Source organism: Melospiza melodia, chromosome 2 (genome assembly GCF_035770615.1).
Source record: "Melospiza melodia melodia isolate bMelMel2 chromosome 2, bMelMel2.pri, whole genome shotgun sequence".
Lineage (NCBI taxonomy): Eukaryota > Metazoa > Chordata > Aves > Passeriformes > Passerellidae > Melospiza > Melospiza melodia.
Window position 1 is genome coordinate 65,660,291 of NC_086195.1, and position 121,896 is coordinate 65,782,186.

Sequence of the window (121,896 nt, forward strand, 5' to 3'; positions counted from 1 at the left end):
TGTTGACATTTGCCCAGCCCCATAAACTGTATAACAGTAAGCATTTGACAGCTTTTTCTTCTCACATGGGAGGCTTAGTCTTTCATGTGAAAGCAGTCCTGGATTTGAGCCAAGAGGCAGCACTTGCTGTAAGTGCAAATGGAGGAGGAAGAGGGTTTCCTGTCCCTAAACCCGTTGTGCTAATGTGAGCGCTGTTAGTGTGATGTCTGATCCAAGGTTTTATCTCTGGAGTGAAGGAAATATTGCCTGTCCCATGGTGCCTCCACGTGCAAGTAAACCCTAAAGCACCTCTGACATTTGAAATGAGGCAAGGGATTTTAAAATTTGGGACAGTACATTCTGTTCTGTTGCCATGTTTCCCAAGAGCTGGCTGCAATTGCTGCAGCCTGAGCTGTGCTGGAGCTCCTCTGCTCTTAACCAGGACCTGAGGACCCTGTGGTGACTATAGGTCTTTGTTGTTTCCAACAGAGCATCTGACATCAACCTACCAGCCCACTATGTTTCCTCCGTTTTCTGCAGCTGAGAAGAAAGCACACAAACATTTGCACCAAACCTGGCTGTGGGATTTGTATTCTGTGGGGTGAGTAAACTGAGCAGTGGGGGTTTAGCCTGGGTCATTTTGTGTGGCTGGGAGAGGCAGCAGATGCAGCTGAGTTTAGATCAGAGGCAGCTGTGCAAGACACTTAAGGACATCCATCGTGGGGCTCATACCTGTAGGCTGCTCATTGCTGGAGTTGGTGTATTCATTAAATGCATTTTCCTCTACTCGGAGTGCTGGTCATCCATGAGAGGTGGCTGGCATAGGAAGATAGAAAAGCATGAGGTGCAGCAAACCAGCTTAGTTTACTGCCAATACTCTGCTTTTGGTAGTCCTGCGGGCTTGCATTTCCCAAAATGTGCTCACAGATGTATCCTGGTATCCAGGGGTAGCTGATGTCCATAGAAGTCTTTCACAAGACTGAAAATTGTGTCCTGTGAGAAAGGCTCAGTGTGTACACAGGGTCTGCTGAGAGAGCTTTTGGAGATTTTTCATCTGAGACTTGAAGATTTTTTTGTGTGTCCTCTGAAGACTGAAATCCCGACTATATTTCTTATCAACATCTGCCCTCTCCCACCTCCACTGTCCTGACAGATACATCTACCTCTTCACCCCTAGCAGCAGATATTTCCTCTAGACTTGTTCACCAACCTGATCCTAGCCACCAAAAGTTTCTGTGTTGAGTGTGTTGCCTTCCTGTACACGCACAGTGAAATAAGCTGAATAATACCAGTACCTTTAGCTGTATCTGCTTTTTGTGTTGGCTGTGGTGGCAGCTGCAGAACAGTCTGCTCCTCTCAAACGCTGTGATGTGTGCACAGGACAAGTCTCTGCCCTGCCCTCATACTGGGCTTTAAGCTGTCAGTGTCTCACAGGACAGAAAATGGCTGGATCAACCTTATCTGCTAAGCCCTACTGCTGCTCGTCCTGTTGCTCTGTTGGTTTCTGGTTCTCCATTTCTAGGCCAGAAAAATAAGACTGTGGACAACTGTGAGTCATTTTTAGATGTGCAAAGGGCAAGTGCTGCCTGTAAATGACGGCATCTTGCAGCCTATTGGCCCTATTGACCCAAGTGTTCTGTCAGTAGAAGCGCCTGAGATGGCGTCCCCACTTGTAAAAGGACTTGTTACCCTGCAAGGGCTGCAACTTCAGTAGGGGTTGGACTGAGGGGATGGGGTGCTCTGCAGAGAAGAACACAGAGCAGGTCACCTGGCGTGGCATCATTCAATTAAATGCTTCTGTTGCTGTCCACTTCTCCCCAGCCCCAGTGGGAACAAGAGCATTACTGTCACGGTGCCTGACGCCATCACAGAATGGAAAGCAGGAATGTTCTGCACAGGATGGAATGGCTTTGGGTTTGCTCCAGCCTCCCGGCTGATTGTTTCCAAGCCCTTTCTTGTGGAGCTGCCACTGCCATCTTCTGTGGTCCAGGGCGAGACCTTCAACTTGAAGGCCACAGTCTCCAACAGCCTGCAGCAATGCATGAGGGTAGGTGAGCCCTGATAGCCTCTGCAAGGAAGGCAGGACATGGCTGACACCTGTGGCCTGTGATCAGAGACTCATAGGGGAAGGGACTTTAAAGATCATCCAGTTCCATATCCCCTTTGAGAAATCATGGTAATTCAGTGACGTTCCCTCTGACTGGAAAAGGCAAAACATTACCCCCATTTTTAAAAAGAGAAATAAGGAAGCATCCTTGACATGATTGAGAGTTGGGTCTGTGCAAGCCCCATGGAGTTCAGCAAGGCCAAGTGCAAGGTCCTACACCTGGGCAATCCCAAGCACAAACACAGACACACTTGTTGCCCTTGATAACCCTGGCCAGATTGCCAGGACTTTAGCTTTCCCAACCTGATCTCTGGCTAATCAAACAATCTGTGTATATTCCTCTCAGGCTGTGCCCTGCTTCTACCCTCTGTGGGCTTCCTTTTTGTGTTGTTGATGGTTATTTATTGCCACCTGCCATCCCTTCTGCCCCTTCAGATCCAAGTGACCCTGGAGGAGTCTGCACGCTTCCAGCTGAAGCCATGCAAAGGCTGTGCCTACAGCAGCTGTTTGTGTGCTGGGGAAGCCAAGACCTTTCAGTGGAGTGTCACAGCTGAGCAGCTGGGTGAGAAGCACAGGGAGGTGGGGTGCTGGAATTGGGAAGGGATGGGACCAAGGTGGGGGTGTTTTGTAAGAGCTGACGTAGAGTGAGGAGCTGTTTGCTTTGCTACCCAGAGTACTTTTTTGCACTTATCCTATGGTCACGGTTACTCACAAGGCTGTGTTAGGAGGTACAAAAACATATAGGACTTTGATCAATTTTTTTGTTGTCAGCAGGTGATGTCTATTGTATTAACAGGAATTCTTTCCTCAGAAAGTGTCTTATGCACCTAAATGTGTGTTATTTTCAGGGCTTGTGAACATCACCCTCAGCACAGAGGCTGTGGCCTCCAAAGAGCTCTGTGGTGAGGAGATACCATTTGTCCCAAAGCAAGGACAGAAAGACACGATCACCAAGCTCATTCAAGTCCGGGTCAGTCAAGCTGCTCTGTTACCTAAGCCACAAAGTAGGCTTTGTGCAAGTCCCAGATTTTGTGCATTTTAATTTTGGGAGTTACAATTCAAAATGCTATTCAAAATGTGCAATTATCATCTCAGGGCCTGAGCTGGGCTCAGCTGTGAGGGCTGATGGATGTAGAAGGTAAAGGGATGTCCTGCACTTCATACCATGGGAAACTTTAAACACTCTTTCATGTCCTTGTCTCCTGAGTTCTCTGCTGAATCTTATGGCACCATTTTCACAGATATTCAGAATTTAGGATATTCTGAAAATGCATGCTGGTTTCTGATCTGAAGTGAAAACGGCTGAAAGTAGTTTGTATTTTTGTGTGATAATGATGATACTCCAGCTGACTGTCCCCCCTGAACCAGGATTCTGAACATACCTTCTTCTAATCCACTTGTAATCCCGTTTCTCTCCTGGGTGCTCATTAAAATGCTACTTTTATGTGCTCCAACAGCCAGAGGGAGTGCTGGTAGAAAAGACTCACAGCTCCATCCTGTGTCCCAAGAAAGGTAGATGGATTGCTTTCTTCTTTCACCCTGTTCATCCCCCTCTTCCTGTCCAACCACCTTCTGGGTATTCAACCCAGAATAGTTCAACAGGTGGAAACTTGTTGAACAATTTCCTCTGTCCACATGATGAAGCTCCAGAAGCGTACTCTAATTGTGGTGCCAGCTAGTGCTTTCTCCGAGGCAGGGACGTGGTGAGGTCTGCTCTTTGACCATCAACATCCCTGGCACTAATATGACAGCTTGAGCCCTTTTTCACCTGTGGAAATAAAACCACACTACTGAACATGGCGAGGCTGGAGGTCATGGCTTAGGATTGCTGTTCCTGTTTTGAATTTTATGGTGTATGATGGGGCATCAGCTGATTTTGAGAGCATGAGGAGCATTGAGGAGACAAACCTGCAACTGAAATCTTAAATGAGATGGAGTAACTTCTGTAGAGAAAAAGAGGTGACTTTGACCCCTGAGGTTTTCCAGGAGAAAATCCTCTCGACCTCTTTATAAAGAGGGGTGTTAGGACAGCACAGTTACCATGAGGTGGATGGAGGAAATTAAGGGTGGAATGGGACATAGATTTTGGAAGTGATTTACAGCCTCTGTGACAGAAAAATGGGAAGTTATCACAAGACAGCCTTGAACAGTTTCTGGGGTTTTGAAGGCTTTTTTTCGTCAGAATCTGTTTCTTTTTGTTCTCCCCACACCTTGCTGGACTGGTGTCAGGGAATCCAGCAGAGGAGTCTGTGTCCCTGGTGCTGCCTCTAAATGTGGTTGAAGGTTCAGTCAGAGCCACCGTCTCAGTCACTGGTAAGGAGTTAAGCTATGGTGGTACCCTTGCAAATCCCATATCTCTGAGTTTAGCCCAAGGAAAGCCCAAATTTCCCCACATACCACTTCTGAGGTTTCCAAGGCTCCACTGCCACGTTCTTCTCACGTGTATGGCTGTGTTTCCTGATCACTGACAACCTAAAACATGCAACAAGGGAGAGAGTGTTGGGTTGATGAGCTTCCCTGCCAGGATGGGAATGTGTACAGCTCATATGAGGGGCACAGTGGATTTGATAAGGTGACTGGACAGAGGAGTCCCCACACTGCTGTGCTGGGCCTGCCTTGCTTGGTGTACTGCTGGGAATGGTCACAGGTAGGAGGAGGAGGTGGATCTTACTGCCTAGGAGGTGATGAAGGTGCTTATGTTTTGTCTCAGGGGACCTCATGGGGTTGGCACTGCAGAACCTGGACCACCTGGTGCAGCTGCCCCACGGCTGTGGGGAGCAGAACATGGTGCTGTTTGCCCCCGTTGTCTATGTGCTGCAGTACCTGGAGAAGACGAGGCAGCTGAGCCCTGAGATCAAGGCCAGGGCAGCAGGATTCCTGCGCAATGGTGAGTGCAACAGAGCCTCCCTGCCCCTCTGCCTTCCCCTGTGTCCAACAGTCCCAGGTTCCCACTCCCCTTCCACCTGGAGCACTCAACCATCCCATTCCTGCACAGCAATTTCATTGCAAATACCACTGTGAGCACTTATGTCCCATCCTGCTTCCCAGGGTACCAGATACAGCTGCAGTATCAGCACCCTGATGGCTCCTACAGTGAATTTGGTACCAAGGATGAGTATGGTAATACTTGGTAAGCCCTGGGCTCTCTCCCTGCTGTCTACCTGCTCTCTGACAGCCAGGAGGTGGGCAGCTTCCTGCTTCCAGCATGAAGCCCTTGCTGTCCTATTGGATCCAAAGTGTTCTAGAAGCTTTGTGGACTAGGGCACCACAAAGGGGATGAACTGATCTTGAACCAGCACATTAGAAATAGCACAATAGGTAAAGAGAGATCCACCAATTTCAAACTCCCACTTTTCCCCCCCAATTTCTGCTTAGATTCTTTCTTTCCATTCATTCTTCCTGCTCTTTCATGCTCTCCACCTCTCTTTGATTCTCTCTTCCTTCTTTCATGCCTTTTTTTTCTGTTCTCCTCAATCAGGCTGACTGCATTTGTGGTTAAATGCTTTGTCCAAGCCAAGCCATACATTTACCTGGACAACCGGATTATCCAGGCTGCTCTCAGCTGGCTGGAATTCCACCAGCTTCCCAGTGGTTGCTTCAAAAATGTGGGACAACTTTTCCACACATTCATGAAGGTAGGAGCCAGTGTACCTTGAAGGACAGCACCAAGCAGTTCTTGCCATATGGGCTGGTAATTGTTTAAATTCACTTGCCTGTGTTGTAGTGCTTTCTTGAGGGGGAGCAAGCTAGAGACAGATGAGACCTCTCCTTAAAATCTTCAGTATTTGCCTATTAATTTTCCTGGCTTTTTGGATGTCTATGCTTTTTTTAGGGAGGTGTAGATGGGGAAGTCCCCTTGGCTGCCTACATCACTGCTGCATACTTGGAGGCAGGAGTAACACCAGAGGTAAATCCTGGGATTCTTTGCCATGCTCTTGTCTTAACATCTGAATCTTAAAGAGCTTAGTGGTAACACTGGGGCAGGCATCAGAGCACCTCGGAGGGACTTGTGGGCAAAGTAATTGTGTGGGTGAGGAGGATTTTACAGCTTCTCAGGAAAAACTTTCCCTTTGAGGATGACATCCCTGGCAGGGAGAAGGTGAGGTTAAACTACTGGGAACCACTGGACTTCATGGCTAGATACCGTGCTGGCCATTTCCCAGGAATGAGTTATTAATTTCCACTCCTTCCATGCCCTTGCTGTTCCTACCCAACTGAAGGCTGATCATGAGATGGGTGGAGTTGCTCCCACAGTCAAGTAAATAGACATAATGTAATTCCTAATAGGGTTTAGCTTCACAAATAAAGCAGAAGTCTGGGAAGGGAGTGCTGTAGGGCAGCTGTAACTGCATGGTTAAGTAAAGACAATAAGAGGGAGCTCTTACAAGTGCTAAGGATTGTAGCTAGTCACTAGGCTGTGGCACAGGCAAATAAAAAACCAATTAACTTGATGGAGAAACACAATTGAGAAATGAAGCTCTCTAGAAGTCAGAAAAGTAAAAGAAAAAGCAATGCTTTTTAGTGGAACAGAAAGCAGTGGGCTTAGGCAAAAAAAGGGAAGACAGATGGAAATTATTCTTCTTTCCGGCAATAGATGTCCTTCAGGTCTTCCCTTTTTCACCATCAGTACAATTATTCACTGTGAAGGTGAATTAAACACAGTCACCCTGCTCAGCAGGCCGTGTGTACTCGTTAACAGTTGTGTGATTTTGCTGTTGTTGTGTTTGGCCTGGGAAAGTAGGACACGGTGGTGTTATTCCCTCAGGAAAGGTGCTCATTTCAGTGGGAGAGCACTGCTGAAGCCCAAAGCCAGCTCAGGGGGGAGGTCTGTCGAGCACCTTCCACCAAGGGCTGAAGAGGCTGCTGCTGATAGAGAGAGTGCAGGCCCGGGCACAGAGTCACCACAGTGAATGAATGGGGTGCTTTCTGTGCTGGCACAGGAATGTGTGCATGCTCCTGCTCATGTCCCAGGGGTTTGTGTGTGACCAGCAGCCTGTCCCTCTCCCCTGCAGAGCTCGGTGGTGCGCAGGGCTCTGGGCTGCATCGCTCCTGCCCTGCCCAAGGCTGCCAGCACTTACACCCAGGCCCTGCTGGCCTACACCTTCGCCCTGGCTAAGGACTCCCAGCGCACACAAGAGCTCCTCAACGTGCTTGACCAAAAGGCAATCAGAGCAGGTACGGGGACCTTGGAGCCAGGGAAACGCCAGAGAAGGGACAGGTGACATTTCTGAGCCCTTGGTAAGGTGCAGATGGGGGGAGCACGGCCTCACCCTCCAGGCCCTTCACCAAGAAGAGCTTTTAGACATACACTGAATGAGCTCATGGCGTGTGCTGCCAACACTGTGGTGTGGGTGCTGATTTCCTTCAGATCTCTTGCCCTTTTCTAAAGTGGAGGTTGGGGTTTGAGAGACTTGGGCATTCTTGTGCAGGACTGCAAAACGCCAGAGAGGAGAGCAAGGTGCCCCATGTCTTGTTAGTCCCTGACCCTCAGGGCTGGCCAGTGGACAGCTGGCCAGTACCAGGTTGTCAGTGGACCTAGCAAACAAGGCAATACAGAATTTGGACAACTGGGAGGTAATGCATATGCAGATTATTGCCATATTAGTTTTTGCATGTCACCTTGGTGTGGGATATGGAGTTTTTGGTATTGCAAAATACATTGATTTTCAGCTGCCCTGGTGATGTGATGACCCAGCCTAAAGGTGTTTACCCAGTGGTCTCTGCAGACACAAGACACTGTGTCTAGGAGGCTAGGCCACAGGAGTTGTTCCCTCATATCCCTCAGGAGTCCCTGTGCTACCTTTCTTTCCCAGATGGGCAGATCCACTGGAGTCAGACCTCATCCAAGCCCAGAACCGATACCAGCACTTGGTCACAGCCAGTGCCTGTGGATGTGGAGCTGACAGCCTACGTCCTCCTGGCCCTGCTCTCCAAGCCAAATGTCACAGAGTCCAACCTCACCATGGCCTCTGGCATCGTGGCCTGGCTCACCAGGCAGCAGAATGCCTATGGAGGCTTTGCCTCAACACAGGTAACTCATGGCCAAGGAAGGGGATGTTTCTTGAGAAAGAACTTCTGCAAGATATGTACACAATGTATGGAAGTGTAAATGCTTTGGACAAAGGAGTCCTTGGATATGGAGGTCCTCAGGATGCTGATTTCAAGTGTCCCTGGATGTCAGAGATGCAAATGTAATTGTGTTTTCCTTTTCAGGACACAGTGGTGGCCTTGCAGGCATTGGCCAAGTATGCAGCACTGACACACAGCAGACAGGGGGATGCAGAGGTGAGGGTGAGGTCCCGTGGAGGCTTTGGGAAGAAGTTCCTGGTCTCCTACCAGAACCGGCTGCTGGTGCAGGAGGCGGCACTGACAGAGGTCCCGGGCAAGTTCTTGGTGCAGGCCCATGGCAGCTGCTGTGTCTTTACTCGGGTAGGTTCGCTGTGGCCACCCTCATCCCCTCATCTTGTCAAAACCAAAATCCTGCTACACCTCTGTGGAAGGAAATGTGCATTGACTGTGCCTTAACCCCAGCCTGGTGCCAATGCAATAAACCTGTGTGTGGGAGGAAACAGAACCTGCCCAACTATGAGGACCATGATGCTTCCATGGCTCTCAAGAGTACCAGAAGATGAAAATGCTTTATAGTGATCCCACTGCTGTGTGTCTCACTTGCACAGTCTCAACTGAAAGTTTGAGAAGGAGCCCGTGGAAGGTTTCCAATCTGAGTGACCTTTATTTTGGGTACTGGGACGAGTGTGCTTACTGCATGTCATTTATCTATTCAGTGTCTGGGGTCCAGTCTCAAGGAGTCGAGTAGCCAGTGGAAAAAAAAAGGTGTCATAGATGATATAAAGCTAATTATCAATGTTTTAGTCTGTCTTTTTGTCTCTCCCTGCAGCTGGTGCTGAGGTACAACACACCCTCCCCACAAGACTCCACATCCTTTGCCTTGCAAGTGAAAACCGAGCCTGTCAATTGCACCAAGGACAATACACGCTCCGTTACTGTCCATGTCAATATCAGGTGACTTTAAACATCGCATCCCAGTTGGGAAGGAAAGCTGTGCATGGCTGGAGAGCTGAGGGATGCTTCTTGGCTGCAGTGGAGGCACCAGGCAGTTTCAGCAGGAGGGAGGATGCAGAGCCTTGGCTCTTGCTGAGAGAGGTGTGCAGTATCAGCTCAGACTGGGGATGCTCAGGGCAGTGCAGCCCCATCCTCTGCACCCTGTGAGAGGGAGCAGTGACTGCCTGTTCCCAGCCCTGGCTGGGCTGCCTGCCTCAGGGCACAGCACACAGGGTCTGCTGGTAAAGGGAAGGGAAAGCTGGGAGACATTCTCTTTTTAATGTTCTACCCCAGAGACTCTCTTTTCCATCTTCTCCCCCAGATACAATGGGAAGAAATCCACTTCCAACATGGTGATTCTGGAGGTGTCCCTACCGACTGGATTTGCCCTGGCCCCAGGATCTGGGATGTCTGTAAGATGTGTGGAATCAGGGTGGGGATGTGGTGTCAGTGGGACCATCCATGCCCACGGAGAGGGGAAGGCTGTATGGGAAGGTTGTATAGGAAGGTGTTGCCGGTCTCTTCCTTGAGCAATCCTACCATCCCTTCTTCTCTGCCACACAATGAACTTGAACACATACTGTTGGCTGTTTCTGTGAGTTCTGAGGATGGTGATACTTCTGACTCAATCAGCTTAGCATTCCCCTGTCAGCTAAGTGCCCTAGGCTCTTGTCCTTGGGGTTTGCAGGAGCTGAGTGGCCCTGCAGGGAGATCAGCCTGAAGAGATAAGAGTCCAAAATACATTTCGAAGGGAGGGAATGAGAATCTGCCAACTCAGATAAACCTTGTTGGGGTGTCTCACACTTTCCTTTCAAAAGATGAAACTAAATTGCTTTCTGCTCTCTCCTGTCCTAGCTGCAGCATGGACACTCTGTGAGAAGAACTGAGAAAACACAAGGAGGTGTTGCCATCTACTTGGACAAGGTAATGTCTGTGCTGCTAGAGAACCTGAAGGAGTGCAGGGCAATGCCAGAATCTTTGGGAGAATCCAGGACTGGGGCTAGCAGATCAGTATACTCAAGATTCATCTTGAAGTCCAATGTTTGAGTCTACAGAGTTGTTATTGTCAGTTAGTAGGATCAAATTCAGGTGAGGAATAAAAAGAACAGCTCATAAGTGAACTGTAATTTATTTTCTTCCCCAGCTGAGCCATATCTCTGACACATATGTCCTGCATCTGGAGCAGGAGATTGAGGTGACCAACCTGAAGCCAGGCCATGTCAGGGTCTATGACTACTACAGCCCAGGTCAGTGTGCAACCATGGGGTGCCAGGGCTGCCTGGGTGTCTGCACCTGGCTCTGTGCAAGGATAACTTAGGTCTCTCCTCTTCTGTTGCAGAGGAGCAGGCCCTGGCTGACTACAATGTCTTCTGCATCTGAGGTAGGTGCAAATCCCCGCCTCAGCCCCCTGTACAGACCTTCCTGTGCACCCCATCCACTTCTCTGTGTCCTGCTGGAGCCCTGTGTATCTCTGATTCAGCATGTTCCCTTCATCCAGGACTATATCTGAAACTCCTTAAGCAGAATTTATGGTACTAGTTTCAGCTTATTATATTTGGGTGTGGAGAGTTTCTCTTACTGGGGAGGGGCTGAAGTGACACAAAGATAGTGGATCAAACAGAAAACCCCTTTCCTTTAGAGTCCTTAGTGAGAGTCTGTGCTCCCTAGCTGTTACATCCCAAATTAATAATCTGGGTCATATTATTTGCCCTCTGGGTTACTCTCTCTTCTGCTCTCATTTCTCCAGGGATTTGGACTGCTTCCTTACTGTCCACTGCTTCAGCTCCCAGGGATCCCACTAATGCAAGATGCCTCAGGACAGTGGGGCTTCTGCATTATTGCTCCTGGTATAATAAGACACCTGGAAAGTCACATCTCAGGCTTGGGATTTTGGTGCTGGGACACATCTCAGGCTGGATTTCAGGACTAACTCCAGCCTAAGCTAAGCTGCTCATCCTGACAGCCATTACCTGGTGCATTTTTTGGTGTGTCTGATTAACTCTGATTGTTTTAATCCAGGGATTTTCTTGCTTGCAAAAAGAATGAAAATAAAATACAAATCACAAATCTGGCTACTGTGGTGTGTGTTTGGACTTTGTGACAGCCTTTACCTGGGAAGAGTGAGCAAACTCTGTATCTCAGCTGTGTCACTGGCATTAATTTCCTCCAGCACTGGATTCTCCTCCAGCAGTGTTATGCAGTCATCAGTATGGGGTGAGGACTCCCAGTCTTACATGGAGACTGATCCCAATGGGCATCATCTCCTGCACGCAGATGTAGCTGAGCCATAAGGTCTTGGCTGCTGGTGCACTTTATGTGGATGTAAATCTACCCTGCTGTGTATGAAAAAAACAGAAAGCAGAAAGGGAGTGATTTTAGTTTCTACACCTCCTGTGGAGCTGGATCATGCACAGGACAAGTCAAACATGAGTTGTCAGGAAGGGGTGGTGCCCTGGGGCTGACGCCCCTGCTAATGAGTGAGGAAAGTGAGCAGGGTCTTTGCCCCATTACAAGGAGCTGGACAGGCAATTCAACAGGCAAAGAGTAAATGAAAATTCAACATCTATTGCTGCTTTTTAAAATCAAACCTCACTATTTAAGTGCTGGTGATCACAGATATTTGAGGTTGACAGAGACAATTCTCCGTATAAACAGGTGAATCTCCACAGGCCTTCCCTAGAGCTGGCTCTAGGAGTGTGATAGCTAAGTGCAAAGGCAGGCTTAAGAGTGGAAGGCCTGGAAGACAGGTGAGGGTTGAGGGTCAGGATTTGGTTACAGCCCTGAAAGCTCTCCCTACCGTGCAGCAAGGCTGGGATTTGTGGTGCTTTAATGGGAGGGATTTGGAAAGCGTGTTTAAATTTTAACTATGATGCTCCAGAGTAATCCTGAAGATTCAGCAAGTCCTGTCTGTGAGACAAAGACATGAGCATTGCAAGTTTGTTTGTTTGAGAGTGAACACACTGAGGAGATGTGCCAGCAAGGCAGGTTGCTGACAGCCTGCTCCATGCTTCATGTGCAGTTTAACAGGGCTAGAATGAAAGCAGCAGCAGCTGGATGGTAGCAATACCTTGTGCAGCACCAGAAGTGGCCGAGCTGATGTTGCACCTTTGTTTAAACAGGTGCTTTTCCTCCTCTCTTTATTCAATTTCCTCAGTAGTCCATGAGCAATGCAGATCTCAACTCCGCAGAACAGAATTTTTATTTACTTTCTTTGAAGCTTTTTAAAAACACTTTGCAAATATTTCTGCTTTCTTTGCAAATGTCTTCTCTCTCCCTTGCCTTTACCACTGGCAAACTCTGTCCTTGCTGATACCGAAGAGCAGAACTGGAGCCAGCCAGGCCTACAGCTGTTACTAGTATTTGGAGAGTGCACTGCCTAGAGCTTGGAGTCTTGCAGAGAGGGAGGAACTCCATCTACCACTGCCAATGCCACCACATCCTTACAATCTGTTTTGCAGAGCTTAGCAAAGCACGGTCTGAGAAAAATCCCCAGTGCAGAGGATTATTGGGAAAACAACTCCTGTGTTGGTTATACACACACAGGGATCCAACCTACCCCTTGCTGACACCATGAGGGGCAGCTCATGCAGGAACTCATTACTGCATAAGGAGGTCACACACACAACCTCTCGCTACTCCTATGCCTATGTGTACACACACTCTGGGTAAAAATGACAGAAACTGTCACTTTTGGCTCAATATCCATTGTTATTTTTATTCCACTTTCTTAACAACTCTTCTGTGTCCTTTAAAATCCTTTATGAGATTTAAACAGTAATACCTGTGATGGTATTACAGACAGTAATACCTGTCTGGCTACTAAAGAGCATTTGGAAGGAGGTGGCTCTCTTCCAAGAGAATTTAGACAGGGAAAAAAACACTTTTCTACAAAACACATCTATTTATTATTTATCTCTCTGGCTTAAACATCCCCTTCTCTGCTTGGAGCAGCAGATGTCAAACATCCCAATCATTTTTTTTTTATCCTTCAAAAAATGGAGGGGTAGTGGTGATTCAGGCTGGGGCTTGCTGGTGTGCATCCTTCCATTTAGCTCGTGATCAGCTCACTGCTTGAGCACTGAGAACTGCTGGCTTTCAGGGACACAAATCCACTCTGGATGTGCCTCTTGCCTGTCTCTGGCCCAGCTGATAAGTGGATCTGTGGGCTGGGGAAAGATCTTAGCACAGGACAGCACCCAGGTACTGTGTGCCCTGTCACCAAGTCCTGGGGGGTGCAGCGCCCTGCGAAGAGGTGCTCCCTTCCCCAGTGCCTCCCGCCCACCAGCAGCTGGTCACTGTGTTGGCAGTAGGAGATGGAGATAGGACTGAGGCAGGTGAATCACACACACCAAGCCTGCCACTTTGTTTTTGTGGCTCCTACATTTAGTTAATTCTGTTTCACTGGGAGTTAGACTGGATTGGGTGCTCAAGTGTAGCTTTCCAATCAGTGCCAAGCCCAGAACCTCAGAGGTGTTTACATGCCTGCTCTCACAAAACAGCTGCTGGAGGCAGTAGGAGTCAGGACACCCTTTGCCATTGTGAGCCCTGTGCTGTTCTGAGGGATCTGGCTGTCCCCTGGAACTGCTGTGGATCTGCTGTGAACAAACAAATGTCAGCTGGGATTGTTCAACAGGCACTGCCTGTACTTTTTGAGACACATGGAAAGAAATGAAGGGCAGCTCAGTGCCAGAATGATTCACATTCTTGCTCCAGTTCCTGTTTGCTTGTTTGTCCAGGTGCATTTATGCATTTTTCTCAACTGCTGGCACCAGGAGCTCTGACCTGAACAAAGCCCACGGAGAGGGAAGGGAGAGAGAGGAGCTGTATCTGCCCATTACATGTGTGTGCATGAGTGGGTAAAAGAAAGCCCCAAAACTGTTTCCTTGTCACGGTCAGCCAGTACTAAAGCGAAGGAAGATATTACCAGGCTCTACATGTTTAAGAGCTCAGTTTGGTACTGAAGAATTTTGATATGAAATTACCTTGATACTAAAATTGAAAAACTCCTTATTTTGAGAATGAGTAATTTCAAGAACCAAGTTCTCTTTTCAGTTATGGTAAGGTACTCAGGGAAAAGTTCAGTACAATCAGTGGACTAACATACATAAAAATAGCATGTGGAAAGAAGGCCCCAAACCAGATAGTGTGTGTTCCCATCACCCAGGGCTCAAGCACAGCCCTTTGGTAGCTAGGCAAGACCCTGTAGGACTTCAGCTATACAGATTTTCACCTGCTTGACCAATATTGACCAATATTTAACCCTCATTTCCTCTGCTGGTGAAGGTGTGAGTAGGTTGGCCTTGAACTGTAGCACAGAGCAATGTGATACAGCTGGGGTGAGTTGCAGCTGTTCAATTTTCTCTTCAAACTGAAATGTCTGTAGGGTAGAGGCAAGGTGAGGACTCCAGCTCTGCTTGCTCCCTGTGCTTTCCTCCTCTGTGAGGGAGCAGTGAGCTATGCAAATATACTGAATTTGTACAAAGTCTGGTCTCCATTTCAGGACTGAGACCTGCCTTGGGTGCTACAGACTCAGCAAGCCTGGGGACAGTATGACCACAAGGGCTCACAGTGAGCTCCAGCTGGGCGCACATGCCAAGGGGTCATGGGACAATCCAGCTGGAGGCCAAACAATGGGACTTGGGCTGCAACTGGCCCAGGGAGCAGGGGCAGTGCAGTGAGCAGGAAACAAGCTGCTGGTTGGCAAAATAAAAGGCACATTTGTCTGAATGACGCTGCTCCATCCACAGGGGAGTAGGAGAGCAGTGAGGCCAGAGTCCAAAAGGACTTGGATTGGCTGGGGAACATCCTGGATGGTACAATCCTGTGCCTGCAGCACTATAAATCCAGGAAAGAGGTGGAGGGAAGGAAACCTTGGGGCTTTGTGTCTGCTTCCTGGGAGAAACAGCAACAACAGCAGGTGTCCTGGAGACTTTGGAAGGAGAGGAGCAGCCCTCCCAAGGAAGCCACTCCTTTGGGGTTCTCCCATGAAAATGTGGACTCCCTTCCTCTTGAGCTGCCTGCTCTACACCCTGGGGATAGTGGCACAACCGTAAGTGCCATTTAAAAAATCTAGTGATTGATAAGAATGCTGAGGGAGGGGCCAAGATAGCAGGGAGAGAGTGTGGGACCCTGTGAGTCAGCTCCTGGAAGGAGGGTGGGGTGCAGAGCCTTGTTGTGAATGCAGCGCCCTCCTGAAGGTGGGAACCTCTCCCATGGACATCTCTGCAGTACAAGAACTAGGTGAGCACTGGTGGTGGGAACAAGAGTGAAGGAGTGCAGGATGAGGTGGGATGAAGGAAAAGGTGTAGATTAAAGTGAAGGGCAAATGAAAAGGGCTGCAAGGCAGGGGATGGATAAGCAGGAACCAATCTGCTGTCAGGATAGTTGAGGAGCCATGTCAAAGCAAGAAGGGCAAATTCTGTTCTGTCACCTGAAAGTATTCGTCTTGTGTTTATCTGAAATGAACTCTATACTTTCCATCCCCCTGTGCAAGGTTCTCACTCTGGCAATCTGTCCCAGTCTCCCCAGCAGAGCAGCACCTCCTAGCCTCAGAGAGATGGCAAACTCTCCTGTTTCCTCAGGCCAGCCTTGTAGTGCCAAGAGTGGGCGAGAGGGCTCCCGGGATGTGATGATATCTTGTTTCCCCACTACAGGAGGTACCTGATCATCATTCCAGCTGCCCTGCCCTACCCCTCATTCCAGAGGGCATGCTTGGACCTTCGTGGGGTTGAAAAGCCCATTCGTGTGGCTTTAACCCTCGTGCACCCATCTGGCAACCTCACCCTCTACCGCAAGGTCGTCCGGAACAACTGGATCTTCGAGTGCACCAGATTCCAGGTCAGAGGCATACTTGGCAGGGACCCCTTGCTGGCAGCTCACAGCTTCCTCATTTGCCTCTCACCAAAGAGAGAGAGAATGAGGAAGGCAGAAGATAAGGGGTTATGGAGAGAAGTGAATGCAAAATCACGGGGAGGGTTTAGTGGCAGCCCGGTGGCTTTGCTCCTTGCCTTTGTCTGTCTGCATGGCACTCTTCCTGTGGGATATCCTGGTGGCACACTGGGGAAAGGCTGCCTGGCCAGGCAGCAAAGGTCTGAGGAGGATGGATAGCTTAGAAGCACCCAAGTGGCAGTCGTGCAGCTCATTCTCTCCCCTGAGGAGCATGCAATGTCACAGTGTGTTGTTTGTGAATCTGTAATGCAGAAAGAGTCACAGCTCTCATCTCAGACAGCTTCCCTCATGTCTGCTTCTTTCCAAGCTTTTCTTTCTGGGCTTGAACATGTCCTGGAGGACTAGGAAAGACATGGGAGGGTGTACACACACAATCTCAGTATAAATCTTTCTTATTTGCCAAACTCATGATCCTTATTTTCTTAGTTTGCACTGATAATAAGGTGGGATTTCAGACTTTGTGAACCTCACACTCTAGGAAATGGAATTCTCATCACCATAGACCTTTTCTTCCCTTGAGTTAAATCTTCTCCATCTTGCTCCATGCAGATTCTAACAGTGGTCCCATGAAGGAGTAAACAATTTTCTGTGTCAGAGCAGACTCCGTTTTCTCTTGTCCAAGATCCATCCCAGCTGCTAAGCCCTGTTCTGTGTGCTTCCACAGACACAGCCTTTGGCCACTGAGGGGACACCCTGTGCTGGCCTCCAGAGTAAGATGGCAAAGAGCCTGGCTTTGCAGTGCAGCTGAAGCCAGAAGAGCACTGCTCTGATGCCTGCTAACCTCGTGGCTCTCCTGTTCTGTGTCCCAGGTGCCCCGACCTGCAGGCAGCCAGGAGGTGGCCACTGTGCACCTGCACATCTCCAATGGCCACTACTTCAGTGCAAGTGAAGAGAAAAAGGTCCTGATCCGCTGGGCTGGACCAGGCACCTTCATTCAGATGGATAAGCCCATCTATAACCCAGGACAGACAGGTGAGCAAAGCACAGAGCACCCTGACAGTGGCCCTGCCTTGACCTCCCAGGCTTGGTTCCCAATTTCCTGTCAGTGGAGTGCTGAGCACTTTGTGCCATGTGACCTCCGTAGGGACAGAGCTGCAGTGAGGGACCCCATGTTTTGGCAGCAGGAGGGGCCTGGGAGGGGAGGCCTGACATGCTCTAGGAGCAGAGCTGGCTTGGAAAAGGGAGCAGACCTGAATATGGTCTCCTTGGCCAGGGCCAGGTGGGACTGGTGTGCCTACACTGCAGACAAGGAGATGTAAGGGTAACTCTGGCTGTAGCCCATGGGAAAACCTCTAAATTGTGAAGCAGCTGTGCTGCTGCCACGTGCTTGGGGCAAGCAGAGGTGAGTGGGGCTGAGCAAAGGGTGAGAGGGGCTGCAGGGCAGGCATGGGGCTGCCACTAGGGCTGGGTGTGAGCTGTGGTTCTGCGGTGAGACAAGTGCGGGGCAAGTCTGTTCCCATGTGCACTCTGTCTGTAATGTGCTTTACTCCATTTTCTCCCTCCAGTGAAATTCAGGATTGTGACACTGACTGAAGATTTTGTTCCTGTTAACAGCAAGGTAAAGCCTGTCTAAGTGGAGGCAAGGAAATCTCCAGGCTTCAGGTGGTTCTGCTTCCTCTACCAACCCCATGCCAGGGAGGCTGGGACAGTCCCAGCACCCAGGGTGGTCAATGCCAACCCTTGAGTAAACCAAATTTGAACAGCAGTTCCTGTTGGCTGATGGCTCTGCTGTTGCTGTTGTAGGATGGCTGCTGGTTGATGAGAGGGTTGGATGGTGTTTGGGGAATGTGCCAGCATTCCCAGCTAGCTGAGTTACCTGAGTGCACCCGCCCTTGCCAACAAAGCAGGCAGGGCTTCTGGGGACCAGTCTGTGGGTTGCTGACCATGGGCATAATTATCAGACAAAGTTGTGCACAGACATCACAAGACTCAAAGACCCCCTCCCACAGCTCTGGAAAGCTCAGTGATTTGTGCAGTGTGTGGCACCTGAACGTGGCAGGAGAGCCTGAAGCAAACTGCAACATTTTAGGAAAAATTAATTAATATGGGGAAGGATTCACAGGAAGTGATCATTAAAAAAAGGAGAGAAAACAGTATAACCAAATTATACTGACTTGCTGCTGGCAGCAGCTCATTGTCCCCATGTCAAGGGAGTGAGAGGTTGCCAGAGACTTACATATGTGGTGGCCAGGAAACTGCAAGGCCAGTGCCATTCCTCAGTAAGCAACTATATCTGCAGCCAGCAGCTATAGCCATTTCACTCCTCAGTCCTCAAGCAATTTAGGGAGAGCCAACAGGAATTCATGCCATGACAATTAAAATACTGAAGGGCACACATTAGGGGAGTTGGACCAAATCCTTCTAGACTAAAATAAAGGGAGAGATCCTTCCAGCTTCTTTATTACTGACTTAATTTCCTCTTTCTTGGGCTATTGGTGAGGTTCTAGGATCAAACACTCTTTTCTTCTCCCCAAAGGGAAGGCATATATCTTATATTAATAAGATAATGAAGTATAAACAATACATTAGCTTCCATGCCTACAGTTGGTTCATGTACATATTTGACTGTAAAGGCTTGATGTCTGTGTGTGAGTACAAACAAATTAACATTGTAACTGTTAATTATGCTGTGATGGAAATTCAAAGAGATTGTGTTTAGCCAAAGCTTGAGTGCACTGCAGCACTGAAGCTATAATATCTAGTTTGTAAAATAGATGAGTTGAAGTTAATATGGGTGGTGTTCACCAGCAGGTTAATCTGCACTTTTTTTTAATTTCAGTGAAAACAGAGCTGCCTCTGATAACTTGCATGAAAGCTTAGAATGATGAATAATGTGAATTACATGTAAATTGCGTGTTTACTGTCTGGTTATTCTCCTGAGCCCTGCTCCTGTGCCTCTTTATGTGTTGTGATCTCAGATTAGAGGCTCTTCACCAATACTGTCTCCTGGATGATAGATGCAGAGATATAAGGACAAACAGAGAATTAATGGGCCTAGAAGGGCTGAAGTTTGTCCTCCTTTGTCCCTCCCTATTACTGTCAGCTGCAGTCAGTATTAATTCATAACTTCCAGCTTTATCGCTTATGCCAGGGATTTTAAAGGAAGATTTTCTGAGTATTCTTCCTATAGGTGACGCAGTTTTGCTAATTATTTGGATATATGTTACAAAATTGAGGCCATTTAACATTTGTGAACTTGGGATGATGGTATTTGAGAGTCTTCCTACTCTTCCCCATTTTATTAGAGCAAATTCTAGCTTTCATCATTGTGAAATACCTACCAAAATGCGTCTTAAATATTCAGGAATCAAAAAGTAAATCTGAAGAATACCATAGATTTTTTACTATTCCTTACTATTTCAAAGTAGCTGCGCTGCTTTCCGTAGGATCAAGCTTCTTGTACCATAATGTTGGTCATAGTACAGGGATTGGGTGGTAAGAGAAATTTATGGGCAGGTTGCTGTGTCATGCCAGTTTTTGATGTGCTGTCTGTTTGCTTTGCAGTACTCCATGGTGGAAATCAAGGTGGGTGTTCCAGACTCCTCAGGTGTTATGAGGAAAGGTATTTCAGTATGGATAGTGCCTAGGATGCTTACTGGTTCAAATTACTTTTCTCAATCTCTATGCATGCACATTCTCTGTCCAAATGCTTCTTGTTTACAAGACTTGATGATACAAATGGTTTGACTTCATCCATTTCTACATTCAGGAATGTAGGCCAGGCTTTAGCTAATTTTTATAGTCCATCTTTGCTGGAGGCTGCAGGGTCTAAATGTCAGAACCTTCCATACCTTCTTTTTCCATGGCTGTGCAGAGCAGAGCAAACCTGGGTGGGTCGGGTTCACCTCTGTTGGTGCTCCAGCATCACCACCTGGGCTAAAACCAGCAGGAGCCTGTGAAAGCCTCTGAAATGTCTGACATGCCTTTGAATCCAGTGGGCTCTGGGTGGAGAACAGCCAGCATTGCTAATGACTCCCTCTTCTTTCCTTCCCTTGCACCGCAGGACCCGAACCAAAACCGCATTGGCCAGTGGCTGGATGTGAGACCAAAACAGGGCATTGCAGATCTCTCTTTCCAGTTAACTGATGAACTCTCCCTCGGGGCTTACACCATCAGTGCCCAGTCCTTTAAGTCCAGCTCAGTGCAGTCCAGCACCTTTCAGGTGGAGGAATGTGGTAAGGAGAATGAAGAAAGGCATGGAAGAAGTTTGATGCTTGTTTGTTGCTTGCCTGTCTGTATAACAATGTAAAGCCACATGTTGTAAAATGGGATTTACTGTCTGAGAGCTATGACTGAACACAAATTTATGGGCAATATAGAAATGAACACAAGGGAGATTGTGCTGGAGATTTCTGGAGAAGGTACCTACTGGCAGACTGAGAATACACTAAAGACCTCTGCAAGACTTTTGGGGGAAAAAAAGGATTCTTTCTTTGGTTTCCCTGTTTTTAATTAATATTTGCTTTTACCTCATTAACATGTTCCTTCATGGGAACATACTCTTCTCTTTTGTGATCCTGTGCCCAGGTAGTCTTCTGCCCTTGATGGAGTAACTCTGAGGTTTTTGTTCCAGTGTTGCAAAAGTTTGATGTTTTCTTTGAGGGACCAGCTCAGATTTATGCTTCAGATAAAACCATCCCACTGCAAGTGTGTGGCAGGTAAGGAGAATGTTCAGGGGAAAGATTCCATCAAAACTGTGTCTCTCCTTCCATATGTCTCCTGTCTCTTCAGGCCATCAAAGACAGGCGGCTCAAAAAGGGTCAAACAGAGCCATTCCTTTAGAAGAATCCCAAATAGTTCAAGAGTTAAGCTAATGAGTTCCTCCTTGGAAGGAGGTACCTGAGGAGGAAGAAGTACCTGAGCCACACAGGAGAGAGAACATCCAGCTACAGGGAGACTTGCCCTAGGCCACACATACCCTCCTCTGGAGGAGTATGTGTCTGTCCAGCATTGAAAGATCTCATGTGGGAAAAACACTTACCAGATAAGGGACAGACATGTGGAGGTAAAGGAGCAGGAGCAGGCATTTCTTTCGGAGTTTATGCCTTTCCTTCTCACTTATATGCTACTGAACTTATTACCTTAGAAGAGTAGATAAATTTCTCTAGTTATGTGGTTATCAGCAAAAAGGGAACAGATGAGGGTGGGAAGGAGGGCAGAACCTCTGACACAAAGTATAAACACAAAGAAGGGAGGACAATGAGCTCAAAAGCACTCAAAATCTGGTGAGCTCTTTTGTATTTGGGGCTGCATTGTCTGGAGACTTTTGGTGTCTCTTTTGCCACTGATTGGTCTGACATAATTTCTCATTTATTGGGACAGTTACAATCAGGTCATAGGAGGCTGTAGTAGTAAATAGTGCACACCACTCCACATCACCAGAATGGGTCACAGATGTCAAGTTTTTACTGATACTGTTGGGAGCATTGCTCCAAAGGGCAAGTCAGAGAGGACTCAAAGCAAGAAAAGGCAGCAAAGCAGGCAGAGGAAATACCTAAAAGTCTAAATCAGCAGGGCAGGTCTGATGATGGAAACAAGAGCCCTGATCATGAGATAAGCCCATAGTGAGGCAAGTCTGAGGTCACTCTGTGGCTCTATTACTGCAGTTTGCTGTCTGCAGGGACACCCATTTCTGCTGCTTTCCCCCCCAAACTAATATCTTCACTGAGTGGATAAATCAGGTCCACCCTCTGTGTCTGCCTGCAATTCCAAGAGAGCAAGTGCCCAGAAGTGGGAGAGGCTGTGGGTCTGCTCCTGCCTGTTTTCTGCATCTATTCCTTTACTCCTGCATCTGTTGGATGCCAGACCACACTATTGCACCCCCAAAGTACTCAAAGTGCTTTATTTTAATTTGTGCCTGCCTGCTTGCCAGCTGCAGTAAGACCTTCATCACCAAAGGCACATGTGTGGAGTGATGTGCTGGACAGAGCAGGCAGTGCCTCTGCCCAGAAGCTCCTGTGGCCTTCTCCCTGCAGGTACAGTTTTGGGAAAGCGGTGCGAGGGACCATGCACGTGGCTCTGTGCCAGAAAGCGAGGAGGTGGCCCCAGAGTGCCAGCAAGGACATCTGCAGGGAATACAGCGGTGCCGTGAGTAAAACCCTAGAGGCATATGGGCACTAAAGAAGCACCACAGAGGATGCAGTGCCAAGGGCTGAGTGAACAGAATGAACTGCTCAGAGCAGTCTGACCTTGAATGAGCTGAACTGCTCCAGTCTGACCTTGAATGTTTTGGGAATGAAGCATCCACCACCTCCCTGGGGACCGTGTTTCACGAGTTCTGCATTATTATTTGTTGTAGTTGATAGTTATGACAGAATGACTAATCCCTTGTACTTCTGGCCCCTACCCTTCTCCCCAGCCCCAAATAATACCTGTCACTCCCTATTGCAGACAGCAAGCAATGGGTGTTTCACCCCTTCTGTCAGCACATCAATCTTCAATCTGACTCCCAGCGAGGAAGACAACAAACTTTATGCAGAAGCCTCTCTCCTGGAGATGGGCACAGGTACCCAGGGGCTCAGCAGGGAGAGTTCAGGGGCAAGAGGACCCATTCTGGGGGCTTGAGGATTAGAGAGGGCACACATCCCCCTCTCCTCCTCCCTGCTGCTGGGATCATCATGGGACATGGAGAGCTACTCTGCCAGCAGCAGGAGGATGAGGAGTGGCTGGGAACTGGATGAGTGGTGTGGGTCCATGAGGCTACAAAGAGGCTTGCAGGCAGCGTAACTAAAGAAGCAGCTGCCACAGGAGCAGCCTCCAAACCTTGAAGAATGCTGGTTTTGGGAGGAAGTTACATACACTGCTAAGAGGGGTTGGGAATAACAAAGTGAGATTAAACTACAGTGCAATAGTCACCTCTGGTACTGATTCTTCTTCCCTTGCACTCTGCATTTCAACAGGGGTGCAGATCAACACCTCCAGGCAAATCCTCATCTCCAGGACAGCTGCAAGGGCAGTATTTGAGACACCTAATGAATATTACATCCCTGGAGTGCCGTACAGGGGGAAGGTGATTTTCTTCCCTTGCTTTTTTGCTACCTCTCATTTGCCAAGGAATATGGCATGTGGTAAATCTAACTGGCCCAAAGCATTTCCTGCTCCTCAGACAGAGTACTTTACCTTGCACTGTGTCTCATTGCTTCACAGTGTAGCTACAGCTGCTGCATTTCAGGTTCCCTGTTGTGTTTGCACCTCCCGTGTCTGCTGAGAGCAATGAGTAGTGTCTCAGCAGGGATGCTGCAAGGATGTCTCAGCTGTAGGCTAGGAGAGAAACTCGTCATGTTCTAGCCACACACACCTTTTGGAGCAGAGAGATTTGAACCATGCTCAGCTTCACCTCAGAGATCAGGGAGTTGTACAGAGATGAGGGAGTTGTGCGATTCTCCTGTCTTGTTGGGGCAGACTGAAGTCTGTAGGCGACCTACACAGGAAGGTCTATGCTTGTCAGAGATAGGAAGGTTTTGGGTATGACTTTGGAAGAAATATCTGACTTTGGCTTTCCTGCCTCACCCTGTTGTCACCAGATTAAGGTTCAGGATCACTATGGAACTGGTATGAAGAACAGGAAAGTTTATCTTGTGATAAGGTTCATGAGGCGTCGATTTATCAAAACGTACATCACAGATGACAGTGGAATAGCATCGTTCAACCTCGACACTACTGCCTGGAACAGCTCATCAGTCTCTCTGGAGGTAAACACCACCTCTGCATATGGGACAGTGAGAGTCCTTGAGCTCTCCCTGTGCTCCCCCCTCCTGCCCTACAGCCCCGCTGCCAGCTCAGGCCTGGGCTCACCACGCAGATGTGCACAGAGCCAGCTTGAAGGCACCAAGGCAACAGCCTTTCCAAACCAAGCTGATGGCAGCCTAACAAAGCACTGAAGCATGAACTCCTCATTTCTGTGTGTCTCTGTGTCCTTCCAGGGGAGGTTCACACTGGAGGAGTTCATGCGCACTCCTCGAAGGCCTGACGTCCCTTACACGAACGCTTACCATCACCTGCAGCCCTTCCATGTCACAACCAAGAGCTTCCTGGACATACACCCACCCACGGAAACACTGCCCTGTGGGCTGAAGCACAATGTCCAGGTGACCTTCACACTCAGCAGGGATGACCTGGGAGAAGACACCAGCCGTATAAGTTTTGCATATTATGTGAGTAAGGGTGGTAGACTACCTGGGGGGAAAGGCTGCACTGACAGGACCAGACCTCAGTGGAAAGCTGAGGATATAATTTAGGTCATCCCTGGAGGGATGACAGCTAAACCTTATTCTCAGGGGACTGGGTGAATGCTACATCTGGTAGGGCTCAGCCTGGCCACACTGTGATCCTGGTGCTGGGGTTCCAGTCACCTCTGTGAATAGGAGGAGGTTTCTGTCTTTGTAACCCATCACCCCCTTAGCCTCTGCCAAGGCTGCAACTGGAAAATTATTCTCCCTTTAAAACAGGTGGGGTATTCCTTTTCCACTCTGGTTATCAAATAGCTGCTCAGTGGATTTTGGTCTGTTCTAGAGGCCAGCCTACCAGAGGAGAAGCACTTTAGTTATCACTCACCAATCTGCAGTGAGTCCACTACCCATACATTGTCCTCACTGAACAGACTAGACCAGAGACTCCTGTGTTAAAGCCTCTCCTCCCACCTGTGATGTCTGCAAATCTCCTCAAGTATGTGGATTGTACCTGCAGTTAATTCTGGGGCTTTATTTCGCTTTTGAGAACCAGAGGCATGTAGGTAAGTGTGGATGCACTCTGGTGGCAAACAGCAGTCTGCTCATCCCATGTCCCTCTTCCTGCAGGTCACTGGCAAGTCTGGAATTGTTGTCAGGGGCCAGAGGAATATCCAGATGGGGAAACTGAACAGTAAGTCATGGCAGGGAAGTGGAAATGGTTGCACCTCGTTGGTTTCTAGGTTGGACATGAGAATTGCCAGAGTTTCTCCCAGATTCCCTCAATCTATAGATCTGGAGAAGTCAGCAAACAGGACAGAGGGAGGCTGAAGAAGCAATTGTGTCAAATGTGAAAGAGAGTAAAAAGACAGAATGAAACAATGATGGGAAGAGAGACTGGGAGGATGTAGGGGAAGATGGAATACATAGGATCAGAGAATGGAGGGAGAGGGCAGACAGTGCAGCAGCACGAATTGGTTTGACATTTTGAGATTATATAGCACAAAAAGAAGGGAAGAAGGAGGTCTTGGTGGGCCTATGGTGAAAATCTGCCTTTCCTTCTTCAGTGTTGAAGGGCTCGTTCTCCATCCCTTTGACCTTCACTGCCGACTTGTCCCCGTCACCTTCCTTAGTGGTGTACTCCATCTTCCCCAACGGAGGGGTCACAGCTGACAGCATCCACCTGGATGTTGCCTTGTGCTTCCAAAACCAGGTGAGACTCACCTCTGTGGCTGCAGGAGAGCTGATCAGCAGGAGTCAGGAGGCTTGAGGGAAGGAGACCCTCAAATCCTTCCAAGAGAGCACTGGGCAGAAGAGATGGAAGGGGTATCTGCAGCACAGTGCCCAGAGACCAGGAAAGCTTCAGCAGTGACTTCTAATAGCAGTGGCTGAGCATGGGAGATGCCAGTCTTCTTCTTTCTGCCTGTGCCATCTGTCATCTTCCTCACATCTCTTTCTTTTTCATATTCCTTTCCTGGTGTGTTGTTCCAGGTCAAGGTAGGATTCCCAGGTAAAGAAGCCCAGGCAGGGTCAGCAGTGCAGCTCCAGCTGCAGGCAGCACCTGGCTCCCTGTGTGCAGTCCAGGCAGTGGATGAAAACATGTTCACCACCAGACCAGACCATGAGCTGACCAGCCAAATGGTGAGTGTCTGTGCAACCAGGCAAAACCTCAGGAGTGATGGATGAGCTAGGAGAGGCAGGCAGGGGCTGTGGCAAGGGGAGCTGGGGGCCAATGAATGAGGAGGTCTGTGTGCGAAGGAGAAAGCAGAGCCTGCCTGGGAAGAAGGACAGGAACTGATGTGCATGCTAGGGGAGGATGGAGTGAAGCATCTGGAGGTATCTGCTCCGTGCCAAATCCTTCCCTGCCTGTGAGTTTGCCTAGGTCTATGGTTTGTTCCCTGCTGCCTACCAACGTGGATACCCTGCCCAAGTAGAAGAGCATTCAGATCGCTGTGCGCAGCCTCAGTCCTTGTCGTCTCTGCTACGAGGAAGGCCACAGCATTCCTTTCAGCCTGACATCTTCAACCTCTTCCGGGTAATCACCTCATGATTTTTTCCAGAGCTGTTGTAATTATGAGCATCAGAGATATTTTCTCCCCAAGTAGTCTGAGAGGGCTTTTCCTCCTCTAGACTGACCCTGCTGTCTGCCCTGACTGAACTGTGTTGTCTCAAAAGGTGTACAACCCCATTGAGTAGGAATATCCGTATTTCCCTCCACATGTGCACAAAGCAAGGTGATGAAATCCTGGATCATCAAACTCCTTTTTTTTACTTGAATGGGAATGAGGAATGCAGAATGAGTTCCTGGGCTGTGTACTGTTAGTCTACAGTATTAGAGAAAAGAGAGACAGGGACCAATCCCAAGCATTAGACCATGGGTTGTTGCCATGGCTTAGTTGTTAGCTGCTTTTTGCCACTATTTTGGGCAGGTCCCAGGCAGACCTCTTGGTGTCTTAAGGGCAGATCTCCTTCATGCTTCCCTCAGCACTGTGTCTGCTTGGGCCAGTGCTGCTCTGGGTTGCCTGGGCACTGCATTATCTGCTTTTCCAGAGTAATTTGAAGAGCAGCAGTCAGTCTTCCCCACTCACAGATGTTTTTTTGCCTCCCCTGCCCTTCCTCTTTTCCTAATAGAACATGGGACTGAAAGTCTTCTCAAACCTTGTAATCAAGAAGCCCTCTCAATGCTCTCGTCGGATGGATAGGAAGCCAATCATAGGTGAGCTGCACTTTGAGCCTACCTGGGACATGAGCTCTTTGGGGTTTGTTGGTGGTGGATATTGTCTCTCTTAAGAGTACCGGGTGCTGCTGCCACAGTCCACCAGACGTAGTAGGAGTGACCCAGTCCCCATAAAAAAGGGCTCTGAAGAACGTCAGTACGTGGATGTTCCCTGACATTAAAGGATGACACTCCCTTTCCTCACAGACAAACCCAAGCAGGGCCCAGGATCTGTTTCCCAGTGTCTATTCCCATTCCTCAGGCTGTACTGAGACCCAGCTTCTGTCCCCATTTGTAGCCACAGAGACAGCCTCATGTTCTTCCTCTGTGTCTCAGTTTGCACTTGATAACTGTACTAAGCTGGCTCGTGTGCCTGCCTCTATTTAAACCATTGCTTGCTGTGGAATGTGAGCTTTGTGCAGCAAGCAAACAGTTCTAGTACTCACAGAATTATAGAAGTGTTGGTTAAAATGGCTCTCTGGAGGTTCTCAGTCTCTTAAGCAAAATCTCTGGGTCAGCTCAGGAAAGGACTTTGTCTAACCAAGTCTTGGAAACCCTGCCATCAGCTCACTACAAGTTGTTTCTCCTGCTATCACTTTTTTTCCTTCATTTCTAATCTCTCCCATGAAGTCAGTCCAGTCCCTTGTGCTTTCCTCTGCCAGACTCTCCCATGTCTCTCTTACTGCTTGCTTTGCCTCCAGCCCCACTGCAAGACTGTCTATGGCTGGCAGGATTCACCTCTCCCACTCTGGTGGGACTCCTTACTCTTTCCTTCAGGGGTGCCTTCTACAGAAGACCAAAGAATCAATGAGGAACAACCCCTATTTACAACTCACAGAAGATCTCACCATTATTTCCCTGAAACTTGGATCTGGAATCTGTATTCTGTTGGGTAAGTGATTTCTGACTTTACAAATGGACAGAAGGATGACCCTATGCTGTAGAGACTTGGCTGCCTTAAATTTGTGTAAAAGAGGTGCAAAGAGACATCTGCATGCAAATTATGGGGCTCTTCCCTGCATTTGTAGAGTGTCAAACTAGTAGACTTTGAAGTGCAGAACTGAAGTGTACACAGATTTAAGGAACAGGAGTACACTTCCAAAACCAAACCACCATGAGTGTACAGAGCTGGAATGCTTGGGCAGTGTCTTGCTTAGAAGGACATAAAGCCTTTACTGATGGCATTTAAAGAGGGTTTATGGCTCTGGGGAAAAAATTGCTGAGAAGTGCCTTGCTGTGAGCCACTGGAGCAAAAGTTATTGGCAATACAGCAGAAGTTGATCCAAGCATGAGGACCTGTGTCATCTCCCTCAGCACCTCCTTCCCTCTCCCATAGCAGATGAATCTCTTCAGGCAAGTTCTCTCTTCCTCTCAGCTCCAATGGCAGCAGGAATGTCTCAGTCACAGCACCTGCTGCTGCTGCACAGTGGAAAGTCAAGACGTTCTGCTTGGCTGGGAGGGGGTTTGGCCTTGCCCCAGTCATGAGCCTCAGAACAGTTCAGCCCTTCTTTGTGGACGTGACGCTGCCATATTCTGTCATCCGTGGAGAGACCTTCCTGATGAAAGCCACTGTCTTCAGCTACCTGCAGCAGTGCATGCAGGTGTGTCACTGTGTGGGACAGGCCTACTCTGCCCTCCAGTTTCAGAGCTCATGGTGCCAAGCCATCTCACCTGAGCTGCCCAGTCACTCACCTGCATCTGTCATTCCCACAGATCCAGGTGGCCCTGGCTAAATCCTCAGACTTCCAGGTGGAGCCATGTCTGACTTGCAGGGACAAGGAGTGTCTGTGTGCAGAGGAGTCCAAGACCTTCATGTGGAATGTGACAGCAGTCCAACTGGGTATGGCAGCAAAAAGGGACTGGTGATGGGGAACCCTAAAACTGAAAGGGTGTGGGAGGCCCAGAGAAGTTGGCAGAGCCAGGTCTCCTCTGGATCCTGAAGTCTGTCCTTAATGGTGCAAACATGCAATCCATTATGTTTGCTTTCTTTCTCTCTTCTTAGACAGACTCATGAGAGAGGGCAGAAACTCCTGAAGAGAGGGATGTGGGGCCAGCTGGGGAGGAGGAGGCTGTGTGGATGTGGGTGGGGGAATTTTGTATTGCTGGTCCTGTGCTTCATATGCAATGGGAAGGGCATGCTGGGCTCTGAGGGTTGCTGGACCCTCTGTTGTTCAAATCATATTGCAGTGCAGTGAAGTCACTGCTGGGGAGATATTACTGAGTTTCCTCATGCTCAGGGTGTCTAAACAAGCTGTCAGCACTGGCTGGCTCACCTTTACTGGCCAAACCACCGAGGCCATGAAGCCCAACAACCCAAAGCATTTCAGGTCACTATGGGTTAAAGAAAGTTTACTCCATTTGGCCGCAGGTATAAGAAAAGGACTGTTGAATTTATTTGCTAGGGACTCTGAATATCTCAGTGAGGACAGAGGTGCTGGACTCCACGTCACGGTGTGGGGGCAGGAAGCCCTTGCCAGCTGCCCTGAGGGGGAGGCACACACTGACCAAACACTTGCTGGTCCAGGTCAGTACAAGAACAGCTGCATTTCTGTCTATGATATCTCTGCCCAAGGGGGAAGACAGCCTGACGTGGGCTAAATAGTTTTATCACCTCAGATTTTGGCCAGCAATAGTATACCAAAGCTGTGTCTTAGTTCACTTTATTTCTCCCAGGACCTAGCCAAGCCTGTTCTTGCAGTACTCTTTCTTGAGCTGCATTCCCATGTCTGTGTTCTCCCTGTACCTTTCCCTGCTTTTCATGCTGTACCTGAGCTTTTGTATGTGCTCACTGGCCAGAGAGCCCTGTCCCTCGGGCTAGCTTTTGATCCTTTGAGCAGTGAAGCAGGCAGACCTGCCAAAAAGGAGGAGGGTGGAGTCCCTGACCTCTGAATTCAGACTTGAACTTTCTCTGAAATGTTGGTGTCATTTGGGAATTTTATGTGTACTTTTGTTTCTCCTGTCCCATGTGCATGTTTGTGCCCTGGCAGCCAGAGGGTGTGTTAGTGGAGAAGTCCTACAGCTCCCTTCTGTGCCCAAGAGGAGGTATGTGCACAGCCTCAATGGCTTCTGCAGCCTGAAATAAGTACACCTGAAAGTAGAACTGAACTGTGGGAGGGCTCATGACAGAATGTTTTGAAATTATTTTTCACATAGGAAATTTCACTTCCTATCAGCCACGAATGAATAAGAAATATTACTCCCACATGCGCTGTCCTACATGTATTTGCTGCTGAGTATAAGTGGCAAAATCCTGCTCTGTAGTCTCCTTCCCACAGTGCAACCCTGGGATGTTCCTGGGGCTTGGTAGTCACCAGTGAGAGGTGCTCCAACCCTCCCACCCCATCCCTGCAGCACTGTGCATCTTGCCAGGATGTCCTCCCTTGAGTGATGTCCAGCTGTGATTCGTGTGAGCCTCCTGAAGTGCAGTGAATTGAGCTGAAGTGAAGCTTGGTGGGCCCTTGGCCCCAGCAGCAGCTCTCATGTATGGCCTAATCTGAAAAGATTCCAGGCAATGCACTCGGTCCAATGACCAGGACAGTCAGTGTGAGCAGGATGTAGGCCAGTCTTGTCTCTCCTGTGAGGGGCTTTTGGCTTGGTTTTTCATGCTACACCTTTTATCCTGCTGTTATCAGGAAACGTGGCGGAAGAACCCGTGTCCCTTCGCCTCCCTGACAATGTAGTCAAGGCTTCTGCCAGGGCTTCCATTTCCATCACAGGTGAGTGACTTCTACTGTGGGCTCACAGACTGCTGGTCTGTGTCACAGCAAGGCTTAACTTGGTGTCAGAGGATCCGCTTGGCATGAAACTGCCCAGAAGAGAGGATGCTGTGCTTCTATTTCCTGTAAACACCAAGCTTTCAGATTTTTGGCTTTAATAGAAGAGTAATCTGCACAGGAGAATAATCCTTCTTTTTCTAGCTAGGATCTTGGAGCAGAGACTTTGGACCTTGGCTATTTCTGTGTAGATACAAACAGTAAAGCTTAAAACCATGCTACAGCAGAAGCTCCTGGAGAGAAGAAATCTTTCTTAGCATTATAAAGTTGCAAATGAGCACTTTGGAGAGGGTACTGAGACAGGCCATACCTACCATTAAATACATAATTTTTTTTGCAGGCCAGACTGGTATGAAGCCAGGCCTGGCATAAGTAGCCATGAATACTGTGCAACAGAACCCCAACAGAGGAAAACACAAGGCTTTTCTGACTGGCTGGAGGATGTATGGACACCTTTACACCATCTGACTAGCACCCCTGCTGGCTTCTTCACATTTTCAGGCTTGACATATGGCCGGGTAGAACAGGCCTGGCTAAAGACCTGGAATTTCAACCTTTCCCTGAGTGCTGTTACATTTGCTTGTCTATATGACACAGACTGAGCAGGTGCAGCTTGCTGACAGCCCTTTACAAACAGTATTTGTTATAGCTGGAGTTCTTCAGAATGCAAAAGCTGATAAGGGGAACTCATCATCAGGGACTCCATAGAGTTGTCATGATGCCAAGCTGGAAGAAGGCAAAACAGTCACCACTCTCCATCTTGCACTCAGTTGTTTACTTCTCTTTCCTCCTTTCTCCGGTGCTTTCCCCCTGCTGAGATAAAGCACTGTTACCCCCTGCCTGGCTGAAAAGGCACCTCAAATAATATTTACACTGTCTTTGTTTTTTGCACCCTTGGATAGGTGACCTCATGGGGTTGGCACTGCAGAACCTGGACCAGCTGGTGCAGCTGCCCCACGGCTGTGGGGAGCAGAACATGGTGCTGTTTGCCCCCGTTGTCTATGTGCTGCAGTACCTGGAGAAGACGAGGCAGCTGAGCCCTGAGATCAAGGCCAGGGCAGCAGGATTCCTGCGCAATGGTGAGTGCAACAGAGCCACCCTGCCCCTCGGCCTTCCCCTGTGTACAGCATACCAGGAACTCTTGCCCTTCGCCCATTCTGTCAGCACTGTCCCCTCTGTGTTACTGAGCCACATTAATCACTGTTCCCATCTCCCCAGGGTATCAGACACAACTTCTGTACAAGCACAGGGATGGCTCCTACAGCTTCTTTGGGCAGAAGGATGGAGAAGGAAACACTTGGTAAGCACTGCAAACATCCCTCACTTCTGATATTTCTTGTCTGGGTTAGAGCACCTCATGGATCTGAGGAAGCTGACAAGATGTTCCTTCTTTGGGATGGAGACAGAAGGAACTTTCTGACAGGGACAGTCTGAGGCACCTGAGCCACTTGAAAAAGCAGTCAGGCAGGGCAGCAGAGTTTTTGGGAAAGTGGAACAGCAAAGATGTGGTCCCAGGGAATGAAAGGTCTTTTTTTTGTCTCTATGCCCCTGCTGTTGGCCCACAGACAAAACATCAGGTCATGCTACTGATGACCTGGCAGCCAAGAGGGGTACACATGTCTGGAATAAATAAGGTGAGATCTATAAAAAAATCCTCTCCTCAGTGCGTGGAGGGGAGCTGCCTTGGCACAACTTACACCTATCGTGCTTGGCTAAGATGAATGGAGAAAGGAAGGGAGGAAGAAAAGGGAGAATTCCAGATTGTGTCAGTGATTTTGAGGACATGAAGTGGAACAGGTAAAAGTAAAAGGAGTGGGAGGGTGAAATTACTGGGTAAAGTACTAAGTAGTATGCAAGTAATATATCTGTGGAGACAGAGGCAGGGAGAGGAGCCATTGGGGTGAATCCTGTGGACCATTTCCACTTTTAGATTGACTTTCTTTTTGAAAATTACTCTTTTTTTGCACCCCCACTATGTCACTAGTTCAGAGGCAAGTGCCAGGAGACCTCTGACTTTCTCTTTGCTTTTTTTTGTTTGTTTGTTTGCCTCTTTTTCTCACAACTCATCCTCTTCTTAGGTTGACAGCTTTTGTACTCAAGAATTTTGGCCAAGCCAGAAAATACATCTACGTAGATGACAAGAACATCCAGGATGCCCTGCGCTGGCTAGAGCAAAACCAGCTCCCCAGTGGCTGCTTTGCCACCAAAGGGAACTTTCTCCACTCCTCCCTAAAGGTAATGGTGGGCCAGGGCAGGTAGCAGTGGTGGGAAATGCCTGGAGAGATTTTTGACAGCAGAAGATTGTGGGATCCCAAAGGGTCCTAGAAAGTCATTCTGCAACCTGTGCAAGCCCTAAAGAGAGGTAAAACATGAGAGGAATGCTTTTACTTCTGAGGAGTGGGCCCTCCTAACACCCTGTAAGAGTGAAAGATGTGTTCCCCTCACAGGGCAGCATGGATGATGAAGTCTCTCTGGGGGCCTATGTCGCTGCAGCACTGCTGGAGATGGGTCTGCCCCTGCAGGTGAGCATGCTCTGCTCCCTCCTGCTCCCTCCTGCTCTCCTGGGCAACAACACGGGGTGTGCCAGCTGGTGATTCTGGTATTCTCCAGGCCATGAACTGGGAGGGAGCTTCTGGGAACAAGTCAAGGTTTGGTCAAATGGTGAAGTCATTCCTCAAAAGAGCCAGTGAGTGTTGTGAAACTGGCCTGATGCAGTATAGTGCTTGGTGGGAATGGCTCCCAGTGCACATCAGGGCTGCACTGCCTGTTTTCTGAAACAGTCTGTAAATTATTTGTTTTCTTTGGAGCTATGTTGGGAAGACATAGTGTGGCTCCTAGCCCCCTATTTCACCCCTGTCAGAGTTTGGGACGTTGTCTCCTCCCAACACAGGCCAAGCTGATGCAGACTACTCTCCGCTGCCTGCAGAAGGTGGTTCACAACATCACCAACATCTACACAGAAGCCTTGCTGGCCTATGCTTTTGCCCTGGCTGGGGACTATGAGACAACCCAGGAGCTGCTGTACAAACTGGAGGAACAAGCCATCAAATCAGGTGCTGCCTGCTGGGATTCTGGACCAATGTGTGCCCAGCTACAGCACTTGAAAATTATACATGTATTTATAGATACTCCTTGTATTTGTACAGTAACTGCATTGTGTTACTGAAAATACAGTAAGGTATTTTACAAACTGTGAGAATGACTTAGAAATAGTTTCCTCAGACTGGAGGATTTCAAGATCCCTTTGAGGGAGGAGGTAGAAGTCTGTCAGCTAAAATGAGGTGAAGCCTTAGAGAATAAATTCAAGAAAGCAATCCTGGCCTGAGTATAGGGAATGTACTGAAGGAGCCCTGAAAGCACTGTGGGGTTTGTTTCCTCTGAAACCCAAATTATGCCCTCCCTCAATAGCCTTCATAATCCTTTTCCTTCTGCAGGAGGAAAGATCCACTGGAGCCCGAAGCCAAGCTCTCCAGCCTCCACAGACTTCTGGCCTGGCACGCAGTCAGTGGACATAGAGCTCACAGCCTACGTGCTCCTGGCGTACCTGTCCAAGGCCCGGGTGCACGCCGGTGACATGACAACTGCAGCTGCCATTGTGGCCTGGCTGACGCGGCAGCAAAATGCCCACGGGGGCTTTGCCTCCACCCAGGTAACAGCAGCTCCGGTGGAGCCTTTTATAGCCTAGCCTGGCAGCACAAGTCCTCTCGAGGAATTCCTGCTCCAAGCCGGTGCCATTACGGCGGATGCTTTCAGAGGAGCCGTCTCTCCCTCTGCAGGACACGGCTGTTGCCTTGCAAGCCTTAGCGAAGTACGCAGCGAGGGCGTTCAGCACCTCGGGGCAGGCCGTGCTGAGGGTGCGCTCCCAGAGGGCGTCTGGGAAGGCATTCCCGGTGAGCCGGCAGAGGCGGCTGCTGGTGCAGCAGGCGGTCCTGGTGGAGATCCCGGGGCAGCTCCTGCTGCAGGCCCACGGCAGCGGCTGCGTCTTGGCTCAGGTGAGCAGGTGGGATGAGCCTGGGGAAGGGAGGACTCTGCCTCTTTTCTCCTGCATGAGATCATGCCTGGCCTGTGTTTTCTGCTTCTGGCGCTTACCCTGCAGACAGTGCTGAGGTACCACGAGCTTTCCCCACGGACTCCCGTGACCTTCACGCTGCGTGTCAGCACGGAGCTGAACAACTGCAGCCAGGCGAACCCGCGCCTCCTCACCGTCCGCATCCTCACCAGGTGACTCCAAGGGCTGCTTCCTGCTCCAGCAAGATGGAGTGAGCTTGGGGACTGCAGCCAGGAGGGTCTCAGGGCTCTGATGGAGAGACCCGGCCCTTGGGGTGAACAGGACGGAGGGAGAATCGGACAGATGGAAGGCTTGGAGGGGAGGGTGCTGGCTAACTCCTGTGAGAGGGAGCAGTGGCTGCCATGGCCCCTGTCCCAGATGGGACACCTGGCTCAGGGCGTGATACTGGAGGGAAGAGGAGCTGGGAGGGCACTGTCCTCACAGAGTCAGACCCTCCGTCTGCTTTTTCTTCTCCAGCTACATCGGGAGCAGAGTCACATCCAACATGGTGATCATAGAGGTCTCCCTGCTATCCGGATTCACCGTGACTTCCAGATCCAGAATGTTGGTAAGAACTTTGGAATAAGAAAACCCATCTGTGGTAAATGGGTCCTGCCTGCTTGCTCCTGTTGAGAATTGTTCATTTCGGGCCAGGCAGTAGCTAAATTTGTAGCTAATTTTGGTGCAATTGCAACCTTTGCTGTTGCAATTGCACCAAAACTTCTTGTTTTCCTACAGCCCCCACAAGGGAGATCAGCGGTGGTTCAGCTTCTCCCACTGGCAGTATTTGGACTTGGGCCAGAAACAAGGCATACTGCTGGGTGTGCTGACACCAGGATCTGTTTGTCAAAAAGTCTAAGACAGGATTTCTCAGAGATACTCTAGCTCTAGCTAAAAAGATTCTTTTGTTTTCCAATTAAATCATAAATTTAATCACAGCCCTCATGCAGGTCTTTAAAAGCAGTTGAAGACTCAGTGAGATGAAATAAGAACCTCTACTGGTGTCTGCACCCATCTGCTCACCAACATATCAGTCGTACATACTACCCACACAGCCTTTGGTCTCCAGAGAGGGAGATTTCTCTGCCCTGGGCAGGGCCAGTGTGGTTCACACATGAGATGCTCACAAGGGATGTCCAAGAGAGACTAGCAAAGATATAACCACTGAAAAATGTACAGTTCCAGACAGAGTCCAGAGTCTATACCTTCCCTCCAAAAAACACTGGCTCCCTCAGGTCAGGAATCCCTAAGGAAAATGTTCACAAATTTCATTCCATTATTGTTTCCTATCCTAGCTGGAGAACAGAACCATTGTTAAGAAAATAGAAGTGAAAGCTAATGTGGTCTACATTTATCTGGAGAAGGTAAGTGAGAGTAAAAGTCTTTGGTGAGAGCAAAAGGTCAGAGGACAAGGAGCTGTGTGAGAAGCCTGAGGCTGGTCTAGGTAAGAAAAGAGCACTGGTAGAATTGGGGGCAGAGGGAGTTGGCCCAATTTCATTGTCATTGGATTAGAATATTCCTACACAATACTGTGAAAATTCCTAGCACAATATTGTGTGCTATCCCTCACACAATACTCCATTTTAAAGTCTAGAGTCTCTAATGGATTGGAGAAATGTAGTGCAGGAAAACATTCAAATCAGGGAAGATGAAGATGCTGTGACTTCTTTCTCCCCATTCCTTGCTAATTGCCTTCCATCTCCACTAGCTCAATGATGAATCTCAGACTTTCACTCTGCAACTGGAACAAGTAATTCAGGTGAAGAACCTGAAACCAGCCAGCATCAAAATCTATGATTACTACCAGCCAGGTGGGTTGCAGATTTCCTATTATTTGGGGGTGGGGAGGTGGGTTCCTGATTCTCTGGCTGGGAAGACACGCAGCCTTCTCTGTGTGCATCCATGTGTAATCACTTTCTTCATTTCCTTTTGCAGAGGAGCGAGCCTTGGCTGAATACAGGGCTGTCTGTAGTTGAGGTAGGCAGCAAGTTCCCATGTACCATCAACAGTGGCATCAGGAAATGGTGGGTCTTGGGCAGGAAACATGGAATATAAGCAAAGACAGGAAGGGGAATGGTAAGCAGTGGGGAATATGTACCCAGCTAGAAACATGAAGTATCTGTTTCTAGGTCTATGGATCAGGTTTTTTTAATGCTCTCCTCTCTCCTCCTGTGCATGTCTGCACCTGGAGGGGCAGAGTTTTGTACATGAGCAGAGGTAGAGAATTTATTTTTCCCAGCTGCTCTTAAATGCAATTTTCCTGGCTTGGGAGAAAAACAGTAAGCCTGAATAATCATTCAATCAGACAGATCTAGTCTTCTACTTTTAATAAGATGCCACACACAGTCTGAGCCTTCCAGGAACTAACTGCTCAGCAGGAAATTCCAAGCATTTTCTCTTTTCTTCGTATCTCCATGAGGTGACAGTTGGCAGGGGTGACAAAGGACTGATGGAAGAGACTGCAGAGGAGGGATCTACCCCTGTTCCTGTGAAGACAATAGAGGACAAAAAAAACCAAAAAAACCAAGAGTTCATGAAGTATTAAAACTAACTACTGGGAACTTAGGGGCCTTTTTTGTACCTTGTGACTGAATGGCACTGTCAGGCCAATAAGGACAGAGCTTTTATCACCCAGAGGGTGTTTGGGCACTGGAATGGGTTTCCCTGGGAAGCGGTCACAGCACCAAAGCTGATGGAGTTCAAGAAGCATTTGGACAATGCTGTGAGGCACATGGTGTGACTCTTGGGGCTGTCCTGTGCAGGGACAGGAGCTGGGTGATCCTTGTGGGTCCCTTCCACCTCAGAATGTTTTATGACCTAAGATTCTCTCTCACTTTATCTATACAAAGCTTATGTCACAATCTCTGGTAAGGGTGTGGAACCTGTGGCAGATATCCCAGGAGAGGGCTGTGTGCCTCCCTACAGGTGATTCATGCAGCAGGTGGTTTTCCTTGTCTTGTGGGCTGTGGGCAGGAAAGCACACAGGTGCAAGTGAAAGTTTAGAGTAGGGGCAGGCATTGGTCAAGCTTATGCTTTGTCTTTGCTCAGCCTGGAAAGAGGATGGGCAGGTGTCCATTCCCTAGTGTGGATCAGAAGCCAGGCTGAGAGGGAGAAAGGCTTGGCACTGAAACCTGGCCTGGCCCTGGAGTAAAGGTGAGCATGGCACGCTGTATGCACAGGGCTGGAGGGTTGTGAAACTACAGGGAAAGTGCCAGAAAGGGAACTGTGGTGGCTTGAATAAAGTGTATTTGATGCAAAGGGCCAGGACTGGTGACAGTACTTGGTACATGCAGTCCTTGTTTTCTTGAACATATCTCCAGCTTTGTCATGATCTTGTCACATCCAATCATCTACTTCAGTTCTCTTTCCCTCAGTTTAACCACGGGGGTACAGGAACTCACCCTTACTTGGCATTGCAAATTGCTTTCTACCCTGGACCTGCAGTCTGGCAAGTTCCTTGAGCAAGGGCCTTTGCCTGCATCTCCCTCCCACTCCATATTCTTCAGGACCATGCCTGTGATAACAAAAGAGGTGTTGGGCCCTCACCTCACTTGCATGGAACACTGTAGCTCATCACTGCAGTTTCTTCTGAAAGACAAGAAAGAAAATACTGGTGAGACACACTGTCAAAACCCCACAAAAGCAATCCAGCATTGAGTCACTGTTCCTAGGAGAGGTGTTCCCTCCGTTTACAGGCTATAACTCCCCTCCATGTGACATGTGAAACCACTGGTGTGTGCCCATGCCTCTGCAGCTGGCAGGATTCACCCAAGGCAGGAGGCTGCAAGTCCCAAAGAGTTCCATCACAGTTATGAATGCTATGCAGTTATGAATGCTTCACTTTCTGAAGGAATAGCAATCCCTGACATATTTCTAGCTTTTCTTCCCACTAGGAACCTCACAGAACAGAGGACAAGCTGGTTTTGGTTTTATTCTCCTAATGGGGCCCTTTCTCTTCTGAGTCATCCCCCCAGTGTGGTCTCTCAGCCTTTTCTGTCTCCCAGAAAGCAAGTGCTCAGAAGCACAGCTCCTTGCTCCACTCTTGTTGGGAGAGCCAGACCCTCTGGTTCTACACACCAGCTTCAGGCCTGCAAGTTCTGGAGCCAGAGGGAGGAGGACCTACCATTTTGAACACCAACAGGTTAAGTTCATGCCTAGAGAGCTTCTAAGGGACAGTCAGATAACGAGGTGAGAGATGGTATTGTCTTAGACTCAACAAAATTCAGAAATCGTCTTTCCCGAAGTACATTTGGGTGGTTTTTGCAGTACGGCATCTGAGCTCACCTGGCATATAGTAATCATAGATCTTGATATTGGCTGGTTTATGATCCTTCACTTGCATGTCCTGCTCCACCAGGAAAGTGTAGGTTTGAGGCTGTCTAGTCAGCTAAAACCAAAAAATGCAAGGATTAAAAACAGAAAGGGACAGAAAAGTGCTGTAAGACAACCCCTTTCACCTACTTGCACTCAGGCTCTGTAGATACCTCACCACTGTAACACATTTGTTCTGCTTTCTAGTCCATCTCAGAAGTATCTTTTACTTCCCATTCTGTGACTTTTTGGTCACCAAATATAACTCAGCTCAGGGGGGAACATAAAAAACCTGCAGAGTCAGTGTGCACTACCTATATGGTGTGCTAGTGTTCCCCACCAATCCCACCTTCCCATCCAGCTCTACTCTGAGCTCCTTCATGCACCTGGCCTCAGTGGCTACTTTCTTATTCACAGTGACATCAGCTCTTATTCTCCAGTCTCACATAACCCTCATCATTAAGCAGACACATACAAGCTGTGGACCAACATCTACTGTAGGGTAGTAGTTACATGACCTGCTGTTGATTGCAGTGCACCTTGTGTTACCTGGCAGCTTGAGCTGAAATGTTTCTCTCTATTTTCTGCTCTGTGCTGTAGATGTAATGAAAGCAGCAGCTCTGCAAGCCTAATGCATCCATTTGACACTAACCCACCTCCTATGGGGCCAGCTTAGCTCATCCTACTCACAGAAACTGAGGATGAAGGATCATAGAAATGCTCCTTAGAAATGCTGGAGTTTTAAATACATGCCAGGTCTCATTTCTGGTGCTGTTTAGGTATTCATGGAGCTAGAAAAAGGCTGGAGTGGTTGTTAATCTGTTGATTCATGAGGCTGTGGAGCGAGCACTTCTGTTCACACAACCATCTGGTTTAGTTTCAAAGGATCTTGGCAAAATCCATGAGTAATCTTGCATGATCTCTGCTGCATTCAGGTTGCTTAAGAGCTTTCTAAGATTTCAGGCTTGCTTGGATTTGCTAGATGGATCTTATTACTGCTCCTCAGTCCTACTCAGGCACCATATATATGGACTGTCAATAGTCACTTAACAGTGCCAACAGATGTAGGCTTAACATAAGAGTTTGCTGTGTTTCACTCAAGTTAAGTAGCCCTGTAAGTGGCTCTATGGATGAACAACTGCCAACTAACACGTTTCTAGATCAGCAAATGTGGCTGCTATGCAGGAACAACAGCTCTGGACAGTTAAAATAGTAATGAAACCAGTAAACAAGAATAAAAGCTGTCAGTCCATAGCCCCTTTAATGATGATGTTAGCCCCAATTATACTCACTTCCTCCAGGTAGAGAACGACTTGGTCAGCTTTGCTTTCAACTTTCTTCACTAAAGGCATTTTCTTCAGCTGAAAATAGGGGGAAAATATCAGAAAGGCTTTAATAAAAAGCAGAAATATTCAGGGGTGTTTGTCCTTGTGAGAGTATGGGCAAATATTTACATGGCCAGGGAAGCTGTTCATGTAGGGAAAGGCAAGGTGCAGCTTGGAAGAGACTTTGAATATAAGGATTTCTTAGAGAGAAAATAACCTGTTTCTCTGCCCACAGGAATGATTACATTTCAGCATACAGTCCTGCATGATGGACATCCATCACTGTTCCCATCCCAGCTGGACACAAATTCACAGTCTCACCTCTTCCAGTGAACCTGCCACGGGGCTGTATCCAGACAGCAGCTCCACTTGGATCAGGACCATGTTGGTGGACACACGGTTCCCTGTGTAGCTGCAGCAGGAACCCAGGGGACAGCACTAATGTTACTTTCTGAGCCATGATCTCCAGATACTCCAGCCCAGCTTTGGTACTCAGGTGGAGGAATGTGCCTTTCTTTCCAGTGTTTCTCCTGTAAGCATACCTGTTTCTACACTGTAATAAATCTTTGTGCTTCCCTTGTTCTTGCTTTTAATTGTGCCAAGGAGAAAAAGTTCCTTGGAAGCCTTATGGTATTACCTTCTTTAGGCATGGCAGGGAATATCACATCCTATGCCTGTTCTCTTGGCAAGTCTGTCCCAAGCCAGGTGGGAGTACAGCAGAGGACAGTGGTGTGACAGCCAGGAGCAGAGGAGGGAACACTTAGGAGTATGTGGCAGTCCCACAGACCTTCACATCATTAGGTTTTGAGACCCAATCCTAGACAGGGGTGAGACCCACAGACCTTGGAAGGATTGTGGTGAGGGGCAGGGGACAAGGCAGGACTACAGCCTGAGCCACCCCTCCGGAGCCTTGTGCCTCTCACCCAGCTGGGGAGAGCACAGTGGGGTCACCGCAGCACTTGGAGTTCCCCAGGAGTGAAGGGGAACCCTGCCAGCAAGAGACTGGTGTGGTGCCAGAAGCCTCTCAGCACGGGGGAGGAAAGGGGCAGCGGAGTGTCTCCTACCGAGCACGGATGGTGACAGGGAAGCGCGTGGCGTCGGGCACGGCGCACTCCGTCTGCACGGACACGGCAAAGGTGGCCTCGCTCATCCGGGGAGGGATGTGGTACCTCAGGATGGCCTGCCAGGGCAGAAAGAAGGTGGATGGCAGAGAATAGCAGGGTTTTCTTTGCTGGAGAGTATTCTTGGCTAGACTCGTATTGGTGTAAGAGAAAACTTGACTTGGCTGTCTTGTATTGGTGTAAGAGAAAACCATGTGGCAGAAGCAGAGGTTCTGCTGGTAGTGCACTGCTCCTGGTGGATTTCTTGGAGGAGAAGAGCTGCTCTGGCTGGATGGAGATGATCCAGATTTCATTTGGGGAGTAGATGTTACCTCCTGCTGCATCACAGTTACCCCAACCAGCCTTGAAAGCCAGATTCTTGCAAGTTACTACAGCAGTTTGTTTTCATGGTTGGCTAAGTAGCAAGGTAAAATGCTCTCTGGCTTTCAGGGCTTTTCACCAGACAGACTTTTTCTTCCTGGCTGGGCTTACCTGCAGGAAAAGACACCCATGGCCCTGCACACGCAAGGTATAATCTTGGGCAATGGCTGGCAGCTCCACTGTGTGCAGCAGCAGGCGATTGCTTTTGTCTACTTGGAAGTTTTGGCTGAACCCCTTGGAAGTGAGAGAAACCTGAAGATCAGGGCTATCCTTGCTGAAGATGTTGGCTGCATACAGGGCTAGGGCTTCCAGAGCAGCAACTGTGTCCTGAGGAAAAAGAAAAACATCAGGAAAAGTGAGATTCCTGCTTCCTATGCATGCCCAGACCTTAGCCTTTTCCTCCCTCATACTGCAGCCACAGCACAATAAGGGTTGAACTTTTCCCTTTGGCTTTTAGCATGGGATTATCCATAACTCCCAGGATCTGTAAAACCATACACCCTTTTAAAATGGATTAATTTTTCTTTTTTTACTATGGGCTGTTAGAACCCATTGCTCTCAAAAAACCAGCATCAAATATGATGATGATGATGATGATGGCTCAAGGGGATTACCTGGGTTGAAGCAAAGCCTCCATATGGGTTTTGCTGCTTGGTGAGCCAAGACACAATCTTGGATGCCTTTTTGATTTCATCTGACGACAAACTTGACTTTGTAAGGTGAGCCATGAGGATACTAGATGTCAATTCCACATCAACAGATGGAGCCCGATACCAAGATAGGGAATCTTCTTCCTGTTTGGACTGTTGACTCCAGAATATTTGGTCATCTAGAGGTGGAGTGGGAACATCAATGGAATGTGTAGCTGCGTCTAGTGACTCTGGAGTTCTACTTAGCCCCTGTATATAGGTACTAAACAAACATGTACATTGGACATAATGCAGTTGGACAAGATACACGTGCATCTGCTGTTGCATCCCTGTTTGCTGCCCACACCTGGCTTTTTCCAGCAACACCTTTGGCTTGCAGGCTGGGGAGGAGTTCCACTATATCTGTGAAGCTCCCCTGGTTTGGGTGACTGGGAGGCCAGGACTGTGAGATGATCCATAGAGACAATGTGTCTCACAGTGTGGATATAACCTGGGATGGCTTGGCAAACTGAGGCTTGGATAGACAAGCCCTGGATTCCCCACAAAGCTCTGGCAGTACCCATCCCCCCATACTCCTTCCCTCCATTCCAGTGGTGGTTCAACCCAGGGATTTCCACACAGTTCTGCCAGTGGCCCTCCCTCCTGCCCCAGGGTCTGTGGTACCTGATATTGTGGCAGCCTTATCCAGTCTTTTGAGGATTTTCTGCCTGAGGGCCTTGTCCCCTGCCACTGCGAAGGCGTTTGCAGCCAGTGCAAGGCTGTAGAGGTTGGGACTGCCAGTGTCAGCATGGACCAGGTCCCTTATACACTTCAGAGCTTTCCCCACAACTGGGTCCTAGGATACAATTGAAAGCACTCTCGTTACGGGCAGGGTGTTTGGGAAAGGAATGCAGATTTCAGTGTGCAGAAGAGGATGGAAACCAAAGGCAGAGCCCAGGCACTGCCTGCAAGAGGCTGCGCACACAGCCCACTCCTGCTGCGGATACTCACGGAGAGAGGCATCCCCGAGCGGATGAGAGCTATCACAATCACAGAGCTCAGCCCCAGGCCTTCCTCCACTGCACCCTGCAGACACCACAAAACACAGATGAGGGATGCTATGAGAAGGGAGAGGGGAGTTTTTCAGTGCCTTCTGGTCCTCTAGCAAATGCCAGCACAGGAAACAGTGCTGGCCCTATTCCTTCTCCTATGGAAGAGACACGAATGGTGTCCACTTTTAAAGGTCCTGCTTACCAGAGCACTTCTCTGCCAGGGTTCCCCAATCTCCTGTGGGCAGCTGATTCCCTCCCTCTGCTGAGCACACTTCCCTTTGTCCTCCCAAATGTAATATTTTCAGTAGCAGATTTCAATGCCAGGAGGAAGTGATGTTCCCACAACGCCGCTGCAAGGTGGCGAGTCTTAGCCCTTGAGATGGAGGTAGGGCAGGGCAGGGCACTGTTTCAGTTCCCAAGTGCACATCATCAAATGCAAACCTTCATCATTCATAACTTGAAAAAGTGCCACAGTGACTAGGCAACCCTGAGTGTCACCCAAGGGTGACCCTGGGCACTTCAGAGCCTTCCTCCTGCAAGAGTTCATTTGTTCTTGGCACCTAAACTGGACTAGAAAGTGAAGGAGCTCTGAAGTACCTAATGAACCACCATTGACACACGTCATACCATCAGACCATTGTTGAAGAGCTTCCCCACACTCTTGAAGCAGCCAGATGGAGTCTGACTTTTAATCAAGGCACTGGCAGCATCCTTTATGTTTTGTTCATCTATGTGGATGAAGTCCCGGGCTTGGCTGAAGGTCTTCAGGACAAGAGCAGTAAGCCTAGAGCCAAGGAAGGAAGAAGGATATAGAACTGAATTGTCACTTGATGCACGTCTCTAAGAGGAGACAGGAGTCTCTGTGTCTTCTACTACATTCTGCCTGTAGAAATACTAGCAGGCCACAGCCCCTGTGCAGATGGAGAACTGGAAGCAGTGCACATGAGCCCAAGAAGCTTGAGGTCAGAGCCATGTGCAGCAAGAGAGAAAAAATTCAATTCTTCAGACCTTCAGGGCTTCGCTAATTTCAACAGGGTGCTTTGCTGCCCTGGAGGGCTGACATTTAGTGAGCTCACTCAGACCCATTCCCAATCCTGTCTGAGCACCATGCATTCTGAAAACTTGTAAAGAAGGTGCCTTTGCTGCCAAGTTTTCAGAATCAGTCTTGTTTATGGTGCTCAAGAACAAAAAATCCAACAGGGGTACTTCAGGTTAGCTCATTGTCACATTTGACTAAGAGGTGTCCCATAGACTAAGAGGAAGATTTTGTATATTTATCAAAACAGATAAATAGGGAAAGTGATGGCATATTGGGGAGTGTGAAACCTGGCATGACATAAATGTTATGGAGTAAAAGATGGATATTGCTCTGGTTTCAGCTAGAGTGGAGTTAATTTCTTCTCAGTAGCTGTTACACTGCCATGTTTTGGATTTGGCATGAGGACGGTGTTGAGCGAACAGCTGTGTGGTGCTTAATTTCCATCTGGGCTTAAGACATGACACCTTCCAAAAAGTCTCAGGAGTAATTTCTGTTCAAAACTCCACACCTTCAGACTGCCTCAGTTTCCCCAGACCAAAATCCAAGCCAGCTTGAGCCTTACCAGGTCAAACTTTTGCTCCTCAGTTATGTCTGGATATTGTTGCTTACCAAGTGTTTCCTGGCTCACTTCCTTCCCCAAAGGCACTGTATGAGCCGTCTGTGTGCTTGTACAGGAGCTGCTGCTGATATCCTGCAGGAAGAGGCTGGGGATAGTGAAGATGCTGTGTGCCTGTCCTGTTCTCCAGGAGCCAACCTGCCCCACCAATCCTGCTGATCATTACAGAGAGCATTATCTCTGAGGAATTTAGCAGAGGGGTGCCATGTACTGCATGTTCCGCTGACATGCAGAACTGACTAGCCTGATTTACACTGCTGCAATTACTATGATGCCAGGCAAGGGATGCTGCACACATCCTGCTCAGCACCAGGCCTCTGCTGAGGCTCCTTCCACACAAGTACTGTGGTGGACACCACCAGCTTAACAAGTAGGAATTCACTCACCGCTTTCCAGGTAGCCAATGGCCTTCTGTTTGATTTCTGGAGTCAGCTGTCCTGTTTCTTCAAGGTATCGTGTGATAAAGACATTTGGGGCAAAATGAACCATGTTCTGCTCACCACAGCCACTAGACATCTGGAGAAGCTCATCTATGTTGTCCAGTGCTGTTCCCATAATGTCACCTGTAGGACAGAACCACAGCTTTGGAAGCCATACGCATTCTTGCACATCAAACAACTCTGGTCTCACAGATTCTCCAGGTAACCTGCTAGGACTGATCTCAGTTCACCTCTGCTCATGTGATGTCTACAGACTGCAGGAATAGTGATTTGCTACTTGGCTGTCTCTCCCCTGGCTTGGTGAAATTATACATCCATCCAGTGCCACTTTATAGGAGAGACAGGACACTGCTCTGGAAGACAGCGTCACACCTTGCTGTACATATTCCCTTTCATTACTTTGTTTGCTAAAGAGGACACAGTGGCACCAGAAGACATGTGCATGGCAAAATATTACTTCCCAAGACTCTTCTAAAAACTCACCTAAGAAAGAGATGTGGGCTCTCTCTGACCCAAGGACAGTGTTCTCTGGCAGAGTGAAAGAGATTGTCTCTGAAGCTGAAGTTCCTGCAAACAGCAAAAACATCAGAACAACAGGCATGAGGAAGATGGCAGAGTCACAGGTGTCCCCCAGGAGATGGTGTAAACAGGTCTGGGACCACCTCATCTGTTGGTGAAATCAGCATTCAAAAGAGAGGATCAGACAGAGATCCAGCCACCCATGGATGAGGGTCTGTGATGTGGTTAGGCTGTGACTTGATGTTGCCAGGAGCTTTTAGTACTGGGTAGGGCTGAATGGCTTTGCCTACCCATAAAAGCTCCAAGATCCCTGACTTTCTGCTCCCTCCACACCTTCAGAGAGTCCTAGAGTTGTTCAAACATCACACTGCTTCCATCTGATCTCTCTGTTCTGTGCATAAGCACAGCCCCAGTAAGACAGTACTTGGGGCTCTCTGCACCTACCTTCAGGGCACAGGAGTGAGGTGTGGGTCTTTTCCTCCAGCTGCCCCTCTGCCTGGTGGGGAAAAGGCTGGTCAGCTCAGAAAGGAGAGCAGTAAAGTCAGAGACCAGCTGTGCAGCACCCCACCTTTGTGCAAGCACCTTTTCCATCCTCATGGGCCTTGGCTAAGGGCTTCACACAGACAGCAGAGACATCCATGCCAACGGTGAAGTTGTACTGGAAGGCAGGTTTCTAAGCTGCTGCATGGCTTTTGACCCCACTGCCCTGCCAGCAAGCAGTTCTGACATTTCTGTTCTTCCTTCCCAGAGCCACCCACCAGACTGTCTTGAGCCCAACCCAGCCCCAGCCTCGCCAGAGCCCTGCAGTGCAGCCTGACCTTCACCAGCAGGTGTTTAACCACTGTGTCCTTCCCGCCTGACTCTGGCACAACCGCTGTACGCTCCATGCAAACATCTTCCTGCTCCACCGCCTCGGCAGTGACAGTGAAATTCACCTTCCCTAAAAAGCAAAACATCAGGAGGCTGGCTGGCACATCTTGCAGATGTTTTAGTTTGCTCAGCCTTGGGCTGCTCACTCATGTTTTGCACAGAAGGCTAGTCTCCCTTCCAGCCCAGCTCTGGGTTCCTCAAGCAGCTCTACCAGTGCTTCCCACCCCTGCCCCTCCCTTGATCCCTTACCTAATTTTGTAGCCTTCACATCCCAGGAAAATGTTTTTGCTGAATCGGGGCACAGGCAAACAGTGAACCTGACATTTTCATGAAGAAACTCAAAATCCCTGGAGTCCATTAGGCTAAGCTGGAGCTAGAGGTGGAACAAAAGGGAGTTCAGGATACAGAGCTGCTGCTGCTGCTGTGTTTTTCCATTCGGGTCCTTGATTCAAATGACAATCAATCCCACAAGCCAGGGGTGAGTGTTTTGATGGGCTGTTGCAGTATCTGTGGGACACCAGCAGTGTCCCACGGACATGCAATCCACATTTATAAGGTTTGGCTTCTGGGGAGGGATAAACTGGTCAGTGATGGCTCTGTGTGGAACTAAATTGAATAACTTCTTTGGTGTCCTTTGCCAAGTGCCTAAGCAGGCAGCCCCTCTATTTGGGTCTCTATTAGTAAAGGAGTTCCCACACATTCTTGTGCTCCAAAGCATCCTGGAGGGAGCCACTCACCACCATGCACTGCTCCAGATAGCTGAAGACTTTGACCTTCAGGGGAAATGACTCTCCCCGGAAAACAGAATAGGGCAGAGTGAGTTCCACGAAGAAGGGCTTGAAGCTCCGCAGGTTGGTGGTCTCTGAGATTCCCAAGCCATGGCTCTCTGAGGTGCAGAAGGTCATGGCTCTCCAGTCTGTGATACTGTCAGGTACTGTGACAGCTAGCTCAGCAGCCCCTGAATCACTGAGGAGAAAACAGAGTGGAAGAGGTTGTCCCCATCCTGGATAGATTTCTCTTGGGAAGACAAATGCAGAAATTCAGACTATGAAATGGAAGTGCATGTGAAGGCATGAGGATTCCTGGCAAGTAGGACAGAGGTATGGGAAGAATAGCAAATAGATAGGCAAGGAATGACTTGAGAGGAAAATGCAACCCAAAATTTGATTCTGAGCAGTGCTGCACCTGAAATTCTTCTTTTGTGTGGGCACAGAGGGCTCACAGGGGTGTGTGTTATACACCCAGTCTGTGCCATGGAGTATAGTGTGACACTTCCTATTGGGAAGGTGTGGAGACAATGGAACATGTCTCTTCTGAGGTGCATATTGACAGGACAAAAGGTAACACACAGCTGGAATGTGGGAGATTCTGACCTGACATAAGGAAATACCATGAGGATGGTCAAACATGGAAGCGCAGTTTGAGGAATCTCCATCCTTGGGGATACATAGTACTTTACTACAACTTAATCTAACAAGACCTGCCTCGTGTAGAATGTTGAGCGATGGATCTGTGGAGGCCTCTTACATCCTGCAAGAGTGTGTGATGTTAAATTCCTAGAAGCATTTGGAAAATCTCAAGCAGAGACAGGAACTGAACAAAAACTCCATTGTCCTTATCCACTTCATACCTCCCTCCTTTAATTTGTGCACAGAAGGCAACAATGCCCTGTCTCTGCTCCTCCCCATTCCCTCTACTGTGTCTGGTAGAAAGTCTGTACGTCTGTGGAGCCACAGCCTGTAGTTACTCACTTGATGGGAACCAGAGTCCAGATGAATGTCTCTGGGAACCAGGTACGTGCTGCTGCTGACTCGCTGCCCAGCTCGGTGTGCTCTGCCTCAGCAGCTTCAACAGCAGCATCTGCTTCTGAGTACAAGCTCTCCAGGTCTGCCAGCTCATCAAAAGCTGTTGGGAATACGAGCATTCATTCAAAGGCAGAGCAACTGTGAAACCAGGATAGAGTCCAGCCAGGAAAAGCTCAGTTCTCCTTCCCTCGACTCCCAGCCCAAACCCCCTTGTCCTATCCAAAATGCCCTCAACTTCATTATTGTCTTCCACAAGACTACCCAGAAGGCCAGGGGGATTCCAATGCATGTGCTCCTCCCCATGAGACATTTTACCTGCTCACAGTTTTGCTCTCATTCCCTGCAGAAAAGCCTAGATACTCCCCAATGCCAATCTTGGTTCATTCTCTGGTTTCCAAAAAGACCTCTCCTAGTCTCACAAACAGATTTCTTTCCTGAGACAGATGCCCCATTTCCCTCCTTGACCATATTATCTTCCTGCTCACCAGCTGAAGCTTCCAAACAGGTTCAAACCCTGCAGCCACCTCTCTGCCCCTCCAGTGCTCTGGACACACACTCCTGCCGGGGCTTTTCCCTTCTCCCTGTGGAGCACAGCTCCTGTACAGCCTCCCACTCATGCCTGTAAGCCATCCCAGCTCCTAAGCACATTCTTGTTCAGCTGCCCATGTGCAGCCTATATGTTACCCGTGCTCTCCAAAGAAACAGGAAAAATGGAGATGTACACATGTAGTCGTAGTCAAAAGTGGTCTGGGTGCGGCACTCAATTGGAGACTTGATTTTAAGACTGGTTAAAAATGTTAGACCTGCATTCTGGAGGAAAGAAGGGGACAAAAGAAGGCATATTTCTGTGGAGGGCTTGGTGTGTTCGAGGGTCTGTCTCTTCCCCCTCCTCCCAGCATACCACAGCTACTCTGTGTTGTTTGCCGGTTGTGCACCTCAGCACAACCTGCAAATTTATATCAGGCAAGAAAGCAGAACTGTCCTGCTCCCAGAGCCTGGTCCTCATGCCAAAGGACTGTGGGGATGACCACTTGCATGTTCATGCCTGTACACAAAGTCATTATTTTGGCACCACAGTTTGCTGCCCACCCTGACCCAGACTTTTCTTTATCATTCACTGCCATTCCTTTCTACTGTTCTTTCTCTCCTTTCCCTGGGCTCCCCTTTTCTCTCGGGTGCTTTGCTTCTCCAACCTCCAATTTTCTCTGACACAGGCTGACAATCCACACTGCTTCCAATCCATAGAAAGTCTAAAGGGGGCCAGTGGGGAGTTAAGTTCTAGGAATCTGCCTGATCAATGAGAATTTATCATGCTGGGAGGACAGAGTGTCATTGATCTTTTAGTTCAGAAGCTTGGCAAATTCAGATTGTGAAGTCACCAGCATTTACAGGAAAGACAGTCTGTAAAGCTACCCAGTGCTGACCTGGGATACAAAAGGGCTTGGCTCAGCTCTTATATTTCAGCATTTCTGGAAATTAGATTTACCTTCAGAAGTTCATAAACATCTGGTTGGGACACTGCATAAGAGTATCTGTTGTACATGAACGGTGACATCATTCCTGGTGAAGGGGTGGTCTTAGAGGCACCAGTGATGCCCGGGCTCTTGTGGATGGTGCAGTAGTCACTGTAGATATCTGTGAGGGTGCTGAGCTGCTCCTGAGCATAGCTGAACATATTATACACCTGCAGAGAGACAATAAAAACAGTACAGGTCAGTGTAAGAGGTGTGAAGATTTTCATTTCTATCCAGAGATCCTGTGACCTCAGAGGCCAAGCTCAGGTCCTGCTTGTCACAAAAACCCAGCCCCAAGGGGTTTTGAATTTTATGGAGAGCCTCCACAAATTTTGGATTCATAGCACCAGAGAAGAACATGAGCCCCTCTGGGGTATGGCTGCATAGCTGTGGCCACTTCTAGCTTAATAATTGTACCTGTGAACTGAATGCAAACACTGAGGACACCTTCCCTGCATGGGAGGAACATTGGACAGCTTCTTGTCTGACTGAAGACACATCCTGGATCCACCAAGCCAGTGTAAAGAGGCAATTCAGTTGTCCTTAAACCAAGGTCTAGAGGAGAAAAGGAACCCTTCCACTGCCAGTACACCACCTAGAGCCCACTCTGTGAATGGAAGGACTGTCTGGTTCATGTGAGCTGGAACAAAGACAGGGAGCCTACCCCATGCTTGGCTTTTTTTTTTTTTTTTTAACATGACTTTTTTTCAGACCACTGCCATGTATCAGTTCAGGAGATGGATGTCTCTTGCCTTCTTCTTGTCACTGTGGTAAAGCACTGTAAGTTTAACCAGGATGTGACTTCAGGCTGTAGCTGGGGACGACTATGGGTTATTCTAACAGAATACACCCTCTAGACACTGGAAATTTTGGCTGGTGTTTGATGTTGGCTCTCATTTTTTCTCATTAAGCCATGCCCTGTCCCCATTCAAGCACTTGTTGGTATGTCCACCGTGCCTTATTAGCCAGCAAAGGTCAGCACTGGAGTGACTCACACTATCCCTGGACAGCTCAGCCTCTGGCCTCAGGAGAAGGACACTTTTGTCAACTGCACGGATGCTGCACAGGGAGCCTGGTGCAGCCTGCAAATGGACCTGGACAGTCGATCCTGGGAGTGCCACTGCTTCTGAGAAGCCAAGCTTCACCTGAAACAGCAGGAGAAAGGGGGGCTGCAGACACTGAGAGACGAAGGAAAGGGGAAGCTGTGGTTATTGGATTCTGCTGCATATCTACTGCCAGTTTGCAGATCATTATCCATCCTCCAGCCTACCTGCCCCTCTGTGTTTTGTGCACTGCTTACATGGTTCCTGAAGCAGCTGGAGACTTTCAGACGCAAGGTGTCAGCTGCCACTTCTCCCTCAGGGAAGGTAATGTAAACAAAGAGGGTAGCCATGGATGAAATGAGGTCAATGGGCAGAGTGATGTTGAAAGACCCACTGTACTGACCTGAAGGATGAAGGAAAAATTGAAAAACTATGGCAAGGTGCAAGGAAGTCTTCAATTCAAGGATGACAGCAGCAATGTGCTCTTCCTCTGTAATACTTCTGTACAGATTCTTGCATAAAAACTGTTCTGCCTTGCTTCTGGGGAGGCCACAGCTAGGCCAGGATGGAGGTTTTTATAGCAGCAACCTTGTATCATGACACACCTTGGCAACAGTGAGAGTTGGAAGAAAAATGAGTCTTTCCACTTGAGCTCAGAAAGACTCCATAAGTTACTTTGCCATTTTCCTGCTTGGTAGATAAACTCTGACAGTTTCATCATTTGATCAGAAAAAGAAAAAGAAGGAAATTAAAAGACAGAAAAAAAGATAGCATATTTCCTATAGGTTTTTTGTGCCACCTCTGTGGTTTCCTGTTAGTGTCAGATCTCTTTTGTCTCCTTCTCCATCTAGGCTTGAAAGACTTTCTCGTTGGATCCTTAATCTGTTCCTGGCAGTTAGATGCCCTTACCTGACGGTGGATCAAGAAGCACTGTTGTTTGGCCATGATGCACAAGGGACCCTCTGGCCATAACCTAAAGGGTAATGAACAGAACGAAGGGTTGAGAGTGCCTCTGCTCCACGTTTCTGGGCCAGCAAAGGGCCCTGTGCTGACACAGACCAGGCGCAGAGCTGCACTCGCTGGCGCTGCCCGCACTCACCAGGTGGTAGAAGTGTGCCCTGGCAGCCCGGTGGCCCAGCTCTGTGGCGAGTATGTGGTAGTGCACAGTGACCTGCTGCACGTCCCCACAGGCTGGCACTGCCTGCAGGGGCTGGATCCTCACCGAGCTGCGGCTGGAGGAGTAGAAGGCCCTGAGTGGGAGCGATGCAGTGCCGTAAGAAACCTTCACGTTCCGACCGTTCGTGTCCTCCGGCTGGGACTTTGCCTGCGGCACAGAAAAAAGTGTCTGAGGATTTCCTACAGCTCTTCATACACCAAAACCAAGGCTGACTAAACAGTGGGCTCTGAACTATCCCAGCATAGGGTGTCTACTTCCACCTACACCAAGTTCAATCAGTCCTTTTCTGTGGAGCTTGGCATTTGCCTGCTGTCCCACACTCTGGGATAACTAGTGCCCAAACAGGAGCAGGGAGCTGTACGCTGCTAGGGCTTTAGCTGAAGTCTGTAATTCTGCCATGCTGCTGCTACCCTGGGAGCAAGCCAGATCATTTGACTATGTGAAGTGGTTTATCAGCCCCTGGATCAAACCACTGAAGCCTTTGCTTCTATCTGGTATATTTGGGTTTGCAATAACTGGTTCCTAACCTGTAGTATAACTTTACTGCTGTTGTCCCATGCTGATGTCTCTAAGACAAAGGAGGCCATCCCAGTGTCATCTGTGAGGTAGGTCTTGGTCTGCTTCCTGCTCCCATAGGACACTGTAAGAATCACCTTCTTGTTCTTCAGGGGTGTCCCACTGGCACTTCTGAGTTCCAGCTGTAACAATGCAGAGAACAGTCAGAGAGTTGGAGGCCTCAGGATTGAAAATCCACCTCCCAGTAGAAGTCCCAGTCCCCCTCTCTGTAAAGGGACTCTCAGTGTGAATTTTGACATCTCCAACCCTTCCCCATTTATGTAGCAGCCATCTCATCTGGCAAAGCCACAGATCCTGCAGTCATACCTTTGGATAACCTCTTGGTAGATATGTCAAAGGAGGGACTGGGACAGAGGATTGTGCTGGCAGCTTTGGGCAGCTCAGAACAAGAGGACCCCTGGGCACTTCTGTGCCTACCACCTGCTTGGGCCCAGCCACTGGGCTTTCCATGTTTCTTCCCTTTTCACTCACATTTCCATAGTAGGGAGCTCCTTGCTGATAGTAGTAGCTCGTCCCCCAGAACTGGAGAGTTGTGATATCAAAAGTGACCTTGCAGTTTTCAGTGGTGTTGAACTCCACCCCTGGGAAAGACAGGAAGAACATGCAGGTGAGCAGAGTGTCTAAGCAGGCATCAAGATTGGATAAACTCAGTTAAGGGGTGGACTATCACTCATAGGGCACTGCAGTTTCTCCATGCAGCTTCAGGAGTCATTCAACACACACGCACTCAGCTAGAGTGCCTCCTACACTCTGACATGACAGAATGACAGCAGTCTGTCTGGAGGTCTCTGTCAGACACTTCTCAAACACTCTTTCCCACTTTAAGAAGGTCCAACTCACATTTGTCCCTTTCAATTCTCCTTCCCTCCTCACAGCAGTCACTAGAAGGCAGCATTTTTCCTTGCCTTTCCCATGTCAGTTCTCAGCCTGATGTCTCCTCCCGTGTGCCCATCTGAAATCACTGCAGCTGTTTGCTAAGTGAATGTGTGTCACTGCTTCTGGCAAGGGGCCATGAAACATTTTCTTTGCAGGAAGAAAAGGAAGGCTTTGCAAAATCTTGTGAGAGTGGGAACCTTAGAAAAAACATTATCTCCCTATCTGGGATGTAGAGATAAATCTAATGAGGAGCTAATAACAGTACACAGTTAGGGCCTTGGTTATGTCTAGTTGCTCTGAATAACATTTCATTCCAATGGACTGTCCTAAAATGTGGTTTATATACAAGATAACCTGTCCTGGCCCACCTCTGTACACACTTTTAATTTGATGAGAGGACAAGAGAAAGCAGCTCTTGCCTATCTCTGTCAAAACAAAATGACTGCCAGAGCAGGAATCATGACTGGATGAACTCAATTGTCTTATAGATAAAACCCCAAAGACAAGTACATTTTACGAGTGCAAAATAGAAGATTTTCTACAAAGTGTAGAATCAGTTTTTTTCTACCTGTTCCACTTTCTTTCAGAAAAGCCTCAGCCTCCAGATTGAAATCATAATTATCACCATGCTTCCGGTGGAAAATCTTAGTATTCACTTCAGTGGAAAAGCAGCCATCCTCATTGGTCTGGGAATATGAAATTACATTTGTTAACCAATCATGAAGGCAAAAAGAGTGTTCTGTCCCTTTGCCCTCTCCCCTCCCTTCTGCAGGAGGGGTGGGTGCTCCCGTGCTCACCTCGCCGCTGTAGTCCTTGCAGATACTGCGCTTGCCTTTGGAGGACCTGCGGTTATAGCGGATGTGTTTGTGGCACACCACGGCCCTCACGCTGCCCTGCACTGCCTTCCCATAGCTGTACCTGGCAAAGGGAGCACAGAGGGCTTACACTCACACAGAAACACTGCCTCAGGTGTGAGGCATGTCAGCTTTACCCTGTGGTTTGCAGCCACACAGCCCAGCAGCCTGCAGTATATTCACAGGTCATCGGCTCAGCAGAGGAGGCCAAGAAGTACAAATGGCCTCAGCAGATTGAGGCAGAAGGCGCTGCTGGGCGAGTTCTCTCCAAGCCAACACCAGCCCCAGCAGGCAGGGCTAGGGGACACTGTGCTGGCCACGAGCTCAGCCATTATTCCTACAACCCTGTCACTAACAAATACAGCAGAGGTGCTGTATTGTAGGGCACAGGCTACATTGAGGGAATGCACTGTCACCTTCAGACACACAGAGAAAGCAGGGAGAGACAATATGGAGAAAGGTGAGAGTCCAGGAGCATTGCTTGGCAAAGGATGACAGGGTACCAACTGTGGTGAGGGGTGAGGGTAGGGTTGGCAGAGAACATTTTGAGCTCAGTTATTGATGGCTGTGCATTTTCCAAACCAGTAAAAATGCACCTTCTGCCACGATAAGTCAGCTCACATGCCACAGACGTGGAGAGGGAAGTGTTCCTCTAGGATGGTGACCACCTGAGGCATCTGGATGGAGACACTGAACTTGGGCAGCACTGTGTGAAAGCAAGAGAAAGATAATTCAGTGAGAATAGAAAGACTTAATTTGCTCCAATCCTTCCAAAGTGGTTGTTTACAGAAAATAAAATCTCTCCTTTTGTTCCAGCACATGGCCTGGAACAGCCCAGTTAGGAGAATGGGACAGCAGCAGGCAGCTTGAGTCTCCTCCCCAGAGCACAGCTGTGGGACAGTGTCTCAGTCCCATCCTCAGGACATGGGGGAGGAGGAATCCAGTGGGCCTGGGTGAAGGTCAGTGATTACACCTGTGGGCAGACAGCTGCACTTCCCAGGAGACAGCACAACCTGACAGCTGCATGGCCCATCCAGCTCTGTGTGAGGGGGTGTGGCTGGAGGCTGGCAAAACACCTTTCTCTGCTGCCACCAGCTTCCTGAGACTCTTACCATACTCCTCCACCCTGAAGGTGCGTGTGAGGCCGGGCACTCTGATGGCGTACTCTCCAAGCGGTGCTCCTGCAGCCAGCGGGAAGGACAGATCCACAATGCCTCCCACAGGTGCAACATCCAGCCACTGTGCAATTCGGTTCCCCTTGGGGTCCTGCACAGGTGGAGCAGAGACTAGTTATTTTCCAGTGCAAAACTACTCTTTTGCAGGATGTCCAAGATACCATACCACATATTCTCTTGTCCTGAGGGCCCAAGTCTATCTATGGCACAGCAACAGTGCTCAGGTGAGCCCAGGCTCAAAGAGCAAAGGACATTGCTCCCTGTCTCATTGACAAAGTAAATCTATCATATCATTGTTTCCTGGTGGCACTGCCATCTCTGACTGCTGCAAAGCTGTTGTTTACTGCCTGCCTGTCTCACTAAGAGAAAGAAGTGGTCCTTCAGAGATCTCTGTGGTCACCTGAGCTGGCACAGCCCACAAGGTTACTGTAGAGAAATTCCGCCTAAGGCACAATCTACGGGGGAGTGATGTCTTGAATCCCCAGGAAGGAATGGGGAAATGAGTCCAGGACTCCATGCAGGGGAACCATTGAGGCCCAGTCATGAAGGACAGTGCTCTCCCAGTGCTGGTTCTGGGAGGGCAGGGTGTAGAACTCCAGGTACAGCCACACTGCCCAGCCAGTAGGAGCTTTGTGATGAGCTGATGGGATTGCTCCCATTCATCCTGAGGTAACTGACTTTCTGCATCGATATTTCCCAACCACCATCTCCGAACCCGTGTCCTCCCCAAGGTGAGAAGAGTTCATCACTTACAATAAAGTAGGAGCTTTACCTTCAGTTCCACCAGGCGCTGCTGTGGGGAGGAAACAACAGTCACTGGTGGGATGCTTTCAGATAAGTTACGTCCACCTCCCTGGTATTTTTTATTTCCCCAACCATCCACCAGTCTTCTCTAAGCAATTCCCAGGGACTGCCCATAACCCATGAGCAGCTGCTGTCTTGCAGGTGGTGCCAAACACTGTTTGTAAGCACCAAAAGCAATTTTGAGACCAGCTGTACACACATCTCCTGGCTGGGCCAAGCACTGATCTAGAAGACATGCAGGCAGCTCATAACATTTCCAGACTTCAGGCATCTTCCCTCTTGACTTACTGTTTCACTGCTGGCAATGAAGTTCTGATCCAAGGCCACAATCCGCAACTTGACTACAAAGCAAAAGGAAAACAAGACTGGTTGAAATGAAATCAAGGCTCTCAATAGTAAATAACAAGAACACATGGCTAAGAAAGATGTGTGCATGTGCTTCACTGAGAAAGTGTGGGCAGCAGATAGAGCCTTCCACTCCTAGGCCTATGCCCAAAGCCCTGCTAGGAGCTGGCAGCCTGCTAGAAAAGAAGGTGTGAGGAAAGGAGTGTGGGGCTTTCTGGGAAGGCTGGCAAACAGCATTTTTCTGGACAGTGGGCCTCTGGTGGGCCACTCAGTCTTGCCTGCAGTGAAGGCCATCCCAGTGCAAAGTGTGGAGAGGCATGGGCCCAACAGCTGAACCCTGTGGTGATCTGAGCTGTGCAAGGGCAGTGGTGGGACCTATGGGTCTGCAATCCTCACCTGAGGAAGTCTGTGGGGAAGAGAGGGGTTGAGAGCCCTGACAGACAGACATGGCTTTGACTGGAGCAATCATGAGTACAACACTGTGGCTTCTAAATCTTTTCTAACACATCAAGGAAAACCCACAAGCCCTGTTCACAGCGGCATATGGCACGCTGACACAGAAGAGAGATATTCCCAAACCCCTCTAAGCCTAGAAGTGATGTGGCCATCTCCCTTCCTGAGCAGGTCCTGCTCAGAGGACTAGAGAGTACCCCACATTTTGCGGCCTGAGGACCAGTCTGTCTCTCACAAGACATGGCATTCTGTCCATACCAATCTGTCCAGGTTTGTACACAGGTTTGTCTGTCTGGATAAAAGTCTTCTTGTCTGCATGCTTGATTAGGACTTTCTGTTTCTTCTGGAACTCTGAGTTGGCTTCCATTACTGTGATAACAACAAAAGCCACTTCCTCAGGGTTTCCAACAGGAGGAGGGACCTGCAGGTATAGTTATAACCATCATTCAGAGTGGATCCCATTCACTGATCCTGAGGTTTTTGGAATAACAATTATGATATAACTTTTGGGTTGCTCTAGTTTTTCTTGCCTGAAAAGAGTTCACAGAACATTTCAAAAAGTTTTCTAGAAGGGTAAAATATTAGTGGGGCTACATAGCAGAAAGGACACTGGCAGATCTACGCAGGCTGGAGCAGAAGATTTACTGGCCAGTTAAGATGTCCTCATGGGAAGGCACAACTCTTTGCATTCCTGCCCAGCAAGAGCAGAACCCATGCCATATCCACCCTAGTGAAAACCCTGGAAAGTATCTTCCTCACCTGAAAGCTTGTGCAATGGAAGAAGGGGAGCTGAGAGATGGACTGAGAGATCAGAGTCTCATTCCCAGCTCCGCTTTGCAAGGTGACCGACACATGGATTGGGACTGCTTGCTCTCTGCTGAGCTGGAGACACACTGTCTCTGAGAAGGGGTAGTAGAGCTGAGATGGTATTGCCACAGCATAGTTTCTGTTGGGAAAGAAAAAAAGAGAAGAGAGAGAAGAGTGAGAAGAAAGAGAAGAAAGATTAAACTGACTTTCTAAGAAAGCAGGTTTTGACCTGTATTTAGGTACTTCCTAACAGACTTCTGCCCTCTTCACCCCACTGGCATGACACCAGTGGGACATGACACTGTTCTCATCCATGGGTACTGCAGACATTGATACTGAGGCAGGGCTATATGCTGTATGCTGCATGCACATATAAAATTATAAAGTGACTGCCTTACAAACTGAAAGTGAAAATAAGGTGAAGGGACCTCCCCATGTCATCCAAGGGATCAGCACCAGCTTGGCTTTCTTGCAGGTCTCCCAAGTCTTCAGTGTTTTCACGGAACCACACTACATTACCACCATCAGGTTTTTTTGGCTGGTTTTCCCACTGTTCTTGGGCTCAGAAACAATGCCCTCTGCGAGGGACCCAGTGTCCCAGCTTCATGTCCCAGACACAGAAACTCATGAGCACCTTCACTTCAGCTCCTGACACTCTTGTCCTCTTTGCACTCTACTTGCTCTGCCACCCCTGCATCTACTCTGAGCTGCATCCATAACACCAGAAAGTTGTTCACACTTTGTTTCCATCTTTTACTGTACTGTATCACCTAGGACCAACAAAAAGCCAACATTCAAGCAGATTTCAAAATTCTTGTCACTGACTCCTCCCACTCACTGCCTCTGGACAGGCTCAGCCAGCAGCATATTTTGCAGGAAGCAGAGGGCAGGGCCTGGAAAGATCAGAAAAGCAGGAGGAAGGGAGATGACCTGCTGGCAGTTCTCAGCTGGAGCTCAGCACCCTGGCGAGAAGGAGTCAAAGTCCTGCTGGCCAGGAGCCCTTGACTGCTGTCACACTCGAGTGCTGCCAAGCTGCCTTGAGGATCTCAAAACACATAAAAACAACATTTTGTTTTTCCTACTTGAGCTGACTCATGGCACCTCCCACTTGCCGATTGTGCCAAAGGATGGGATGAGCACTAAAAATTCACTGCTTGAAACCTCCCATACCCTTCCTTGCTTTTAATGATCTTTTACTCTGGAACATTTTCTTACACCCCATTAACATTTCATCCTTGCCCTTGCCTTCTGAGCTATAAAAGTAAGAAAGAACATCTCTGGGTCTGTCATCCAAGGGTCCCAAGATCCAAGCTGGATAACAAATCTGTGAAAAAAAATTGGAATACAGGCAGGACAGCAGACAGCCTATTGAAGGAAGTGGTATTTCCCTAAAGCAAAGCTTCATGCTGAGGGTAACAGTGGCAAGCAGACAGCAGTAAAGCACATCCTTTGCGTGGGAGCTTGTCAGCCTATGGAACAGGTCCTAGAGGAAGTACTCCCATTGGAGAAGGTTTTTAAAACTAGGCTTGTGCACAGCACACCACATGCAGCAGGAGGGAACCCAGCTACAACCCACTGCCGTATTTTTCACTGTAACATCTACTGCTCAAGCACAGTCATGCTTCTGTTTGCACTTGTGCCATGGCTGCAAAAGCAAACGCCGTCAAAAAAAAAGCCAGAACGAGTTCACAAGCCAGGACATCACAGCAGTGTCTGCTGGAACAGGAGCTGCATTCCTGACAAAGTATAGGAAGAGAAGCTGTGCTGGGAATTGCCCTTGAGAGAGGTATGAGGAAAGGCGTGGTGGGAGCAGATGGCCAGCCAAGCCTGAACAAACACACTGCTGTACCAAGAGCATCCCTACCAGATACTTGGGCTCATGTTTGCTCACTTTGTAGACACCCAGCTTTGCTGGCTAAACTATTAAATGGTGACCTACGTCTCTGGGAAGAAAGGCTTAGCCCAAAGGAAACATGTTCTGGAACACAGTAGGAGATGTGAGATATTGGAAGGTCAGAATTAAGCACATGCAGAAAGCTGGCAGAGTCATTCTGCCTGAGTCCTTGCTGAAACACATGGTCTACATCAAAGGCACTAAAGGAAGAGCCAATTAGCAGGGGGAAGGTGGGGAAAAGGCACATGGAAATCAAGCAAAACCTTGGGAACGTGAGAAATTATGCCTCTCCAGAAAAACACACCTCACCTTAAGACTTCTGTCCCATTTCTGTCATCTACTGCCACCCCCACGGGGATCCCTCACAGACCAGAGCACATTTGCAAAGCAGTGATGTTCTTACAGCATTGCAGGCATTCCAGCCGTGCTAGGCAGGAGAAGGATGCAGCCCCACAGGAAAATGATCCTCCACATAGCTGAATGCCGGTCGAATTCCTCCAAGGAAAGCTTAGCCACTCCTCAATACCCCCTTCTCCCCTGCTCCTGCTGTCTTCCTTCTCCCCCTCATCCAGAGCCGAAGGAGAACGCAACTCCTGCCCTAACCAGACGCCCGTTCCTCCCTTGGCTTCAAAACCAAGGTGGAGATCGGCTGCTCGTGGCTGGAATGTGGGCGGGAGAAAGGGGTGGCGACAGTGTTTACTGCCTACAAACCAGAGGCAGCTGCTTCCAGACTCTGTAAGGCTTGTCGGTGTTTCCCCGGGAGAGGGCTTGTCTGCCTTAGGCAGCACAGCTGCTGGCAGCAGCAGTACTTAGTTACTGTATTTTGGTACAGGGGCCCAATTTAAATAAAATTTTCCCCAATTTTTTACTGGGACGTCATCAGAAACATTTGGATACAAATTAATTTTTTGTGATGTCCGTGGATTTTTCTCCATGGTTCTTCTTCTGTAGAACTTCTTAGTGTTATTTGCTTCTTACTGAAATTTCACTCCTGCTGGTTGTCTTTCTGTTTTTGTCTAACTAGGTTGGACTTGAACTCAAACCCCATTTTAATTTTGGAGACTGACATGTGCTCCCAGATCAGTGACATACAGTGCTTTAACCCGAGGTTCATCTGCAGTGTCAGTGCTAGGTTAAAGGCTGGTGTGCCCCTGTTACATCACACTGTGGTCTAAGAGCGTGGGTGCTAAGCACACGGATGCAGACTGGCCAAAGTAAATCCAGGGATTGCTTCATCTGGGAGCAAGGCACAGGCAGATGGCAAATTCTCTCTGTGCTTGTGTATCTTTGGTTGTGCTCTGCTAAAACACAGCAGGGGCCAGGACTGAATGAAGATGTGCACCTTCAATTGAGGTTGTAACTGGAGGGCAAATTCATCCAAGCCCTGTGCTCCTCACTGCTGCCACTCAGGAGATGGAAACACAAGTGTTGTATTGCACTAAATAGTTATTCAGTTTTTTGCAACACACAAGGGTGCAGTGCCCAAGAAGAGTCTGGAGGAGGGGGATGGTGGTGTCAGTGTAGAATCATCTTATTGCAGGGGGAATCTGTCAGAAGACTGGGCATCCAGCTTGGGCACATGTAGAGTAGTGATTTGATAAAATATGTGTGGACTTAAAGTGTTCACACATATTTTATTTATTTGGAAAGGCCTAACAGTGGAACTATGAGAGGAGTTGGCATAGGTAGCAGGAACTGCCCTGGAAATGATTCTAGAGTGCTCAGGAGGATCAGACATGGCTGGGATGGATGGGTGGACAGAGGTAGGAATGCATGGGATGGAGGTGATTTGAAAGGATTTTACTCCCAGCTTGGAGTAACGACTGGATGAGGGGAAGATCACTAATGTTACTTTTTACAAACTGAGGTCAGTAGCTGATGTGCAGATTTGGCTCTCATCAGATACTACAGCCAAGATCCAGACCAGTCACAGATGAGATGAGACTCTCCCAAGTCCCCTTCAGCTTGAGTTAGAGACACGTATTTCCCTATATCCCTTTCCAGTGTCCTGGCACCCACGGCCTGGAATACCACCTGAATGTAAATGTGGGTGGAGAACTGTGTTATGTGACCTTCACTCTGCTGTTGGTGGGAGCAAGTAAATATTAGCTCATGTCATTAGCCTAGAAAAGATATTCTCTCCATATATTAACTCCCCTACTCTTTGAACCTAGGAGCATCTGAGGGGGTGTTTAGGATTGCTCCAACCCATCAGTACCCATGCAGTTCTCTCCTCCAGTGTGGATCTTGTCAGCTTTCTGTCCCAGCCCAAGCAATGGGTGCACCACTGCTCCTCTTAGCCCTGACCCTACTCCCCGTTGCAGCTGCAGCAAGTCTGGAACCGTGAGACCCTCTCCTTTTGATTTTGGGGGGCTTGGGAGAAGGGCCTGTTGTTGAGGGGTGGTGCTGAGGGGCTGCACTCTTTGGCACCCCAGAGCTGGACGGTGGGAGCCTGGCTCCCAGGGGCTGAGCAGAAGCAGCTCCTGCAGAGTCCTGGGCATCGAGCACTGCAGTGTTGGCTTGTGCAGGAGCTGCACTACAGAGGCCACAGGAGCTCTGCCTCTGTTTGTGCTGTGCTGCTGGAGTGAAATCTGGTGTGAGGATGGAAGCCTAATGCCTCAGCCACTGCATGTTTGGCTTCTTTGGTTTCCTCACACAGCCTTGCTCTGTGTACTCACAACTGGAGCATCGTGGATGGGGCAGCTGTGTCTGGCTGGTGGCAGGGTGGTGACACAGAGAAACTGGGAGTTCTCTATACTGGGCATGTTCCTCCTTTCTCATTTGAAAAGGAGCTTAAAAGAGCTAAACTTCCTTCAGTGCAGTCCTCCAGACATTTCTCACCCTTGGTCTACCTCTTCATGAAAGCAGCAGAGATGGATGCTGGCCTGTCCACCACAGCCTCTGACCTGTTTTTGAGCATGTTCTGCTCTCTTCTAGTCACTATATGGTGGTGTTCCCTGCTATCCTTCGGCAGTGCCAGGAGGAGAAGCTCTACATTCACTTCAGCTCCCTGACTGAGGCTGTCCACCTGGCTGTCACCTTGCAGACAGAAACCCAGAATCACACACTGGTGGAGCAGGATGTGGAGAAGCCAGGCACTTCTCAGAGCATCACCTTCCAGGTGAGTGTAGCTGTGGCTACTGATTTGACAGGAGTTGCTTTCACATTCACACAAGAGCATGGCACTTCTCTGGGTACACTGTCCTTTTCCTTGCCATAGCTTCCAAGAAGGCTAAGTATATTTCCCTACCAGTGCTAGGCAAAATACAACAGTGTCCTGGAGTCTAAGATAGTAGGGCATCTTTTCTATGTATAAAAAGATTTTTATAGAAAAGAACAGATTTCTTTTGATCTGTATCAGCACATTTCATCCTACTTAAAGCGTGGTGCTAAATATTTATTTTCAATTTAATCAGTGTTTTGCCCCTAAAAGTGCTTGTATATCACAGCAAAAGTCAATGAATTGCAAATACTTTCTTTTGATCCTTGTTTCCTCAGGAGCCTGCCCCTTCAGCTCCAAAAGGACCATTGTGCTCTAAAGCTGCACCTACATTGCCAGATGTAGTTGCAGCCTGCATAGACATTGAGCTTGCTTTAATTTAGCTGTGATGGCACTGAACCAACAATGAATTGAATTTCACCAAGGATATTTCTGGATATTTCTGGAGTGGCTTGAGTTCCTGTCATTGCTAACTGCTGTGGTTAGCTTATCTAGACACACTGACTACAGAACCTTCAGCTACGTTTCTGGAGAGCCATGGAGATGTGTGTGGTGCTGAGGCTCTACAAACTGCCCCTGTCTTCCTCAGCACAGCACAAAGTCACTGTGCCTATGCTCTGATTGCCCTGCAGGCTCAGCAGAATTCAAGAGGGGCTGTAGTCACTTTTAGGCTTTACATCAACATGACAATGATTAATTAAGAGTTTGGCGCCAATCCTTAGGAGAGAGCAAGTCCTGGTTCTGGAAAGTCAAGGAAGTCTGCTGTTAGCAAAAAATAAAACCCACCAAAAAAAAAATCTTCCTCCTGCTGAGCTTGGTCTCTCTGATGCTGAGATGTCCCGTGTTTGCCTCATCAGTATCCCACCTCTCATTACTTAGGATCTGACTTTCCTATGGCTTACTTAGTTCAATAAAACTCTCTCATTCATGTTAAGTGGGAGAAGGACACGTTGGTCCGTTCACTATTAAGTTCATGAACAAGGCAGTGACTGCTTCTCCCTCACAAGTGGCTTACAGAGTCACACGGAAGAATTTGGACTCTGAAGTTTGGGGATTTTTTAACAGTGAGATGATATCTTATATATGTGATAAGATGCAAAGTTTCTGATGAATTTTTTTCCATTTCCTTGTGTCAATCAACCTAGGTGCCAGACTTCATGTTAATTCCTGCAGGAACAGATGATTCCGAGACAGAGGTAGGACATGTTTCTTGTCTACCTCTCCTCTTACAAATTAGAGAGCTTCAGCCTCTCCTGGGCCTGAACCATGTTAGTGTTGGAGATACAGGGTGGAAAAGATAGTAAAGAGGAAAAATAAGTGTGCAAAGAGGCAAACATGACAAGCAGAAGGGCAAAGAAAAGGGAATGAAGAAGCTGGACAAAAAAAAGAAGACTATGACTGGGGAAAGGAGAGACTTTAATCAGAGTAGATGAAAGGAGGAGGGGGACATTGGAGATTTTGGAAGGACAAGTGCCTCTGGTTCGCTTTCAAGCTCTTTGTAGTCTGAGGTAATTTGTTTTTTCTTTAACCTGACAGTCAGAGGAGGTGGCTTCTCTGCATGTCCTGATCCACAGTGGAGACAATGTGCTCCTTGATGGTAACAAAAAAGTTCTGATCAAGCCCCAGAAGAATATAATTCTGATAGAGACAGACAAGGACTTATACAAACCTGGAGAAACAGGTAAGGCAAGAAGGCAGCATATTGAAATGGGGAGGGAAGGGTCAAAGATAGCAGCCACACCTGGAGGGAAGATTTCACCAAGTGCAGCAAGCTAAGGTTGTTGGAGATGGAAGGAAGCAGATCTCTATTATCCAGTGCTTCTAGGAACAGTCTGAGGCAGCATGCTCCCCTCCAAGGTGTGCTACACCAAATTCCCAACCTGCTGTTCCTGGGTGTTGTTTTGGTGCCATATCTCTAGTGAGACCTAAAGGGAAAGCCAGGACTCTCCAGGACACTGGACAGCCTTGAAGACTGTTGCTCATATTTGAGTAAAACCTAGAGTGTCAGTTCCAAACTGTAGAATTACAGAGTCCCCACATTCTTCACAATATGAACAGACTGCAGACAGACTCCACTATAGACAATCCCACTGTTTACCCCAGTTTGTAATCTCTCTAGGTAAAGGCAGTGGGGTTCTGCAGCACACAGCTGGTATAAGCCTCCCAGACAAAGCCCTCTGGGGTGGGAGGTTCTGGGGAGGGCTGGTTGGGAAAAGGCCTGAGCATCTCTGAGGTAAACAGAGAGACATGAATACTGGAGCATAGAAAAGGAGAAGCAAGTTTGTGCAAGGACATGTTGCAGCCAGAATACTTTACTATGTTTTTCTTTATTTCTACAGTGAAATTTAGAATTGTGAACCTTGATGAGAACCTTAAGGTCATTAAAAATGAGGTGAGTATTGCTTTGTGCTTTTCTAGAAGTAGGAGCTTCAGCATGAGACATGTTGAGAGGCTCATGAACAAGATATCTCCTTTCATGCCTGTTAAGCCATAAGAATAAATTATTTTAGGAGGAAACCACTCATCCACTGGTCCCTTGAAGAAAGACAGGTGTAAGCTGGCACAGGGGGAGGAGAAGATGTACTGTGGGGTCTGGATGGGGCAGGAATTTCCGCTCAGGGACCCATGTCAGGCAGAGTTCTTTATACTGGTTCACATGGATGCTGTTTTACAAAACTGAGATTGTGTTTCTCTTGTTTTTACAGTATTCCCAGATATGGCTGCTGGTAAGTGACAAAGAAGTGACTGAAGGGATATATCTGTGATCCTTCTACTGTGATCCTTCACTCCCAGAGTTGTGCCACAAATGTAACTTCATGAAGTTATGATTACAGTTCAGGTTCAGCTGAAGGTTTTTCTGTGTGGTCAGCTTCTATGTGGTCAGCACAGCTGCTTCTCCTTCCCGTAGTGTTATGATGCTGCCACTTCCCAGTAGCTTTACTGTTCTAGGCAGCCTCTGTAATTCCTAAGTTTACTAAAATAATACTGGAGGGAAGCAAAGGTATCTCTCCTGGCAATCTAGAGTCCTCTCTACTGGGTCAAGTTCAAGCCCTTGTAGTGCCTTCTTGTGCCTGAGCATGGCTGGACCTGCCAGGTACATGTGCCCGATGTGACTTGTGGCTCTGCGTGTCCTTTCCCAAACAGGATCCTGAATACAACCGTATTGCTGAGTGGCTGAATGTAAAGTCAAATCACGGCATTGTGGATCTGTCCTTCCCCCTGGCGTCTGAAGCATCCCTTGGGAATTATACTATCTCAGTGCAGCAGAACATGGCTCATAAAAAATTCAGTGTTGAGGAGTATGGTGAGACTTCAACATCCGAGGGGTGGGAAAAGCAGTGTGGGTAGCTGGAGGAGAGAGCAGAGTGTCCATCCCACCTTTTGCCTTGGGAGAACAACAGAATGGACACAAAGATGGATGGGTCTGTGGGCACATCTCACATGGGGCTGGAGGTTCTGCAGCTATGCAGGGTACAAAGGAGAGGCTGTGGGGTGACATCTCACTCTACCTGCATCTGGGCCCTGTAATGAGCACGTTTTGCTGAGCTAGGTGTGTCATCCACTCCAGTCAGATCCTGTAATGGGAAGTGGAATCATGCCTTGGTCCCATTAATTGGCATTGGTAAAGACAAAACCTCGTGCCCTGTGCCTTGCCTGAGCTGGAGTAGAAGGCAGTCCCATGTGCAATTGCAGCAGCAAGTACAGGGTGGTGTGGCTGGAGGGAGTAACTCGACTGCCCCATGGTGATGAGGAACTGGGGATGTCACTGTCTTTCCCTCATCTGAACTGCAGCTATAGCTTCTCTCAGTGTCCATACTAATCCACACCATCCATTGGTTTTTTCCTCCATCCTTATCCTACTCTCTTCCATACAGTGCTGAAAAAAATTGAGGTGGAAATTGAGTACCCTACATATATCACTACATCAGATGAGGAATTTCAGCTGGTTGTCTGTGGCAAGTGAGTACATGATGCCATTGTGATCTCTGCCCTATGACTCCACTGTCACCTCCAGATTGCTCAAGAAAAAGGAGTGCTCTTCCGCTTGTTAGTAGGATCTTTTTGCATTACCCTGTGTCTTGGGGAGACAGATCACACTCTGGAATGGGCTCCTTGTCACACCTGGTCACTTACTGTGAGGCTGAAGGACACTAAAGTTGCTGGGTGTAGTGGGTGGAGAGGGATGCAAAATGATTTTAAAGGATGAGCTAAAGTTCCTGAGCAAACAAGGCACAAAGCAAAGCTCTCTGGGCTCCACTTCCCCTGAGGAGGATGGGAGGTGTCCTGTACCAATATTTCTGCTGACAGTCAGCAGACTGTCTTTGGTGAATGTTTCTCTCTTTTGACATAGGTATACTTATGGGAAGCCTGTTCAAGGGAAAGTAGAAATCACTGTTATGACACGCTCCCAGGAAAGGAAAGGCAATTCTACAAGTTCAGCGATTCAGAAGCAAAACAGCTGGGTAGGTGAACAAATAGGAGATCAAAAAGTGTCTGGAAATGTGTTTCTGCCCCCTTAACCTGCCGCAATGCACCTCAGATGGGCACCAAGCTGTTCAGTCTAGTGTCTTCTCAGTTGCTGGACATGATCAGACCACTGATTCCTCTTCCCATAACACTGTGCTTGAATTACTGCTCTAGCTGTGCATTCCTGACTCCGTGCTTTGGGAGAAAGTGTAAGCCATGGGAAGCAGTGGTGCCTAGGACCTTTTCCAAGGGTCTGTATCACATTGTGTGCAATCAGATCACCCCACCTCGTGGGGCTATTCAGATCCCTGAATAGCTACCAATAGCCTACCAGGGCCTATTCAGCCCTGTGACCATGCACATCAATAATCAGGCTATCAGAGCATCACATGGACTGTGGATCCATGCCCTGTTTCTTGCTCTACCCCTGCACAATGAGTCATCCAAAGCTTGCTAGTGTCTGGTCTGAAATTATGTCCATTGCTGGTTACATTTTCTTCTCATCTGTGTCCATTATTTTTTGTGGTTATACTTTGCATTTGGTTTTTTCCCCACGGGTTTCAGATGCACGGGTTTTGGCCTGAAAGTCACAGGAAAATATTTTTAAATGTCAGACCAGCCAGCAATGAGCCAGAATAGAAAAATCTAGCTGGATCTCTGCAATTTTAAAATGCACTCCAGCTGGAATGCTGTGCAGTCTTAGCTGTGCAAAACATCAGCTGAATGCCAGCTCCACATGGCATGTAAAAGGCCCTGAAAGGTTCTGAGGAGCACTTCTCAGGCATGGCTAGAAACACTGGCTATACCCAGGCTCTGCCTCAATGATTGGCAAAGCTCTTGCCATCTGTACCTGGCAGGATGCCTGTGTTTCATATGGCCATGTCACGGGAATGGTCATGTCTAGAAAGCCACACTGTCAGGCTTTATTCATCAGGGCCATTGCATTTCAGGGGGACCTTTAGCTCACATAATGAAATTCATGCTCTCTCAGCTACAGGATTTGGGCTGAATCCAGTCTCCTGAGATTCTCTGTGACATAATTAACCCTTATGTGATTTGCCTTAAGTACTTTTTTTTTTGCTACTTTTTTGTGATTGTTTAATCCAAGCATATTGATTTCTTTTCTGCCTAAGGTATCCATGATGGGTTGCTGCAGTTAGGATTTGGGAGCTTTCCTCTGTTCCAAAAGTATCTGGAAATACTTCTTTAGGATTGCCTGGCATCTATGGAACAGTTTGTTTTCCTCCACACCACACTCATTCTCTCTGTTCTCCTCTCTGTGCAGACAAATAAGGACGGCTGCGCTACTTTCACAATAAAGACAGAAGCTCTGGAAATAAATGAAGCTGACAGCTACATAATTGCAAAAGGAAAAGTGGTGGAAAATGGAACAGGTACTGGATAATATGTAGAGCATTCTCTTCTTCACAGGCAACATTTTTGGCTTTGGTCTTTATGTGGCAGTGGAATTTCTTTTGAAAAAGTAACTTGAAGGTTCCCATGTCTTCTGTTATGGCAATAGTATCTATTCTAGTACCTCTTCCGTCTGTTTTTACCAGATTTCCTAATCCTTTCACCGTTCACCTCCCTTCATGTGTGGGTAACTTCATAGTGATTGTCTGGACACCAGGGTGTTCCTCAGCCAGTTGCAAAGCCCTAGACTGTTTAAACAGTCATCTAGTTTCCCTTCATCTTCAAAAAACACAAACAAATAAACATGTAAATAGACACTTATAGCCTATTATGCATCATGTCATGAAGCAGGAAGCCCAGAAAGCTTGATGGAATAATATCCTAGAAGAATATATTTTCTGTCCTAAATTTAGAGCTTGTAGATGTTGTAAGTAGTGTTGAAGTATGTTTTTTACTTCTGCTTCCCTAAGAGCACTGCTTCAGATTCAACAGATTTTTCATTTCCCCACCCAGGAGCCCATTCTGAGGAAATGGCTCAAATTTCTGTTGCATGGATAAAGAAAGCTGTACAGTTTATCGACCTCCATCCATTCTACAAACGAGGGATACCATACACAGGGAAGGTAACATTCATGGATCCCTTCTCTGCTCAGAATGCATCACAGATGAAATCTCTTGTGGGAAGAAAGGAACAGTCTCCAGGAAAGTCAATGCTGCTCTGCTGGCACCCAGAAACTAGGAGTGAAGCCTTGTGTAGAAGAAATTTTTTTCTCCCCATCCTAACATAGTATATTTCCTGGACTGGAATTCTGGGGCCAGCTGCAGTTTCTGGAGGCTTCCCCAGGAGCATCTCCTGAAACTAATCTGTGCATATGGGATGGGGGTGCGTCAGCAGGCATATAACATTCCCTTTGGATAAAAACTCATGGTAACTTGGCAGAAATCTCTAAAGCCTTGCACATTAGTTCACTGGCACTAATTTCTGACTCGGGTCATCTGGGTGATGCTAGGACTGCTGTCCTGGGGCTAGAAACACTTTCACCTGGGCTGGTACTGACCCCAAAAACAGAGGGCAAGGAACAGAAAGAGTTAAGTTGTTGGGGACAAATCTCTTTCTGATCATCAAAGATCCTCCAGCATTGTCCAAGAAACACCTCAGGGTCTAAAGAGTTCACCTTTTCCCCCAATAGAGGTGTCTCATTTGCCTGTATTACTGTTTTGTTTCAGTTCTGAACAGCTTCAAATTGTTGGTTTCATGTATTTATTGGACTTTTATTTGGATCCTTCCAACTGGTCTGAAAGCTAGAAGGGCTGAGGGAACCAAGTGATAGAAGCAATTAAAATGAAGCACTGTCAGTGCCTCAGAGTCTGGCACAACAGGGTATTAACTTCCCCCCCTTCCCTCCAGATAGTCTTCTACAGTGAAGACTCTCGCCTCAGTTATGAAACAATCCATCTAATAGTTGATGTCAATGATGAGGAGACACAGCTGTCATTCCTCACAGATGAGATGGGGGAAGCTCACTTCACACTGGATACCACCAGTTGGAACAGCACGATGGTTTCACTGAGGGTGAGTATCAGCCACTGAAAATCTTTTGTCTGGTGTGGGGTGTGTCTGTTGGAGAATTTTGCTCAGACATGACTTGAAGGAAAAAAGGCCATGAAAATATACAGCTGATGGAAAAGTAAAAGGCAGCTGTAAGCAGCAGTTCCCAAGCCTGTTTCTGTAAATAACTAGGTTCTCAGGCACATTTTTATAAACAGCAGGGTTCTCAGGCAGTCTTCTCATAACAGGTAAACATTCTGTCCTTGGCTGTTTTGGGAACAGACATGGAGGTTTTGAGAACCCTTCATATCAGGGTGAGAACACAAATCTTGGTTTCAATAAACAAACAGCAGGTATTGAAAACAAAGGGAGGGGTTAGTGTTTGATCTGTAGCCTATGATGAGCTCGGGTTTGCAATATGTATGAACTTAGTTAACACGGTTATAAAAACGTGCCTTTTGGATCAATAAATCGGAGTTCGATGCTGATCAAAAAGGATGGGTCGTTGCCCTTCGCTTTCAACATGTGTCCCATGAAAAGATAAGAGGAAAAATGAGATTGTGGTCAAATCTACTAGGCTTAGATTTTTGCTAAAACTTTATAAGAAGAAATCTTGTAAGAGACTTTAAAGTGATGCTTCAACAAATTATTTTAGGCACACAGATGTGCAGTCTGCCATCAGGTCAGGCGATAACAGAGTTTTGGCAGGTGTACAAGTTCCCTTGCATCACTTGATACTAACTGTGTTGCCACCTTGTGTTTATGTGCTCGGAAGGGTACCCACCGCCCTCCAAGTGACAACAGTTCATTTTCTGATGAAGAAGAGGCCTTCCATTGGCTGAAACCTTTCTACTCTGAGAGCAACAGCTTCCTGGAGATCAAGGCCAAGGATTACATGATGTCCTGTGATCAAGAGCAGGAAGTGCAGGTGGATTATATCCTTTCCCAGAATAAACTCAGCTCTGAAGAAGACCACATTGATTTCTACTACTTGGTGAGCAAAGAAGACAGCTGATTCTCAGGGCAAGGTTATGCTTACTGGCATTTTACCCTTTTCTCACAGCAAAGAGATGCTCAAAGGAAAGATAAAGCTACTCCTAGACAGTCAGCTTGTGACTTCTGTTCTGCCCAAACCTGTGCCTACTTTCCAGTTCCTGGACTTGCTCCTAGCCCCCAGCTGCATTGCTTTGTTATCCATGTCTTGACTTAAGCTTGGGTGATAGATGCCTGCCATTTGCCCCTCTTTCTCTTATGTCCACATGGACAGCATTGGCTGGCTAGCCCAAACTCTGCCCAGAAGGTGAGCCCTGGATGTCTATCTGTGTCTGGGGCAATCTGTCTGAGAACTAGGAGGCAATCTCTGGGGCAGCTGACTTTGCCCCGCCTGTATCTTTGCAGGGAAAAGCTTGAGAGCCCTTGCACAGGGCCTTGATGCACAGCAGAGGTATGCAATAGAGTTTTCATGAAGTCCCCTTTGAAGAAAGTGAGTCAAAGCAAAGGTGTGACTAAGGCCTAGCTGAGAGGTTATGACTGTCTTGGTTGCTGGACTGGACTCACTCATACAATCAGAAAGTACTGGATACTAGTAATGCAAAGATCAGAGTTCACAAGGTCTTAAGAGCAGAGCTTCATAGCCTATAGCTTCAGAAGTACCTGGCTTTGCAAGCAGCCTCACCTTCTCATGGCCTAACCAACACCTCTCAAGTCCTACCCAGTTATACCATCAGCATCTCTGCTGCAGAGATGGAAATGGAAATCATGTCCTGCCAGAGGAACTTCTGGGGCAACATTTGTCAGATACCATTCTCTCTTCCTGTGTTCTTTTCACACTCTCCTCATGCTCTTGGAATTCAGACCCTTGAGTGGTGCTTCTCTTTTTCTTCAGGTGATAGCAAAAGGCAAGATCCTTTTCAGCAGAAAGAAGAAGGTGCCAATTACTCAGCATGAGAGTGAGTAAAAACATGAGAAGTGTCTTGTAACACACTCCAGAAAACTGACCACTCTACAGTGACTCTGTCTGCAGGTGTTATTCTTATCCACAGGTGGGAAATATTGAACTGAGTTCTTAGTGGTGATCCTTCCCCTAAGACCAACACAACCTCCTCTCAGTTCAGGGTCTTTCTAGGCAACTGCTCCTTCTGTCTTCTCTAATTGATATAACATCCAATCTTATGACTTTGCTGCTAACTTGTACCTTTGAAGAAGACATGAGTCAAAGCAATGGCTGGTATGCTTGGTTTATTGCTAATTTGTGACATTGTCTCTGTGGAGTGTTCTTATCTGCAAGGTAGAAATTATTAAGTCCCTCTTTTGATTCTTAATGTGTGTACCACTCCAGTGAGTTGATTTGTTTGGATGTTGTCCCTCTCTTCCTCACTGCTGCCTATTGCAGATCTGCAGGGCTCCTTCTCATTGACTCTGCCTGTTGGCAATGACTTCCTGCCCAACATCAAGCTTCTGGTGTATGCGATCTTCTCAGACGGAGAGGTGGTGGCTGATATGGAGCAGTTTGATGTAGAAATGTGCTTTAGCCATCAGGTGAGCAGAAATCACACAAGGAGTGTTTACAGCATTGCTGATGTGCTCTGATTCTGCTGTAGTTCCTGGTCCTGTTTTATCCTCATCCAAATGGTGTAAGCTGGATATATGCAAAACCAGATGCCCAAGTATTTTGGGTGGGAAACAAGACAGGTAACCTCCTTCTCCCTGAATTCCTAGTTCTGCTCTCCACAACACAAACTGGCAAGCTTTGCTCAAGGAGTAAACCAGCTTCCCTTGAACTCTTTTTTCCCCCCATTCCCTGTTAGTGACTTGGGAACACACTGTCCCTCATACGCTCCCTAACACAGAAGAGAAACCTGTCTGCTTAGCTCCCTGCGGTAGTTCTGGATCAGAGGGTGGTGGATGTGTGGTGGTAGAGGAATTCTGGCTAGGGCTCTGTGCACTGCAGCCCCTTTAACCTTCCCAATGGATTTCCAGGATGGCTTGACTCAGCACTTCATCCCCCTTCCCTACCTTATTCAAAGTCCTTCCCTCTGCAACCCAGACATATAAGAGTCAGAGGGTCCCACTCTCCAAGGCTAAGCCCCCAGACCTTGTCTTCTCTTCCAGGTGGCACTGGAATTCTCACACAAGGAGGAGGTCCCAGGCTCACAAGTCAGGCTGAACCTCATGGCTGCTCCGGGCTCCTTGTGCTCTGTGCGGGCTGTCGACAAGAGCGTCCTCCTGAAGAGGAACCAAATCCTAACAGCAGACAGCGTGAGTGCAGCCTGCCTTGTCCAACCCCATAATGTCTGCCTGCCTTCTGCCTCCATGCATGGGTGGCAGGGAGCCCAAAGGACATCCCAGGACAGCTGCAGTGTTAGGTGGCTGCCCTGCCATGCCCCTTCTTTGGCCTCTCCTGAGCAGTGATGGGGTGATTGTGTTTCTCACCCTCAGCCCTGTGCTGTGAGCCTCTGCCTGAAGGGAGGTGGATGCTACATGGCAATGCAGGGGGAGGCAGGGAGGGCTGCTTCAAGGAGATGCTGGTGCTTTCTGCTTGGAGGGAGAGTGCTTAGCAGCCTCCCTCACATCCACATCTCTGCTCTACCATCTTCCACCAAACTGTGATTTTAAGCCTTTAAAATGGAATTTTGCCCTGGCAGGGTCCTCCTATCCCTCTGCCCCAACCACTGCTGAGTTAAAACCATGCAACAGAACAGTGCTTTGGAGCAGTTCTTTAGAAAACAGTCGCTAGATGAGAGCAGCCAGAGCACCCAGTGGCTGGTGAAAAGTGGTCAGTATTTTGTCAGCACCCAGGTGGATTCTGAGAATCAGAAGGGTTGGAAGCACCTGCCTTAAAGCAGCTGTGTCTTTCAGAGGAATTAATTTAAAACTTGGAGTAAAAATACTGTGAAACCTGAAAATCCTAATAGAAATCCACAATGTGTACTAGAGATAAAACAGGTACATGCCTCATGCAAAGTAGTGAGTTAAATTATAGCAGTACAGTGTGTTATAAAGAAGCCTCACCAAATCCAGGGGGATGCACTACACCAGTTTATAGAGCCACAGTGTGATCTGGTGTCCATTTCATAGGGATGCTGTGTAGTGCAGAGCACTTGCATCATCTGCTGACAGGTATTTAAAGTAATAATCTTTAAATATGTAGATCAGATGTGCCAATGCCTTGTATTTAAACTGAAGCATTTTTATCCTAATTTTGCACCCTAATGTTGAAAGGCTTGAACTGTCTTGCAGCCTAAAAGCTGCTTGTCTACATCCACTGCTTGGAATGATGTCCTTTAGTATATATTATCCTATATATGTCCTTTATATTATGTGCTTTAGTGTAAGCTGGGTCAGTGCCAACTTCCTCAACTGCAAAGCTCTTCAATATGGAATAGAAGGCTACAACCCAAAAGTTTGACCCATACACGTGGTTGTTGGCCAGCTCTGTTTGAAGACTTGTGTTTTTTCCATTGCAGTTGTATGGTAAAATCTTCCGTAACAGCTTCATGTTAGGAGGACGAGGCTTTCCTTACCGCCTGGAAGACTTTGAGGCATACCCTTGCCTGCCCCAGCAGCCCAGATCCCACAAAAAGGCTAGGATGGGTGCACCATGGTACCAAAGTGAGGCTGATGTCTATAACCTGTTTAAGGTGAGTGCCTGCACCTCCTCTAAACTTTCCCAGCTTTGCCCTAGTGAGTTCCAATATGCTGTCCTGAATGCCTACAAGAAATTGTCCGTTCCATGTTGTCCGCTGTAGCCAAACTCCTTTGGGGACTATGGGGAAAGCTGAGTAAGCACAGTACAAACCACCTGATAAGGAAGAAGATAATGTAAAAATGAACAAATTTACTTCAGGCTCCCATAACTACAAAGGAGGGGTGGCAAGAATACCTGGGCACCTCACCATATTCTGACCAATCACCACTTGGCTATTATTGTATTTACAAACTGCTTTACTCTGTGTTTCATTGAGCATCTCCTTACTTATCCTCAACCAGTTCAAATAAAAGGAAGTCTTTCACAGTTTGGCTTTATAGCTAATTGTCAAGACAACCAACAAAACAAACTGATATGCTAACAAGCATGATAGCCAGAGAAGTGTTAACATGTCTGCTAACTGAAATGCAAGAAGTGCTGAGTGCTGCTTCTGGCAGAACGCTCTTTAATGAAATATATGCAAAATATATGAGTTGAAGCTCCTCAAAATAGGAGAAGAGGGTAACAACACACTGAAAACAACCCAAAATGTCTGAATTGTGTGGGTTTCTTAATTTGACAGAACTCTACCACACAAATACAGAACCTGATTCCCTTCAAAAGGCATGTTATTGTGCTGTCTCCTAGATGATTATTCCTTCGACTGTGTGTCATTGCTAGGGTTGGGCATATGAAGTGCACATCTAGTTGAAATCTGCTTGTACGAGAAGAAATAGTTGCTCCCAGTATTCCTCAGAAACTGGTTTCCATTCCTCATGCACTGGTCAGAGTCTGAGCCACAAGGTTATGCATATAAAGAAGCAGCATTTAAAAATGTTTCACCACTGGCCACCAGCCCCCATTTGACACCCATGATCACGAGATAATTTCAACATTCCTTGTCCCCTTTTGTTTATCAGTGATTTACTGTCTGCACTATTTTCCCAGAAACTGCGTATGAAAATATTTACCAACACCAGAATCAAGAAACCTGTTTCCTGTGTGCTTCCAGAGTTTCATAAAAAGATATCTCTAAAATACCCTCTTCTTGGTAAGGAACAGATATGTCCAACTTCTTTAGTGAAGGGTCTTCCCTCTCCCAGTTCTGTCCAGCCTGCAGCTGAGACAACTGAGCCCCATCCTTCTGTGTTTCTTGTTTGTGTATAACAGCAACAAAGCTTGTGTCCATTTCAATGGACCTGATTTACAAATCACAGGGAGAAGCTCAAATCTCCATGCTTTCTTGGTGTCCCTGTGTTCACTGTTTTTCATACAGAATGTAGTGTGCTTTCTACCAGCACTTTCACAGATTATTTAAAGGAGTGTGACTCCATTTCAGCGTGCTGTCTCCTGCTGGATCCAGACCAAATTTGGATCTGTCAGACTGAGCCTTGGGCTAAACCCTATCCAGCTCTGTCTCCCTAAAGCTCTGTTCCCCAAATATACCCACACTGTGTCAGATTCTCATTGAAACACCAGCTCTGTCCACTCACATTCTGTGTCAAAAAACATTTGTGGTTTGTGTTAGATTGCCTGTGAATGAAGAGCTAGTTTCACCTGTAGCTATATGTTCTGTTTTCTGAGGTATCACTTGCTCCTACCAGGCAGGCAAGTTACCCATGCTGATTCTAAACCTCACTCTGATGACAAGGAGAAGCCAAAACCACGGACGCTTTTCCCAGAGACCTGGATTTGGGATTTGGTGTCTGTCGGGTAGGTAACAGCCTCTGCCATCCTTCTCCAGGGGCACTCCTGGAATATTCTGACTGCTTCTAAGCATGCCCTCCTCTTCTGCTTCCTGCTGCAGGGATGATGGACGAGCATCTCTCCAAGTTGCTGTACCTGACACCATCACAGAATGGAATGCCAACACCTTCTGTGTTGCCGATATTGGCTTTGGTTTCTCGCCTCTGACCTCTCTTAGGGTCTTCCAGCCATTCTTTGTGGATGTATCACTGCCATACTCTGTGATCCAAGGGGAGACTTTCAAGCTAAAAGCCACTGTCTTCAACTACCTCAAGGACTGTATCCAGGTGAGTCCCTCCAAGTGAGTTTCCCCAATTACGTGGCCTCTGTCAGAACAAAATCTTGAGCCCAAAGACAAACTCTGAACTCTTTAGGAGCCCTTGATGCTGGTATCTGGGCGACAAAGCATAACCTCGTACTTTATCACCCAGGTATTTGCTGCTTGGTGCAGTGCCTGTTACTGACACTAACCCAATGTGTGTCTGTACATCCAACCATGCTCAGGTCCACACCACTCTCACAGAGACCCCAGAACTGAAGGTGGATGCCTGTCCAAGCTGCCAGTTCACCAGCTGCCTGTGTGCCAACGAAGCAAAAACCTTTGTGTGGAACGTGAGGGCGACCAAGCTGGGTGAGGCTGGGCAGAGGGATGCGTGGCAGCTCCTGGGAGGAGGGGTGGAGTTTGCCCACGTCTGCATGTCTGGATCTAATGCTTGTACATACAGCTGTCAGCTGCAAGTGCTCAGCAATGTGTCCCTGTGCTCCCTGCAGGCAGAGTGAACGTCACCGTGAGCAGCGTGGCCGAAGAGTCACACAGTCTGTGTGCTAACAAGATTGCTGTGACACCTTTGCAAGGAGGGAGAGATGTGGTCATAAAATCTCTGCTTGTGAAGGTTGGTCACATCTCAGGGTGGAGAACCCCTGGCAACAGGGTTTTCCCCTGGGGCAGTCAGCAAGATGCTAAGAGGAAGTTTAGCACCTTCTTGGACATCAGACCAACTTGCTAAGGCAGGGTGACTTCCTTTCCTGTCCTCCCTATCTGAACTACTCTTTCTCCATCTGCAGCCAGGAGGTGTCCTACAAGAGAAGACCCAAAATGCCTTTCTCTGTCCTGCAGGTAGGGGACAAAAATTCCTGACTGCCATTGATCATGACACCAGGATGGAGGGGATAGGGCTACTGCAAATACCCAGAGGTGGGAGGGAATTAATCAGAGAGCAAGCACTGGTGGCACCATCCTGCCTGGGAGAACAACCACTATAATTTGTCCTTGTCAATCTTTTACCTGGCAAAATTTCCTGCATTGAGGCACGTGTTTGCAAGTTTTGGCTCCTGTGACTCGATGTCACATTATGCTTCACCTGGGTCTCCTTGGATGTTTCACTTGTATGAATGGCTTCTTCCATGGGATAAATGTCTGGGTTCTGCCTTCCTCAGATAACACAATCTCTGAAGAGTTCTCCCTGACTCTGCCTGCAGAAGTGCTGGAGGGATCTGCCCGAGTCACGTTCTCTGTGATTGGTGAGAAAGGCTTTTCCTGCTCTTGGGTCTGTCGTGAAAAAAACTTGCATAAAGCTTTGGCCTTATTGATGCATTGACCCAGCTCCTCATGAGATAACTTGTAAGGGGTGTGACATTGGCCTCAGAAATATTGATCAAGTAATCCTTTCCAATATTTATAGTGAACCAAAGCAATCCTTGCATATTTCCACCAACTTTGTCTTTGCAATTCCTTTCCCATCTTGATACCCACTCAGGAATGACAGCTCTCTTTACCTTTCTTCAGACCCCCTCAAGCTTCCTTTCCTCCTCCCAGAACCATGATGGCTTTCCTTTCTGTGCTGGCCTAATGTAGGAAGGGTCACCAGAAATCTCAATCATGTCTGTTCAGACAGGGACTGGCTCTTTTCTAGGATCCCAGCAGAGCCTAGGGAAGGCAGCAGTCCTTTTGCTTCACACTGCTCAGTGCCTGTGCTTTTCCTTTCTCATGTCTCTCCTCTCAAATGTAAGGTGACATCATGGGTCCAGCACTCCAAAATTTAGACCAGCTGCTAGACATGCCCTTTGGCTGTGGTGAACAGAACATGGTCAAGTTTGCGCCAAACATCTTCATTCTCCAGTACCTGAACAAGACTAAACAACTGGACCCAGAAATTAAGGCTATAGCACTGGCATTTCTGACAATGGGTAAGCATTGTCCTTCTTCCTTCTGCTGCAAAATGAAGCTGCTAGAAATCAAGAGTGTGGGGCATAGATGTGTTGGGGAGCTGAAGGGCAGGAGTGGGAGTGACTGCCAGAGCTATGACAAAGGAAGGCATCACAGAGAAAAGGGAAATGTCTCATGGAAAGAAAAGTTTCTGAAGAAAGCACAACTTGTCTCTGCTGGTAATTGAGGTACTAAGTCCGCTTTTTTGAGAAAGATATAGGTAATTAGTGATTTCCATCATTATGTGATGCCTGTTAGTTCCCTTATCAGTCCAAGTCTCACAGAAGCACCTTGTGAAAAGATGGCATCAGCTTCTATTACATGGAATAAAGAGTAGCCTTTGGGAGTAAATAGGAGTTCAGTAGCTTAATGCTTCCCTGTGTTTTAGAAAATATATTTTGGAGTCATGTAAATTCTCTCCAGTATAATCTGAATTTAATATAGTGCCTATGTTCGTGTCTCATGTTGTAATGGGCCTCATATTTCAGACTGCCAGTCTCCTTGTCTGGACAGGATTTGACTCCTTTTCTTTCTCCCTTTTTCTCTGGTACTGCAAGCACGTACTGAGATCATGTTCATGTATTTGGGAGAGTGAGGTCTACCCAAGAGAATGGTGGCGGCAGAGAGGAAAGACAAAGGGTAAACACTAAGGCCATGAGGAGGCTGGAGATAGACCAAACAGATGCAGACAGCATTCTGCCCTCAAAGTTCAAAGGCATGGCTTTGTTGCTTCCTGTACATCCTGTAAAAAAAGTGTTTTGTTGAGTCTCAGCAGGGCTAGGAGGAGTGCTGAAAAGTAATTAGTGTTTCATTTGTGTCCCCTCTAGGAAAAGCCTTCCTCCTCACTCCTACCACCCTTTTTGTTCACAGCAAAGCCCCTGAGGGCTCCCTGGCACATGGGGAGCCATGAGGTGGCTGAGCATGCCACCTTTCTGCCAAACAGCAGGGCAGGAACCCACAGCACTGGCTCCAAACAGCTCCAGTAATGCAGAGCAGCCTCCTGGCCACTTCAGCAGTGCTGTGCAGCTGCTTCTGTCACACTGATGCTGTGGGGTGCAGGGGCAGCTGGGGCCGGTGCCCTTGTCTCAGCAGCTCTGACTGTAAGACTGGTGAATCCTCTTGCTGTGGAGCCATCTTCGCATGGCTGGGATACAGTTTGAGGTGCTACAGGTGCTCACAATCAGCCATGTCTTGTTGTCACAGGCTACCAGCGTCAGCTGCTCTACAAACACGACGATGGCTCCTACAGTGCCTTTGGGAAAGGTGATGAGCAGGGCAACACGTGGTGAGTGACCACAACTGCTACTGTCACCCTAAACCCGTTGTCCTTGCTGGTTCATCTCCTGGCTGTGACATGGGATTCCTCTGTGCTCTGCTCACAGGCTGACAGCTTTTGTAGCCAGGTCCTTTGGGCAGGCCAGCTCCCACATCTACATTGACAAGGACCACGTGCACAGCGCTCTGCGCTGGCTGCAGAAGCACCAGCTGCCCAGTGGCTGCTTCCAGAGCGTGGGGAAGCTCTTCAACAATGACCTGAAGGTATGGCTGCCAGACATGGGAGTGGGAGCAGGAGGAACTCATGGTGAGGCACGGGGTTGCTTCCTCAGCCTTTTCCACTGTGAGCTGTTTTTGGGATCTTTAGCTTGTCAGAGTGACCCCAAGATGGGTTAGAAAGTCTCTTTTCCCAGCCTGGCGCTCAAAGAAGGAGTCAGGGCTCTTCATTTCTCGCTCTCAAGGTTGTTTATTGTATCTTAGCTATAAAATTCTCTCTCCTGTCCTGCCGAGGTCCGCTCAGCAAGACAGTCAGAGGCACTCTGCCTGCCCCTGGGGCAGTGTTATGTCTTTATACTAAAAACTACGTGTACAATGTTTACAATAACTTTCCAATGCCTATCACCTATGTTAGACACTGAGCTTCTACTCTAAACCAATCTAAAAGTGCCAACATCACAGCAGAAGATGGAGGCCAAGAAGAAGAAGAGGGAGAAAGGCAGGATACACCCAGATCCCTCCATCTTGTCCCCTGAACCTCCATTCTAAAAACCCCAAAATCTGCTTTTTCACCTTGTGATAAATTTGCTGTCATTCTACTTAAACTGTCATGGCTTGCAGATCTTCATCTAAGGTTGGTAACTTGCTCCATGGGTCACAATCAAAACCAGAGGCATCTTGGGCTCTGTGCCAGGGTCTCTGAGCCCCCTGGCAGGGGTCTTGGCAGTCCAGGACAGCCAGAGGGATGTCCTGGGTCCTGACAAGCAGTAGCACAAAGCAATGTCCCCATGGCCTAGCACAGCTAAGGCACCTTCCCAGAGCTGAATGAAAAACATGGCTTAAACCAGCAGTCATTTCCTCTGTGTGAGGTTTTAGACTCTGCTAGGCTTTCTTAATTTTCACTCTAGCCAAAAGAAAACACAGCTAATTGTGCCAAGGCACTTCAAGGGCGCAGAAAAATGAGAAATATTTTTCTATTTTAGTGCTTGTCTAGAATACCCTGGCTGGATTCTCCCTCTTCTCATACCTTACAGTGCACAATACTCTGTGCTCTAATACAGGATTGTCTGAAGACACAGTTGTCCCTCCACTGCCCCAAAAATATGACTCCTCCTAGAGCTTGTCATCCCCCAAATGATGCCTGCAGTGTAGCTGGAAATGCACCAAACTCTTGGTGAACATGCCCCAGAGCTTTGGTGCTGAGCAGTGCATGTGCAGTATGGCAATACGTGGGTTCATCGCCTTTGTAAAGGTACAAATAATCCACACTGGTCAGATTACAAAATCGCCCATGTTAAATACAAGCCAAATTTCTGAAAGAAAACAGGCTGCTACATTCATAAAGCAAAGGGTTATGACATTTTTTTCCTAAAATTTGAATGCAGTACAAAATAAAACCAGAGTGTACATGTAGACTGTTCATCCTTGTCTAAATGTCACTAATTTCCCACCTTGAGCTTTCTATCTGAACAGAACTTTTTGGAATAGGTTTTGCACCTCCACCTGCCTCACACTTACAAAGTTTCTTCTAGTCAGTGTGAATGAAACTTCTTAGCATCTTAGCCCAATTTCCCCCTCTCATTTTAGATGTTTTCTCATCTCATATCTGAGGATGTAAGCAGAACTTCCCCGAGAATGAATGCCCTCTGAGATGAAAAGCAGCTCCTGAAAGCCTGTTAAACACATATTAACCTGTAGTTTCTCAAAGCCAGATGACTTGTTTGTAAACTTGCATAACTTCTTCTTTATTATGCAAATCCTGCATCATAAAAACTTTATTCAAGTGTACAGTGGTATCATATTTAATGAGATAAATTGCTTTACAGTTTGTTTCATGCCTTTCTATGAGAAGGGATGTCTAGGCTGTTTGAACAACATGGCTGAGATTGCCCTCAACAGCAAACTATTCAGCAAGTGAGCCTGGAGGGCTTTCCTGTCCAGGAATGCCCAGAAGTACATTGCTGTGCTCTCTCAGATGCAGGTTTTGGGGCTATGCAATGACAGGCACGCAGTGGTTGGGTTTGTCCTTTCCTGATGACTGTCTGTGTGCTTGCAGGGTGGTGTGGACGACACAATCTCCCTAACAGCCTACATTGCTGCTGCACTGCTGGAGCTCCATCTGGAGAGGAACGTAAGTCACCCCTGAACTCCTGCAGGGCTTGGGAGCATGCTCCTCCATTCATTCCTCCCCTGGCTGGGGGCTTCAGGGGCTACCCAGCGTGAGCTGGGAAAAGGTTCTGTCATTCCCCCCTTGCTACACAATAACAGGAAAATTTTATCTTGGTGAGGAGTTCTTAATATAAATGGCCTGATTTGCAGCAAAGAAGAGCACTTTCTTCCCAGCTCATCTCAAGGGAAACAATTGTGTCTGAAAATAACAAAGGGTTTGCAGGGAGAGGCAATGGGCCGTTAAACTGAGCAACAGGGCTGAAGGAGAAAAAAAGACTACTTTTCAGGTATGCACTGTCCCCCCTCGCCCAGATGAAAGCAGTGATCTTCAAGACAAGTGTAGACTGTTCTAGAAAAAAAAAACTGATGTTCCAGACTTAATGGTACAGTTCTAAAAACATCATACCCTTCAGGATCAGACACCCACAGCATGTGACTGACAATTCTGAGCCAGCATGTTACCAGACACTTTACATCTGGATTCTCCAGTGTATTAGCAATTCCCTATCCCAAAAATAAGTCCAGCACACCTTTGTTTCAACCCACAGTCAGCGATGCTGTGACCCCTCTACCTCACACCTCACAGTCCTGGGAGAGATGCTAGCACTAAAGTACATCAAGGGTGTGTCTGGGATAGATGTTCACAACAACATGGTGTTTGGTCAGAGGAAATTCACTTGGTTTGGATTCCTTTTTCAGGACACCATGTTGGAAAATGCCTTACATTGCCTCAAGAACGTAACACTTGATGAGACAAGCCTTTATGTCAAGGCTTTGATGGCTTATGTCTTCACACTGAGTAAAGACATGGAGATGAGAAAGCAGCTCCTGGATATGGTACAGAAGGAAACTGGTAGGTTGTTGCTTTGGGGTCCTAGAGATCACGACAGTGTTCAAGGTCTGATATCTGTAGCATTTAATTGCAGTATTCTGGGAGATTTAGCTATTCACAAATACATTTTTGTGTCAGAAAATCATAATTTATTCAAACTATGACAATCTCTAGTTTTCTCAGACTCAGGAAACAATTTCTAATCAAAAGCAGCAGTAATTATCCATGCTTAATTTGTGCAGTTAAAATGCTTATTTGTGTCATGGTGCTCCTGTCATTCTTCAGCAATTTATACATAGTACAAGAGATCTTGCAGAGCAAACTTGTTTCACCATGTCTGTTCAGCTGCTGGTCAGAACATTTACATGAAAAATTCAAACCTTTTGACTGCTTCTCCATTGCTGCTCTACTCAGCTCAGGGCCCTTGGGTGGGTGGACCTTTACTGCTGTGCCGCTGAGCTTGATTCTTCCTTTTGTCTCCTTAGCTTGGGGAAAAAAATATACTTCTGTCCTGAGTGAAGACACTGGGGTAGGTGTTCAAAACACCTAAGCCTATGGTTAAATATTTGGTAATATTACCTAAGTTGGTTTAAGTAAGTTCTTCCCCACATTTCCTCGTCTGGCAGTGTGGTGAACTACATTGAGGGCTGAAAAATAACATATTAAAAAAACAAAGGGAGAGAGGATTTTTCAGCCTGACCAGCTACCAGTGCTGAGTGTTGCTCACTGCATAGCCACTCAAGCTGCCAGCTGGAACAGGAAGGAGTAGAATTGCACGCATTCAGTGCAGTACTTGTTCAGAGCTGCCTCTGTGATAATGCACATGGAAGAAGGAAAATACCTTCCATTGTGATAAACATAGTGAAGGTTCTCTGTAGAGGACTTTAGCTAAATTCTGAAGTATTGAGGCTGGTATTATGCAAACAAGTGAAGGTTTTTTCTGAAAACTGACTTTGAATTTAAAAGCATTTCAGGTTTTCACACTTGTACCATTGCGGAAGAGTCCTACATAATTAAACCTGGCATGATTAGATTAAATTCTTAGCTGAATTTGGTTAGTCTCCTACTATGACTGCAGCAAAATATTCCATTGGACTCAGATGTATTCAGTGCTTGTGAGCTTGAACCTGAAGTGGGAGCCCAGCTCTTGCTTAAATTGCCCTTCACTATGCACTGCATAGTGAGGATGCCAGCAAAGTAAGTTGGGTAGTCTTTCTCCTCCAGTAGCCTGACAGCAATTCTCCCTCAAAGACTGGGCAGGTCTTGTACACCAGGCACAAGTGATTGGAAAGATGAGCCCTAGAGCTTTTCAGCATAGGGGGTCCTGTTATTCTATGCTATGCACATGCAGAAACAGCAAAAATGCTGGAGCTCGGAGACGTAAATTTGAATATACAGGGATCTACAGTTCTTCTCTTCCACATATTTCTTCCCCCATCAGCACAGCTACTGACATCGCAATCTGCTGATGAAACATCTTCTTCCATGATTGAGACTGTAGCCTACATCATCCTGGCCCATGTCTCCAAACCAGACTCGTCATTCAATGAAGCCTCTGTGAGCAAGCTTGTGCACTGGCTCAGTGCACAGAGAAATGCCTTTGGAGGATTTGCTTCCACACAGGTAACAAACCAGGGAAAATCATGGGGGAAAAAGTTGTTGTGCCTGGAGTGATGTGCACATCTCTCACATGCATGTCACTCTAGACCCATCCTTTGCAGACAAAGGTATATGAGCCCTGTTTGGAAAAGGGAGTTTCCATGGGGAAACTCTTCTCTGTGTAGTGTAATTGGGATTACCCAGGATCTCTGGCACTGCTAAGCCCAGAGCTCACAAGCTGCCTGTTCCAGGTAACAGAAATCATCCTGCTGCCTGTGGCATAGGCCCTATCTATGCACTTAGTGGGATAGAGCCTGCCTGTGTCAGAGTGTGAATCAGGGCCATGAGGACTGTAGTTCTCTCTGCAGTCCCTGAACTGCTGTGCTGGGTTTTGTCCTGCAGCAAAGTGACTCTGACTCTCCCTCCAGGACACGGTTGTCAGCCTGCAGGCCCTCGCTCAGTATGCAGCCCTGATTCCTCAGGAGATGAGAGATGTCAAGGTGGCAGTGAAGGGAAAGGGGGCTTCTCCACTGGAGTTCCATGTGCACAGGAAGAACAAGCTGGTCCTGCATCAGGCATCTCTCCCTGCAGACACAGGGAGCTTCACAGTGCAAGCGACGGGCAGTGGCTGCGTTTATGTGCAGGTGCGTACGCGTGAGGAACAGAGCTCCCAGGCTTTGCCTCTGACACTGAAGGGAGGTTTGGCTTTAAGCAGCTACTATAGCCTCAAGTTCTGAGTAGGATTTTGCCTTCAAGGCAGAATCATGTCAAACTTGAAGGTACTCAGGTGTACTTTGTTGACAGGGTTTCATGTTAACCATCTCTGGTATCTCCTCAGAAATGTCTCAGCTTTGCTGTCCTATCCTACAGAGGCATGTCATCATTAAGAAAACAGTAGATCTGAAGTCAGGAGTAATGAAACACAGAAGATTACATGCTTTGATTTTGAATGTGTGTTGTTGGTGCCACTGCGTCAGGAGCTGGACACTGCCGACACAAAATTCTTTGGGTATTTATCATATGCAGAGAGGAGGAGTGATGTGATACCACAGTCCTCTTGCTCCAGTACACCGACACAACTGGTTCATCAGGAGGATATATCTCATTTTTCTGGCAGTTTTGACAGTTGTTCACTTGTGAGCCATTCATCCAGCAAAGAACTCAAAAAGGAAAACTTCAAAAGGTTTTCACTCCCCGTGAAAACCTTTTCTGCTGGGTCACTTCTGTTCAGATGATGCCCACAGAGAATCTTATGATGTTCACAGAGAATTGTTAATGCATGTAGGAGGTAACTAGAACCATACTACACTTGCATACAGTCCATGAGCATAAGAGACCTGATGAGCACAGGCTGGGGAGGCAGTCAGATCACCAGGCAGGTAGAGGAAGATTGGCCTATGCTGCTCTTTGGATGACTGTGATCCTCCTGCCTGCTGAGCTGTCTGCTTCCAAGTTTTAGTTCTTCTTTTTTAAGGGATTGTAATTGTTCTACCAGTAGTTTCCCCTTAAGACCTAGAGCTACTGACTGTTAGCATATCAAGAGTTAACAGTTAACACCTCTTTCTCCTCTTGTGGCAGTTTGAGCTAATGTGCTTCCTTGATCCTTAACAGATAGTTTTTTTGTTTTTTTTTTTTATGAGACTGAATGAGTTTTTGAATCACAGATATCTCAGTCTCCAAGTTTGACAGGTGTATCTGATGCAATGTGCTAAACAGCACATCTCTGAACAGAAAGTGCATTTGAGTCCAACTGTGTTAGCCACTGTCTACCAATCCCTTAAAGCTGGATGCACAGGTAGTGCTTTACTCAGGGAAACTCTGGGGCACTTCACAGAGATGCTTTCTCCCCCACCAGACTACTTGGTACTATAACATCCCACCACCAAAAACAGAAGAGGTCTTTCTCCTGGATGTGGAAACAGTACCAAGACAATGTGATGGTGTCAGGAAAGAGTTTGACATACATGTGTCTGTCAGGTATGAGATCCTCTTTCTTCAGTGGAAAAAAGTATGAACCCAGTTGTATGACTAGAACCCCATGAAAGCCTCCTGTCTGTAGAATCACAGACATGGGATTACTTTCTTCTTGTCTATAGATCCCCAAGAGATTGCTAACTAAGAATTAAGGCCAGGAGAAGTGTGGCAGTGCACTGGTAGTGTCTTGCATGACCACAGTAACCAGCTCAGCAGTCTCCAGAGCAGCAGCAGCTGAGCTCCCATGTTGGCATCCTGGGCTGAACCAGCCCTGAGATGCATCCCCCTGTAGTGTGAAGCACTGCTGGAACTAGACAGCAGAAACTCCAGTCCCTATCCATATTTCACTTGCCTGCAAATGTCTAGAGTGAGAGTCTTGATCCATATCATCCATGCCTTACTGTCCTTACTGAAAGAGAACATTAGCAACATTTCCACTCTCAGCCTGTAACAGCAAAGGTCATTTCCACCTGTTGGAGAGGGCAACAGGAAGCCATATTATTTCCACATTAACCATAACACATTTGCTGTACAATCACTGTCCATATTGAGTGAGTAGATGGGCACCAATTTTTGTCCCTTTGTCCCACCGGTTAGACATACGGCTGAGCCTTCATATCACCGTAGGGCAGAGCAAAGTTTGGAAGTGTCCATTTGTATCTCCTAGAAATGCTGTGCTGCCTTCCACATCTAACCTGCTTCTCTCCTGACCTCCTTGAGATATGTAGGGAACCGTGGGACGAGTAACATGGCCCTGGTGGAGGTGGAGATGCTGTCAGGGTTCATTCCTGTTCAGAGCTCTGTGAAGGAGGTAAGACTTCCTTTGGCTTTCCTTGAGGATATCAAAATCTGTTTTCCAGATGTAGCTCAGTCAGAAATATCCAAACATTTAAAAAGTGTCGTAGAACGGTAATTACAAGTGAAGATATAACAGGCTATTTCACAAGGCAACTTTCCACTTGCACAAGTGGTTGCGCAGTTTTCATGTTCATAGTGAGGATTGCATACACAGGAAGGGATCAGAGAGAAGATGAAAAAGCACCTAGTTAGAATCATCTGGCATGCATTGGGCCCCTTTGCACTTCCCAGTGCCATTTTTAGGGATATTCCATAAAGTGGTGTTGAATCCCATAGTGCTGTTCAATGACATGCTCCAGTGTTCCACACAATAGCTAGACAGATCTGACATAGCCTCACACTAACCAGTTTTCCCTTTGCTACAAGTGATGACAGTAGGAACATGGTCCAAGGACACTTGTACCAAAACTGAAAACTGTTTTCTAAGGCTTGATGTGCTCCCAGCAATCTCAATGCCACGGAATGCAAACCTGACTAGTCCTCAGGCTAGGCTAAGTGCTTTTGTTAACAGTGGTGCACTAACAAATTCCAAACCTGCTGTGAAACAGGGAAGGCCAATAAGCCGATGTTAACCAAGCTTATCTCTTGCCTTCCTATACAGCTGGAGAAGGTACCCCTTGTGAAAAAGATGGAGATAAAACCAGACAAAATCACAATCTACTTGGAGGAGGTAAGAGGAAGACCACAGGGAACTGCCCATTCATGTAGTAGCAACAGAAGTACTTTGCATGGGGACTTTTGCAGATTAGAAATACAAACCTCTAGGCTGGTCAAGCAGGCTAAACTTTTCACAGAAGAGGAAGAGGGTAGAAGAACCTGGAAAGGAAGAAAAAAAACCCTCTGATGCAGAAGGAGTGAAGTTAGTATGTAGGTGATTTTGAGATGATCAGTGCATTTCTGCTCACTTCCATTCTTCTCTTCAGCTGGGTGAGAGTTCCCTAAAGCTTAACATCTCAGTGGAACAAGATGTTGAAGTGCAGAATCTGAAAGCTGCAACAGTGCACGTCTATGACTACTACAAGCCAGGTGAGATTTCACTGACATTGGTGTAAAGTAACTACTGTACCCCCCACTCAGACATAATTATGGCTGTGACCCTAATTCTCTTTAACCCCCTTATTCCAGTGCATGTCCTCCTGCAATTTCAAACTTGGGTTTCCTCTGTACAAAACTTCAATATTCAGGTACCCAGTGGCCTAGAAAAGTTCTTCAGACAAGGCTGCCTGGCACTAGGATTATGATGTGGGGTGTTAAGTGTGCCATGACTGTTGTTTTTTTCATCTAGCTTCAATATAGAAGACTTCTCTCACAATTTGCCATGAGTTCTCCAGCTTTTAAGCTCTCTTGGGAATACTTAGGCACTTATTGAAAATCAGTATTATGTAGTGCTACCCTGATCCACTAGAAGGCAGAATTTAGTTGTATGCATTTTATGGCAAGTGTAATAATCCTACCATCCATTGTGTCCTGTCATGCCTCAGAGAAAAATAGGAAAATAATTTGTTACCCTTTAAAGCTATAAAAGAATTATTAGCACAGAGAAGAGAGACTTTGATTATATTTTGAGTCTTTCTGATTATTCTGTGCTCAGTATGAGACAAAACAGCAGATGGAACATTAAGAATTATTTTTTTTTAAAAATTGAGAACAAAATGGAAAAACTGCCACTGGAGATTTCAAAAGCAGCACTATGAGTCGTATACTAAATTCCATTCTTGTTCCCCTTTCCACCGTGGCAAGAAAAGGACACTTTTTAATCCAGCTATTACAGAGCTAAATATTGACCCCTAATATGCTCTCCCTCTGCTATTTAATCCTGTACAAGAATTTTTGTGCTTAGTACATACAATTTAAAGAGCGTTATCTGACATGAAAATACTAATTATCACTAAATAAGCCAGGCTGTCAGGACATGCTGTGGAAAGGTTTTTTATTTGCAAAAAATGTCCTTGCATAATAAGGCATCACAGTGCACAAGGTGATCTTTTACAGCTGTGTGGAATACATGTTGTGGGCACAGATTGCTGGCCTGACCCACTAGAGACATTTCTTTGCTCCTGCATTCACGGTCTGAGGAGTGAAAAATTAAGGCAGTGGGTTGGTTGTGCTACTGAGAAAGAAGTTTGGCAGTACCCTGCCATGCAGTCCTGCAGCTCACCACCCTGTCCCTCTTGTTTCTACAGATGAACGCTCGGCAAGAGAATATGCTTTCCCCTGCAGTTCAGGTTAGTGCCAAGAAGCTTCCAGCCGGGACAGGGCAGAGGACTGGTGGTAAGCAGGCAAAGCATCCCACCCCTGCTCTGCATTTAATCCTGTCATGTGATGTAGGGCCTTCTTGGACTGCAGGTTGAATTGGGATCTACTTACTGGTTGTGGGCACAGTTTCTAGCCCAGGTATTAATCTCATTGTAGACTAAGGCTTGAGCATACCCTGGAAGATTAAAATGATCTCTTTTTATTTCATTTCCATGCAGTCCTCACAGTATTCCAAGTCTAAGTACAACCAAAAATGCCTATGTCAATGATAAAAAGATGTCACAACTCATCCCATAAGATCTCTTGGTCTGCAGACATTTTCCTAAAAAGTTATCAGGCACTTTGCATTTTCTTTCCTCTTTCTTTCTACAGATGCCTCAAAGCAGGTTTCCTCCTAGTATGCTCTGACTCTGCAACCTGAGTTTTCTGCCTGCATAGAGAAAACTTCATTGCTCCAGCTCTCCCCTTCCCTGCTGTGTTGGAAACACCCTATTTCCTTTGCCCTATGTTTCCATGTGAAAACTGGCTTAATACGCATTACTTCGGAAGCAGGTGAAATAAAGTATGTGGAACCTGGAAAGAAGGCAGTGACTTGACAGTTGATGAAGATTTCAGTGCATAAAAAGAGGGAAACACTGTGCATGTTGTGGTTACATACTTTGCATTTGGTCACCATAGTGATTTAAATCTCTCTCATCCCCAAGTCCCATCTCTGAGCTCCCTTTTCAATTCAATTAACTCAATAGCTGATCTGCAACCAAATTCCATGCAAAAAACCCCCCTCATTTTTAACCCTGAGCTGGTTTATTACCTGATCCATTTTTCTGTCACAACTCAAGAGTAGGAACAGGCAAGGGAATGCTGAGGAAGAAATACTTTACCAGTTCATTCAGACAGAAAAGAACTGTACAGCAAAGTCTTGTGAAGGGAGAGCATGAAACCAAAATAACATTCACTACACATTCACTGCATATTTAGACTCTGACAACACCTAGTCCCATCCTATCAAGACATTAACCCAAATGACTAATCCTTACCTGTGGCACTACTTAAAAAAGACAACAATCTGAGGAATTTCAGGATGCAGCACATGCAACAAGACAACAGAGTGTATGCAGATGGCCCAGAGGGATTTGCAGTGCCATTAGGGAGATAGCACTCATAAAAAGGGGGATACTGGATAAGAAAAAATGGGTACTAGTTTCACAGAACTGATTGCCAAAAGATAAATTACCACGACAGTCATATCAAAAATGTATTAAGGTATGAAGTAAGGTATGAAGTCAACAAGCCCAGGGGCAATGAAAAGAAGTGAGCAAGATAAGCTGGGAATTTGGGAAGTGATGAGCTTCTAAACAGGAAGTACTTTGGGAGAAAAACAAGGGAAAAAGGAACATGAAGTGAAGCAGGTCGTGTGACAAGGATTGTTTGGGTTATCCCTGTGTAGTAGCCCTTTGCCTGATCAACACAGCTTGCAAAAGGACAGCAAATATTTTTTTTTTCTCTGACCATTCAGAACAATTGGTCCATAAAGTGAGCAGAACCAGCCCTTCCACATGGGGACAAAAGGAAAATAAATGTCTCACAGCAGTGCTTAACAAGCATTTAGAGGAGGTAGAAAACCTGAGGAACCAAGTGATACATTCTGTGGACAGCTGATGCAAAAAGTAGATAGGGTTGAGTTCAAGGAAGCAAAAATATGAAGGTACAAACCTCCAAGGATTGTTCCCCTAGCATTGTCCCTTCCCAAGACATGGTGGGAGTCAATAGAGACTGTTCAATGGTGCTCTGCAAAGGGAGCAAAGTGAGACCTGTTGCCTGTCCTGGTTGCCTTCTTGGCAAGTCTCTTCCTCTGGATATTTGGGATGGACTGGAAGAGCTTTGGGGTTAAAGCCTTCTGATGTGTTGAACTTCAAATAAGAATGTTGTAAATAAAACCTGAAGTCTGTAACCCAGCATGCTCACTGTGTCCGTGAGCCAGGCTCTCCCCTCTCTAAATGGACATGTGCCAAGGATCTGCTTTACAGTTCATGGGATCAGATTGCCATGAAATTAGATCCTGATAGAAGCAGCCCACCAAGATTCCTCTGCTTCTGAAGATAGGATGTCTTGGCACCTTGTACCTGCGTGGGGCAAATAAGTGAGAAAAACAAGTGTGTGAAATATGAATACAAACAGGTATTTCCAGGCTGTGGTTTCAAATCAGAAAGATATTATTCAGCTGCAGATGAGGGGTTGAGGAAGCTGGCAAAGCAGAGAACTGAAAAAAAAGCTGCTGTGTGGCAAGCTCCCATAAGATAGGAAATTTACAGCAGAAGTCAGTGAGCTTTTTGCCTCTTGAATTAAATATTAGGGAATGCAATAAGTGGCTAATTGTGCTGGATGGGCAATCTGATGCATGCTCAGTTCTGTGGCTGTTGAAAAGTGCTCTCTGTCCTTGGTGACATCCATAGGAAATACCTTCCAGGGCAAGAAAGGAACCCTTGTAATGTGTAAGCAAAGGTAGGGCAGGTGGCCAGGAGACTTCCTTCCACCACCTCACTACAAGCAGCTGTGTGGATCTTGGTTGCCCAAATAGCCTGGAGGCAACTGGGAAATTTCCTGCAAAGTTTTGGTGCTTTAATCCATGAAAAAGAAGGTCCAGAAGAGCATCATGCAGGCAGCAGCTAACAGACATTCTGGTCACCAGCATCTCAGACAGCAAGGGATTTTTCTGCAGGAGGATGACTGTAAGCACACAAGATGGCCCCAAATGGATTCTGACCTTGTTAGGGCATTATTTTAAAAATAAATGGCATATAAAAAAATCTGTACATGAAAAAAGTAGTCTGTACAATGACCAGTCCACAACAAGAGACAAGGTGCTCCTTCTGAGGTACCTGAAGGTGATGGTCTCACTTCCAGGCTGAAGTGAGTATATGGGTGTGGGAAAGGGAAAGAAGACAAATGCAGTTACATAGACTACATGTCTGTTTGTATGCCTGTACTATAAGAATCTGTACGGCACAGTATGCAGGCTCATGCTTATGCTACGTGCTGTTTATTCACCTGTCTATAAGGTTCATTTACTGCCACTGTGTTCATAAACTGGAAAAAAACCCGTGAGCTCGGAAGGTGCACTTTTCCTGCAGGGCCACTGAGCGTCACCATCACTCCGTGGCTTGCTCTGCAAGATGCCGTTTCTCCAGGGACTAAATCTCCGTTTCTAAAACGGGCTGGAATGGAGGGGGAAAAATCATTGGAATGAAAATGGGCTGCTTCTTCCTTTTTCCCGGAGCTGGGAAGAGCTGCACCTGAACCGTGAGCTATCTAGGCAATGAATTCTGCCTTATGTGTAGGCAAAGCATTTGACAGGTTTCCAGCCAGACCCTCTAAACCATCTTGCAATTTGCAGCATGATCCTCAGTGACAACAATTATGGCACTGAACAAGTGCTTTATCGGGAGACACTAAAAAGGCTGGGATCTCACCATTTGGGAAGCAGCATAGATATTGGCCAGGTGCACTTGCTTTCCCTGAAACTATTAAAGACAGGTGAACCTCGTGGAATAAAAGGTCCAGTGGCTTCCTTTTCCCTGGGTCAGTGGAGGTGAGTGAGAGCTTTCTTGTTTCACACCCCAGCAGTAGCAGAGTGGTGTGCAAGTCCACAAGAGACATGTACACATAGGTTAATGCTTCAGAGACACCCACATCAGCACAGTGTCACTGGCCTGATCCTTTCCTAAGGATCAGCACTCAGACAAATGCATTTTCATAGGTGTCAGGTTTTTGGCCCTATAAACCTTTCATCTTGCTGGCTAGACAGACCACAAAACAAAGAGCACAATAATACAGGAAACAATTAAAATAATTAATTAAAAATGTAATGCAGGCTACTGTGATCAGATATCTTGTGCACACAAACATACTGATTGCATTTGACTGGTTTTGTTTATACCTACCTTCTCTCCATTTGATCCGCCTTGATCCCTCCATTTCCCTGCCTGTGATTTTTACCCCAAGCATACCATTGCAGTTTTGAAAACCCTAAAATTCTCTTTATCGGTTCCAACATCCCCTCACAGCTGCTAACTCACTAAGTCCTAAAGCCTCTTTATTGCAGTATTTTCCCCTAGTCGTATTGCAGTAACTGCCCTTCGTTTGCATACATTCCAGAGAGTTTCCTCCTTTGAATCCACTTCAGTGGGTTTTGCAAGTGGGACAAATGGCTTAGTCGTTCATCCAGTTGTTGGGGCTTTTAGGCGGGGTTGATTCCCGGGGATTACTGTTTGCTGAGTTTCCTGCCTTGTCATTGTTTCTTTGTTCACTGTCTGACCTTTTGTTTTAAATAACCTTAAATATCTCCTTGAAAATCAGCCAGACAGTTTTCCATCTGAATTGAAAAAGAACCCTCAGCATTTAGAGCAAGTATGTTTGGTAACAGCCCAAATGCCCTCCTGTACGGTGTGTTTTGCTGATTTTTAGGCAGTAGCAAATATTTTTCTGTGATTCTAAGTCAATGCGAATTGACTGCAATTCATAATGGGAATTTGTTCCTGTGAACTGATAGCCCAGCACTGTCATTACAGAGCCAGATGCAACTTTCTTGCAACATCAAAGATGCCATTTGCAGGAGTATTTATGGTGCTCATAGCCTCAGTGGTGCTTGAGCTTCTGCCCCTTGTACACGTGGATGAAGCGTGATTCATTCCTGTTTGTCTTTTGCTGCATCCCACTTGTCCTTGGTGCTGGCATTCTGAAGGGAAACTCACCAGCTCTCATCAAGATGAGCCACTGGTCTGACCCGGTGGGCATTTATTTTCTTAGAAACAAATATGTTGATCGTAAAATCATAGAATGCTTTGGGTTGGAAGCGACATTAAAGATCATCTAGTTCCAAACCAACTGGACACGGACAGGGACACCATCCACTAGACTGGGTTGATCAAAGTTATTTCTCACACATCCAACTTGGACTTGAACACTTCCAGGAGTGAGGCATCCACAGCTTCTCTGGGCAACCTGTGCCAGTGCCTCACCACCCTACAGGAAAGAATTTCTTCCTAACAATTAATCTAAACCTGCTCCTCTTCATTTTGAAGCCATTGCCCCTTGTCCTGTCACTGCATGCACACATACTTCCTCTTCACGTACCATCTAAAGATGACAACATTACAGTTCAAAATTCGTAAATTTGCCTTAATCAACCACTCATACCGTAAGCCAGGCAACTGACAGGCAACAAACTGATGCTCTTTGAGAGTAATCAAGAGAAGCAAGGTCCGAGTGCCTGCACAGCACAGCTTCTCTTCTAAAAGCTGCCAGCGAGCTCTGGCACTGTGTTTTTTTTAATGTTCATGCAGGCTTCTACTGTGCACCTCTACGTGTGTACATATGTAGAAGGCAAAAAACTGCCTGCTGTGTCCTGTTTGATCATCAAAGCTTGTTGCAGGTACCAACACAAAAAGTTTACAACCTACATTCTTCTGCCGGGCAGCTAGCGACAGGAGAGAACATAGTCTTTAGCTGCTGCGCCAGGGGAGGTGTAGGCTGGACAACAGGAGGAATTTCTTCATAGAAAGGGTGATTCCACATTGGAATGGGCTGCACAGGAAGGTGGTGGAGTCACCATTCCTAGAGATGTCTAAGGAAAGACTGGATGTGGCACTCATGGTCTATTGACATAGTGGTGTTCGGTCACAGGCGGGACTCGATGATCTCAGAGGTCCTTTCCAACCGAATTGATTCCGTGCTACACAAAACGACTAGCACTTAACAAGGTTGGTCAGTCTCCAGAAGGACGCACGGCGAAGCGACACCCGGCAGAGGGCACACCCGCTCAGGCTGGCGCAGCACCGGGCTGTGACTCCCCTCAGCGCCGTGACGCCTCGGCGCTGGCACAGCAAGAGCCGCGGGCGAGGAGCGGGGCCGGGCCGGGCGCTGCTCCGCCGTTCGTTCCCGCCGCCGCCCGGCTCGCTCCCGTCACCGGGGCAACGGGCAAGCGGCGCCCCGGGAAGGCACCACGTGCCCGGAAGCGCCTCGAGGGAGGAAGTGACGGAGCGCCGGGGGAGCCCCAGAGGCCGAGATTAAAAAAAAAAAACAAAAAAAAAAGGAAAAAAAAAAGATAAAACCAACAAAAAAATCGAAACAAGAAAAGCAAAAAAGGGATTAAGAAAGAGGGACACGGGGAGAGGGGCGGGCGGAGCGGGCGCGGGTCCCGCCCCTTCGGGGCCGCCCCGCCAGACCGCGGCCCCGCCGGAGCCGCCGCCAGGTCCCGCCCCCGGCCCCGCCCGCTCCGACACCGGAGCTGCCGCCCCGCCCCGCCCGCTCGGCCGGGCCCGGCTGCCCGCGCGCGGGGGGCGTGTCGGGCGCGGTGGCGGTGCGGGGGCTCCGGTGCGGCGGCGGCGGCAGCGCGGGTCCCGCGGGCGGGCGGGGGGCAGCGGAGCGGAGCGGGGCAGAGCCGCGGCGGCTGCAGGTGAGGCGGGGCCCGGGGCGCGGGCGGCCGCGGCGGGGAGAGTTCCCCGGGGCCGGCGCGGGATGGAAGTTGACAGCGGCGGCGGAGCAGCCATTGTCTGGCCGGCCCGGCCCCGGGCAGCTCCCCCGCGCAGCCCCGCTCGCTCCCCCGGGCAGCCGCCGCCCGGCCGGCTCCGGGCATCCTGCGGCGCATCCCGCCTCCCGCCGCGGCGGGGCTGCGGGCTCGGCACGGGCGGGCAGGGCGCCCGCACGCCGTGTCGGATGAACTTTGCTGCCGGAGTTGCCGGCGGCCTGGGTGGCTGCAGCCGCGCCGTCCCCTTCCATCCTGCCCTCCTTCCATCCTTGCCTCGCTCTCTCCCGCCGCCGGCCGGGCGAGGCGCCTGGCGGGGAAGGGCGGGCTGGGCACCGAGGGGTGGGGACCAGGTGGTGCCAGGGTCCCGCAGTGCTGGAGCGTCGCACCCACTGCTGCTTCCAGAGCATCCCAGAGCCGGCAGCTTGTCCCGGCAGTTCCACACCTCTGCTTGTGTGGCTTGGAAACTGTTGTAGAGGCATATAGTAGCAGCAGCGAGTATGCTGTAGTACGGTATGCTAGCTTTGCTCCTCCAAACCTGTGGAGTAAACCCGTGTAAATCTTACGTGTTTCCTAACTTAGTTTCTCAAGGATGAAGTGACAAAACCACTTAGGAAAGTTAGAAAATGTTATGCAGGCAGCAGTCGTGTCCCCGGGGAATGGATGGGGTGAGCAAGTCAAACTTTTCAACCTCCTACCTAGTGCTTAGTGATTAGAGTATTGTTTGGCTTGACTTTTGTCTGCCTTTGTGCATGAGAAGGGTCAGGAACTTGTAGATGGGCCACCTGTGGTATTCTCGTTGTGTGCTGGGAGCAGCAAGTGTGGGTTAGGCTCTGGAGTGGTCCATGTTCTCATGCTTGTACTGCTGCCTGAGCCAGTTTTCTCCCTTCTCCTTCCCGTCATTTTTGCTGTGTGGTCATTCCTGCCATGGTGCTAAAAAGCTTTTGTGTCCTTCTGTGTCTGCCTTTTAGGGATGCAGTTCTAGCTATTGTTCAAAGGTTAATTTCCAGTAGTGGCCACGTTGTTAACTGTGTGTTGGTTTTCCTTTTTTGGTTTGTTTGTTTGGAAAATCCATGGTTTAATAATTTTTAGTAGGTTATCCATCTCACGGAGCAGCTAGCTGAGTCAAGTGATGTGATAGCCCAGTGATCACTAGGTTTTTGTAAGAGGAAAGTGCTTGGGGATGCAGTTGGAGGAGGGGAGAATGTGTAATTCTCCTGTTTTGTGTGGAAATGGCCTGTGTTTGGATCGGATTACACTAACATGGAGCTGCATCCCTAGATGAACTTGCTTGGGGAAATGCTCTGCCTTTTCACTTTTTTGTTTGGAAAGAGTTTTGCTGGATAACTCTCCTTGCTGTAAGCGACTTAAAATTCTTACTGCCCTTCTGCAAAGTGAGCGTATGCTTCTCTGTCCACATCTCCAAAAGGCCTTCTGCCTACAGAGAGACCAGAATTTTTCTATGCCTCATGCAGAGGTGTTTCAGTAAGATTCTGTTTATGCTAGGATTTTAATAAGATCTAGATCAATATGGAACTCTCAAGAATGCTGGAAATCTTAGGAATCGGTGGTGCTGCTTCCTGAGGAAACACAGATTGGTGGAGCAGAGCACCAAGGCAGAAGCCTGGCTTCTCCTGCTGAAGCTGTTGAGGACAAGGGTATTTGCTGTAGCTAAGGTGAACATCACTTACATCCTTTCCTCTCTCATGGGCACTTGTGGCATCACAAGTAAGGTAGTTCAGTTCTGTGATGTGACAGAAAATAGGGTTTTAGGGTATCTTTCCTGCAGCTACCCAAGTTGATCTAATGAGCCCTAGAAGGGAGGAGGTGAAGGAGGAGGATCTGCATTGGGATGTTGAGGTGGGCAAGGGAACATAAATTGTCTCCTAATGGCATCTGAGCTACTGGAGAACTTGGTGTAATGTGTTCATGTGCATTTTAACCCCACTCAAACTACTTTATTTATCCACCACAGTTTCATTCTTTCAAAAAGTCTGTATTCTTTCCCTTCTCAGTGTTTATTTTCAGGCCTCATTTAATTTTTCCTCTCTGGGGAAGATCTTTAAGGCAGTTGCTTCTGCAAGAGCTTTTGTATTCTGGGTAGGTTTATTGACAGGCTGTTTCTAGCTGAAATAGAGTTGTGCCTGAAGACAGTAGTGGCCAGTTAGGAGGAGGTGTGTCTCAGCTGAGGAGAAGGTGGCCACTGCTGAAGCAGTGCAGGAAGCCAGTTTTTCTCAGCAGGGAGATGCCTGGGCAGGACTTGAGGGCAGAGGTGAAGATGATTTTGGAAGACCAGACTGGAGCAGCAGCACTCTGCTTGCCAGTTAAAGAATATTTCAGATTTTGAGCAGCAGGTTTGAAGCAGCAGTTCCCTGATTTAGCCATCCATTCTCTGCAGAGTTAATGCTATTGTCCTACTTTAAAGTCATCTGCTGCTCTTAGCACCATTTCAGAATTTAAAAAGTTGTCTGGCTGAGAGTATTGTTGCGTCTCCTTTTCTGCTGCACAGGTCTGTTTGCTTATACACCAGGAAAATGTTTGGTGACGTTTATAAAGCTCAGAATCTGGATTTTAAAAGGGCTAGATAAAGAGGCTGTGCTGCTGCTCTGGCTCCTGGAAGCTCATTTATAGGAGTCTCATTTAGAGGTCTCAGATATGCTACAGAGGAATGAGCTGGTACTTTGGAAACAAATAGGCTGTCTTGGTGAAAAGACTTATCAGAAGTTTTTTTTTTTTTTTTTAATATTGCATGGAGTTCTAAAAACTCAGGTTGGTTTTCTTTTTTTCCAATGGAATTCTTTTGTATAATCACTTTTCTCTCCCTTTTCTGACTCTAGCCCCTCCTGCTGCTACTCCCTGTGTAGCTCATGTTTCTTGCTGCAGGAAACTCCCTGATCATCTCAATGTGCTACTCTTCTGCCAAGCACTCTCTTCAGTCTCACTTCTCTTCCTCTTAGCTGATGAAAGCCTTCTCCAGTCCTTTCTCAGTCCTGCAACTCATCTTTCTGCTGCTGGAAGGTCTCCCTGGTTCTGCATGACCTCTTCAGCAGCTTTTGCCAGTGAACACTTAATTCACTCTACTTCTGACTGTGTTCCTCCTGAAAGGAACTTGCCACCACAGATACCAGATTCTAATCTAATATTCAAGTTAAGATGTGTTGGGAGCAACAAGTAGCTGGAAAGTTCATGTGATCAGAAGAAGAAAGAGTCGAGGGCTGGGGGCTAAACTGGGAGAAAGAGGGACTCAGTTGGTATCAGTAGGGCATTGGAGCTGAGGGACTGGAGGAAGAGAGGATCAGAAATTGCCAAAGTGCATTGCAGGACTGGAAGCACAGTGCAGTTTGCCTCGGTTTGCTAGTCTCTACTGACAGGAGAGGCGGTCAGGTCTGTAACCAGAATTGTTTTAATGAGCTGCAGCTGCTGCTTCATTCCAATACCTTTTTAAGAGTTCAGGATACTGTAGCTTGCAACTATAGCATGGCAATAAAAGTATGAAAATATGCACATTATGTTTCTGGTGGTAATAAAAGATTTAAACTGTGAGTAAGATTTCTGGGTGATTTTAGAATCCCAGCTTCCCTGGTCCCTAACATGTAGCTAGGATGAGCATGGAGACTGGTATTGAGATATTCTAGTACAAAAGCTGTGTAATGTAATGAAATGCAGTTTGGTTCTTTCTGCAGCCTGACTTAGTTTCCAGTTCTTTCAATGTAGATCTGGAGTCCATCTCAGCCTGAGCTCCTGGGATCCTGTCGCCATGGAGACCGAAAGTGAGCAGAACTCCAACTCCACCAGCGGGAGCTCCAGTTCTGGAGGAAGCACCCGGCCTCAGATCTCGCAGATGTCTCTCTATGAGCGGCAGGCAGTACAGGTGAGACATCCCAGGCTGTGCTCTGGGATGGCACTCCATCACTGGAAGGTGGTGGTGAGCCCTTTTGTGTTCCTCTGCGTTTTTGTGTGTCAAGGTGGGACTGTGCTTAGAGGACTGTCATCTTTTCAGATTTAGAAATTCTTCAACTAAACGTAATGTTTAGTTCTTGTAGCCTGAGGCTTCTTGTTTTATAGGTTACTCCTTTGGTGTCCAGCCTCCTGGATTTAATCTGTACTGTGATTCAATAGATAGGTTTTAGCCTGCTGTTCTAGAGCAAATCAGTTTGCCATCCCAGTTTCTCTATGCTCTCCATACACAAACTGCACAGGAACATTTGTCTGCCAGTGTGACCATGCACATCCCCAGATTCCTAAAGTTTATTAAAGTCTTGCAAAGTGTGATTCCCATTGTCCTGGAATACACCTGTGATTCAGTGTGTCACCAAATCTGTAAGTGTACTATGGATTTGGATGTGCTGATCTGCTGCATGCTTTTTCTTGTGGTCTAGGGATGTTCTCATGGCTGGCTCACTTTGTCATTGCTCTCTTCAATCACATTTTAATGGCATGCAGTTTTTGACAATTGTGTTTTCTTCTTTATCTAGGCTCTGCAGGCACTCCAGAGACAGCCCAATGCAGCCCAGTACTTCCATCAGTTTATGCTCCAGCAGCAGTTTAACAGTGCCCAACTTCACAGCCTGGCTGCTGTCCAGCAGGTGAGTTGCCAAGAGGTAGAAGGAGAGGAGTTGGATCATTCTCTGGGGAAGATCCAGAGGTTCTGTTTTTATACAGTGCCTTGTGCACCGAGTCATCGTGATCCCTGATAAGACAATGAGTCCCTAAACACATTGTTTAGAGTTAATACAAACAGCCAGTCAACTGGAAGCCTGAAGCAAAGATTAATTTATTTTTTTGGCTACAGAGCAAGGGAAGATAAAATTTGACATCACCATCAAGGAACTTGCACTTCAGAGGCCTATTACTACCCCCTGCACCTTCTTTAACTAAAAGATGGGTGGTGAAATCAACAGTGGATGCAGTAGTGCTTAAAAAGTGTATTAAAGGGATCAGTGGGTAGTTGCTTCTCTGAGAATGAACATTTGTGTTTGCATGAGGTTTCAGGCAGCATTCTCTGAAATTTCTGTCTTAAAACTTAGTAGTCATGTTTTCTTAACCAGCAGGAGGGTAAGCCAGTCCAACCAGGAGGCTGTCACTAATTGAGACATACACAGATCAATATAATTCAATATATTTTATGATACATAAATGTTGAGTGTTTTTTTTTCCTTTATCACCTTTGCTCACCTACTAGACTTAATCATCAGCTCAAAATGGATTATGTGTGACATGAATACATTCTTTTTGTGTAACAATACCTCAGTAGCTGTACTCCTTGGCAGTTAGTCCAGTACGTCATTGTTCTCAAAATCCCTGACTGCAGTCTTATAGTATAGAAGAAATAGAATCTTCTCGTCAGTTTTGCGCAAATCTTAGTTACAAAACTAACTAAACTCATGCAAGGGGAATTCCCCTGGCATCAGAGAGGGGGAAATAAGTCTATCAATATTTATATTCTTCCACAAACCATATGCTCTCTAATCTGAATTTTGTTACTTGGAGTGCCATTGCTTTGCTACTAAACTGCCTAATTAGCCCAACAAATTGCTAATATTGCAGGGAATGTCTGGGTGCTAACAGTGGATTTCAGCATCAGGGTGAGGGTTGCAGAGTGTGCTATGACAGGCTGGGCAAGAGTAGTGCATGTACCCATGGGTGGAAGGACTGGAGGTCATGCACTCTGAGGGTAAGGGACTGGGTGTTCTGACAGAGCCTAATAATTGGGCTGGATTGAAAGGTTTGTTCAGGCACTCATTTCTCTGCCAATCTCTCCTGCAGGCTACAATTGCCGCCAGTAGACAGGCCAGCTCCCCCAACACTAGCACCTCGCAACAGACCACCACCACCCAGGCTTCTGTAAGTAAAACTGCTCCCTCACACACATATCAGAGCCTCCCTCCCCCTCCCCACCTTGTTCTGTCTCCTCCTTGTCTTTTAGGATGCACACAACTTCTAAGAACCCTGGGAATCAACAGGATGCAGACAGCTTTGAGGATTTGGGGTGCTGTTGTTATTGGTGGGGCTTGAGGATACCAGATGAGGTTTTTAGGTGGGAGAGGCCTCTTAGCTGTAAAGGTAGACATAGATCTCTGTTTGCTGAGGCTTTGGGGATACATTGTCATGGATTAGAAAAGGCTCGGGAATTGTAAGAAGGAGGAGTTGTGAGCAGGTTTTGTCTTAGGCAGAGCAGTAGTTTGTTGAATGAGAGGATGTCTGGTTTTACAGTGAGTGTTGAGGAGCTTGGATTTGCTCAGAGAGTAGATGAGTTGGTAGAGAAGGTTTTGTGGGTTTTTTTACCTTTACTTGGGAGGCTGGAGAAAATGATGTATTTTTTTGGATCTCTTATTGCAGTTGCATGCTAACAGTGATTCTCAAGCTCAGCATACAAATGAGGTCAGTATCCAGGGCTCTGGCTAATATAGATTGTGTAGCCTGTAGGACAAGCCCTCTAAGACAAGAACTTTCTTCTTCTTGGTCCCCTGTGGGATGCAGGAAAAAACTGTAAAATGTCCGTTCTGACTGTACCCCACTAAGCATATTTGTACTTATTTCTTGGCCTCCATCTCTTCATATGTGATTTGAAGCTTTTTTCTCTTCTAAGATCAACCTTGCCACCACGTCAGCTGCTCAGCTGATCAGTCGGTCGCAGAGTGTGAGCTCCCCGAGCGCCACCACGCTGACGCAGTCTGTGCTCCTCGGGAACACCACCTCACCTCCTCTCAACCAGTCACAGGCACAGATGTACCTGCGGGTAAGGGATGGGCAGCACGTGTGTCCTGACTGGGCCCCACTTAGCAGCCTCTGCAGAGTTTCACTGCTTGGGATTACCAGCACCTACAGACTAACCTTGCTTTAAGGCTGTTGCAGTACATTTTAAAATTGCATGGGGAAGGTCTCATCCCTGAAACCACAAGCTTGATTCTGGGCTCAGCCTTTGAGATAGATGAGCTGTGTATTGTGCGGCTCAGGTGAGAATATTAACAACTCTGTGTGCCTCTGCTCTGCAGATATTAAAGGTTCCATAGCACTTCTCACTAGAGTGTAAATGTGAAATACATGTCCTAGACTTGAATGTAGCTCACAGAAATAAAGCTACTCTTCTGGTTCAATGCTGGAACAGATACATGGTAAATTACTCTTCTACTGCTTGCTGAGCTCAGGGATGTAAGTCAGAATTCAAGTAATCCTAGACAAATAAATCAATGTGAACAAATGTCATCCTTTTAATTGCTTTGAAGTGCAGCTAGGTGGGAAGCATTAGGCTTGACTGTGGAGTCCAGTCTGGGGTTTCGGTACCTACTTTCTGTTTTCCAGTTGACTTCAGATACAGATTGTAATCCCCTACTTTTCAAGCAGCACTAATCTTGGATGTATGTTTTTTATCACTGTAGTTCAACCAGTTCTAGATAACACAGCCTTGGGCAGTCTGTGGGAGTTAGCCCAGGCCTATGTTAGATAGAGGAGTGCTTGTTTCCATAAGGAAACTGTTCCCAGTTTCTTGCTTCGGAGGGTTATGTTCAGTATTGCAGTGCAGGGAGGGCTGGTGGTTTTGCAATGAGTGACATTGCAGCCTAGTGTTCCTTGATGATCTGTTTGCTTGTGGTTTTTTTGTCTTCCTTTCTCTCTTCTACCTCTGTTCCTTGCACTGCACACCACCTGATGCCAACAGCCGCAGCTGGGGAACTTGTTGCAGGTGAACCGGACCTTGGGCCGCAATGTGCCTCTCGCCTCCCAGCTCATCCTGATGCCCAATGGGGCTGTGGCTGCTGTCCAGCAGGAGGTACCACCCACTCAGTCTCCTGGGGTGCACGCAGACACAGACCAGGTCAGTGACCGTCCTCCCTTTCCCCTGCTTCTGCCGCACCACACTCTGCTCTTTGTCTCAAGCTGTCCCTGTATAGCACATTAGAGCTATTTTATCCCCAGCCCTTGTCCCTCTGCAGGCAGGAGATTTTGCCACCATGTTTTCATGTTTGCTGTCTGCCTCCAGAGATGAAAATATTTTCTGCTTAAAATTTCTGAGGTGAGCACAGGCTGGATCAATCCCATCTTCACAGTTTCTTGGCTGTGATTGTGTGAAAAGAACTCTTGAGTTCTATGTACAGTTTTCAGTCACACTCCAATTAAGAGTCTTTGCCAGAGGTAGTATTCCTTCATCCAGTTGGTTCATTGTTGTAAAGATGCCAAAGAGTTGTCTGAAGCAACTTTTTTAAAGAAAAGTCAGCTGTGATCTAATTTTGGAGATAATGTGGCATTTGGAGCAGAAGTAAATACAGAGGATGGCAGCACCAAAATGCAGAGTGAAATTGGAAAGGGTGTGGGCCACGAGTAGATCCGTGGGCCTGCGGCAGGCAGGTGGCACAAAAATTGAAAATGAATGACTGGTCTTTAAAGGGGTAACTCAGTGCTTCTAGAGCTGTGCTGAACTAACCATGCCAGGGTATGGCAGGCAGGTCTGAAGTCTGTCCCATGCCCTGGAGAAAGACTGTGTCCCCAGATCCTGTTCACTAAGTGCCACGAGATCTGTTACTTCCATCAGAGATTGGGCAGGAGAGAGTTCAGCATAATGTGCTTCCTGGGGAGGGTCGTGCTGAGCTCTGCCCTGCAGTGTTAGCAGCTCCTCACACGAGACCTGAGGCACCAACTCAGCCTGCATCCCTGCAGAGTGCGTTGCTTTGTGTGCTCTGTCACACTCCCGGCAAGCACCGTGTATAAAGCACATGGGTTCTGTTTGCTGTGTGTGTCTCTAGGTGCAGAACTTGGCTGTGAGGAGCCAGCAGACCTCTGCCACTAACGCCCAGCTCCAAGGCTCTGCTCAGAAGACGGCCCTGCCAGGCAGCTCTCAGGCTTCGGGCTTACCACAGGCCGCCAGCACGGGCCAGAGCATGGCCGTGGCCCAGGCCTCCTCCAGCGGGGCGGGCCAGTCCCTCAACCTGAGCCAGGCTGCAGCGGGCAGCAATGGTGTCTCCGGGGGCGTGGTGGCCACCGGTGGGAGCCAGCCCTCAATGGCACTGAGCCAGAGCTCCTCAGCGGGTGCCGCTGGCAGTTGCCAGAGGAAGGGCACCGGGGTGGTTCAGCCACTGCCCGTGGCGGCTGCCCAGGCCGTGACTGTCAGCCAGGGCAGCCAGACAGAGACGGAGAATGCAGCTGCAAAGAAGGGTGACACAGACACTGGTGGACAGCAAACAGTGGGCATGAACCTCACCAGGACAGCTACACCAGCACCCAGCCAGACGCTGATCAGCTCAGGTAAAAAACTCAGCTGTTTCTTTCTCTTCAAAATCATTGGGCCTTCACAAGAAGGACATTTGGAAGCCTGGTAGTAAAAGGTTTTCCAGCATGTCTCCCAGTTTTGGTCCTGCCAGAGACTTGTCTCAAGGGGTTATCCCCTTCTGTTAGCACAAGAAGTCGATTTAATCCGTCATGTCCTCTGCAAGTAAGCTGTCAGTTATTTTGGAGTTTAATGTCTCAAAGCAGTGCAGTGGCTGCCTTATTTTTGTTGTTGTTGTTCCCAGCTGCACTGTTGCTAACTTCTGTGCTCTGTTTTTTCTTACTGTTTTTGTATAGCCACGTATACGCAGATCCAGCCACACTCGCTGATCCAGCAGCAGCAGCAGATCCATCTGCAGAAGCAGGTGGTGATCCAGCAGCAGATAGCCATTCACCAGCAGCAGTTCCAGCACCGCCAGTCCCAGCTCCTCCACACAGCCACCCATCTCCAACTGGCTCAACAGCAGCAACAGCAGCAAGCAGCATCTCTGACCCAGCAGCAGCAGCAAGCTCAGCCTCCACAGCAGCAGGCTCCCCCTCAAACCCAGCAGCAGGCACAGACCCTTGTGGTGCAGCCTATGTTGCAGTCCCAGCCACCGCATTTACAGCTCCAGCAGGACAGTCCGTGCCAGCCAGCCACCAAGTCACCTGTTCCTATCCAATCAAAATCTCTGGTCACCCCCATCAAACCCCCTCAGCTTGGGCCTGCCAAAATGTCAGCAGCACAGCAGCCTCCTCCACACATCCCGGTGCAGGTGGTGGGCACTCGGCAGCAGGGCTCAGGCCAAGCCCAAGCACTGGGCTTGGCTCAGATTGCTGCAGCGGTGCCGACTTCCCGGGGAATGCCAGCTGTAGTCCAGCCTGTTTCCCAAACCCATGCTGCTTCCCCATCATCATCTTCAGCTCCAGCATCCTCACAGGAAGCTCCCCCTCTCACCACAGGGGTGAATTTGGCACAAGTTCAAGGCACGGTCCACATGGTGAAGAGCCCAGCTTCCTCTCCAGTTGTGGCTCAGATGCCAGCAGCATTCTACATGCAGTCTGTCCAGTTGCCAGTAAGTGATACCATTGAGAAGGAGAATAGCATATGGATTCTCTTTGTTCATTCCTAGGACACCAATCGCAGTCCAGGCCCAGGTCAGTGGGATGGGATGGGTAAGGGGTTTGGGGAAAGGGATGTGGAGACTTTTTTACCTCAAAAACATTAATTCCAATCCTACCCCTGGGGTTACTGACTACAAGCATTTCTCTTCCACATTATCATTCAAAGGCTTGCATGAAGTTAATAAATGAGACTCAGAGCCTGCCCCAGATGGAGTGGGTATCCACATCACATACTGAGTATCCCATTTAACAATGGGGTTTGGTTCACTTTGGCTGGCTGCTGGATGGCCACCAAGTTGCTGCTCCATCACTCTCCCTTCACAACACAACAGGAGGAGAAAAATACAGTGAAAAACTTGTGGGTTGAGATAAGGATGTGGAGATCACTTGCCAGTGATCATCATAGGCAAAACAAACTCAGTTTATGGAAATTATTTATTTTACTGCCAGTTTAGTGTAGGATAATTGGAAGTAAGAGCAAATGCAAAAAATACCTCCCTCCTTCTACACAGGCTCAGCTTCATTCCTGACTCTTCTACCTCCTCCCCCTGAAAGGAGGAGGACGAGAAATGGGATCTGTGGTCAGCTCATAAGGTTTTCTCTCTCCCTCATGCTTTTCCCTTGCTTTAGCATGGGGGAATCCCTCCCATGGGATACAGTCTTTCACAAAGGATATAGTCCTTCATAAAGTCCTTCTCCAGTGCGGGTCTTTCCCAGAGGCTGCAGTTTTTCATTAACTGCTCCAATGTGGATATTTCTGGGTTACAGATCTCTTGGTGTCTGGTACCATCCACTGACTATGCCTCAGAGGATCCCCTAGCAACAGGCTATGCAGAGGAAAACTCAAATTCCATAGGCCGTATCCATGTTGTTGTGAATTGTCCAGCTAGGGCCTACCTAAATCCCTGAGACAACAGCACTTCGCCAGCTTAGATCATGGAATCATAAGTAATTGGAATTAAAAAGAACCCTCAAGATCACATAATTCTAACACCCCTGCCTTGGGCAGGGACACCTTTCAGTGGACCAGGTTCCTCCATCCAACCTTGACTTGAACACCTTTTTAGCCAGTTGCTGAGACTCCTAAACTCTGTCTGCTTCTTCAGGAAGGTGTCACAGGATTTGTCTTGATTTTTAGAGCAGGGGGTCAGTTCTGCTCCTGGTGAATGCGTGTCCCCTGCTTTTTCAACTCTTCATTGAAACTGATCTGATTTATCCAAAAAATCTGTTTGGAAACTGCTGGGTGAATGCCATTCCATTTCTTCCTGCAGTAATCCTTTGAGGTTCACACAGTGTCTTGGTTTTTGCCAGTGTACCAACATGACTTGGGACATCAGATCCTAGTCTGTGGCAGTGAGTCTCCTCAAGCTTTGTTCCTTGTTAGACAAATGCTCCCAAGTAGAGATATGTGCTGTGGGAGCTAGAGGCATCTCGAGAAGAAACCAGGCTGGAAATCAAGTATGATGGAGCAGGATGCTTTGTTGTTTTTTCTTTTGGGTTTTTGGTTTGTTTTTTTTTTTTTTTGTTTTTTTTTTTTTTTTTTTTTTTTTTTTTTTTAATCTGGCTTGTTCTTTGCTTAGGAGCTTTTCTATCTGCTTACGTGTTCCTCTGTATTCATGCAGGGCAAATCTCAGACCTTGGCAGTAAAGCGCAAGGCAGAGTCAGAGGAAGAGAAGGAGGAGCCAGCCAGTGTCACCACACTCGTGCCTGCCAGGTCCTCTCCTGTAACAGACAACCCCAAAAACATGGAGGAGAAGAGTGGCCTTGGAGGTGAGGCATAAAGGAGAGCTCTGCTTGTCTGTGCTAATGACCTGAAGTAGGTAGAGCAAAGTTAGCTCATGCCTGTGCTGTTAACTTTCCAGATAATTCTGATCCTGCTGCCACTGCAACCCCAAATGCCACATCAAGTGAAGGAGTCTCAGCCACTCCCACCTCTGCTTCCACCCCAAACCTGGCATTGGTGTCACGTCAGATGGGAGACTCCAAACCTCCTCAAGCCATCGTCAAGCCCCAGATCCTCACACACATCATTGAAGGCTTTGTCATCCAGGAGGGAGCAGAGCCCTTTCCAGTAGGGATTTTTTTGTTGTGGGGGAAGGAGGTGTAGCACTTTCTTGGGAGGGTGGTGGGCTTCCATCTTTGCATAGGAGTATCTTTTCCCATATTCCAATTCAGCATTTTTAGCCTGAGACACAGACAGTAAAGAGGAAGGGAAGGCAGTGTCGTGAATGAAGCAAGACATTTAGAGGTGTTATTAAAGAGAAGGGGTTTGAAGGAGTAAAACAAGTGTTGCAGCAACTCTTACTCCAGTTGTCACCAAAGCAATAATTAATGCAGCAATTGTAAGGAGGCTCTCATCTCTGTGAGGGAGAGATGCATTTTGAATAGGCAACAAGTGAAGTTGAAGTAAAGAGGGGGAAATGGAGTTACGTGGAATTGGACATTATTCAAGGCAGATAGTGCTTGGGGACCTTGAAATGAACAGCCAAGCCTGTGAGTCAGGAAGCAGTAATGACTTTTTTTCAGCATCTCTCCTTCTGTGTTAGGCAGAGATATTCTTCTGAGTTGAATTTTGAACTGCACATACCTTGGCAGAGGGTGATGGACGCAGGGAATCCTTTATTGGTGGGTCCAACTCATTCTCTCCCTATCCAGGTGGGTTGTTCTCAGCTGCTGAAAGAATCTGAGAAACCATTGCAGGGAGAGGCTCCTTCTGGTCAGAATGAAAACCTGTCCAGCAATTCTCTGGGAGAGGATAGTGCTTCCATGGGTGAGTTTCAAGACCAGGAGGACTAGCTAGTGTGTTACAGAAAGTTTCTGCTCTGTATTACTAACTTAATGTATTATGGACTTGTATCTCTTCCTGCCAGCTCCTTAGAGACTTGACCTATGGAACTAGGATCTTGCTTTTTTGAGTGCCAGAAGAGTGACAATGGTTTTTTTTGGGTTTTTTTTTTTTTTTTTTGTGAATATGATCTACACATCCTGTGTCAGTAGGAAGCAGGAGATTCTGAACTGTACGTGTCTTTGATGACTGTAAGCTGTGAAGGATGTGTGGACAGGGCAGAGTGATGGGGATTTCCTCCACAGCCTTGTAGGATGTGAGGAATATGCTATTTTTTGTTTGTTTCATTAAGTGGTACTGACCAGGAGAAAAAAACTGCTCTGTTCCATATCCATAACCCTAACCCTAATCCTAATTAGTGGAGCTTGTGCTTCTCTTTTCCCAGTTGCTTCCCAAGCTAACTGGATTCAGTAGAAAATAGTGCTTGGCATCTGTCTGCTCAGAAGAAGAGCAGTGGAATGGGGAATCATTGAGTGTGTGATATGCTTCAGTTCAGATCACCAACTGGTGTGTTACTCTGTATCTCACTAGAGCCTGACAAGAAGGCAAACTTGTTGAAGTGTGAATATTGTGGGAAGTATGCCCCAGCAAGCCAGTTCCGTGGCTCCAAGAGGTTTTGTTCCATGACCTGTGCTAAAAGGTAATAACAGCAAGATGTAATATTCCCTATCTGTGACTATATGTTTGCTGGAACTGGGCATTTGTCCCCTTCTCCAAGTAGTGTACCGCCTTTCAGTACATCTGATCCTCCTCCTGTGGCATGTACTGGCCACAGAGATCCTTTACCACTCTAAATGATTTGTAAATGCTTCTGGGTCTGGAGAGGTGGATGGGATGCTGGGTGTAAACAGGATTTCGAGCTTGCTCAGAAAATAAACTGTGAAGGGGGAAATTCTGGGGCTGTAAAGAACCTCTCTTCAGAGGAATGTACATTTGACTCACTACATAAATGCATACTGGTAGCTGTCTCATGCATTGCTACTAGACAAAGACACAAGGGAGCATTGAGGAAAAAAATGTGGAAAAGTTAGACTAGTCATGGCTGCCTCCTCTTGATAGCAGAGTGCTTGTTATGGGTCTTTTTTCCCTTAGGGGAATTACTTAATTGACCCTTCAGATGTTAGATCAAGACTTTGGTGTCCAAATATTGCTTGTGTCAGAAGTCTGGACTGGTTCTTTCCGAGAGGAAGTCTTAGAAGGAGGAGGAACAGAACTTGATGGTAACGAGGAGTCTTATCCCCATCTAGAGCAAGGAGACGTAGTTGGTTTAGATAGTTGCTGCTTTCTAACTGCTGTTCTGCTCCTGCTTACTTGAGGTACAATGTCAGCTGCAGCCATCAGTTCCGGCTGCAGAGAAAGAAGATGAAGGAATTCCAGGAAGCCAACTATGCCCGTGTGCGCCGACGGGGACCACGGCGCAGCAGCTCCGAAATCGCTCGAACCAAGATCCAGGGCAAGCGCCACAGGGTAAGGACACACACCTGTCAAGGCAGGTCTGTGTAGGGCTTGTCCCTTCTGGCTGTACCACTTTGTCACAGTGGATGCTGTCATGTAGGATGTGCCGTGGGCATGCTGACACACTTGTTACACAAGGCACAGGGAGCTGTTCCAATCCCTCACGGACTGGAGGAAGCGTATTCACGTTCGTACTTGTTCTGTGCACTCTGTGTTCGCTCCTGTGTGCATCTTGAAGGTCTCAGTGAGTAAGACCTGCTGACAGCCTTGGCAGAAAACAATCTACTTTTCCCATTTGATTAGCAGTCTTTCACATGAATGACTTAAATTGGGCTATAGATGAATGGAATGAGCCTCAGTTCTGATGTGAGGAAGAGAGGGAGCTCTTGTATCAGCTGCCTCTGTACCAGCAGCCTGGGACAGTTGTTCCAGACTGTTGGGACAAAGTCTGCTGCTCCCAATGTCTTGTTTTGCAGCTTGTAATTGTGAATTTCTTACAAAACCCCTTTTATTTTCTTTCTTTCCTATGGGCTTGTAGGGCCAGGAAGACTCGAGTCGAGGCTCTGATAATTCCAGCTATGATGAAGCTTTGTCCCCTACATCTCCAGGACCCCTGTCAGTAAGGGCCAGTCATGGAGAGAGGGACCTGGCAAACTCTAATATGGCCCCCCCCACCCCAGATCTACATGGCATCAACCCAGTCTTCCTGTCAAGCAACCCTAGTCGTTGGAGTGTGGAGGAAGTGTACGAGTTCATTGCATCATTGCAAGGTGAAGTTAAGATCCTCTCCTCTATCTTGTGATCCAGTAGCATGGGGAGTTGGGCTCAGTGGTGCCTACTGCTTTTGGACATGTTTCTGAATTTGAGTAGATCATAGAGATGGATTCTCAACATTTATTTCTCAAGTAGCCTGTGTGCTCAAGGCGAGTGTGGACTAGAGTGTGGAAAGGGGTTGGTTAGAGTCTTGGCTTGCTTTTCTGTACCTGCCAGATATGCAGGAGGAATGAGGGGAGTGCCCAATGCACATGTGTTTCTTATTGTTTTTTTTTTTTTGTTTGCACCACAGGGTGCCAAGAAATTGCCGAGGAATTTCGGTCACAGGAAATTGATGGTCAGGCCCTGTTGCTTCTGAAGGAGGAACATCTCATGAGTGCCATGAACATCAAGCTGGGACCAGCTCTCAAGATCTGTGCCAAGATCAATGTCCTCAAGGAGACCTAAGAACTCTGAAGCCAGAGTTCTCACTTTTGCTCTGACCCCAGGGCAGCTGCCAGTTTTGGAGCATCCTGCTGGGGTGGGGAAGAATGGGACAGTCAGTCCCCTGTGGTCTTGCATTCAAGAAGAATGAGAAGGAATTTAACTGATTGAAACTGCCATGCACAAGCCCATCTCTTGGTCTCTTAATGGTGCTACAAGGTTAAGGAAAACTGCCACCTGGGGCCTTTAAACAACTCTCCTTCTTCCTGATTTTGAATATGCCTCCCCTGTATACACCACATAAAGATGTAAAGGGGATCTCTTTCTGTCCTGAAAGACTTGTGAAAGGGAACTGCCTTCAACCCTTTCTGCCACAGCAGGTCTGCTAGATCTTAGCTTTGAATATCATTGCCAGAACTCAAGGCATAGGAAGAGCTGGCCCCACACGGACAGTGGGAGCACCTGTGCTTGGGGCTTTTGTGAAGGGGAACTAACAAATTGCAAGTGACAGAGGTGACAAGAATTTGAGCAAAAGGGGCTGCTGCTTTTCCACTTTTAAAAATACCTAGGCTGCTCATGAACTGGGTTTAATAGCCATTCCAGCATGCATACCAAACTTGAAGGCCTGTGGCAATAGGAGCTGTCTTGTCTTCACTCTGCATGTCTACAGGAGACAGTAAAGCTAAAGTGTTGTGGCAGCTATTCACTCCAGGTGCTCCTCTCAGAACCAGTCAGAGGATTTTTCCTGAGTACTTATGACAAATTGATGGGAAACTCAAAGGGGAGGGGATTGTTTTACATTAGGGAACCTTGCAGCACGAGGTTTGTCTTCCCATTGTGTTAGAGCATAATTTACAGATCCAAAGCAGTCTCCAGAAGCACCAAGGCTCTTCATGAAATGAGCTGGGGCTTTGTTTTGTGTGTTTTCTTACCAGTTTGTATTCTTTCCTTTTTGTGTCTGTCTTTGTTATCCTCAGGAGAGCTTACAGGACAAAATTTAGGCTGACAGGATTGTACTGCTTGCCTCAGGCTTTTTTGTTTTTTGTTTTTGTTGGGGTTTTTTTGTGTTGTAAAACAAGTATTTCTGTTACAAGAAACCAAACACACACCCTAAAAGAACTGAATACTGATCTTTTAATATGACTTCTCATTTCTGAAGGGTAGAATTCATGTTACAGGCTGATTTTCTCCTACTCAGCCCTTCCAGGTTTGCTTAGGGGTTCTTTGGTTGTTTAATTTTTTTAAGGACCAAATGTGGTATTCTGCAGTTTTGTAGCCAAATTGCCAGAGGTGAAAACCTGGGCAGAGTTATTCTCTTCCACAAGCACCTCTATTTCAAACAGGCAAAACACCTGAAGGAGTTACACAAACTGTGAAGACATAAGTGCTCTCTAGAGCCAAATACCTGAGAGCAAGATGGTGTTACAAACCATGTATCTCAGCTTTTCTGTTTCCAGAAGTTTCACATGAATACCTGAGTGAAACATAAGGCTGTTCTCTGTGTTAAGCACCTACTGTTGCAGGAAAGCTGTAGTGGCATGGGAGAAAGCCTTATAGCATAGGTAGGAAAACATTAGAGATCTTTAAAATGGGCTCTTTATTGACCCGTTAGAAAAAGAGGAAGGAAAGTGCTTAGTAGTTGGATAAAATGTGGCAGCAGCTTCCTAGTCTTAACTGTGTTGCTGAATCTCACTTTTGTGACATCCTTTTTATGTGAGAAGACTTCTGAGGCTTTGTGAATGCAAATAGGCCCAAAGGAAGCTGCCTGTGCTTGCTTGCACCCTGGCACCACAGTTTGGTCTGATGTAATCTGGGGACAGGGGAGGGGGAGGTTAGAATCAGCAGTGAGCAGAGGAAGGCTGCCCTTAAACCAGTTTATCCTTAGCAGGCTGGCTGTGGCAGGGTAGGCAGACAGGTAGCCTGTCACTGTTACCAGCTACTCCTGAGGACTGGATTTTATTTCAGTCAAATGGGAAGGCTTCACTTCTTCATTTCATGTTCAGTGTTCTTAATAAAAAAAATGCTTGATCAGGCTTTGCAGGTCTGGCTGCTTTTTAACCCCTAAGTGTTTGGAAAGTACAAACCTCATCACGAAGTTATTTCTGACTGCCATTTCTGCAGAAAAATACAGAGCATAATCCATCCATCCTGAGCCTCTAAAGTTCCAGTTTTGAAAGATGTGGATAGTCTTCCCTCTTAGGCCTGAGAGGACCTGGAGTGAAATAAGGTGGCAGCAAAAACAATGAACTAACCAAAACATGTTCACTATGGGCAAGGGTTCAGGCAGAAGGCACCCCACACTCAGGACCCTTGACTTTTGGGTGAGAAAAAAGGTGCTCTGGCACCAAAGCAAGCTCTTGCTACATCAGCACAACACTTCACCAGGTTTTTTTGGTCACTTTATTTTTGAAAGTTGTGTTTTGTACAAAAAAAAAAATTACCTTAAGACACCACCATGAAAACAGTAACGGACTTACTGACTTCCTATTTCTCCCATATTATGAGAAAGACTGAGGCTGTAACAAAAGTCAAAGAAAGCAGGAATTGCTTGCCCACTCCAAACCCAGAAAGAAAGCAGGGCTACCCCTTATCTCTCAGTGTCTTAAAAATACATAAACCTTGTCTGTACTCTGCTGTTAACACAGTGGTGGCTTGCTTATTCAGTCTCTGCCCCCCAGACTGAGGGCAGTTGTCAGCCAGTCCACACAGTGGGGTAGAATGGGATTGCTCAGTCTAGCCTCTCAAATAAAAATCAATTTAGAATCAAGGTGTGAAGTTCCTGAAGGTTCCCATTAAGTCTACAACTCAAGTGTACCTGCTTTTCACCAGGGCCCAAAAAGAGGGTCTTTCTCACTCCCAGCCAGTGGCAGTATGTTAAGTACCATCTGCACAGGGCAAGTGTCGTAAGACTGGCCTGCACCATGCTTAAGGGGACAGTGATTTATGAAACCTGACCATGTAAGAGTCCCTTATGCAGTTCTCAGTGTGTCAGCATTCTTAGCCAGGACTTCCATGGTTCCTTTGATATAAAAAGAAATTCTGACGGCTTCATAGGAAAACCCTCTGCAAAACAAGAAACTTCTGGGGTGCGTGAAATCACAATGCTGACAGTGACTGAGGTGTGTGGGCAGTCACCTCAGGAAGCCTGTGTCAGAACTCAAGTGGCAGCTACCTGTCTCATTTTGTCTTGATGTCATTTTCAGTTTCAGCAATGTTCCTTCTCCTTAGCAGCACATCTTTACCTTTTGCTTCTCACTGATTGAGAAGACTGAGTCAATACTTTGACTGAAGTAAATATTTTGACTCCATTTAACTCCTATGGTTTTTCAGCATCGTCCCTCTCCATTCTGAGAGTATGGCATGCATCCCTGCACAGCTGTTGAAGGAAACTGTTGAGAAGTTCACACCACTGCCATTAGGGAAACAAAAGATTGCAGAGGTGCCAATGCCTCTTCACCCCCAGAGTCTGGCATAGAGCACTCCGTGCCAGTTATGCTGCCAGAAATTGTATAACAGCGCAGAAGCTAGAAAAGCTGAAAATGCATTCAGAGAAAAATAATTCCAGTGTCTTACAGATCCTGTAAATCCTAGGGAAAAAATAAAAAGACACAGAATATCCCTTTTACAGTGTCAGCTGTTTTAACCCATAGCCTTTTTCCCTTTCTGCACCCATCCATGCCCCTGTTTTTCCTCTTAGTGATTCATCTCCCATTCCTGCTCAGTGCTGAACACTCATATTGCTGTTTTCTGCTCAACTGCCAGCACTTCTCCCCTGGGCTCTGCTGCACTTTTAAAACCCAACCCAGCATTATATTTTTAAGACATGCCATTAGGAACCAGTGCTGTTCACATCCAGAGGCATCCACAGGACTTGACACCGGAGACAGCGGAAGCAAACAGTGTAAAGAAAATCAGAAGTGAGAGAAGGAGAACTGGCTGGGAGGCACCTGGCTAAACAAGCACTGGGGAGATGGGGAGAAAAGATCTTGGTGTGGAAAGCCTATCACATGGGCAGCAAGTGGTCATCCCGTTCTTCTGACTCCTCTCCCAGCTGGTCATCCCCCACGCCGCGGTACGCGGCTGGCGCGTTCCGAGGCTTGGATCGGCACACGAAGTCACAGCCATCCTACGAGCACAGGACACAGCACCAGCATCAGACTGTTTGCAATTGACTCAGCATCCACACCACACCACAGCAGCTCCTGCCATTTCTCTTTCACTAAGGGATTATGCCTATCCTTGTGCTACCTGAAACATCTCCCCAGACCTTGGAATTAAAAACATCCTACTCAGTCTTAAAAGCTCTGGACAGTTATGCCGCAACATCAGGCCAAGGCAATTATGGAGAATAAATAGCACTGCCTACAATGACCAAGGAAGGATTTCACAATCAGAAGTAAGCATTTCACAGTCCCCGGGTGAACATTTCTACCTGGAAAGTGTCAACTCCTGAGGAGCACATGTTCTAGTTTGTTAAGGAGCAGTTGCAGGAAAAAGGCAGGGAATTGTTCTCAGCATGGATTAAAAAATGGCATACTCAACAAAAAGGAAACAGACACCCTCTTCTCCTGCTTCAAAGTACTCCACCTTGGTGGTAGGTCTACCCAAGCCACAGAGTCAATGCCTTTTTCTCCTAACATGGGCCAGGCTGAGAATACGTAAGAATTTTTACTCACTGCCACCAAATTGCCCAGATCTTGCCAGAAGGCAAAGTGAGGAATCTGTTCCATGCCCTTTGCTCCCACAATGAGGCGCTGGTAGAGGAACCCACCAATGATGTAGACTGCAATCAGTGACACAAACCTAAAAGGCAGAATTTAAAAAAAAAAAAAAAAAAGGAAAATCAAAGCTGAGGAAACCCTATAGAAAATCTCTTCCGAGCCAGCTACCTGCGTCACATTATCATTGGAACAATGCTTGCACCACTCAAGAACAGAGCTGTAAACAGAAACCAGACCATAAAAGGTCCCCAAGTGATCAATCTGCTTGTATAAATCTTTTAGCAGCCTTATGTGAAGTAGTGCCTCTAAGCACAAACACAGAAAATGAGTCAAGACTCCCGGTCTGAGTTCCCAGCTCTGGCAAAGAGCCATCACATAATTTTAGGAAGTCAAATCTCTCATGCTTCAGTGCACTTGTCTGTAAGCTATGAAGGAAAACGTTTACTGGGAACAGACCAGCCAGCATCACGCCTTGAGCAAGAGCTTTTGTCCAAAAAGCTCAGAGGCATAGTAACATCTAATGGTGGCTGTGGGAAGGTACACTGCAGTAATTTAGTCTTACTATAGCATTTGCTACGTTTCTAAATAGCACTGGAGATTATGACTCAGGCACAAACAGCTCTTCAAATGACTCACGTGATCAGCAGAATGGAGCCAACACTGAGGTGGGAATTCTCAGCTGGACAAGCAACACTGCTGTCCATTTCAAAGAGGTAGAAACACTCCTGCTCCTTTTCCCGCTCTTCAGAAATAATGCTGAATGAACTCTGCAATTTGGGAAAAGTGAAGTCATGTGAAAACGTGCCCACGCACACTGAACTTTACCAGGAGACAGTTTTATCACTGTTGGTGCAGCTGGGCACCAGACACTGGAGGCCAGCTCACTGTCCCCTCTGCTCACAACCAGCCACTGGTCTGGCAGCCCCCTGATGCTCTCCCACCCCAGGTGTCACTCACCGCTGTCACTCCCCGCTTGCAAGAAATCATTATCACAGCTCGCCTCTTCTCACCACTGCAGTGCCTGCCATATGAATCACCTCCTTTATAAATCAGCATGATCCAGTCACCTGCCAGGAGAGAAACAACACAGGCTGCAGATCCACATCAGGAGGCAAAAGGCAGCTACTGAGTAAGCCAAGTATTGAGTGGAACCGTACTTCCATTGAAGACCTGGGTCTCATTGATTCTTCCTATCACCGTGGTCTTTCCACTCTGTCTATCTGTTTGCACCAGGCCACCAAAGTCATGTGAGGTGCTGTTAACCTCCCTGCACACCCTGAATTGGTAGATGTATTTTTCTGTTTTGTCCTTATCCACAGTCACGTTAAACCTGCAGCAGGAAGACAGAAAAGACAGCCCATTGGATTACAAAGAACATGGAGCAGTGGGCACTTCAGAGCAGGAAGCCCACCAGAGTCCATTCTGCAGCCTGACCCAAACCTTCCCTTCCTTGCTGCCCACTGTGCAGCCCCAAGGCCTGCAGGGTGTTGTGCTGTACCTCATGTGGCTCAGGGGCTCCAGTTTCTTCAGCAGGGCTCTCTCCATCTGCGACTCACTGCTCTCATCACCAACCACATCACAGCTCCTCTCTTCTGACTGCTCGGCCCCTGCTACAGCCAGGGCCACAAAGACCAGCAGCAAGGCAGAGGTATGGCAAGGTGGTGACATCCTGGACACATGCCACAGAGAACACAGGATTAACTTCAGAAAGGATTTGTTTCAGCCCCCTCCAAACTAACTTCAAGGTCATGGAGTCAATGATTAGCCACTTCCTCAGTTCTGACTGCAAAAAGGAGAAGTTGAAATCTAGAAACAACTCACAGTTCCCAGGAGACACTAAATCTGAATCTCCTGTGCAGCCAAAGACAATTCACTGGGCCGATTTAGGGCTCTCTTCTGAATTTGCCTTGAGACCACAAAAAGTTGTGCTGCTGAGCACGTTAATTAGCTGCCAGAGCAGAGTCCAGCAGACTGAACGCTGGAGTAAATTTCAGGCATAATCCACTGTTTGTTATGGCGTTGCACTGAGAAGCCAGTCAGCAGAAAATTATTTATGAGGCCTCTAATCAATCATCTTCACAGGGAAGAGCCACTGTGATTAGTCAGGCTCTGTTTGTTCAAGTGCCTTAATCTTTATAATGATCTTTTCAGTACTCCTTTAACTGAAGATCTGAAAGACATTAATAATGCTAAACTGCAACTTCACAGAGCAGTTTCTTCCTTCCCTTCCTTCCCAGTTTCCACCAGAAAAGGAGGAAAGCACGGCATCATATGCAAGATCCAATCAACAAGGCAGTAATGAAGATAATAACAGTAATAATTAATAATGATAATGATAATAATAATCTATGAGATTTGGCTTTCAGGTTCATGCTAAAATCACAAATGAAACATTCAATGATGGCACCAGCCAAACAAAGCAGTGCAACAGATCTCTCTTTGCTTCTTGTGCCGCAGATTTTGGTAAAGCTCCAGTCGCTGGTGGAAGGCAGGCCCTCCATTAAAGAAGCACCTGGCTGCAGGCGGGCACAGAGCCCGTTTGAGAGAGGCGAATGATTTCCCCGGAGCCCCCGGAGTCCTACGCCACAGCTCACGGCTGCTGAGCGGGGGCTCTGCTCGCCATGGGGCACCCAAAGAAGGCTAGGAACGCAGAAATCACGGAATGGGTAAGGCTGGAAGGAACCAAAGTGGGTCACTCGGTCCAACTTCCCTGCTCAAGCAGGGTCGTCCTGGAGCACATGTGCCCAGACGGTTCTGGAATATCTCCAGTAAGGGAGACTCCACAGCCTCCATGTGCAATCTGTTCCAGTGCGCGGTCACCGAAATGAGGAAGCCCGTGACACGAGGGCTCGTGACTGCTCTCTCCTCAGGCCAAGAGCAGGACCTGCCCTCAGCCCCGGGCACGGCTTCCCCCGGGAACGTGCTGTGCTGCGCTGCGCTGGGAGCGGCCCGGCCGGGCTCCTCCAGCCGGGGGCCGCTGCCCAGACCCGCCCGGGACGGAGCGCGGCTTCGCCCCGCGGCCTCGCTGTGCCCGCTCCCCACGTCCTCAGCGCCGCGCACCCACCTGCGGCCGCCCCGGGACCAGGCGCCGCCGCCCACAGGGAAGAGAGACCCGCTGCTCAGGCGCATCCCATGCTGGGCGGCCCGGGGACCACAGGCACAGGCGGCACCGGCCTCCTCCGCGTCCCGACCGGCTCCCTCGCCCGCCCCGCCAGCCGGAAGCCGGGAAGAGCGTGGCGGAACTGGAGCCCGGCGCCAATGGGAGCGCGGGAGCGGCCGGGATCGCCCGCCCAGGAGCGCGGCGGAGCGAATGAAGCGCGGCGGGAGAAAGGCGGGCAGGGCCGGGGGCGCAGCGGGGCACGCCCACTTCCTCTCCATCAGCCAATGGACGGTGAGCCTCAGCGCGGGGGCCCCGCCCCCGCCCGCCTTTCTGCCAATGAACGACGAGGGCGGGCAGAGAGGAGGAGCCGTCACGGCGCGGAGCGAGCCGCCCTTGCGATGCCGAGGCGGCGGGGAACAGCGGGGAGCAGCTCCCCGGGACGGGGACGGGGACGGGGACGGGGATGGGGATGGGAATGGGGATGGGGATGGGGATGGGGATGGGGATGGGGATGGGGATGGGAATGGGAATGGGGACGGGGACGGGGACGGGTACCGGGATCGGGATCGCCGGGCTCCAGGCTGCTCATCAACTCACCCAAGTGCTCTGTGACTGTCGCTGGCGTCGCGCTGTCCCCTCTCCTGTGCCCCGCGCAGGTTCGCAGCAGCCGCAGGCAGGCGGCCGCATCGGCAGGGGTGAAAGGCTTCTGGGCCTCGCCCTTCCCTCGCTCCCGCTGCCGCAGCAGTCCCTCTGTCGCTGGGCTTTGCCGTCCCCACCCAGCAGTGCCTCCAGAGTGACTTGTGTTGCAGGAGCGAGGCGTCTC

The 121,896-nt window shown here is 47.7% G+C and overlaps 6 protein-coding genes across 10 annotated transcripts in view; 4 read left to right on the top strand and 2 right to left on the bottom strand.

Annotated features, from left to right (window-relative positions):
* Nucleotides 1–10,528, top strand: part of LOC134414298 (alpha-2-macroglobulin-like protein 1) — a 21,786-nt gene extending 11,258 nt beyond the window's left edge. The window contains exons 16-34 of the mRNA XM_063148660.1: nucleotides 1–36; nucleotides 469–580; nucleotides 1,801–2,026; nucleotides 2,522–2,648; nucleotides 2,935–3,056; nucleotides 3,544–3,598; nucleotides 4,316–4,399; nucleotides 4,797–4,973; nucleotides 5,135–5,216; nucleotides 5,565–5,721; nucleotides 5,919–5,993; nucleotides 7,099–7,261; nucleotides 7,900–8,117; nucleotides 8,300–8,515; nucleotides 8,985–9,109; nucleotides 9,471–9,561; nucleotides 10,004–10,072; nucleotides 10,293–10,395; nucleotides 10,488–10,528. The exon at nucleotides 1–36 is cut by the window's left edge and continues 112 nt beyond it. Coding sequence (XP_063004730.1) covers nucleotides 1–36; nucleotides 469–580; nucleotides 1,801–2,026; nucleotides 2,522–2,648; nucleotides 2,935–3,056; nucleotides 3,544–3,598; nucleotides 4,316–4,399; nucleotides 4,797–4,973; nucleotides 5,135–5,216; nucleotides 5,565–5,721; nucleotides 5,919–5,993; nucleotides 7,099–7,261; nucleotides 7,900–8,117; nucleotides 8,300–8,515; nucleotides 8,985–9,109; nucleotides 9,471–9,561; nucleotides 10,004–10,072; nucleotides 10,293–10,395; nucleotides 10,488–10,528 — 2,279 coding nt within the window. The remainder of the gene's footprint in view (nucleotides 37–468; nucleotides 581–1,800; nucleotides 2,027–2,521; nucleotides 2,649–2,934; nucleotides 3,057–3,543; nucleotides 3,599–4,315; nucleotides 4,400–4,796; nucleotides 4,974–5,134; nucleotides 5,217–5,564; nucleotides 5,722–5,918; nucleotides 5,994–7,098; nucleotides 7,262–7,899; nucleotides 8,118–8,299; nucleotides 8,516–8,984; nucleotides 9,110–9,470; nucleotides 9,562–10,003; nucleotides 10,073–10,292; nucleotides 10,396–10,487) is intronic.
* A 4,610-nt stretch (nucleotides 10,529–15,138) lies between these two features.
* On the top strand, nucleotides 15,139–36,774 carry LOC134414299 (alpha-2-macroglobulin-like protein 1). The gene is made up of 34 exons (XM_063148661.1): nucleotides 15,139–15,197; nucleotides 15,802–15,985; nucleotides 16,906–17,068; nucleotides 17,602–17,654; nucleotides 19,601–19,621; nucleotides 20,100–20,271; nucleotides 20,670–20,754; nucleotides 22,072–22,183; nucleotides 22,487–22,601; nucleotides 22,996–23,105; nucleotides 23,620–23,787; nucleotides 24,892–24,982; nucleotides 25,329–25,474; nucleotides 25,753–25,902; nucleotides 26,144–26,296; nucleotides 26,893–26,977; nucleotides 27,755–27,869; nucleotides 28,353–28,578; nucleotides 28,691–28,817; nucleotides 29,380–29,501; nucleotides 29,965–30,019; nucleotides 30,610–30,693; nucleotides 31,653–31,829; nucleotides 31,969–32,050; nucleotides 32,829–32,985; nucleotides 33,198–33,272; nucleotides 33,641–33,803; nucleotides 34,185–34,399; nucleotides 34,527–34,742; nucleotides 34,847–34,971; nucleotides 35,276–35,366; nucleotides 36,094–36,162; nucleotides 36,507–36,609; nucleotides 36,734–36,774. Exons 1-34 carry the CDS (start codon nucleotides 15,139–15,141, stop codon nucleotides 36,772–36,774), a joined length of 4,110 nt encoding a protein of 1,369 aa, XP_063004731.1.
* Nucleotides 36,775–37,110: 336 nt separating this feature from the next.
* Nucleotides 37,111–61,053, bottom strand: LOC134414296 (alpha-2-macroglobulin-like protein 1). Of its 3 annotated transcripts, XM_063148655.1 has the most exons (36): nucleotides 60,807–61,053; nucleotides 58,462–58,648; nucleotides 57,961–58,123; nucleotides 57,193–57,245; nucleotides 56,873–56,893; nucleotides 56,038–56,191; nucleotides 55,547–55,631; nucleotides 54,869–54,989; nucleotides 54,640–54,757; nucleotides 53,667–53,776; nucleotides 53,147–53,317; nucleotides 52,542–52,766; nucleotides 52,352–52,415; nucleotides 51,700–51,845; nucleotides 51,395–51,544; nucleotides 50,372–50,569; nucleotides 49,608–49,695; nucleotides 48,832–48,985; nucleotides 47,818–48,046; nucleotides 47,330–47,453; nucleotides 47,029–47,150; nucleotides 46,655–46,706; nucleotides 46,175–46,258; nucleotides 45,638–45,814; nucleotides 45,245–45,326; nucleotides 44,224–44,380; nucleotides 43,556–43,630; nucleotides 43,229–43,400; nucleotides 42,530–42,744; nucleotides 42,027–42,242; nucleotides 41,499–41,614; nucleotides 40,756–40,846; nucleotides 40,402–40,470; nucleotides 39,083–39,185; nucleotides 38,345–38,386; nucleotides 37,111–37,284 (listed from the first exon to the last, which is right to left on the bottom strand). In XM_063148655.1, exons 1-35 carry the CDS (start codon nucleotides 60,875–60,877, stop codon nucleotides 38,346–38,348), a joined length of 4,404 nt encoding a protein of 1,467 aa, XP_063004725.1. In that variant the 5' UTR covers nucleotides 60,878–61,053; the 3' UTR covers nucleotides 37,111–37,284; nucleotide 38,345. The 3 variants fall into 3 exon arrangements, 2 of the variants coding, with proteins under 2 accessions (XP_063004725.1, XP_063004727.1); XR_010026700.1 differs by lacking the exons at nucleotides 37,111–37,284; nucleotides 38,345–38,386; nucleotides 39,083–39,185; nucleotides 40,402–40,470; nucleotides 40,756–40,846 and adding exons at nucleotides 40,849–40,976; nucleotides 41,072–41,251; XM_063148657.1 differs by lacking the exons at nucleotides 37,111–37,284; nucleotides 38,345–38,386; nucleotides 39,083–39,185; nucleotides 40,402–40,470; nucleotides 40,756–40,846 and adding an exon at nucleotides 40,860–41,251.
* Nucleotides 61,054–62,578: 1,525 nt separating this feature from the next.
* LOC134414297 (alpha-2-macroglobulin-like protein 1) lies at nucleotides 62,579–91,453 on the top strand. 2 transcript variants are annotated; one of them, XM_063148659.1, is made up of 37 exons: nucleotides 62,579–62,746; nucleotides 63,341–63,524; nucleotides 64,769–64,819; nucleotides 65,160–65,304; nucleotides 65,963–66,015; nucleotides 66,329–66,349; nucleotides 66,768–66,927; nucleotides 67,499–67,583; nucleotides 67,975–68,086; nucleotides 69,376–69,484; nucleotides 70,017–70,126; nucleotides 70,912–71,076; nucleotides 71,828–72,046; nucleotides 72,938–73,001; nucleotides 73,445–73,590; nucleotides 74,164–74,310; nucleotides 75,519–75,692; nucleotides 76,688–76,790; nucleotides 77,344–77,452; nucleotides 77,547–77,772; nucleotides 77,990–78,116; nucleotides 78,257–78,378; nucleotides 78,551–78,602; nucleotides 78,923–79,006; nucleotides 79,496–79,672; nucleotides 80,895–80,976; nucleotides 81,074–81,230; nucleotides 83,239–83,313; nucleotides 84,051–84,204; nucleotides 85,625–85,806; nucleotides 86,211–86,426; nucleotides 87,638–87,759; nucleotides 88,477–88,567; nucleotides 89,216–89,284; nucleotides 89,538–89,640; nucleotides 90,798–90,885; nucleotides 91,243–91,453. In XM_063148659.1, the coding sequence occupies exons 1-36, from the start codon at nucleotides 62,679–62,681 to the stop codon at nucleotides 90,842–90,844; spliced, it is 4,311 nt and encodes a 1,436-aa protein (XP_063004729.1). In that variant the 5' UTR covers nucleotides 62,579–62,678; the 3' UTR covers nucleotides 90,845–90,885; nucleotides 91,243–91,453. The 2 variants fall into 2 exon arrangements, with proteins under 2 accessions (XP_063004729.1, XP_063004728.1); XM_063148658.1 differs by having other exon boundaries at nucleotides 90,798–90,839.
* Nucleotides 91,454–97,265: 5,812 nt separating this feature from the next.
* On the top strand, nucleotides 97,266–115,923 carry PHC1 (polyhomeotic homolog 1). 2 transcript variants are annotated; one of them, XM_063148662.1, is made up of 16 exons: nucleotides 97,266–97,324; nucleotides 101,108–101,264; nucleotides 101,869–101,979; nucleotides 103,160–103,237; nucleotides 103,733–103,774; nucleotides 103,983–104,132; nucleotides 105,051–105,206; nucleotides 106,132–106,630; nucleotides 106,949–107,706; nucleotides 109,378–109,525; nucleotides 109,618–109,826; nucleotides 110,411–110,525; nucleotides 111,132–111,240; nucleotides 111,917–112,067; nucleotides 112,594–112,825; nucleotides 113,122–115,923. In XM_063148662.1, exons 2-16 carry the CDS (start codon nucleotides 101,151–101,153, stop codon nucleotides 113,274–113,276), a joined length of 3,027 nt encoding a protein of 1,008 aa, XP_063004732.1. In that variant the 5' UTR covers nucleotides 97,266–97,324; nucleotides 101,108–101,150; the 3' UTR covers nucleotides 113,277–115,923. The 2 variants fall into 2 exon arrangements, with proteins under 2 accessions (XP_063004732.1, XP_063004733.1); XM_063148663.1 differs by lacking the exon at nucleotides 103,733–103,774.
* Nucleotides 115,924–116,380: 457 nt separating this feature from the next.
* M6PR (mannose-6-phosphate receptor, cation dependent) lies at nucleotides 116,381–121,193 on the bottom strand. The gene is made up of 7 exons (XM_063148664.1): nucleotides 121,038–121,193; nucleotides 119,472–119,642; nucleotides 119,131–119,303; nucleotides 118,931–119,040; nucleotides 118,610–118,740; nucleotides 117,929–118,055; nucleotides 116,381–117,378 (listed from the first exon to the last, which is right to left on the bottom strand). The coding sequence occupies exons 1-7, from the start codon at nucleotides 121,100–121,102 to the stop codon at nucleotides 117,256–117,258; spliced, it is 900 nt and encodes a 299-aa protein (XP_063004734.1). The 5' UTR covers nucleotides 121,103–121,193; the 3' UTR covers nucleotides 116,381–117,255.
* Between the last annotated feature and the right edge of the window lie 703 nt (nucleotides 121,194–121,896).

Bases quoted from the DNA above. Each gene is read 5' to 3' on its own strand.
- M6PR (XM_063148664.1), bottom strand. From the start codon at position 121,102: ATGCGCCTGAGCAGCGGGTCTCTCTTCCCTGTGGGCGGCGGCGCCTGG. The intron at 119,643-121,037 runs GTGGGTGCGCGG...GCATGTGTCCAG, and splicing joins TGGTCCCGGGGCGGCCGCAG to GATGTCACCACCTTGCCATA. The intron at 118,741-118,930 runs GTGAGTGACACC...CCCAAATTGCAG, and splicing joins GCAAGCGGGGAGTGACAGCG to AGTTCATTCAGCATTATTTC.
- LOC134414296 (XM_063148655.1), bottom strand. From the start codon at position 60,877: ATGTGGAGGATCATTTTCCTGTGGGGCTGCATCCTTCTCCTGCCTAGC. The intron at 58,124-58,461 runs GTGAGGAAGATA...CTATACCTGCAG, and splicing joins TCCATTGCACAAGCTTTCAG to GTCCCTCCTCCTGTTGGAAA. The intron at 46,259-46,654 runs GTAGGTGCAGAG...TGCTGTTTGCAG, and splicing joins CTCACTCCTGTGCCCTGAAG to GAACTTCAGCTTCAGAGACA.
- PHC1 (XM_063148662.1), top strand. From the start codon at position 101,151: ATGGAGACCGAAAGTGAGCAGAACTCCAACTCCACCAGCGGGAGCTCC. The intron at 107,707-109,377 runs GTAAGTGATACC...GTATTCATGCAG, and splicing joins TGCAGTCTGTCCAGTTGCCA to GGCAAATCTCAGACCTTGGC. The intron at 112,068-112,593 runs GTAAGGACACAC...ATGGGCTTGTAG, and splicing joins TCCAGGGCAAGCGCCACAGG to GGCCAGGAAGACTCGAGTCG.
- LOC134414299 (XM_063148661.1), top strand. From the start codon at position 15,139: ATGTGGACTCCCTTCCTCTTGAGCTGCCTGCTCTACACCCTGGGGATA. The intron at 31,830-31,968 runs GTGAGTGCAACA...CCATCTCCCCAG, and splicing joins AGCAGGATTCCTGCGCAATG to GGTATCAGACACAACTTCTG. The intron at 33,273-33,640 runs GTGAGCATGCTC...CTCCCAACACAG, and splicing joins AGATGGGTCTGCCCCTGCAG to GCCAAGCTGATGCAGACTAC.
- LOC134414297 (XM_063148658.1), top strand. From the start codon at position 62,679: ATGGGTGCACCACTGCTCCTCTTAGCCCTGACCCTACTCCCCGTTGCA. The intron at 62,747-63,340 runs GTGAGACCCTCT...GCTCTCTTCTAG, and splicing joins GCTGCAGCAAGTCTGGAACC to TCACTATATGGTGGTGTTCC. The intron at 85,807-86,210 runs GTAACAAACCAG...CTCTCCCTCCAG, and splicing joins GAGGATTTGCTTCCACACAG to GACACGGTTGTCAGCCTGCA.